This window comes from Rattus norvegicus, chromosome 7 (genome assembly GCF_036323735.1).
Source record: "Rattus norvegicus strain BN/NHsdMcwi chromosome 7, GRCr8, whole genome shotgun sequence".
NCBI classification, from domain to species: Eukaryota; Metazoa; Chordata; class Mammalia; order Rodentia; family Muridae; genus Rattus; species Rattus norvegicus.
In genome coordinates this window covers 9014932-9136827 of record NC_086025.1, presented here as the reverse complement: position 1 = coordinate 9136827, position 121896 = coordinate 9014932, and the positions used below count along the sequence as shown (strand labels likewise).

Here is a 121896-nt window from a genome sequence, read left to right as displayed (position 1 = left end):
TGTCAGGGTTTCCTTCCATTTTCTGGGCTGAGCATTACTCCATTTTCTGTGTTCCCTTTAGTACACAAATTCACCCTTCTAGAACAAGTTGGAAACTGTTGGACTCCCCGGGAGCAAGTCAAGGGCACAGGGCTTGTAATAAATAGTAGGTGGAGAAGTCATATGTAACTCACGGTCTTCTGCCTTCTAGAAAGATGTGGGCCACACACCTAAGCCGGGACAAGGATGGTCACGTGCTACCCACCCGCCCTCTCGGCCTTGGTATTCCCAAGCTGTCTGTCTAAGAATCAGCCAGTTCTCCGCCTTGCTTCATAGAAGACTTGAGGAGGGTGGCGGTGTGCATGAGCAGGTGATGGGGCTTGCCGCCAAGCCCAACAACTGGAGTTCGATCCCTGATCCCTAGGATGGCAGTCCGGGGGATGGGGTTGGGGATGGGGATGGGGGTGGGGTACCGACTTTCCCAAGATGTCCCTTCATCATCATAGAGGCACCAATTAGGCCTCCTGAACAGGGGGCGGGTCTTGGTCAGTGGACGGAGCCAGGCTGAGGCTCTCAGGGTCTATAGATGGCAAGTTGGAACAGGGGTGGGGCTTGAGGGAGCACGGGGCGGTGCGTCGGGGGCAGGACCCTGACGTCACTCCCGTGGGCTCCGGGAGGACGCGGACATGGCGGCTAGCAGCTCTTCCGGCCTCGCGCAGGGCGCCAGCCCGTCGTCCAGGTAACGAGCCCCGTGGGCGGCGAGGCGCCCCAACCCCGCGGGACTGGGTCGTGAGTCACGGGGAGCGGGGCGGGCCCGAGGCGGGGCGACGGTCCCTGGGGTCCGCGGGAGGGCGGGGCGGGGAGTCCGGGGAATGACAGACTGGGTGGGGGCGGGGACCCCTAGGGGGACGGGGCCAGCCTAGGAGGGACCGACCTGGGAGGGGAGGTTGGGATCCTAGGATGGAGGCCAGAGCTGGAGGAGGGGACTGACCTCAGAGAGGACCTGAGACCTTGGGGAACCTTTCAAGCGGGAATAGGGTGGGGTGTCGTGGTCCCTGATGGATAGAATTGAAATTTCTGGTGCCTGATGTATGGGGGGGTCCTCCAGGCAGGGATGGAGTCAGGAGTTTTGGTATCTAATAGATGGAGGACCCTCGAGACGGGGATGGAGTCTGGGGTTCTGGTGTCTAATGGATGGGAGACCCTCCAGATGGATATGAATTGGGGGTTGTAGTTTCTGATGAATGGGGGACCCTCCAGGTGAGTATGGATTGGGGGTTCTGGCCTCTGATGGGTTACCCTCCAGATGGGGATGAATTGGGGTTTTAGTCCCTGACGGATGGGGGACTCTCCAGACAGGGATGGGGTCTGGGGTTCTGTGTCTAATGGATGGGGGGGCCTAGCCAGGCAGGGTGAAGGGAGGCTCTGGTCTTTGGACACAGTAAAGACACAGGCCTCCAGTTCAATCTCTGAGGAGAGAAGCAAGGCAGTGTGTGTGTCTGAGTTCAAGGCTAGCCTGAGCTACAGTGAGTATGAGGCCAGGCTGAGTGAGTTAAGGAGACTAAATGGACAATGAATGAAGGCACCAAATTGTGAGGAAAAGGAGTTTGGATGTGTGAGGAGTGGGGACTGACAGCTGGGGACATGTCCTCCTCAGTAGGTGTCTTGGTTAGGGGTGGTGTTGCAGTAATAACATAGGGCCAAGAGCTGGTGAGGGGGTCACTGTGGGGACCAGAGTTCCTGGCCTGAGAGTCAGGCAAGTTCACCGCCATGGCACAACATACAGAAATATACAGATGTTAGAAAGAAAGAAGGAATGAAAACACTCCAATCAACAGCAAGTTGGGGAGGAAAGGGTTGGTTTAACTCTCAGATCGCCAGGACAGGAACTTGCAGGGAGGAACCTGGAGGCGGGAGCTGACACAGAGGCTCCTGACGGAGGTGCTGCTCACTGGCTCACCCAGCCTGCTTTCCTATAGAACCCAGGACCACAGCCCAGGGACGGCCCCACACAGTGGGCTGGGCCCTCCCCCACTGATCACTGATTAAGAAAATGCCCTGGGGTTGGGGATTTAGCTCAGTGGTAGAGCACTTGCCTAGCAAGCGCAAGGCCCTGGGTTCGGTCCCCAGCTCCGAAAAAAAAAGAAAAAAAAAAAAAAAAAAGAAAAAAAAGAAAACACCCTACGGGTTTGCCTGCCGCAGATCTTACGGAGATGTTTTCTCACGTGGGTTCCCTCCTCTCAGATGACTTTAGCTTGTGTCCGGTTGATAAAACCGTTCAGCACAATTGGCCTTTGTCAATCGACACCCCAGTAACAGCACTATTTAGTAATAACTTCAGTCTACCAGACATCAATAAACACCAATACCACAATACAAAACATACTTCAGACTTCTCTACAAATCAGTTTAGGATTCGGTCTCTTTGGAGCTGGAGCAATGCCCAGTGGTTAGAGCACCAGTTGTCATTTCGGAGGACCTGGGTTCGATACCCAGCACCCCCCTGACTGCTCACAACCATCTGTGACTCCAAGGGACCCAACACCCCCTTCTGGCCTCTGCAGGCACCAGGCACACATGCGGTGCACAGACAGACATGTAGGCAAAGAAACTACACACAAAAAGTAAAAAAAAAAAAAAAAAAATCTCTGTAAAACTCCAAAATCTCTTCAAAATTTCCAAGTCTCTCAACTGTAGGCTCCTGTAAAAAATCAAATAAATATGTATTTTTATTTTATTTTTTTTCTTTTTTTCAATATGTATTTTTAAAGTAAATATTTTCTTATTCCAAGAACCAAGACATGGTCAAAAGTGGAGCAAGGGGGGTTGGGGATTTAGCTCAGTGGTAGAGTGTTTGCCTAGCAAGTGCAAGGTCCTGGGTTTGGTCCCCAGCTCCAGAAAAAAAAGAAAAAAGAAAAAAAAAAGTGGAGCAAGGCCGAAGCAATCCCAGCAATGTAGACAACTCAGAATCCCACATCTGGGATCCTGTGGGATCCTCTGGGGCTCCGGCCCCTGTAGCACACTCACCTTGTCTTCTAAGCTCTGCCTGACTCCACTCCACCACCATTGCTGCTAGTCTTGGTGGTCGTCCCATGGGACTGGTATCTCCCAAACACTATGGTTTCTGTGTGTAACGGGGCTGCACTGTCGCCCAGAGTCTCTCATAGGATCCCTTAACTTCTCCACATGACCCCTTCATTCCATGGCCGCCAACTGCCACCGAGGCTGCACTTTGACCAGTGGCCTTTCCTGGCCTCTCACGGTGCCAAGTCTCAGCTGCTCTCCATGACCCATTCATGCCTTCAAATCCAGGGCCACCGGGGTGACCCTGACTAAGTTCAGCTGCCAGCCCCAGGTACAGCCTTGGCTACCTTTGGAACACAGCTATGTGCTGGCTCTCAGGAAGCACTTCCCAGAAGCCTTCTTCTCATTTCTTCTCTAGCTGACCAGAACCACAGACCCTTAGTTCAGAATTGCATATGGCCCCCATGCAATCTTCACTCCCTCTGAACCTCACAGACCTGGCTTCCACCAGGCACCCTGCATCCTGTGGGAGAGCATCCCGCTAATTCTCTCTACGGCTCACTAAGCTGGGAGTGCTCTATGGCTTCTCAGTCCTCCATAGAACATGGTGATGTCTGTCTCATTGAATCCTCACGAGCCTGGCACCAGTCTGTCTTAGACGGGTTACTATCGCCATGGTGAAGCCCCATGGCCAAAAGAAGTTAGGGCGCAAAATGGTCAGCTCAGCTCAGCTCAGCATGGTTTCACACCACTGCCCCTGTTGAAAACAGGCAGGAGCTGAGGCAGAGGCTGTGGAGGGTGCTGCTTACTGGCTTGCGCTGGCTGCATGGCTTGCTCAGCCTGCTTATAGAACTCAAGATCACCAGCCCAGGGATAGCGCCAGCCACAATGGGTTGAGCCCTCCCCCATTAAACACTAGTTATGAAAATGCCTTACCAGTCTGCATACAGCCTGATCTCATGGAAACCTTTTCTCAATTGAGGCTCCCTTTGTGATGACTTTAGCCTGGGTTGACTTGACACAAAGCTACTCAGGGAAACGTGTCCGCTTCCTGTCCCTTGGAGCCGCTCCAGAGGCCTCTGCCCGTCACCAAGACCACAACCCCATCATGCGGCAGCCCAGCCTTCCAGGTTCCGCCTGGCACCCCTCTGGCAGCTTCTGATTTAGGTCCAGTTTTTGAGGTCTGGATGTGCTCGCCATGGTGTATCTCTCAGGATCCCCGTGGACAAATGCCTGGGAACCCTCAGCTGTGATGCCAGTTTTCACAGACATAGGGATCTCACAGTGTCACACAGCTTTGACGTCTCCTGCTCCCACCTAGATTCTCCGATAGGTTTCTGGTAGCCAGGGGTTTACTAAGCTGCCGCCGAGGCCACTCCCAGTAGGTAGTACTGAGCATGCGTGTGGGTTTGGGTCGGGTTCTTAGCGCCACGAGAACCCTCAAACAGAATCACATCCCTAGCCTCCCCGAGGGATTCCGTGGCACAGACAGCTATAACTGGTGGCTGTTGGTGCCATCTTCCCAGCAATCGGGGCAGTAGTGGGACCCTGCCTAAAATGAGTGTCTGGAGAGATGGTTGGGGTTAGGGCAGGGCCCCACTTGTGGAGGGTGCAGGGCAGGGGTGATTCACTGTCTCTGGCTTCAGAGCCTGGAGCCCTCTGCTGGCCTCAGCACCAGTCACACAAACGATGCCAGCAAATCAGCCACATTCACAAAATAGAAATATCCCTGGGGTAACAGGCAGCCCACACCCGGTTGGTTGCAAGTGCCCTCAACTGCTTGGGTTTCTCGGGCTGTGACTGGATATCAAGCCATACCGGAGAGACAACACTGCAGTTGGTGTAAGTTCGCGGTGCATCAGTGTGAAGACCCAGGTTCGAACCCCCAGCATCCACATAAAATATCGTGATGGTGACACACACCTATGCCCCGGATGCTGGAGGGACCAACACAAGAGGACCCGGGGCTTGCTGACCAGATCACCTAGTTAGTGCTCATACAGTTAGGACAGTGATTCTGCGCTGGCCCCGTAGCAAGTGAGGGGCTGGCCTGGCCAAGAACCTGCTCTGGGAGTCACATACTGAGGACACCCAGCCCTCCTCCACTCTCTCCCTCCCAGCCACTGGGGCCAGCTACACTGTGCCGTCTACCCCCAGGATGAAGAGCACTGTCAGCCTGGCCCTGGCACCTACCAGCCAGCCGCCTGCACCTAGAGGAGGAGTCACAGTGGGGTACAGCTGCTCCCAGCCCCACCCCAGCCAGGGCCCCACATCCAACAGCCGGTCCCGGGGTCCTGTGCCTACCACAGCATCCACCCACCAGGTACTACAGCATCATCCCATACAATGAACTTTTATTTAATTTTTTTACATGTATGAGTGTGTTGTGTTCATATGTGTCTGCACCACATGTGTATAGTGCCCATGGAGGCCAGAAAGGGGCATCAGATGGCCCAGAGTTGGGGTTCAGACAGTTGTGAGCCACTGGGTGGGGGCTGGAAATCAAACTTAGGTCCTCTGTGAGAGCAACTGCCACTGTAACCACTGGCCATCTCCAAGCCCCTAGTACCTCCAGGGAATGTGGGAGTGTTGGGTGGGGCCATGCATGATGCCCCTGGCTCTCAGCTATGTTATAGTTGTATTTCTAGGGACAAGACATACTCTGGAGTGACAGGAGCACCACACTGATAGCCCCCAAGGAGCCCAGAGAGATCTGGGGGCTTCAATGTGTACAGAACTGTGGCCCAGCCTGATAGTGGCCCCTGGGAGAAACCTACACTGGCTCTGATGGGGTCTCCTCCACCAGACAGCTGTCCTGCGGGTGCTGGAACTCAGGGTTCCCTCCCACAACCACACCTCCTGCCACCCACCTCTCACCCCTGACTCTCACTGCCAACACTTGGGATGCCTACACTCAGGGGAACCGGACTGTGCCCTCCATACCGAGAAGACTTTAGGAGCCAGGTGGTTGAGGCAGAGTTGGGTGTCATCAGGAGCGTTGTGGTGGGGCTCAGGAGGAGGTTCCACACCCCCGTGCAGCTCTGGCGTTCTTGTTCATCCGGGGGCTTTGGTGGCATTTGAGGGCCTGCCATGACTCTGGTTATCTCTGAGGGGCAGCAGAGTGAATAGGTCCAGGGACAGGGAGGTGGCTCACCCTCGTGGTGGGGCCACCTGCACCTCGTGAGCCATTCTTTTCCTGATTTCTTTTCCATTCCTGTGTCACTGTCACAAAGTGTCAGATCCATTGCATGGTGCAGGATCATCGTCTGTGCAGGGGGTGGGGTGATCCTGGGTGTGGCAATATTGCCTCAAAGAAGCCAAACTACAGGCTGGTGTGGAGGCACACCTCTAATCCCAGCACTGGGAGGCAGAGGCAGGCGGGTCTCTGTGAGGGCAGCCTCATCTACAGAGTAAGTTCCAGGACAGCCAGGGCTACACAGACCCTGACTAGAAAAAAAAAAAAATGAAAGAAAGAAAGGAAGGGAGGGAGGGTGGGAGGGAGGGAGCTGGTGGGTGGCCAGTAGGCAAAGGCACTCACTGGCTGCTAAATTTGATGGCCTGCGTTTGATCCCCGGGACCCACATGGTGGAAAGTGAACTGATTACCCACAAACTGTCCTCTGATTTCCACATGCATGCTCTGGCACATGCCCCTCCCCATGCTCACACGTGCACATATGTACACACAGTAAATTAATAAACTGTAATTTTTTTTAATGGCTGGGAATGTAACTCACTGGGCATCACACTCACCCAGCACACACGAAGCTATTGGTTCTGTCCCCCAGCACTACATAAGCGGGGCCTAGGGGCAGCTCCTGTCTTCCCTAGCACCCCAGAGGTAAAGACTGGGGAGTCACATCATCATCCTTGGCTAACTGGAGAGTTCGAGGTCAGCCTGGTCTATGACAGCCTGTCTCATCAAACATGGCTTTGGATGAGCAGGGTCCAATCCTGGGGGCAGCTGGCTGTGCACTGCCTCCGGTGGTTCCCACCATACTGCCCCCTTAGCGTCCCACCTCACTGTCCCCCACCCCGAGCGTCCCACATACCTCCCTGAGCTGCTTCTCTCTCTGTGTCCTCCAGGAGGATGGTCACAGCTGCCGAGAGAAGGCGACCAAGAGCCGCACAGACTCACGGGAGCGGCCAGCCAGGTCGCTCTCCCGGCCAGGTGGGCTGTGGGGATTCTCTGAGGGGCTGGGGAGCACGGTCTGGTCGGAGGGTTGTGTAGACAACACAAGGGGCTCCACACAACTCGGCCTGGGGCATACAGGACAGGCCTGCGCTCGGGAGGACATCGGGCTTGGAGGCAAGCACTTTTATCTGTGGAGCCATTTTGCCAGCTGTAGTCCCAGATCTAAAATGTCCTTGAGATCCGGCCAGCTGAGCTGCAGACATTGCAGGAAGCTGGACCCACACAGGGAGGCTGATGCGCCAGCCTGAGATTTGTCCTGGTGCTACAGCCACCCAAGTCACCCGGGTCCAGCCTGGGCTGCAGTGCGGTTAAACACGCTGTGGATCTGCTGCCAGGGGTAGCCTGGCTGCGTCTGCACCTCCTCCTGTCTCTCCTTCCTAGGACCAAGCTCCCGCAGCCCCGACTCGGACTCGGTGTCGCCGGACTCGTGGGGTGGCCCGGTCCTAGGACCCTGGGACCCCACCTTTACCAGCGACGCGCTGCCGTTCCTGGACAGGCTGCCGAAGCCCAAGGCGGGCCCCAGGCCGCCCTCCATGCACTACTGCGAAGTTTGCAGGGTCAGCTGCGCGGGGCCGCAGGTCAGGACCGGCAACTGGATGGCTCAGTGTCACCCTCTATCAAAAACTATAGTGGCAGATGTGCCACACCGCAGTGGAGGCAGGGGGATGGGGAATTCAGGCCATCCTTGGTTACGTGATGAGTGTGAGGCCAATCTGGGCTCCGTGAGCCTGTCACAGTTCCTCTGCAGGACCAGGGTTTGGCTCCCAGGCCCACGTGGCGAGGTCCTGTACCCTGTAACCACGGCGCCCTCTGCTGGCCACCTCAGGCAGGCAGGCACAGACACATACAAGCAACACACCCCACACAGAAAATTATATTTAAATGTATGGAGAATGGGGTGGAAAAGAAAGCAGAGAAATAGCCTGTCAGAATCATAGGCTGCTTTCCAGACATCCTTGAGGTCACAGTCCGCCCCCGCGCGCACACACATACATCCATCACACAACACAGAGACATAAACACAGAGATCCATACACAGATGAACGCACACAGACACGCGCGCGTGCACACACTGGTTTGAAATCGAGAGTGTTGCACTCTCGCTCTGTAGCCAAAGCTGGCCTTGAGCATGCAATCCTCCTAACTCATCACCCTCTTAATTTTAATCCCCCCATCCCCCGTCCCCCTAGCCCCGCCCCGCCCATCAACGCCCCAGCCGGTCGTTTTGTTTCTGGGCCGCCTTCAGTCCTCTAGCCGCGCCTAGGCTGTTTGGCCATGGCTGGCCTAGCTTTCCCAATTCTAAGAACGGAGCCTTTTCTCTCTGACATGGGCCAGTGACCTGGCTCTGTGGGCCCTGAAGCCTGGATGTGGTATGGTTTGTGGGTTTCTCATCTGCAGAGCCCCCATGTGGAAGATCCCTGTGAAATCACATGCAAGTGTATCACATCTGTTGCTCTCTTTTTTAAAAATTATGTTATTGTCTGTGTATGAGTGTTTTGACTACGTCTAAGTCCATGCAGCACATGCGCACCTTGTCCATAGAGACCACAAGAGGGCGGCGGATACCCTCCAATTTTGTTCTTAACACTGAGCCAATTTTCCAACCCGTTTTGTTGTCACCTTGGGTTATTTGTTTGTTTGTTTGGTGACAAGGTCTCTCTGTGTAGCCCTGGCTCTCCTGTAGCTTGCTTTGTAGACCAGGCTGGCCTCGAACTCAGAGATCTGCTTGCCTCTGCTTCCCAAGCATTGGGATTAAAGGTGTGTACTGCCTTGCTGAGCCGGCTGTGGGTTTTTTTTGTTTTGTTTTGTTTTTTTGTTGTTTTTTTTCTTTTCTTTTTTTCAGAGCTGGGGACGGAACCCATGGCCTTGTGCTTGCTAGGCAAGCGCTCTACCACTGAGCTAAATCCCCAACCCCGAGCCGGCTGTGTTTTAAGGACTGTCTCCTGTAGCCCAGGCTGGTCTCCTGTAGCCCAGGCTGGTCTTGAGCTCACTATGTAGCTGAGGATGACCTTAAACTCCTAATGCTCCTGCCTCAACCTCCTCCTCCTCCTCTTCCTCCTCTTCCTCCTCCTCCTCTTCCTCTTCTTCCTCCTCCTCCTCCTCAGAGGGCAGCTCCTAAGGTCCTGGGAACAGAACTCAGACCTTTGTCCCTGAACTTCAGCCTGGAAAGGCCAGGTTTTGCTTGGGGGCAGCCCCCTGCTCCCATACAATATACTCAGGACCCTTGGTGAGTGTTTCGTTGAAAATCCCGTCTAGAGTTTAAAGAGACATCCATGCGTCCCATAGGCCCTGACTCTTCTAACTTAGGGCACAAGTGGTGGAGGAAGCCAGGGACCCTCTGTGTGGGTTCCGGTAAGGGCCACCCCTCAGGCCTTCCACTCTTTGTTGCAGACCTATCGGGACCACCTGGAAGGGCAGAAGCACCGGAAGAAGCAGGCAGCTCAGAGGACCCGCACGCAGCCCAGTGGAGGTCCTAGAGGATCCCAGAGCCTTCACTGTGGCCTGTGTGCTGTGTCCTGCACGGGGGCGGACGCCTACGCTGCCCACATGAGGGGAGCCAGGCACCAGAAGGTATGAGTGTCCCGGGCCAGCAATCAGTTTCCCACCAGCTCTGAGCAGGTGCAAGGTGGGTGTGGGGTGGCTGAGGACACCACGATGAGGGGGCCATGTTGACTGTGACTGAATATTCTCTGATGTGGCTGGAGACAGAGGTGACCTCAGGTGATGGCCCTGTGGCCAGAGTATGGGCTGCAGCCAGGAGTGCACGTGTGTGTGTGTGTGTGTGTGTGTGTGTGTGTGTGTGTGTGTGTGCATGAGAGAGAGAGAGAGAGAGAACACGCCGGGGTCTCCCAAACCACTCATTCGTGCACAGGTTACAGCAGGCTATGGGTTGGGAACCGGAGAGACAGCTGCCATAGGCAACATTGGTGTGAGTGCTGGAGAGAGAGAGAGAGGAGGTGTCAAGTCTGAGAAATGGGGCCGCAGGCAGGAGGTGGCTCCAGGACATGTTTTTAAGGGGGAGGTTTCTACACAGTATAGAAACCAGGGCACACCACCATTCTCTCCAGCAGCCTGTTCAGTGTGAAGTGCACTGTTTGTTTCCCAAACATGCTGTGGGGTCCATTGCAGGTCTTCAAGTTGCACACCAGGCTAGGGAAGCCCATTCCCTCTGAGCCCACACCACGGAGTGTCACCTACACCCGAGGTTCGGACAGCACCCCTGAGACCTCAGTCAAGCATGAAGCTCATGCCCGTCACAGCTCACACACCCAAGGCCGGCCAGCACCAGCCAAGGGACCAGCAGCCTCACGCAAGGGTACAGGTCTCTACAGCTCTGTACATGTGGACAGATGACTGTATCAGCACCCCTCACCGGGGGAAATCAGGCAGGAACTCTGCCCCCGAGCCCGTCCCCAGCTTTTGGATTTTTAGGAGTGGTTTCTTGTTTTTGTTTTTTTCTTTTTAAGACAGGATTGCTCTGTGTAGTCCTGGCTATCCTGGAACTCACTCCATAGACCAGGCTAGCCTCAAACTCAGAGACCCATCTATCCATGCCTCCCAAGGTCTGGGATTGAAGGTGTGCCCACCGTACCCTGCCAGCTCTTGGTTTTTGAGACAGGGTCTCACTATGTAACCCATGGTGAACTGGAACTGGTGATCCTCCTGCCTTATCCTTCTGAGCCCAGGATTCCAAGTGTGTGCCACCAGTCTTATGAAAACTTAGTTTGAACGGAAGGCCGCTGTCCTTTGGCGTTCCCTCGAGGTGACCCATCCGCCTCAGCTAGGCAGTGGCCTTTGCTCTCAGCTTGCGTGATAGCATGGCCTGCCCTTCTGTGGCTGCAGGATTCCATGTGGTGGCCCATGGTAGTTTCCACAAGAGGGAACGGCCAGCTACCCCTCTGGTTTAGAGTCCTGTGGTGTGTAGGGAAGGGATGGGGCAGGCCTGAGGTTGCAGCCGACCCTGGTTTCTGGCAGGGTCACCTGAGCTACAGACAGTGCACAGCTGGCCTGGAGACAGGCGGCCATCACACTGCAAGGCAGAGGCCACCAGGGGAGGCTCCGGGGAAGCTTCGGGGATCTCGGGAGACACGGAGCCAGTAGGCACAGAGTACGTCGAGCAGGTGAGCAGCTGCTGGGACCCTGAGTCTTGGTGACAGAGCTCCAACGGTCTGCTCAGCTTTGGCCCGCTGTGGTTCTGAGAAGGAAGTTGCCATAGTAGCCCTTCAGCAGGTCGGCCTTCCACACAAGGAGCGGGAAGGGAAGCAGGACCAGAGAGTGGGAAGCTCACGCAGGGCGTCAAGACCCTCCTGTCCGGCCCTGAGGCCTGAGAGCCCACTGTTCCAGTCCCAGGCAGCAGAGAGCTAAGCTCGGTCCACCTCAGATGACTTCATGCCTTGGCCAGCTTTGCCTGGGAGAACCAAACTGGTCCCCTCCACCCTAAAGTCCTAGTTTATGAATGCCATCCCGAAGGGCCTTGGGCAGTACAGTGCCCGCACCCGTGTGGCCGACTACTGCACAAACGCCCAGGGTAGGGCGTTGCCTCTCACACGCTGACTCCGTAGCTACTGCTCCAGCAACACCGGGTGTCGCTCCTGTCAGTGTGTGCAGATGTCCCCTGTGCGGGTGTGTGTAGGCGATGGGTGGCAGGTTCTAGCTTTGCATTTCTGTTCCATGCACTTTGTCCAGTGAGGCGCTCACCAGCTAGAGCCAGCTGCGGTGGCCTGCTACATGGTCATGGGGACAAAGAGAGGACCTGGTAGCCCACGCGGTGTCAGGTGGCCCTTTCACCCTAGGGCGAGTTTGACGGGATGAAGGGATAGGTCAGGGACACCCCCTGGGCTTTCAAAGCCGCTCCTCTGGGATGACACACCCCTCCCAGCCCCATGGGGGGCTCAGTGTCCTGGCTGAGTTGGTACCCACCATCCTCTGCCAGGGCATCAGGGCTGGCGGGTGGGAAGCTGAGCTGTGTTCTGTTCCAGGTGTGCAGCGAGGAGGGGAAGGTGATCCGCTTCCGATGCAAGCTCTGCGAATGCAGCTTCAATGATAGGAATGCCAGAGACATGCACCTGACGGGACGCCGGCACCGGCTGCAGTACAGGGTGTGTCCGACAAGGGACACAAGAGGCCAGCCAGGGCTACGGGGTAGGGGAAGGTGGCTGGTGAGGAGAGGAACAGGAAGAAAGAGGTGAGAAGGGTAGAGAGGGGGTGCATGGATAGGTGAGGGTGTGGGGAGTGTGTATGGAGATAGGTGGGCGGGCAGGCGGACACTTTCGTAGCTTTGCTACTCACTGGAAGGAGTTTCCCATGCTGTCAGGGACCCTGCAGATGCACAAAGTCATGCGCACCCTGGAGCCCCACTTGCTTTGTGCTTGGCTGAGTGACTTTAGTTCCCAGAAGTGGGCTGAACTGGGCATTCATGACCCCGCCTGGTGCTTGGGCCAGCCACACACTGAGGGAACAGGAGTGGCCCACAAGTAACCCAAGCAGTCTTGGTCATGGAAAGCCACCTCTAGAACCTGGGTAGGACATCTTCCCAGAGTGCCCCGTTTTGGCTGCTGTGGGCTGTGTGCAGCCTGCTTCCCCTACCGGCGCCGTGGTGAATCTGTTAAGAACAGCGGTTGTTAGTTGGGACTTCTCTGTGCCCACCGGATGGCCGCCCACCTGTCCTCTCCAGGGTCACCATCTGTCTGGCTTTACCTTTGCAGAAGAAAGTTGACCCTACACTTCCAGTGGCCACCCGGCCCAGTGGCCCCATGCAGAGGGTGCTGGCCAAGCGGCTGCAGAGGCAGCGGCAGCAGACACAGGCACGGCTGGAGGATGCACAGCGCTGGAACTCTGAGCTGAGGTGACCATGGCGTCCCCTCTTGGCCTCCCTACAGTCCTTCAACATCGGATATTCCAAACCCTCTCAAATGTTCCCCCATGACCCCTGACCTCTAATGCTCCCATGTCCCCTGATCTCTGATGTCCCCATGAACTCTGACCTCTGATGGCCCCATGAACTCTGACCTCTGATGGCCCCATGTCCCCTGAGCTCTGATGGCCCCATGTCCCCTGAGTTCTGATGGCCCTATGTCCCCTGAGGTCTGGAGTCTTTGCAACTCCTCCCGCCTCACCCTTCAGACTCTCCCTGAGCCCTGGAGCTTGACTGTCTGTTGGGCTGGCTCAGGCCTCTGGCGACCACAGCCCTGTGTCCCCGTCTGGCCCCACAGGCAGCAAGAAGAACACAGCAGGCAGCCAGAGGAGCCTCCACAGCCCCAGGTGGAGGAGCAGCTGCCCGGGTCACCCACCTGGGCATTGCCAGCTCCCACTACCAGACCAGGGATGGCCAGCCCCCGGCGCCAGGTGGGTACTGCTGTGACATGTAGGACACTTACTCCCCACCAGGCCTTGGGAGCCCCTCAGAGGGCACAGGACCCTGAAGACTACACAGTGCTGTGGGTCCAGTGTGGCACGTCAGACCTTTGGAGCCTTGGGTCACATGCATGTCTGTCCCACACGGTGGCTCCCCCAGCCTTCCAGAAGTGTCTGTCCTCATAGGCTGAGCAGGGACCTAAGGTTTGAGGAGGACATGCCTTGTGTGGCTCTTAGCCTCTGGCCTTGGAAGAATGTTGCTGGAGGAGAGCCACCCACCCAGACCCAAGTCCCTTGCACCTGTGTTCCCCCGTGGGAGCTGCCCAGTCAATGGCCACCCACCATGGCCCCCTGGGGCCTACCTGGCCCTCCGACAATCTCAGAATTGCTGCCAGGGCTGGATGTCTTGTCCCCAGCCCACCCCTGATGAGGGTAGCTCTCCTCACAGTCAGGGCGGCGGCCAGAGAGCAGCGATGACCGTCATGTCATGTATAAACACGCTTCCATCTACCCCACGGAGGAGGAGCTCCAGGCTATCCAGACAGCCGTGTCCCACACAGAGCGAGCCCTCAGACTGGTGTCGGACACGCTGGCCGAGGAGAGCAGCCAGCAAGGGTTAGTGAGTGCCACGGGTTAAAGTCCTGTCCTACCCCTTTGTCTCAAGTCCCCTTGCCAGGCCTGTGACAGAGAAAGTCCCTCTTACCCTGCTTCCCTGTGTGTTGGGCTTGGTAATTCCAGGACTCAGGAAGCTGAAACAGGAGGATTGCTGTGAGTGTGAGAGTAGCCTGGGATGGACAGTAAGCCCTTGTTTCAGATATAGATAGGTAGGTAAATGGATAGATCCACAGGTAGATAGGTCAATAACATAGATAGCTGGATGGCAGACAGATAGATTGTGGGTAGCCTGGCCTGCTTGTGTGGGCTGCTGGGGGGGTGGCAGCAATGTGTTTCCCCTGTAGAAGGGCCACGTCCGTGCAGCACCCTCCCTCCTGACACACTCCTGCCTCTTTGTCCCCACAGTACCCTGGTGTCCCCACCACCGAGGATGCTCAAGGGAGTGGTGCGGGTTGGCATTCTGGCCAAGGGCCTGGTCCTTCGCGGGGACCACAGTGTACAGCTGACCTTGCTGTGCTCCAAGAAGCCTACGCACTCCCTGCTGCAGAGGATCAAGCAGGAGCTGCCCCGAGAGCTGTCTGTAAGCACAAGGCCAGACAGAGTCTGCCGTCACAGGGGACAGAGAGGCCTGTGGGGCGAGGAGGTGGCTTGTCACCTCCCACAGAAGCACTGTGATCTGAGTCTGAGAAGGCCAGGTGTGGCGGTGCACGCCTGAAATCCCAGCACTTGGGAGCAGGAGTCCTGAGGCAGCCTGGCCAAGCAGGGAGCTGGGGCGCCTGTGGGAAGCCATTGAGAAACAGTCTGACTTCAGTCTCTGGCACACACAAAAGAAAGGGATCGGGTGTGCACCCGTCCTTCTGGAACTGAGACAGGAGAATGACAAGTTCTGGCCAGGGCCAGTGGTGCTGTAGCTCAGTAGTGAGCACTCTCATGTGTAGGGCTCTGGGATCTGTTCTCAATACCAGTGCACGTGAGCTTGCACACACACACACACACACACACCCTAGACTTTGTACTCACAGGTGTCAGTGGCAGCTTGACAGTTTTTATTTCCTTGTCTCTGACACAGAGGTGATTGATTTGTGCAAAGGGCCATTTATTTTTCCTTTTCTGTCTGATATTTTGTTCATGACCAGTTGTTTTTCTATCAAGTCACATCTTATTGAACAATAGATGCTCTTTACATATGGAGGCTCCTCAGCATTGCCATATATATGCTCCTCTGGTGGGCCTTAGGTTACACAGAGGTCCCTGATGCAGGGTCTGGAACACTGGCAGCAGGCACATGAGGGTGGAGAGATGGGTACACGAGCCAGTTGCCCCCTGCTCATGTGCACTAGAGGCTCAGCTGGAATCTGGTAGCTTCTTTTCATGTTTATACCCAGATAGTGGCAGAGGACAAGTACGAGGTCTCATCTGACCATGACGCCAACATTGTTATCTCGGCCTGTGTGGAGCCTGGGGTGAAGGTCACCGTGTCTGCCACCTCACCTCTGATGCGGGAAGACCCTTCCGTAAAACAAGGTACACCCCCAACTCCCTGCCCTGAGCCTGCAAGGCACAGCAGGCTCACTCTGTTCTGGGCAAAAAGGCTTTGGTAGTCATGGTACCTGAGGGTCACACGGGGTCACACAGTGGAGCTGGGGCTGGTGTCTCAGGGCCTTCGCACAAGCCTGGAAGGTCTCCTCCCACTGAACCACAGCTCAGCTTGTGGAGGTTAGGGACAGGGTCTCTGAGATCTACAGTGCCATCGCTCACTTAGGAATGCTCTAGGTGCTGGGTGTGGCACCAGCCTGTAATTCCAGCACTGGGGTGGGGGTAGGGGACTATGAGTTAGAGGCCAGGGTGCAGTGCAGAGGGAGACCTTTTCTCAGTCAGGACAGACGGTCTGAGCACAGCCACCCTGTGGGGCTGGGGCTCAGCAGAAAGGACTTGGGCTCCATCCCTTCTAGAACTGCAAGACTCTCTGTCTGACCCAGAGGACATCCTGGACCGGGAGAGGTGCCTCGAGACCCTGGCAGCCCTCCGCCATGCAAAGTGGTTCCAGGTCAGGTCACAGTGGGCTGCAGTGGGGACAGTCACCAGCCACAGTCTGCCCCAGAGTTCCCCTGAACAACAGTGTGTCTCCTCCCCAAGGCTCGAGCCAGCGGCCTGCAGCCATGTGTGATTGTTATCCGAGTTCTGAGGGATCTGTGCCGCTGCCTGCCCCCCTGGGGGGCCCTGCCGGCCTGGGTAAGGCTGCAGGGGTTGGTGAGGAAGCACAGGTGGGGAGGCACAGGTGGGGAAGCACAGGTGGGGAGGCACAGGTGGGGAAGCACAAGTAGGGTTCAGCCACCTACTCGGCACCCACCCATCCCAGAGTGGGTGGGTGTTACCAGGCCCCTTGGGTCACTGTCATGGTTGCCTGCCACCTTAAACCCCAAGCTGGGGGGGTTGGGGATTTAGCTCAGTAGTAGCAAGCGCAAGGCCCTGGGTTCGGTCCCCAGCTCTGGGGAAAAAAAAAAAAAAAAAAAAAAGCCAAGCTGGGAGGTGAATCCCAGACCCTATGCAGACGTCCCAAGGGTACAGGCTCTCATCACACTGACCTACCAACATCAGGAAGAGGACCCCGGGGTGTCCCCTGTGCTGGCTGCACTGCAGAGGACATCCCTAGGACGTTAACAGTCCGTGTCATAGCACTCTGAACCTGTCTAGCCACACACACTCACCCCAGCATGGCCTTGTTTATCAGTCCTGCCTCTGCCTAAGCCACAGCACGTCCCTGCATGTGGTTGCCACCTCCATGTTCCCTTCAGGCCATGGAGCTGCTGGTGGAGAAGGTTCTGAGCAGTGCACCCCGGCCCCTGAGCCCAGGGGATGCCATGCGTCGGGTGCTGGAGTACGTGGCCACGGGCGCGCTCCTGACAGGTCAGTGATGGAGCAGGAGATGGGATAGGGCATGGGCAGCAGAAGCCATGGGCATCCGCATGCGTGCCCGAGAAGAAAAGGTCACCTCACACGGGGAGCCTGTCCCTAGCCTACAGTCCAAAGCACAGAGGCATGCTGCTGCCCTCTAGGAACAGAGGCAGGAATCTGTTTCATTACCAAACCAGAGCTGCCCCATGCCACCACCACAGGCTACACTCCTGGCTGCATCGTGTGCTGTGGCCGGTGTACCTGGTGCCTGCCTAGCCCAAGTGCCCCAGAACCATGACTGAAGTTCTAGGGAAGCCACAGGACTCTGCTGTGACTACAGAGCCACAGTATGGGGCTGGGCTGTGGCTCAGAGGGCAGAGCACTGTCTAGAGTGCCCAAAGCCCCTGGGTCCCAACGCTAGCACTGCACAATCTGGGCCTTGTGGCACACACCTGCCACCCCAGCACTAGGGAGGCAAGGAGAGGAGGTTCAGGAGTTCAGGGCCAGCCTCTGCCACATAAGGAGTTTGAGGAACAGAAACCAGCACAGTGCCGTCCCCCGAGGGGGCAGGAATGGGCTCTAGAAGGAAGTAGTTCCCAAGAGCTCCTGGATTCTGAGTGGAAAAAGAGGGTCTAGGGTCAGGCCTGACACATGGGCCTTCTGTGTACCTACATAGGCTGGGGCACACCACAGGCACAGATACAGAGGCACCACAGAGGACCCATGTAAAGCCCACTGTGTTGCCAAGACTAGACCTTGCCTGATGCGGCCCATGGCCCCGCGTGCTACAGACACAGCACAGTGACCCACCATGGCCCACTAGTCTCTCATAAGGGTGTCCACCCTCTCCTGGCTCAGATGGCCCAGGGCTACAGGACCCTTGTGAGAAAGGACCACAGGATGCCCTGGAGCCCATGACCCCACAGCAGCGAGAAGACCTGACAGCCAGTGCACAGGTGCGTGGGTCCCCCCTCACATGCTGGGAGTAAGGAACTCCCACAGGCGACAATGACTGGCCTGGGTCACATGAGACCACAGCACTTGCTTGTCATAGCCACACAGAGCCCTGGCTCCATCTAGCAGTACAGGTGGAGGCAGAAGGCTATCTTTGACTATTGAGAGTGTTTGAGGCTAGCCTTGGCTACATGAACACCAGTCTCAAAAGAAGTGCACAGCCACACAGACCCAAGTACCAAACATTGCCACTTTCATGGGGGTTGAGTATCTTACAAGGAATTTGGGGTCCCTCTACCCAGGAAGTAAAAGTGGGGTCCCAAGATCTCCAATCCAGCCCATGCCACCGGCTAGTGGTGACATTCCCCAGGGCCACATGCCTGGCACCAGAAACTGTAACAACAGAACAAACAGCCCAGCCCACTGGTCCCTGGGGACGCAGGTCTGATCCCTGAAGTCCAGCTAGGGTAGCACTCCCTGACGGTACCTGTTGTCTGCAGCATGCCCTGCGTCTTGTGGCCTTCCGGCAGATACACAAGGTCCTGCACATGGAACACTTACCTCCACGGACCAGATTCGGGGCCCGGAAGAGGATGAGGGAGGCTAGTCAGACCCAGGAGGGGGCCAGGGAGAGGAAGAGGGGCCGGCAGGGCACAGCAGGGCTGCCTTGAACCAGCTATCACCAACCTACACATCCCATACCTGAACAGGTGTGGTCCCTCCAGCTGCTGGCTCCTGAAGTGGGACGCCTTTGTCATTGTGTCTGTAGATTTATTCATGATGCTGTGGGGGTCCCCCTGAGGTGACCCCATGCCCATGGCTGTCACCTACCCACCCCCAAGCCAGATAGCAGTGACCTCCTTGGTACTAGTTGCTATGTGAAGCTCCCTTGATGTCCTAAGAAGTCAATGGGATCTGGATCGCTTCCTTGAGATGCCAGGAAGGGTGGCCTGGAATATTCTGTGGGTCACAGAATGAGTGTAGAGGAGCAGAGGGTGCAGAATGGGATTCCCCACCACATCCTTCACACAGACCCCCTTACTGCACACCAGCTGTGAGGACACTGTCACCCCCACAGTGCAACCCTAGTCCCAGTCACTGAGTGCCTTCCGTAGATGACCCACTCCACCCCGTGTCACCCTGTGGACCACTGGGCGTGGACACAGGCGAGGACAAAGCACTATCCTTTAGGCCTCCTTTGCCTCCTCTGGACCCCCTGGTGTAATCCCTAGGCTTCAACCCTGTTCCATTCTGCCTGTGGCTTTCTAAGGCCAGCCAGCCCACAAAAGCCTGGGTGGGGAATAAAGTAGATCTGCCCATGTGCGGTGTGGCCTTCATGTCCTTTATCCTGGGCTCTGGGTGGCTGTGCCCTCCAGCCCTCAGCCTACCCACCCCAGGCTGCGTTGTGAGTGTGGGTGGAGCTCCGAGGGTGGGAGCAGCCGGGTGACTGCCCCTGTGCCGACCCTCACTACTGAATCCCATACCCTGGTCAGGTCCTGACGAAGCACTCTGCTCCGGCCTCCTGGAGGAATTTAGGAGACTCACGGGCCCCTGGCCTGCCATCCAGTTTTCCTCTCCTCCTCCCTACCAATACCCCCATACCCCACACTCCCAGTGAAACCCCAAATCTAAGCACAACCGCCATCGGAGCCGCCCTCCCCTGCGCCTCCTTGGTTCACCCACCCTCTGCCCGCCCGCGAAGACCAGAGTCCTCCCTCCCTGGGTGCTCCAAGCCCCGGGCTTCTCCTTGCCCTCTACCCACCCCTGCGGAGCAGAACACTGGGTCCACCACAGACCGGAGATGTCCGCCCGACACTGGGTGTAGCTGAGCCTAGCACACATGGGTAACCAAAAGAGAAAGCTCTTCCTGGCAGTGCCCAGCGCCCTTGTCTCTGTGGCTGATTATGGGGGACAGTGCTTCACAGTTGGGAGAGTTCCCGGGTGGAGGGGATGGAAGCCGGGACCTTGGTGGCGGGGGCTCAGTGACAACAGGAAAGCACCATGCCACCCCACCCCCACCTCGCTCTGCGCTCTGCGCTGAGCCTTTCCACCAAGCCCACCCAAAGTCTACTTGGGAAGGCAGATGAGTCCATACCAGGTGACAAAGAGTTAAGTCGGACCCGCCTAGCAACCCCAAACCGAGAAGCTTCTGCGACTAGACAGCAGCATCCATCATTTTGTGAGCACGGAGTTGGGTCCAGATGGAGTCCCGTCTGGGCCGCGCAGCTCGCTGAAGCCGCGAAGAGCCGCAGCATCTGACCCTCCCGCCCCAAGTCCCGTCCCCACGGGGAAGGGGACCCCGTGCAGACCAACTGAGGCCAGTGCACAGGGCTGGACCCAAAATAGGCCGGAAGCCGGCCTAGCCGCCAGGGTGCTAAAGGCTGGACCCAGGCTGCGGATGCAGGGAGCGTTGCTAGGAGACAAGGTGAGTGGGAGCGGATGACGCATGGTGTGGGCGGGGCCTTAGAGAGGACAGGAAGGGTCCGGAAGATAGCAGTGGCTTGTGCAAGGTCACTGCAGACCACAGGAAAGGCAATAATCACCGTGGCTCAAAGTAAGAGCCAGCCAGAGACCAGTGTTCCTCAGGAGGGGGATCGAAGCCCCCCCATCCCAGACTCCCCCACCCTATGTTCACTGACATTTTGAAAAAATGTTACATGATCATAACTTGCCAAGGAGACAGGAAAGACTTCTCCAAGAGACGTGTATGGCATATACGGGCATACATGGTGTGGTCCAGCTATGTGCTAGAATATTATACACCCATGAAGGACATTCTGACTGCTGCACCATGGCAGATGGCCCTTGAGGATACGATGCCCAGTGACATGGAGCACACTCCACAGGGTCTGAGTCAGACCTACAGACACACAAGTGGCAGGGACGGTGAGGGCCTGGGGCAGGGGAGGGGACGGAGTTAGTGTGGGACAGAGCCTCAGTTCTGGAGACAGAGGTGTCTCCAGACAGATGGTGCCGCTGTACTGTAAGGGAGTGAGTTCCATGCTGCCGAGAGCTGAGGCGGGGTAAAATGGTGACTTTTATGTCAGAGGCATTTCATTATATTTTTATAACAGAGTTGGGGGCAGGAGAATCCTCGAGTTCAAGGCCAGCCTGATCTATAGTCAGAAGCCCCGTGTCAAAACAAACCAAAAATTATGCAGGTCTAGGTTCTTCTTATTATAAAAAAAGAAAATTCAGAAACATGGAGGGGCTGCTAAAGTCTATTTGCCAGCGGCGCCTTAAAATATGCGTCTTAATGTGTGAGCGTGTGAATCAGAGGCCCACCCTTGAGCATGGGTCCTCTCATCACCTTGTGTGGGGAAGCCTCACCCTCTGGTCCTCCCTGCATCCTGCGTTTCACACTCAGTGAGTATGGGTGATGTCGATTCCTGCTTTTGTATGGCAGACATGACCTAAAGCTGTCTTCTCTCACCCTGTCCTTGGGTGCTTTGTAGACTATGACCAGGAGTCCTAGGCTAGCCTGGGCTACACAGTGAAACCCTGTCTCAAAACAAACAGAAAAGGAGGGTAGAGGACCAAGTGCAACTGGATGTCAAAGAGAGTGAGGAGAATCTTCCCGGGCAGGAGTCCCCCTAGCATGAGAAGTACCACGCAGAGCTAAATTTAAAGGCGTACTAATTGGGGCAGGCAGATTTGGCCGCGATGCAGGCTGGAACAAACTCCATGGTAACTGATATGGTTAGGTGTCCCCAGTGCCTTGACTGATGGCAGTGAGTCTCAGAGCCTCAGTTTCCCCATCTTCAAAGTGGGCACAAAAGGTGCTCCCTGCACAAGGAAGTAAAAGGTCCCTTGACATCTCTGAAGGTACTGGCTTTAAACATCTGTCGGGAGGACTGGACATGGTGGCACAACTGTCATCCCAGCACTCGGGATGCTGGGGGAGGAAGGAGCACAGAGAGCTTGAGGCTAGCATGGGCTAGGAGTGAAATTGTCTTAAAGCAAAGTGTTTGGGCACCTTATATTCCTTCTTTTGAGTCACCTAGCCCAGGTCATCCCAGGTTGCTGAGGCTGACCTTGGAGTCCTGATCCTCCACCCAAGTCTCCCCATTGCTGGGACGGTGCTGGGTGTAGAGCCCAGAGCTCCGTGCATACAAGGTGAGTGCTGTGCCCACTGTGCCCGGCCCCAGCCTCCTGTGCAATCATAAACATTCCCTAACACTTTCATATCCCACATCAAGTGACCAGAAGGGACAGGGCTATGGCCAGCAGTGGCAAACATCAGTAAGGACTTCCTTCCCAGCGGCAGGGTTCTTTGTCTTCATTTTGTGGTTTGACACATCCTTTTAGATAAATGTGGTGGCTTTACCAACAAAGATGGGTCCTTAGCATCTCTGGAGTGACAGCCACATGGGCCCAGTAAGGGGGAAACCACACCCCAGACACCTCACGAGCTCCTCGAAGACCAGAGTGCACAGAGACACTGTTCCTGGTGTTAGTTTTAGGAAATGTCCTCTGTACCCTGATCTTCCCATGCCCCTGCCTCAGCCGCTCCAAAGGCTTGGATTGCAGGGATGTGTCCTTCAACCCCTCGGGCCAGTGTCGTTCCAACACCCGCTTCTCAAGCTTCTTCTTTCCAACGGGCTCCCAGGTAGCCCAGGCTGGCCTTAAATTGACTATGTTGCTGAGGATGACTCCTGATCCTTCTGCTTCTACCTCTCCAGTGCTGAGATGACAGGCCTGTGACACCGGTGTGCCACCCACTGAGTCCCCGTCCCAGACCCCACTTTTGGATCTTTGTTAACTGTAGGCAAATAGTAGTAGTACATGTAGAACAAACTTGTGCACAAGGTGCACTGGTAAGACAACAGCAGGAGGTCTCACAGGCGAGCCAGGTCCAGTCAGACAGCAGCTGATCACTGCAGAACACTTGGGTCACTACTGTCCCCTGTAGTGGGGCATCTGCCCCTGCAGTGTGGGTGGTGGGCACTGCGGTAGGCTGACTGCAGCAGGGAGGGAGGCTGTGACTCAGACACTGTCATCAGCAATAGGGGTAGTGAAAAGTGGAACTTCAGCCAGCCTTGCTCCAAGTCTCTGGGCCTCCCTGGCCAAGGATTCCTAAGTGGTACCTGCCTGGGGACTTATAGCTTCTGGTGTGGCTTCTCGGAGTGTCATGTCCACCGGGGCCAGGCACCTCTGTCCAAACTTGTGCTTAATTAATTAGTTAGGTTTTATTTGCTTTATTTTTTTTTTTTGAGGCAAGGTCTCACTAGGTAGCTCTCTATTGTAGCCCAGGCTAGGCTCCAGCTCACAGAGATCCTCCTGCCTCTGCTTCCCGAGTGCTGGGAGTGCTCCACAGCAGACTGGCTGATGTTTCTGAAAGTACAGACTGACCAGGCTGCAGCCTGCCTTGTTCGCCTCCCCAGACAGGGAGCTCTTTCCTACTCATAGCATCTGCGCGTGCCCGAGCCGTTCCAAGCTCCCAGCTTTCCCGGGGTGGGCAACGGAAGGCTAGGACTCAGCGGGGACCCGAGAGCACCCGGCACTCAGCAGCACCCCGCCCGGACGGAGTGGGAGGAGGAGCGGGAGGAGGTGGCAGCGCGGCCGTAGAGAGGCCGGCGCTAGGACCCGCAGGGGCTCCGAGCCGGTCCCCTCCATCCTTGCCCCAAAATGAGGAAGCCTTGCAAGTTGCTCGGAGTTGAGCCACCAGGGCGCTCGGCCGGCTGGCAGGGACCCTCCAGGGGTCGCGCCCTAAGCAGGTGAGCGCGTGTGCGTGGGTGGAAAGGGGACACCACTTCGAAACGGTCCTGGACCCAGGAGCGTCGGGTGCAACGGGCTGGTTTTTTTGTTTTATTTTGTTTTTCCTGGGTGCGGCGTGCGCGTCTCTGAGTGCGCGAGCCCCGGTGGTCACTGCAAAGCCCTTGTGCGCCTGAGGCACGCGCACAGGTGCACGGGTCTCGCTGGCGCCCGTGTGGCGCACACGGGGGTGGCTGGTGGCACCTGTGCCTGGATGCACGTGCGCCTCCGCCTGCGCGGCTGCCGTGCAAACCCCATTGAGCCCGAGGCCAGGAGCGCACCCCAACCTCCCGCCCTGCCCCCTGCCAGCCACCAGCCAGGGACCCAGGCAGCCACAGTCCTGCGGTGCCGCACTGGGATGGGGTGGGTCCTCTCAGATGTTTCTTTAGTGACCCGTGGTGACCTAAGGAGCCTGGAGCCTTACAGGAATCCGGCCTCTCCAGGCTCCGCTCAGGGTCAGATTTTCAAGAATGACCTTGAGTCACGGCCCCTGCCCACCGCCTCTGCCCACAGCCCAGGAAAGAGGAAGCCACAGGCCCAGCTCTTCCTCACACACGGCCCTGGCTTCCACTCGGGACACCAGAGCACTCCACTCCTACCTCAGTTTCCCTTCCCGAGCAAAGGCAGGGCGAGGTTCCCGAGTCTCCTGGCTGGCCTTTGGTGGCCGGGAGTCTAAGGATCTTCCTCGGGTAAAGATCACTTCCCTAAAGCCAAGGGCTGCAGAGGGGCTCCACACCTAAGCTATCCAAGCGGTGATCTGAGGGAGGCACTTTGCTTCCTGGCTGCTACCTCCGCCAGGCCAGGCCAGACCCTGAGGAAGGAACTGGACCTGGGGACACTCCCAGCATGAGACTGCCTCCCTTCACAGGTGAACCCTCAATTCTAAGGAGCTTGGCACCCCACGCCTGCTGCAGCTAAGATGCCAACGGTGAGTGTGGGGCCCTGAGTCACCGGACCTTTTGGGGAGAATAGGACATGCCCCCTACAGTCCCCAAGGACCCCGCCATACTGGCCTCTGTGGCTGTTTCCCTACGCCCTCCCTTCCTTCCCCAGACTTCCCTTTATCTTATTTGACTTCTGAGACAGGGTCTCAGTATGTAGGTGTGCTTGGGATTTGATGCGTAGCCCAGGCTAGTCTCAAACTCACAGAGGTTCACTTACCCCTGCCCTGTCATCCCCCAACCCACCCTGATTCTAGGATTACAAGTGTCCATCACCACGCCAGGCATCTTCCGTTAGTTTTTGAGACCAAGTCTCACTGTAGCCCAGGCTGTCCTTTAGCTGGTCTGGAACTCCTCCTGCCTGAGCCACTTGATAGCTTCCTACAGGCTTGTGTCTTCACTGTTCCCTTGTCCTGTCTTCTGTCCCCACCAGCCCCAGCTTTTTTTCAGGTCTCTCAGGTTTCCCACTTGTCCCGCAGTAGGTCCCTGACATCCCCCTATCCCCACCCCACCCCCCGCCTCTGTCTCCTTCCCAGCAACGCTGGGCCCCTGGGACTCAATGTATGACCAAGTGCGAGAACTCACGCCCCAAGCCCGGTGAGCTAGCCTTTCGAAAGGGTGACATGGTGACCATCTTGGAGGCCTGTGAGGTGAGAGGGGGGCTGGAGGGTAGGTGGTGTGCCTTAGGGGCGCCAGGGCAGACATCCACTGGCTCCTTCCCTCCACCTGTCCCCTTCCTGTGCAGGACAAGAGCTGGTACCGAGCCAAGCACCACAGCAGTGGGCAGGAAGGGCTGCTGGCGGCTGCTGCTCTGCGACAGAGGGAGGCCCTTTCCACAGACCCCAAGCTCAGCCTCATGCCGTGAGTGACACCCTGGGGGTGGCATGAAGGCCCCAGCCACCTTCCACGGTGGCCTCACACAGCACCCTCCCCACACATCCCCACAGATGGTTCCATGGCAAGATTTCCGGTCAGGAAGCCATACAGCAGCTGCAGCCACCCGAGGATGGGCTGTTCCTCGTGAGGGAATCGGCCCGTCACCCTGGTGACTATGTCCTGTGTGTCAGTTTCGGCCGTGATGTCATCCACTACCGTGTCTTGCATCGAGATGGGCACCTCACCATTGATGAGGCCGTGTGTTTCTGTAATCTGATGGACATGGTAGAGGTGACCTGTGGGGGAGGCTGGGGCGGGAGGGGTGGAAATGTGGATGGTGGGCCCCAGCAGCTGTCATTTCTGTCTTTAGAACTGGGGTCACCTCCCCAGGGCGCCCTCAGCTTCCATTCTAACACCCCACACTGTTGCCATGGGAACGTGCTCACCTTAGCCTGGCACTCAGGGGAGTCTGCCAACCTCATGGAGTTTGGGTTGGGGGTAGTGGAAATGGGATCTGAGAGCCAGAGGCTCATGGCCGCCGGCTTCCACAGCACTACACCAGGGACAAGGGCGCCATCTGCACCAAGCTGGTGAAGCCCAAGAGGAAACAGGGCGCAAAGTCCGCAGAGGAAGAGCTCGCCAAGGGTATGAGCACTGCTCCTGCGATAGGTAGCTTCTGCGTGCACACCAGGGAGACTCCCACCTCCCGGACTCCCACCCTCATGCCCCAGCCCTGGCTTGGTTAAGCCCTTGCACCTTGCAACCCTGTCACACTTTTCCAGTGGGGTCTGGAGTCCCAGAGACAAAAATCACAGTGGAGAGAGCTGTCTGTCGCGTTTGAATTTTCAGCGTGGGGGCAGGGTGGGGGCTAGAGGTCTTTGAGAGGGAGGGAAGGAGGGAAAAAGGGAGGGCTTTCAGAGACAACTGCAGGTCTGTGCAGAGTACAAGATTAGGGAGACTACAGCCCTGGAAGATTCTAGAACTTTTATTCTGTGTGGATCAGCAAGGGGAAAAAAGGTCCTCCCAGAGGCATGGAAGGCCACAAGGGCAGCCACACTTCTTGTCCCCAGAGGGAGGTCCTGGAGCCATGGCTCATGTCTAGGGGACCTAGGAGACCTAGGGGGATTGTACTCTGATGGAAGCCAGGGCAGCTCTGGCTTGCAGGATTTAAACGGTACCAGGAGTGGGGTGTCCTTCAGACAGCCTTAGTGCAGCTGCTGGGGCAGGCACATGCTCAGGTGTGCACAGCTGTGGGGATGGATGTCAGCTCTCCAAGTCTCACTGAATGCAAGCTGGGTGGGAAGGGTCAGGTGGTGCTCCTGTCTCCTTCTCTTTTTTTTTTTTTTCGGGACTGGGGACCGAACCCAGGACCTTGCGCTTCCTAGGCAAGCGCTCTACCACTGAGCCAAATCCCCAACCCCTCCTGTCTCCTTCTCAATGGCTCTCTTTGTCCCTGCAGCTGGCTGGCTGCTAGACCTGCAGCATCTGACTCTGGGAGCACAGATTGGAGAGGGAGAGTTTGGAGGTGAGAAGGGGACACAGCAGGCAGTGCTCAGAACTGACCCCTCAAGTGGACAGCACAGAACAGGTGTAGGGTATCTGGGAAGTAGTCATATCCTCACCTCCCAGGATCCTCTACACAGGAAACTTTCCAGGCCGCTGGGGCTTGGGTCAGAGGACAGTAAACTGCACTCGCCTCAGTTAAGTCAGCCCTGTCCACACTGCAGTTGGAAGTTATGCAAATATGAGCCTGTGGGCTCTTTCATGGGACAGAAATCTGGATTCTGACAGCCATTGTGTTTGCATGAATATTGTTTTCTCTCATTCGGGGCCTGGGAGATGGAACAAGGCCTCCTGAATGTATTTCCAATCCTCTGCCCAGGCCACGCCCCCATCCCCTCACTGGGGATTCCAGGCAGGGACATAGGGTCTGTTTCTCTGCCTTGCTGGTGGGTCCTGAGCTCTATCCCCTCCACAGCCGTCCTGCAGGGCGAGTACTTGGGACAGAAGGTGGCCGTGAAGAATATAAAGTGTGATGTGACAGCCCAGGCCTTCCTGGATGAGACGGCTGTGATGACGTGAGTGGCTGAGTGGGACAGGGTCCCCGGGCTGGGGTCCCAGCATGTACCCCACTTTATGTTCCCTCTGCACCCCTGTGCCCCCAGAAAGCTGCAGCACAGGAACCTAGTGCGACTCCTGGGTGTGATCCTGCACCACGGCCTGTACATTGTCATGGAACACGTGAGCAAGGTGTGCAAGGTGGCATGGGTGGGTGAGGAGGGGTGGCCAGACAGCCTGGAGACCCCCAAGTCCCTCCCCCCAAACAGGGCAACCTGGTGAACTTCCTGCGCACGCGGGGCCGTGCGCTTGTGAGCACCTCTCAGCTCCTGCAGTTTGCTCTGTAAGTGGCATTCCCTCCAGGAAGGTAGGCCCTGAAGTGGAAGGGGAAACCGAGGCCTGACTCCAGGGTGACCGGGCCTTGTCTGTCCCTAGTCACGTTGCTGAAGGCATGGAGTACCTGGAGAGCAAGAAGCTGGTACACAGGGACCTGGCTGCTCGAAACATCCTGGTCTCTGAGGACTTAGTGGCCAAGGTCAGTGACTTTGGCCTAGCAAAGGCAGAGCTTAGGAAGGGGCTGGACTCAAGTCGGCTGCCAGTCAAGTGGACAGCACCCGAGGCTCTCAAAAATGGGGTGAGTAGTCTTCCACTCTCTCTGGGGTTTTGGGATTCCTCAGAGGGCGCTTGGTATTCTGATTGTGCTGTGTGACCCTATGCGTATTCCCTGACCTCTCTGAGCTTCAAGGGAAAATGGTTGCCTCTCCAGTGAGCCCTGGGCCTACAACATTCCTCCTAGAGCTGCCCTTCAGCCTCAGTTCCCCCATCTCTGAAGCAGGCATGGGCTTAGCATGGAGGGAGAGTAGCCTGTGACTGTGTCCAGGGAGGCCACAGGGACTCTCCTCACCCTGACCTCTGCCCCAACAGAGGTTCTCCAGCAAGTCGGATGTCTGGAGTTTTGGGGTGCTACTGTGGGAAGTCTTCTCATATGGAAGAGCCCCATACCCCAAGATGGTGAGCAGCACCCCGGGGAGGGCAGCCTGTGCATCCCGTGTCACTGACTGCCCCCACCCATGCTACCCCCTACCCCCGTATCTACAGTCGCTAAAGGAGGTTTCAGAGGCTGTGGAGAAGGGTTACCGCATGGAGCCCCCCGACAGCTGCCCAGGCCCTGTGCATACCCTCATGGGCAGCTGCTGGGAGGCTGAGCCCTCGCGCAGACCACCGTTCCGCAAAATAGTGGAGAAGCTGGGTCGTGAGCTCCGCAGTGTGGGCGTCGCAGCCCCCGCCGGGGGACAGGAGGCTGAGGGCTCAGCTCCCACACGGAGCCAGGACCCCTGACCCCTGAACTGGAAAGCAAGAGGACACAGATGTAGGGTCACAGGGCCAGGGTGAGCCAGTGCACAGGCTCCGGAGCCCCTGGGATCCCCGTTACTGGGACACCCCATAAAGAGTGATTGGAAGGATTTTGTACAACTGTGTCTGATGCCTGTGTCCCCAACCTGCTGCCCTGAGAGATCGGAGACCTGCAGTCAGCTCCCCAAATTCTGCTGGCATGACCATATCCTGCCCACATGAACCTCAGAGCCAGCCTGATTGTTGGTGCCTGTGATGTCACCCAAAGTCCCTACCCACTCTGCCTGCATGGGCAGACTACAGGCCTGCCCCTTCCCCCAGCACCTACCTCACCAGCCTGTGGGGCACGGTGTCTGGGAAACGGCCAGGCTAGAGACCCACATGCCACCAGTCCTCAGGGCCCTGCCTGCCACATAGCTGTGCCGCCCACCTGCTGGGGAGGGGCCTGAGCCGCTCTGCCTGCTGATGGAGCGGTTATAGGGCCAGGGTGAGCCCTGTACATCCCAAGCAGTTACATCCCATCTCAGGATGTCCATGTCGCAGAAGGGACAGAGTGCAGGACAGCAAACCTCTTGCAGAGGGGACCCACACTTCCTGGTCAAGATGGTTTTCTTCCATGGAGGCCAAGACACCCAAGTAGAGCCAAGCTGGGAGTCGCAGCTGACAAGGACAGCTTTGAGGACATCAGTCTGGGTGTAGTCTACTCCAGCCCACGTACCACGCAGATTCACCCCAACACACCCAGCCACCCTCATCCATCTCGCCCACCCATTCGATCCTTAGCCAGACTCCAGGCCACGCCTCCAGCCACACGTCTCCACCCTTCCGCCTAGCCCTCCATCTTATCTCCTAACCTCCTACTCCGCTAGCCACCCATCCACACTCACTCACCCACCACGGACCCACCCACCAGCCCCCTCAGCACATGGGGCACAACTGGTGATCAGTGCTAATCTTCACGGAGATGCAAGGACCAGAGGAGAGCCTTGGAGTGTCCATGGCATGGGTTGAGGCTGCCATGTCAATAGTATGGCAAACTCTGACCCGAGGAGGAGGAAGAGGAGGAGGAAGAGGCACAGGTGGTCCAGCCTGTGCTAAGGCCCAGGCTAGGATGCAGCTGGGGCTGGGAGGCAGGTGAGGGAAATCAGGTGGCAGGCTCTACTCTAACTTTGACACATCCCGGGGAGCCCCACGCGCATTTGGAGTAAGATGGCCGCATACTTGGCCCCTGCCTGCTGGGCAGCATCGTGAAGGCTGGCGACAGAAGGGGGATTCACAAACTCCCGCTGGATGGATGGAGCCTCAGGTCCTTTCAGTGAGGCACAGAGGGTTGCCGGGACCACCCAGAGCCCTGGGAAGGGGTAGCTGTTACTTTCTGTGTAGGACCTCAGCAGCATGACCTCATCCATTCTCTCGATTCGGCCGACCCTGGGGAGGTGGGCAGAGCTCAGGCCACTTGCCCCAGTCAGGCTGGCTCTGGAGCAGATGGCAAAGACAGGGTCCAGCCTGGGGTCCAATGAGCAACCACATCGCAGCTGCCGGGAGAGGTGGTCCTGCCCAGCTCCCTTTAGTGAGCAGCGATGCCCAGCTGGCCCGGGGCTGACGCCAGCTCTACGCACAGGCACCACCGCCCTGAGGGCACAGAGCAGGTCAAGTCACAGCCTTGACCAGGCCAGGCCCAGCAGGCCCATCAGGACCTGGAGAGGAGGCCCTGGACAGGGCTCAGCTGCAGAGCAGAGGCTGGGGCCCAGGCTGGGGCCCTCACAGGTCTGACACACATCACATGGGCGTGACTGCCGCAGGTCCCTTTATTTTGCCCTTCATTTTCATCTTTGTTTATTTAGTGTGTGTAAGGCCTGCACATCACGGTGAGCGAATGAAGGACTCGGTTCTCCCCGTTCTGGCTGGCACCAGGCTGGCTCCTGGGAGGAAGTGCCCACACTCACATTACAGCTTCTTGTTCTTGCTCAGCCTGTTGTGACGCCAGATGTTCTGTTTGCGAAGCAGTCGCCAGTACTCTCGGGACTCCGGTTCTAGGTCCTCTAGCTTTTTGGGGGGACCCAGGTCCACCTGGAACAGCCTGGGGGTGAGAGTCAGGGCTGCATGACATCCTATAGCTCCAGGGTGTGGGTGGTATCCAGCTGGAGCTTTGAATTCTGCTCTGGTTCTCAGTGACAGAAACAGCCTGAGGGACCTGGACATCCCTGCCTTGCTTCCAGTCTGCCTCTCTGCCTCAGTCTCTGTTCCAACCACATAGGCCTCTTCTCTGCTCCCAAAGAATTGGCTCTGACCTGCCCCAGGACCTCTGCACAGGCCACACTTGCTATTCACTCGTCCCCGGATCCATGTGGCCTCCCGAGGAAACACTACCCAGTCTGCACCCCACTGCCCTGCCTCTCCCAATCTCCTGAGAATGGGGCCCCATCAGATCTGCCTGTTCAGATTGCTCTGGGAAGGGGGTGGGTATTTCTGTTGATGAGCAGCCCTGTGTTTCCCTGAACCAAGGGTCAGTCATAAACTTCAAGAAACAGAGCCCCTGCCCCTTCAGCGTTTGGGGACATATGGTTCTGTGCACTCTCTGGCATGCCCAGCAGGCCCCAGGGTAGGCATGCCCAGCAGGCCCCAGGGTAGGCATGCCCAGCAGGCCCCAGGGTAGGCATGCCCAGCAGGCCCCAGGGTAGGCATGCCCAGCAGGCCCCAGGGTAGGCATGCCCAGCAGGCCCCAGGGTAGGCATGCCCAGCAGGCCCCAGGGTAGGCATGCCCAGCAGGCCCCAGGGTAGGCATGCCCAGCAGGCCCCAGGGTAGGCATGCCCAGCAGGCCCCAGGGTAGGCATGCCCAGCAGGCCCCAGGGTAGGCATGCCCAGCAGGCCCCAGGGTAGGCATGCCCAGCAGGCCCCAGGGTAGGCATGCCCAGCAGGCCCCAGGGTAGGCATGCCCAGCAGGCCCCAGGGTAGGCATGCCCAGCAGGCCCCAGGGTAGGCATGCCCAGCAGGCCCCAGGGTAGGCATGCCCAGCAGGCCCCAGGGTAGGCATGCCCAGCAGGCCCCAGTGAGCTATCCTGGACTATCGTGTTCCTAGAGGCTGGTGTCAAGGTTCCGAGGCAGTGTGGCACACTCACCATGTCGGGTACTCAGAGTCTGGCTTCAGGGCCACCTCCTGGCCTTCCTTGTAGATGTTGACCCCCATGGCGTGTGTGGTGAGCTGAGAGGGGTCTGTGCACACCTCGGGGTCCTTCAGGGCCTCAGCGGCCACGCCACCCTTGCCACCCTTGCTGACTGCAAAGTAAGAGCACAGGTCAGTCCAGCCTGCCCAGCTCTGCCTTCCTTCAACACTCCTGTGTGGTCTCCTGGCTCCAGGGACCAACAACCCCAGCACCTCCATGCATAACGGGGTCCCTTGTTACAGCACAGACCTATCCCACCCATGTGCTCTGAAGGCCCAGTCTGTACCACACAACCCTCTTCCATTCAGTGATGCTGACATGGTGGCACATGCCTATCATCCCAGCATTCTGGAGTTGAGGTTGGAGAGTCATAAGACCCTGTCTCAAAAAACAAAACAACAACAAAACCTTGAGAGTAGAGAGATGGCTCAGTGACTCTAGGCCAACTTGGCATGGAACTGTGTTTACAAACATTTTTACTTATTTATTTTTGGAGAGAGCGTGTCACTATGTAGTCTCCTGGAACAACACCAAAAAAGAAAACATTAAAAGAAAAAAAAATTTTTTTGAGATGGGGTGGGTCTTCCTGGCAGGTCTGGAACTCACGGAAATCACCCTGACTCTCCCCGCCCAATGTTGGGATTAAAGGTGTGCGCAGGCTTTCGCGGCAAGCACTTTGCACATTGAACCAATATGTCCACCCACATTACTTCCTAAATTAAAATAATGACAATAACTTAGTTGATGTTGGTTGTTTGACGATTTACTCAAAGTTGGAGCGCGGAACCCAGTCTGGCCCCGCCCCATCCTGGCCCACAAGGGTTACACCTGCGCACTGAGCGCCGAGGCAAGAGCGAACGCCAGAGGCGTTCCGTTCCGCTCGGCCTTCGTGTCGCTGCGCCTGCGCAGCTAAACCTCGGAGCCCCACCTCCCCAGCAGCGCGCCCGCCGTACCCACGTTGCTTCCTTCGGAGCCTGCTCACCTGCCTTCTTGGCATATTCCCGGATAAATAATTCTCCAGGTCTCCCGGGGACCGGGAGCGCCCGGGGATGCCAGCGGGCCCACACCCGGGTTGCCCCGAGGAGACTGGCGGCCGCCATGACGCTCGCCGGCCGCTCACACGTGCATGCTTCCGTGTTACGGCAGCGCTCCAGAGCCTCTTTAGGGCGTTGGAGGTGCCCCGCGGCCTTCTGGGAAATGTAGTCTTTTTTTTTTTTTGGTTCTTTTTTTCGGAGCTGGGGACCGAACCCAGGGCCTTGCGCTTCCTAGGTAAGCGCTCTACCACTGAGCTAAATCCCCAGCCCCGAAATGTAGTCTTTTTAAAAAAAATCTTTGGCAGTCTAATGACTAATTTGAACTTCTGTAGCTATCGCCTGTTCAAAGAATATTTTATAAAATTCCTGCCCTTAGTTCAAGCGGTGATGGCACACCTTTAATCACAGTACTCGGGAGATAGAGGTAAGATGATCTCTGAGTTCAAGGCCAACCTTGTCTACTTCATGAGTTCCAGGACAGACAGGACTACACAGAGAAACCCTTTCTTAAAATAACAACAACATCAACAAGGATTTAGATTTTTTAGTAACTTTAAATGTCACAGTATGGCTGGAGAGATGGCTCAGCAGCTAAGAGCACCAGGGCTGCTCTTCCCGAGGTCCTGAGTTCAATTCCCAGCAACCACATGGTGGCTCACAACCATCTGTGACGGGATCTGATGCCCTCTTCTCGTGTGTCTGAAGACAGCGACAGTGTACTCACATACACAAAATAAATAAATGTTTTTAAAAATTTTTAAAAAGTCACAGTAAATTCATGTTTATATCCCATGTGAAATTTTTGAAAGCTTAAAAGGACGGCAGTTGTGATGTGGAGGTGGAGGCAGGAGGATCAGGAGTTCGGTTCACTCTGTCCTACACAGCAATTTTGAGGTCAGCCTAAACTATATAAGATCTTGGCTTGAACATAAGGGTAGCCAGGTGTGATGAACTCCCACTTAACCCCACACTTGGGAGACAGAGGTGAGTTCCAGGCCAGCCTACTCTACATAGTGATCCCTGTAGTAATAGAAGAAGGGGGTGGGGGGTGATTGGGGCTTGGTAGCAGCCTGGTTCTACTCCCAGCACCACAGAAATGGAAGCTGGCTGCACACAGGAAGCTGAGGCAGGAGGATCAGGAGTTCGAAGTCAACTTGTCTCAAGAATAAATACACTAGTGCTAGAATATTCTAGATTCACTGCTAACAAACCTAACCAGGTGAACTCTTTGAGAACACACAGTTAAGTTTAGGGATTATCATTGTCCCTAGTCTATAACTAGAACCGCGTTGTAAATTCCCCTGTCCACTCGAGATTGTGCTGTTATAGATCCCTACTGAGATCCAAACTGGAAGTCCATCCTCAATAACTTCCAAATTTTTAAGTCACACGATCTTTACTGTTATCCTCCCTGGTTTCTCCCCATATCCTACCTCAGCCGTTTGTGCCGTGAAGTGATGCAGAACCCGATTTTAGAATAGAAAAGCCGGTTTGGGCCTCTCCTCCGTTCCTGGAGTCTTGGGATTCGAACCTGTGGTCTACTATCTATGCTGCAACCCTAGCGATTCCGCGTAAGGAGAGAGCGGCCGCGGGGACTACATTTCCCAGCAGGCCTCCGTGAGTGCGCATGCGCAATATGCCTGGATAGTGCACTGACCGATGATCCGGTTCCAAAGCTGGGATCCCAGAGAGCTGCTGACTCTCCTGGAAGGACGGGCGCACCGGATATTTCCGCCCGGGCCGGAGGCACAGGTACTGCGGGCCGCGCGGGACCGGATGGGCTCCAGTGGGCGACCCGAGGGCGGTGTATGAGTTCTGAGGCTGAAGTCTGAGTTCTGAGGACAGAGCCTGAGTTTTCCATGGTCAGTGCCTGAGTTCTAGGGGCTGGATCCTGAGTTTTCCACGGTCAGTGCCTGAGTTCTAGGGGCCGGAGCCTGAGTTCCCAGGACCAGTGCATGAATTCTAGGGGAGCAGCTTGAGTTCCATGACCCAAGCCTGAGTTCTAGGGGCCAGAGCCTGGGTTTTAGAGGACAGAGCCTGAGTTCTAGGGACAGAAGCCTGAGTTCTGGAGGACAGTGCTTGAGTTACCGTCAATGTCTGAGTTCTGTGTCCGCAGCCTCAGTTCTAGTGTCTGGAGCTTGAGTTCTGAGGTCCGGAGCCGCAGATCTGGGGCAGGCACCTGAGTTCTTGGCTGACTTTTGTGTGAAATGGGGGCCTTTCCTCCTTGGCAGGCCCCATGGGAATGGAACCTGACACCTGTAGGACCATGGCTTGTCTACGAGTTCCGCACTCAGAGCCCTCGTCTTCCAGCTTGGTGACAATGCCGGCCTGAACCTGGATCCCAGACATGGAGTTCCTGCCAGAACCCCAGCATCCCCCAGGGCCCCCGACCATGGACTTGGAGGAGCCCAAAGGCCCCGAGGTTCCCTCTGAGGACCATCCCTCTAACACGCAGTGGGCCTTAGGGCCCAGAGGCCCCGATACCCTGAGCGAGATGGAGCTGGACACATCCAGTGTGCGGGCGCTGGTTCAGCAGTTGGAAGCTTTGCCCAGCGACCTGGGTGGCCAGTTCCCAGATGGAGCCCCCTGTCCCCTGCACATTGCCACTGGCCAAGGCCTAGCCACCCAGGAGAATTTGGATGCTGGTGGGCTCCTGTCAGCCGAGGCAGGTGGGGACAACCTTCTGGGTCTGCTGAGGTGTGAGGCCTCTTTGCCTGCCCAATCCGTTCCCCCAGATCCTGCACAGGCTGCACCCCGCCTTCTGCAGCCACCAGAGGACCCCGGTGGGGACCCTGGATGGATGGAAGGGACAGAGCCAGCAGACAACAGGAGTTCCAGCAGCTCCCCGGAGCTGTGGCTAGAGACAGCACCCCTGGTGACACATCGAGATCCACCCGTGGGTACCCAGGTTAGTGTCCACCTCCTCTGACCCCTGACTCTCAGCCATGGCTGGGGATTCAGTCCTGTCCCTCTTTTATCTTCCAGAGCCAGGAGACCCTGGCTTCGTGCCCTGCCGTCTCCGAGGGTGAGTGTTTATTCTCACACAGGAATCAGAATGTTCTCGAACAGCCCAAAAATGGGTTCCCAAACATGACACAAAATTTGCCAGCAACGATCAAGGTCTAGAGAGGACAATTGAATTAGAGTAGATCCTAGATATCCAAGCGGTGACATAAGCTGTAGGATGTTCTAGAAGTCACACTGGTTTAAACACTGGTTGGCAAAGGCCAGCTCCAGGCTGCTCTGTGGAGTCTTGTGAGCTAAAAATGGCGTTTACAGTTTTATGCAAATTTTGATGGTTGGGGAGACTGCTCAGTGGGGTGGTGCTTGACACAGAAGCACAACGACTTGGGTTTGAATCCTCATAGCCCATTTAAAAAGCCAGTTGAGGCAGCAACCAGAACCTAGTACCAGGGAAGTGGGAACAGAGGTTCCTGGGGTTACTGATCCTTGCCCTGAAGGCCTGGGAATAAGCAGTTTGTCAGACTGGAATGTTCTGGAACTCTCCCATGCCAGGGAGTGCTGCAGTGGTGAGAGCAGCCGCACAGCCCTGTATCGCAGAAGGCTGTAGAATCAAGGTTGACGCTGGGATTTATCTCAGGAGGGCCAAGATCTTAGAATTTTGCCTGCATCTATGTAGTTTGGAGAGTTCTAGAACCACAGAAGGAATAGTATCCTACTCAAAAGGGAGTGCTTAGAGCCCCAGATGTTACCTTTGGGGTAACCTGGAAGTTGTAAAACAGGAGCCCTAGCACCCAGGAGGCTGAGGCAGGAGGATGGCAGGTTCCACACCAGCTTTGGCTCCATAGCTCAGGGTTTAAAAAGTAATAACAAAACAGAATGATCTGGCACTGTGAGCAAGGGTCATGAGATCAAGAATCGTGGGTGGGATTGCTAGAGGGCTTTCGAGGACCTGGACTTGGAGACACCCCAGGCTGACTGGAGAGAGTTCTAGATCATCGTGGAAAATGGCCTTGACCTTATTTCTTATGTTTTGCATTTATTGCATATGGCAGAGGGTTACTTGTGGGAGTCAGTTCTCTGCCCATAGTTCCTTGTCCCAGGGATCAAACTCAGGGTATCTCGCTTGGCTGAAAGTGCCTTTACCCACTGAGCTATATCACAGGCCCTGCCTGACTCTAGAATATCAGGGATTTGATTCACCACTGTGAGGCCCTGAGCTCCGGCCTGGTCAGGAGGTCCTGTTTTGGATCCATTCCCCCTGAGGGTGCCTCATATTAGGGGTAAAACTTCCCAGGGTTCCTGGGAGTGGCAGATACAGAGCTGGCCACATACACTGAGCCCTCTGGAGTCTTCTAGGCCAGGGTCTTCTGCATGCTAAGCCATGGGACAGAACCATGAGTTTCTTGAGCAACAGCCCAGGGACTGGGGATCCCAGAGTCTGTGGAGTGCCTCATGATGGGCCGGCCTGGCTGCACCCCTCACTGTCATCTGCAGTTCCAGGTCCCTGTGGACAGGAGGAGCTCATGGACGGAGTCCTCTTCGGGGCGAAATACCTGGGCTCCACCCAGCTGCTGTCTGAGCGCAACCCGCCGCCCAGCACACGCATGGGGCAGGCGCAGGAGGCCATGGATCGGGTCAAGGTGAGCCAGGGCAGGGTTCCGCGCTGTAGGGTGCAGTGTCCCAACCACCTCAAACTCCTGTGTCCCTCCCTACCCTGCAGGCCCCTGAAGGTGAGACCCAGCCCATGACCGAGGTAGACATCTTTATCTCCACTAAGCGCGTGAAAGTGCTGGCTGCTGACTCCCAGGTACCCGGAGGGCTGGCTCAACTGTCGTGAATATTGGGGGTCCCAGAGATGCCCTCAGCCCACCCAGTGTGTGTCCACAGGATGCCCTGATGGACCATGCCCTGCAGACCATCTCCTACATCGCGGACATTGGGCCTGTGCTGGTCTTGATGGCGCGCAGGCGGCTGGCCAAGAGGACAACTTCTCAGGACCGCCAGCGGCAGCTCTACAAGATGCTATGCCATGTCTTCCATTCAGAGGATGTGAGTAGCCGTGAGCCATGCCCCCTCCAGAGCATATAGGTGAGAGTGCTTGGCTTAGAAACCTTGAGGCATCTTGAAGGAGTGAGCATTGAAGCTGAGGCTTTGCAGGACATATAGGAGTGTACTGCCTTCCACAGGCCCAGCTCATTGCGCAAGCCATCGGTCAGGCCTTCAGTATCGCCTACAGCCAGTTCCTGCAGGAGAACAGAATCGACCCCAGCCAGGTGGGCATGCAGCCTTCAGCCTCTGCCAGTCACCCACACAATGGCGACCTGGACCACTTCTGCAACAGCCAGAACTGCAGGGAGGTGAGCGCTTGCTCTACTGCAGCACACACAGCTACCCAAGGGACCATGGCCCTGTCCCCTGTCCTGCTGATCCCACCCCACCGAGGTACCCCCTAGAGCCCAACCCGAGTTAGGCCTGATCCCTCCCAACACTTCCCCTGCTCCCTTCTCGAAGCCCCACCCATCGTTGAGCCCTCCCCACACTGAGCTAGGTTCTGATCTCTCTGGGTGAAGCTCCGCCCACATTGCCCCTGAATGTGGCCCTGCCCCTGCTGAGACCCCGCCTCACTTTCCGCCCCCAACACGGCTCCGCCCCCAGGTTTGCATCCAGAAGCGGCCTGGGGAGGGCCTGGGTGTCGCGCTGGTTGAGTCAGGCTGGGGCTCGCTGCTGCCCACCGCGGTCATTGCCAACCTCCTCCACGGGGGCCCTGCCGAGCGCTGCGGGGCCCTGAGCATAGGGGACCGTGTCACTGCCATCAACGGAACCAGCCTGGTGGGGCTGTCGCTGGCCGCCTGCCAGGCCGCTGTGCGCGTGAGTCAGATTCTGTGGGCTCTGTCCCCCGGGGCTTGGTAGGTTGTGTAGAAGCCCATTAACAGGGTCTCCTAAGTTCAGTGACTGTATGGTATCACTAATCATATCCCCATGTTCCCTGGGAGTTTGATGGGTAGGTAAACTGAGGTCCACAGAGGCCTGAGCAGCATGGTGGGTTCCACAGGAGGTACGGCGACACTCATCCGTGACGCTGAGTATCATCCATTGCCCACCAGTCACCACGGCCGTCATCCACCGGCCCCACGTGCGCGAGCAGCTGGGCTTCTGTGTGGAGAACGGCATTGTGAGGCTGGGACCCCCAGGCCGGGTGTGGGGTGTGGGCTAGCCCACAGCCTAGGGAGTAGAGACTAGCCTATGACCTAGGGGCGGGTCCTGAGCGCTGTTCCCCTCAGATTTGCAGCCTGCTGCGTGGGAGTGCGGCTGAGCGTGGTGGAGTCCGCGTTGGACACCGCATCATTGAGGTCAATGGGCAGAGTGTGGTGGCCATGCCCCACGCGCGCATTATCCAGCTGCTCACAGAGACAAGAGAAGTATGTGTGGGTCACCTGACCCGGTCACCTGACCCTGTCACCAACACCCTGACCCTTCTACCAGACTCTTCACCTCTGATCCCTAGATCCACATCAAGACCATGCCAGCTGCCACCTACCGACTGCTCACGGGACAGGAACAGCCAGTATACCTGTGATCGCCCCGCCCACATGTGCCTTCGCCCCGCCCACGTGTGCCTTCGCCCCGCCACCGTCACCCCTCGGCCGGCGGGGACCAAAGAATCCTCAGTCTTGTGCTATTTTCTAATGTAAAAAATACTTTTAAAGGTTTATTAAATGGTCAGAAGCTTGAGGGCTTGTGGCAGGCTGGTGGACTGCACAGGTCACAGGTCGGTGGCTGGGCCCCAGTCATAGCCTTCTTCGTCAGAGGATTCGATGTCCCGGGCTCTTGTGAACTTCTTTCTCAGGGCCTCATGCTTGTAGGTCCTGGGGACAGGAGGGAGGTTCGGGGCCTTCGTAGCCTGGTGTGCTTCGTGACCTCACCCTCCCACACCGATCCCACCTAGCAGGGTGGGCACAAGGATGAGCAAGCCCGGGTATTCAAATGTAGTTTGGGACTTGGGACTCTTTCACATCCTATGAAGACAAAGCCGCAGCCCCAGTGCCCGTTCCTTCGGGAAGCCCTGAGCCCTGTGGGGCGTGGAGTGGCCCTGCCTCAGGCCTGCATCCTTCATGAACACTTACCGCATGCTGTCTTGGCGCCGCTGGTCCGGGGTGTAGTGGCTGTCGGCCTGGAGCGAAGAAAAGAAAGACGGTGACCCCCGTTGACATTCGTGGAGGGGTTTCAGGGGTGCGATTGTGTCCCCCCCATCCCGCAGGGCCAAGTGCCCACCTGCACCTCCGCGGCTGCGATCCTCCCATGACCCATCAGCCCCTGGTGGTCATCTACCCACACAGGCTCTGAGGACCGGGCCAGGGCCGTGGGTGGGGCTTCCTCATCGAAATCCTGGGGTTCGCCCTCTCTATCCGTATAGGTGCCCTCCCCATCGGTGTCTTCGTAGTCGCTGTTAGCCCGACTGTCACAGCTGAGGTCTCCAGAGCTGGCGGCCAGCCCATGGCCCGGCAGGTCAAGGTCCTCGGATGAGCCATTCAGCTATGAGGACGGGTATATTATGACCTCAGGGGAAGCCAAGGCCTGTACTTTGAATGCTAGCCTCTGCTGCCCCATGCCCTGGTCACCCGTGGACCTGTGATGGTTGCCTCTGGATTCTAGGCCAAGTCCCAAATCTGACATCAAGGCCTTCATCGGGAGTTCAACTCTGACCAACTCCTAAGCATCCCACAACTCCCAGCTCCACCCCTTTAGGCTTTCTTCCCTAAGGGTTCCTTTGGTACTATATCGGCTACTGGGTACTAGGAAGCCACAACTTGGTTACCTATAGGGTTCACCTAGGCTACACCTATAGCAACCCTCTACCCGGCACCTGGTCCTCCGCAGTCCAGATCGGTCGCGCCTGCTGTTGCTGTATGACAGCCTTGACTTCCTGGTACCAGGAGTCACTAGTGCCATTCAGGGGAATGGTGGCTGCGGGGAGCAGGGGGAATCAAGGCAGAGTCAGTAGGCAGGAACTCCCGCCCCCAGCAGCGCCCCCCATCCCCACCTCCGCGCACCGGTGAAGAGGTGGCCACTGTGTTTCTGCAGCTTCTGGGCCTGCGCATACAGGCGGCGGCTGCTGCGGCGAGAGGCGGGGGCCAGCCACTCGCGAAGGGCCTTGAGCGCTGACCGGCTCTCCGGAGCACAGAAGATGACGACAGGGTAGTACTGCACGTAGTTGAGGCGCTCGATGGCAGAGGGGGTGACATCCAGGAGTGCGTGCTTGTCCTGAGATAGACAAAGAGTCTGGGGTAACAGCAGACCTCAGCTTCTCCCGGTCAGTTTTGTGTCTGATCCTGGAGCTCATCTATTGGCCAGATCTGTGGGAACCCCAGGAATCCCCCTGCCTCTGCATCCAGGGAGCTAGGATTACCTCTGTAGCTGAGTGGTTTTGTGTCATTTTTTACTTTTTTTCCCCTTTTGACACAGGTCTGTCTGTGTAAGGCAGATTAATCTTAGACTCATGACAATCAGCCTCCAGAGCTCAGGGATGTGGACCCAAATACTGCAGGAGCCACAAACACCCAACTCCCTGGAGGCAACTCAGCACATGGGGCTTCCGTTTCTCCATCCCTGCACTTACCCTCTCTGCGATCACCCGCACTGTGTCCAATTTGATGATCTTGGATGGGCTGTCAGTCCGGGACACGCTTTCTGAAGAGGCAGGGGGACACCACTAATGGCACATTCATGGTGCCTAGACCCTTCTTGAACCTGTGATCCTTATGCGTGTGTGTGTGTGTGGGTGTTCCAATGGAGTCTGACTCCCCATACTGCAGCTGTCCCCACTGCAGACAAATTTCGTCCCCATCCCAATTCCTGCCCCTGCGACTTTTCAGCTATGCAGACTGCAGGGGGGTTCCAGGAACCAGTGTGGCCTTCATTTTTCCTGCCTGAGTAATATTCCACTGAAAGGCTTTGAATGCTGCTGCAGGGAGCCCAGCAGAGGCCCAACATTTCATTGTTCTGCACATGGACCCCAGCAATTGTATCATCTGATGACTGGTGAGGTGGCCGATAGCTTTGCCCTTTGGGCCCTATCCAGCCTCCCCCAGGGGCCTCCTTTCTAAGTGTATGGAAACCTGTAAGATCTGACTCTATATGTGAGGCACACCCAGCCTCCCACAACCCTCTAAGGCTCCCCAAAAACCCCAGAGCCACCCTACTTGCTAAATGCACACCTGGAACAATGTTCATGGGCCTCAGTTTCCCCTCTTATTTAGTGCTTTTAAAGACGGAGTTTGATGTAGCCCAGACTGGTCTCCAACTCTGTATGTAGCCAGAGCTGACTTTGCACCCACCCTGCCTCCACCTGGACCCCAGGCCCAGTTATGGAGGGTGGAGCCTTGATTTGAATACAGGGTTTCATTTAGTTGACCAGGTTGTCCTGAGACTCAACATCCTCACAGGAGGAATGAAACAAAATTAAAAAACACAACCGGAACGGCTCTCAGCAAACAAAGGCTGTGTTTGCCTGGTTCCAAGCACAGTGGCTAAGGATTCTGTGGGCCCAGACTATTGAGGATGTCCGGCCTGGGCACGGGTGGGTGGATGGGGGACAGGCCATGTTACGGTTGCTGGGATCATCACCCCAGATGCCATGACACCATTGTCTCACCTGCAATCTCAAACTGCTCTGGCACCTCTGTTGTCAGTCTCTTCATAGCAATGTCTGCCACGGGTCCTAGGATCACCACGGGGCGCTTAAAACTGGCTGGAAAGTGGAGGGAGTGAGTGACAAGGCCAGGCTCTGGGGCCAGGGTGCTCGCTCAGAATGCCGGAAGTCCCCTCCCCCACCCCCATTCCAAGTACCACACAAGCCAGGCATCATAGTGCAGACCTAGCCTGGGCAGAGGCTACGGCAGAAGGACTGTTTGGAGTCCAAGGTCAGCAAAAGCGGAAGTTGGTTTGCTTCTGATTCTATTTGGGACTATTCCATGAGTGGACTGGCAGGAGCCACAGCCATGCAGTGTCTGACTCTTGGCTTGATTTTAGAAAGTGTTATTGAGATGCAGTCTGCCCATTTGTGTAAACTGAGCACCCATGGGTCTTTTATTTCTCATAAAAGGTTTTTTTTTTTTTTTTAAAGATTTATTTAATGTATATGACACTGTCACTATCTTCGGACACACCAGAAGAGGGCATCAGATCTCATTACAGATGGCTGTGAGCCACCATGTGGTTGCTGGGAATTGAACTCAGGACCTCTGGAAGAGCAGTCAGTGCTCTTAACCGCTGAGCCATCTCTCCAGCCCCCTCATAGAAGTTTTTATAGTCATTTATTTGTGACAGGGTTTCACTGACTGTCCTGGAACTCTCCATCTAGACCAGGTTGGCCTCAAACTCACAGAAACCCCCTGCCTCAGGCTCCCAAGTGCTGGGGTGACAGGATTGTTACCAACAGGAAGCAGGGCATCTTGAGGACAGCTGGCTATGGCCTTGAGCCTCTGTGATCTTGGGAGGAGGGTCCGGTCTCCTTCGATGAGTCGTCCTCACCTTCCCCCCACCCCATGCCCGCAGCTACCCACCTTCTCGTAGCACGACTCGCTCGTAGGGTGGGTAGTGTCCCTGCCTGGTCAGCGCCGACAGGTCCTCGCGGCTCCGCTGGGTCATTGTCTTCTTGGCCCCTCGCCGGAGACCTCGGAGTCGCCAGAACTCGGCCCGTGGGTTGGAGCCTGTTGAGGCGCCTGGCCCCAGGCCCGCGGCCCGCTGCGCGGCCTCCAAACTGGCCAGCTGCTCGGCCCTAGAGAGCACAGGGGACCTGGGAGTCAGAACTGAGTTCATGTCACCGAGGGTGCGGAGTCAAGCCGCGGCCTCTGAACTGCAGATTGCAGGGACCATCTCAGGGCTCAGTGTCAACACAGAGTACTGAAGGGAGGCAGGGGAGGAGAGGCCGCGCCCAATTCTGAAGATCGAGAATGAGGCCACAGCCAAGGGATGTAGGGCCCTAGATGCTGTTAACCGGGATGGATTGGATACTGGGAGGGAACTCTTCCTCAGTGATGGATGAATAAATAAAGCCATACACGTCACTGTGTCCTACCCCGGGGAGCCCTCAGCAATGGGGGATGGTGAGCGCCCCCACCTGCTCTGGTTGGGAATGACGCCTCGTTCTTGCTCTCGGAGATCTCTGCCCATTCGGGCCGCCAGCCAGAGACCCCCATGGCTGCTGTGCCCGTGGCCTGACCCAGAGCCCCGGTACAACGTGTCCACCACGTGGAACACATCACCGCGAGTGAAGCCCAGGCCGTAGGGCGGGCTTGGCTCCAGCTCAAAGTGTGTGCGGATGTAGAAGGAGTCACCCACGCGGGACTGGACCATCTTCCTGAAGACTGGGGACAGAGGGGGCTGCGTGAGTCCGAGGGCCCATTTGTCTCAGGGACTCACTCAGACGGACTAGGGATAAAGTCCCTGTGGGGCCACCCGGGAGCCCCTGCTAGCTTCTGGTCTTTGTTTTGTTTTGTTTTTAATAGTCTATGTAGAGCAGGCTAGCCTCAAACTCACAGAGTATTGCCTCGGTCATTTGAGTGTGGTGATTAAAGGCGAGTGGGAGCCAGGGCTTGACATCGGATGCCATTCTCAGTCCCGCCCCACCTCGGATCTCTGCCAGGCTGGCCCACGAGCTCTGAGACACTCACTGTCCTGCTTGCTCTGTATCACCAGCTCCACGTCTTCCCCTGCAGGCAGCCCTAACAGAAACTGCACAGCCTCCTCCCGAGTCAGGTTCCGAAATGGCATATCATTCACCTGCCAGGAAAGGGCAGGGGGTGAGGCTGGGAATAGAGCCACTGCCTGCCAAACCCCAGACTATGACTCCCCAGGTGTCCCCAGCCCACCTCTGAGCATCACAAACAAGGTCCGGGGTACACAACCTGGGGACAACGCTCAGGACAACCAGGTCCAAAAGCCTCAGGAAGTCCTGAGAGGGAGGGGACAGATCCCACAGTGTAAAAGCTCTCTGGAGCTCCTGAGAGAGTTAGGGGAGCACTTGTGCAAACCTGAGGACCTGTGTCCCCGGCACCCACCGAAAAACCAGGCTTGGGGCGCGCGCAGGCCTAAGAGAGTCCAACACTGAAGTAGCTTAAGTGGGAGGGATGGCAAGTTCCAAGCTAGCCTGGGCAACAAAAGGGACTCGGAAACTGGGGGGGGGGGGGGGGGCACCAGGAGGATCCAGGGCCATATGCTTTGTCCTTTGTTACCTGCAAGATCTCATCCCCTTCCTGGATGCCTTGCCCGTCGGCGGGGCTGCCTGCCTGCACCCCGGACACGAAGATGCCCACGTCGTTGCCGCCGGCCAGCCGCAGACCAATGCTCACACCCTTGGGGAAGCGCACGACACGGGTGTCGGGGCTGTAGCTACCAGAGAGGAGGGCAATCAGTCCGGCGGCGGTGGAGGGTGCCCTTACCCCTTATAGGATTTGGTTTTCCAAACAGCCCAGATGGCAGTTCCACAACCAAGAAGACAGAATGTGGGGCCCACGGCACCACATGGTCATCTGAGGTACCCACCCACGGTCCTCCAGGCTCTGCCGACTAGGGACCCGGTAAATGTCATAGCGGCTTTCTCCAGGAGACTCTGCAATGAGAAACCAAAACCTGGAGCCTTCACTCCGGACACAGAAACTGCACCTAGCAACACACCAGCCTTGCTGAGGGATTCTAGGCCGGGCTCCACTCTTGTCCACGCCCCCAGCCCCTTAGAGTAGAGATATGATTGGCATTCTGTCTAAGCTCCGCCCCACCCTGGCTGTTGCCATGTAACTGACACTATAAAAGGGGCTTGCCCGCTCCTCACTCTCTTGCTTCTGCTCCAGCTTCCCCTTGCTCTCTCTTGGCACTTTATGCCTTCTCTCCCCGTCCCCCTCTCCCCTTCTCTCCACATGCTCATGGCCGGCCTCTCTACTCTACTCCTCTCCTTGTCCTCCTCCTCTTCCTCCTCCTCCTCCTCCTCCTCTTCCTCCTCCTCCTCCTCCTCCTCCTCCTCCTCCTCCTCCTCCTCCTCCTCCTCCTTCTTCTTCTTCTCTCTCTCTCTCTCTCTCTCTCTCTCTCTCTCTCTCTCTCTCTCTCTCTCTCTCTCTCTCTGCCTTACTACCCTCTTAACTCCCCTCCCCATGTCCTGAATAAACTATTCTATACTATACCGTCATGTAGCTGGTCCCTCAGAGGGAAGGGATGTCTCAGCATGGGCGCACTGTGGCACCACCTTTCCTCAGACCTCCATAGAACATAATTCCCTCTCTTTATATTTTTATAACACATCACATCAGGTCTAACCCAGAGCCGTTCACCAAGCTGCCTCTCTAGGCCCTGCCCTTCACACTTAGGCTTCGGGCATCCCCTTCCCCCCACAACCACCAACATTATCTCTCCTTCTTGCTGGTTCAGCATGGCGGCTGCAAGTGAGGAAGCCCTGAGAGTGGGTGTCCGCTTGCCAGCATCTCACCTGGTTCAGCGATGGCTCTTGAATCCACCGACCGTTCCCGCCTCTGGGGCTGTGGGGTCTCCCTGGGTGGGATGACAGAATCCTGTGAGTTGGTGATGCTTCTGCAAGGGACCCTCACAGATGCAGGGTCACCTCTGCAAAGAGCAAGGGTGCACAGACATGAGGTGTGGCCCCCTCCCGGGCCATCATCCTTCACTCACACTGGGGAATCCGTCTGGCTGTCCTCAGGGCTCCGCCGACTCTTCAGAGGTGGCGGTGGAATGTGGGAAGGGGGCGCCTGGGACAATTCCGAGGTCAGGTCTGAGATGTCTGTGGGAGAAGGGCGACAGGCCAGCCAGGGTCACATCTACCTCTTGTGGTCATGTGGTTCTTGTCACAAGGGGGAACATCAAGGCCTTGATGAGCCAGGGGCCCCCTCAAACCTCACAGAATCCAGCTTGGTCATGCCGAGCAGCTCTAGTTCAGTTTTCATCCCTTTCTGAGTCTCTAGGAACAGGGCTTGCACCTGCCTTGGGCTCCTCACCTTCCATTAGGGAGCTGTCGCTGTCACTCACTGCTGGAGGGATGTTCACCAGGAACTGCCCACTGTCCCTCAGCACCAGCAGGGTTAGCTGCCCCTCTGACTTCTCAATGAGCCTCCGTGTGTCACTCAGGGATAGATTAGCACTGGACACTCCGTTGATCTGAAAGGAACCGGGTACAAGTAAAGGACCAGGATGTCTAGAAAATATGGGCTTGAGGGGTGACTAGAAACATTTGACTTGGAGCAAGGTGGGAGGGGAGGACTGGAAATAATTTCTAGGGCTGGGAACACTGCCTTCCTTGGCCTCAGTTTCCCCACTTAAGCAAGGGCCTGGGCTCACCTGTAAGATAAGGTCTCCCTCCTGCAGCCCACGGTTCCGAGCAGCGAGGCCGGACTCTGTGATGTGTTTTATGAAGATCTGACTGCCTAGCTTCACTCCAAACTCTGGAAGGTAGAGGAGGGAAACTGAGGCAGGGCTCCTCGGCTGGGAGGCCAAGATCATTCGAGCTGGCTTTGAAGTAATTTGCAATCCTCCTGCTTCAGCCACCAATCTAGGCGAGTGTTCCACTTCTGATCACGACCCCAGTCCCTCATGGGGGGAATTCTAGGCAGGGCGCCACCCTGACCACGCCCCCAGTCCTTTCACTGGGGATTCTAGGGAGGGGGAGACACACATTCCACTCCTGACCACACCCCCTGCCTGACTCACCTTCGCTGTTTCTTCGTTTCACCAGCACGGACTTTAGCGGTCTCATTAGCACATCCTGCTTAGGCAAGCGCTTGTAGCCAGATACCAGGTCCAGACCATTGGCCTCAGAACCTCCACAAGAGCTCCGGCGCCCATGGCTGCCCATCCTGACGCGGCGACCAGCCCTGGACCGGCGAGAACGCTCACCCCAAGATCGACCTGAGCCACTGGAGGAGTCCCCCTCATAGCCCCGGCCATGGTCAGCTTCCTCCTGGTCTGAGAGCTGGTGGCCAGAAGCTGGGCTAGCCTTGGTGGCAGGCAGTTGGACCCTTCGGGGACGCTTCACTGTCTGTCAGTCAGAAGGAGTTATGTCAGAAGAGGCAGGAAGAGGGGAGAGATCACCCCACCCACAGAAAAACCCCAGGGGATTCAGCGCCTCTCTGGCTTCCAACACCAAAGGGCCAGTATGTGACTTCAGAGGCAGGCGTCCGGACAGGAGCACAACTATGGACCACACATCCAGCACAGCAGCCAAACCAGGAGGTCCTACAGTCTGATTCCGCTGGGAAGTGAAACTATCCCAGAATGCTCAGTAGTTCCAACTATACAGGGGTTGAGATCCCCACTGCGGGATCAAAAATTAAATATCGGGGTTGGAGAGATAGCACAGTCATTAAGATCACAGGCTGCTTTTTCAGAGGTCCTAAATTCGATTCCCAGCACCCACGTGTGGCTCCCAACTGTCGGTAACTCCCGACATTAGATAATCTCTTTTGGAGCGCAGATAGATGTAGACAAAACGCCCACATACATAAAATAGATCATTAAAGAAAAAATAGGGGTTGGGGATTTAGCTCAGCGGTAGAGCACTTGCCTAGCAAGCGCAAGGCCCTGGGTTCGGTCCCCAGCTCCGGAAAAAAAAAAAAAAAAAAGGAAAGAAAAAATAAAGATCAACCAGGAATATGGAGTGAGACTAAGAAAAATAAAAAGAGGGAAAGAGGGGTTGGGGATTTAGCTCAGCGGTAGAGCACTTGCCTAGCAAGCGCAAGGCCCTGGGTTCGGTCCCCAGCTCCGAAAAAAAGAAAAAAAAAAAAAGAAAAAGAAAAAGAAAAAGAGAGCTGGAGGGGTTGGGGATTTAGCTCAGTGGTAGAGCGCTTGCCTAGGAAGCGCAAGGCCCTGGGGTTCGGTCCCCAGCTCCGAAAAAAAGAACCAAAAAAAAAAAAAAAAAAGAGCTGGACCCACCTACAATAGCTCAGTGAGGGTGTGGGGCGTGGTCAGGGCGGAGCCCGCATTAAAACCCCCTGCGAGGATGTGGGAAGGAGGCCAGAGTAGAGCCAGGCTTAGAATATCCCAGTGAGGGTGTGGGGGCGTGGTCAAGAGTGGAGCCCCGCCTAGAATCCCCCCAGTGAGGGTGTGGGGGCGTGGTCAGGGTGGAGCACAGGCTAAGTGTCCTGCGTTCCAGCCCTAGCACCCCCAGAAAACAAAATTCTAAAAGAAGTGTGTAGTTCCATCTCCAATATCACAGGATCACCTGCCTTATTGGATTAGAACTCAGTTTCCCCAGGGGCTATAGCGATGGCTCAGAGGTTAGGAGCACTGACTGCTCTTCCAGAGGTCCTGAGTTTAAATCCCAGCAACCACATCACTTATAACCATTTGTAATGGGATCCGATGCCCTCTTCCGGTGTGTCTGTGTACTTATAATAAAGGTTTCCCTGCCTTTGTTCACTTACAATGTTGGCTGTTTTGGTGCAGGTCTTAAGGATCTGGATGGCAAAAGCAGATGTGACATTCTCCACAGAGACACCATTCACCATGACGATGTGGTCCCCAGTCCTGAGGGAGTGGCTCCAGTGAGAGACTCAGGACTGCACCCCTCCCCTCCCGCCATCAGGTGATATTTATCTCTTGGTCCCTCTGTCTCTCTGCATGTCTCTCCCCCCTCTATGTCTGTCTCTGAGTGTCTCTCCCCCTTTATCTCTCTGTATGTCTCTCACACACCCCCCCCCCCCGTCTCTCTGCATGTCTCTCCCACCTCTGTCTGTCTCTTTCTCCCCCTCTATTTCTTATCACCCTCTTGTTACTAGGACCTGTTTGTTTCCACCCAGATTCCAGGAGCCTCAATCTCCAGGTCTCAGAAAACTGCTCTGCGCTCAAAGAACAGACAGAGATTGTCTGTTTCAGTTCTCTGCCATTCTGCCCTCAGGCACTGCCCAACCTCTGGGACTAGGAAGTGTTAGGGACATGAGGCCAAGGAAGTCAGGCTCTGCTGACAGAGCTGACTGTGCCAGGTGCCTTCTCCCCTCCCCCACTGTCCCTCCTCCCACCCGCCATCTCCGAGCCTCACTGAAGCCTGCCCTCAGCGGGGCCTCCAGGTACCACATCAGACACGACCACAGGTCCACCAGCTCGGTCATGACCTCCAGACACAGCTATGCCAAAGCCTCGGCGGGGGTCCTGAGGGACACAGGTAACAGGCAAGGGGTTACACTTCCCAGACCCAGGGCCTCTTTTGGAGGGGCAGGTCTCAGCTCACCTTGTACAGTGTGGCTGTGTGCTGTTCCCAGATGGTCAACTCTTCCATGTCTGCCACCTGGTAGGGACAGGGACAGGCTCATGGGGTAGGAGGAGGCCATGGCATCAACTGCCTGCTCCACCCTCCACAGTGCATCCTCAGTAGCTTCGGGGCGCGATGGCTCCCACCTTCCTCAGGATCACAGTCGCAGTCTTCCCTAGAGTCCTCTCTGTCCTGTTTACCCCATTATGACCCCTTGCTATCCTTGCTCCAGCACAAGGGCCTCATGGCTTCTCCCCAACATCCCAGCCTCCCTTCTGCCCAGATTTTCCAGGTCTTCAGAGCCTTCTCTCAGTCCTGGGAAGGATGGTCGGTTACCCCCCTGAGGGCTGAACCCTCAGGACTTCTTAATGTCATGTGACCCCACCTGCCAGGCCCCCTCTCTGCTGAGCTGTTCCCCTCCCCCCAGCTCTGATGACTGGGTTTTGGTTTACTTTTGGGTGGTTGGGGATCTTGCTCAGCCTAAGTTAGCTATAAACTCATGGCAATCCCCCTGCCTCAGCCTCCTCACATGGGGACCTCCACAAACCCTGGCAAAGATCTTCAGGTGGCACTCTCAAAGGTTATCTGCACTCGACTGTGAAATTTTTATTTATTTCTTGGCTTTCCCAAGTGTGCCTGGGCTCCTTAGGGGGAGGGGAGGCAGGTGGCCAGGCTTGTCCCAGCCTGCCCAGCTTGTCCCAGCTGGTGTAGGCTGGTCACAGGCTTTGTCTAAAACCCTCTGGGACTCCCTGTGCCTTAAGGATTGATGTGACCCCTGGGTCCCCACCCCTGCCCACTCCTGCATTTCTCAGTTGTGCTCCGCAGGCCCTGACTTTCTCTTGGCTGTGGAAGTCCGGACCTCTCCATCACTCAACCCTGGCGACTTGCTGTCAGCTTTAGTCCTTGGCAAACTCCTATTCAGCCTTTAGAGCCCCTAGGCTTAGGTGCCATCCAACGTACACATCTGGCGCCCCCTTCCCTTGGAATCTGGGGTATCACAGTCTCATCTCGTTTCCTCCGTAGAGTTCCCTGTGTCTGAGCCCTCCGGGTAGTCTGGGATGGGGGTTCTAGGGACCTTATCCTGTCCCCAGTGAGGAGCTTTGGGAGAGCTTGAAAACCACCAGAGGGCGGGTTTAAAATGTTAGATCCAAGCCCCTCAGCCCCGCCCCTCCAGGTGAGCGCCTGGCCCCGCCTCTGCCACCTGCGAACTGGAAGGGACCGGGTAAGATAAGCCATGCGCCCGGGGGCACTGGCTCCCCACCCGCCCCTCCTCCCCTTAGGCCAGGCGCACGGGATGTAGGGAGGGGTTGTAGACAGGTCTGTCGGCGGGGCCGGGGGAAGGTCATTCCTCTTCTTCCTAAACTGGCAGTAAACCTCGAAGACGTAAAGCTTGGAGTGTGACCCAGCAGACAGGTCTCAGTTTACTCTTCCTGTGTAGGAGTTTGGGCTCCACGCCAGAAGAACAAAATTCCTCCTGGTCCCCAGAACTGGCTACAGTCATCCGACCCGCCAGGCTCCTTGACCTCTTTGCACACAGTAGGTGCTCAATAAATGCTAGCGGCCAAGAAACGAAACAAAACACAGCTACTCATTTTCAAGATCACACACGGGCGGCCTCAGTGTCTCAGTGGGAGTGGGGTGGGGCAACTGAGGAAGCTCCAAGAGGTGGCTCTTGGGGCTAATTCACAGATTTATCTCGCCATGTACCCGTAGGCTAGCCACCGCGCCTCTCCGGGCCTCAGTTTTCCCGCCTGTTAGGCAGGTGGACAGGGTTTTGAAAGCCTGGGTCCCATTCTCATCCGACCACTACCGGTTCCCCGCGCCCGGCACAACTCGCCTGGAATCTCACCGCCATGGTGTACAACAGGCGTCCTGGAAACGGTAGGGCAGCCCCCACCTTGGACCTGGAGGCGCCTGGAAACAACCGACCCCCACTTTGGGCCGGAGGTGGTGGCGGCGGGGTCCGGGCCGCGCTCCCGCCTTTCTCCGGCTCTGCCAGCGGCTCCGGGCTGCACCTGCTCTTCCTCCTTCAAGTCGGAGGCCGCCCCGCCCCAGTCCGGCACGCCTCTGGGAAGCGGCCGCCGGCCCTGCCGCGATCCGATCCGGACAAGCGCGATCCTGTCCTGGTTTCCCGCAAAGCCGGGCTGAGCCCGGCAGCCCGGGTAGCGGACCGCATGGGCGAGGCTGCCGGGAAAACCCGGAGCGGTCACGGCCAGGAGGAACGGAGTACCGGGTCTGAGACGTTTCTCTTCCCACGTACCAACACACATCGAGGTTCGCCCGGGCGGCCCGCGGGTTAGAAGCTTTGCGAGGGATCGGGAGGAGGCGAAGGTGGTGAGAAGGCAAAGAGGCAAATGTGTGGTGAGCAGGGAGGGGCGCTGCAGGGAGGGTTCTGAAGGTGGGTTAAGAGTTTGCCCAGACGAGAACGATCTGTGTCTGCATTGGAAGGTTTGCTATGAAAGTGTAAGAACCTGAGTTCAAATCCCTGCACCCAGAGGTAGCTGCTCAAGCTTCTGTGTGGCCCGCCCCAGAGATCCGATATCCCTGGCAGCCTCCGTGGGAACTGCATCCACATGGCTCACAGCCATCCGCAGAACACCAAACACAAGAAACAAGAGCAAACGAGGTGAGGGGTAGGGGGAGAGATGGCTCAGAGGTTAAGAGCACTGACTGCTCTTCCAGAGGTCCTGAGTTCAATTCCCAGAGACCACATGGTGGCTCACAACCATCTGTAATGGGGTCCGATGCCCTCTTCTGGTGTAATAAATAAATGTTAAAATAAAAAAAAAGTAAACGCGTCCTCCCGCCCCCCCCCCCAAAAAAAAGCGGTTTTCTAGCCTTAATCCCAGCACTCGGGAGGCAGAAGTAGGAGGATCTCTGAGTTTGGGGCAAGCCCCAGTCTGCATAGTGAGGTCTGGGCCAGCCTGGGCTACAGTGAGACCCTTCCTCAAAAACATAACCAGTAGTGTTCCTGGCCTTTCCCGGGTCAAGCAGGTTCATTTTTTTTTTTTATTTTTATTTCTTTTTCTTTTCTTTTTTTCAGAGCTGGGGACCGAACCCAGGGCCTTGCGCTTGCTAGGCAAGCGCTCTACCACTGAGCTAAATCCCCAACCCCGGGTCAAGCAGGTTCATATATCAAACTCAGACTGCTTCCCTCTAAGGGCCTGCCATTGAGGGTTAGCTGTAGAAAGGTCCAGTCAGACTAGCTTAGGCTTGGGCACAAGGTGGGAGGAAGTCACCTCAATAGGCCGGACTAGTACTGGCTCCACCCATACATTCCTCACTAGTAAATATTGATCTGCAGCCTAACCCAAGGTCAAAGGGCTTAGTAGCAGCCTCCAGTTGTCACCTCACAGCTAGAGGGAGTGAGGGAGTGTCTAAATTAGAGTTCTGGAATGGGCATGCTGGAGCGGTTCTGAAGGCTAATCAAGAGTTGGCCAAGAAGGGGCTGGGGATTTAGCTCAGTGGTAGAGCGCTTGCCTAGCACTTGCCCTGGGTTCGGTCCCCAGCTCCGGAAAAAAAAAAAAAAAAAAAAAAAAAGAAAAGAAAAAGAGTTGGCCAAGACAATCTAGTCAAAGTCTTTGCACTGTCTTGGTGCTGCCTTTAGCCCCGGCATTTGGAAGGGAGAGACAGGTGGATGCTTGTTAGTTCAAGGTGCACAGAGTGAGTTCCGGGACAGCCAGGGCTACACAGTGAACACTTGTGCACCTGGGGGCCCACGGCGACAGTCCTGTCCCCACATTTCCTCCCACTCACCAACACACTTCGTGCTAAGAGGAAAAACGTGTGTTCTCAGACCCTTAGGTTGTGGGTTCAATCTCAGGTCTTTTGCCTGTTCTCTGTGTGCCCTCGGGGAGTTACTACCTACTCCGTGGGTAGTATTTCGTTATAGGTAACGAAATCCTAGGTTCTGCATGGCAGAGTGGGTAGGTGGACTAAAAAGGGCACCGAAGTGGTTTGTCTATTTGTAAGCTACTGTGCCTCAGTTTCCCATCTGGAAGTTGCACCTGATTCCAGAGATTAAAGGAGACCACCTAGGTCAGGTTCTGCTGTTGTTCTGAGGCTGGGCCTCACCTGTAGCCTAAGCTGTCCTGGAACTCACAATCCTCCTGCCTCAACCTCCATAGTACCTGGGACCAATCCTGAGGACTACCTTGTTCAGTGTCCTGTGAAACAGTTGTTAGGGAGGGGGGCTTGCTGTCCTGAGTGCGGTCCCCAGACCGCACAGAATAGAAAGCACCAATCCGCATGAGTTCTGACCTCCTCACGCTACGGCATATGCACGTATGCACACACGAATAAATACTTGTTTAGAGATTATGAATTAAAGAAACTCTCCAACCGCCCCTAGGGGTGGGCGAGCACAGGCGGTGAAGCAGATGCATCCCAGACAGGCGTGCATCCCAGGGCTGCAGTACCGATGCCAGCCGGGAAAGGGCAATGTCTGCAGGCCAGAAAGGGCGTATAGAATGGGAAACTACGACTCTGCTTGCCTATTCTCATACATCTGGGGAAACTGAGGCATGCGCGAAGGGCAGGGCTTGAGGTTGTGGGATGGGGTGGAGTCGGGGGTCACTGAAGGGTGTGATGTCCCCTCAGGTGTGGCAGGACAGGTCTGACCGGAATTCAGGAATGCTCCAACTCCAATGGTGTACACTGCTGGGTCTTCAAGGAGGGAGGAGCAGGCCCTGCTCTGAAGAGAAGGGACAAAAAAGGCTGCGCCAGCGGGCAAAGGAGAGGTAGGGATCTAGGTCCGGACAGTAAGGTGAGGGAGCCAGAGGGCCAGGAAGATTCAGTGGAGGAAGGAGGCGTGGCCTGTGCAAAGGCCGTGGGGCACAATGGAGCTCACACTGACCCGGGGGAGGAGGAAGCCAGGGAGAATTCATTGAACTGCCCACCATGAAGGAGAGAAGCAACGGAAACCTGTCCCCTGTGTCCACGGTCCGTGAGCATTCATGGACATGCACCACATGCACTACTAATAAAAGACTTTGTAACTAGCTAGGAGTGGTGGCGCTCAGGAGGGGAGCGCTGGGGCAGGAGGATTGCTATCAGTTCTAGAGGAACCCATACTGCACAATGAGGTCCAGGCCTCTGAGCTGTGGATGCTCATCACCACAAAGTACACAGTAGAGCAAAGTAAAGAACAGGGGACGCCCAGGAGATAGGCCGACCAAGACCACAAAGGCTCCTTGCCTCAGTTTCCCTTTCTGCAAAACACGGCTTCCAATCTGACTCAGAATGGCTAGCCTGGGCTTCCCTGAGCCAGTCTCCAGCACTTGGGACTGCAATACCAGCTTCAGCCAGTAGGGAACACGTGGGAACCAGGAGTGGCATCTGGTGTTCCTTAACCACCCCCTCCCAGGAAGTCTTCAAACTGCTCCTGAAGTCTTTTTCACAGCTTTCTGTTGTTTGTTTGTTTGTTTTTGTGGGGGGGTTATTGTCAGTGCTGGTGTCTACGTAGTCCAGGCTGGCCCAGAACTTACTATGTAGACCTGAGATGGGAGCTGTCACTCAGTCTGCAGCTGCTGTACAAATCACATCTCTGTGTCTTCGACAGTGTCAAAAACCTTAGGTACCTCTGGGAGCTACTTGTGCATTTATGGAGTGCTGACCATTTGCCAAATCTTATTCCAACTAGCAGTCTGGTTCAAGGGTGCAGCGGGGCTAACATGTCCTTGTTTAGGGGCTCCATGAGCATGGGGCTGACAAGCACTGTTTCTAGCTCAAGACATTCCATAACTCTTGGGCGCCCTTTCAATAATTTAACTTTTGGGTAGGGTTTTGTGTGTGCTGATATCCTGCCAACTTTCCTGCCTTACCACTGACCTCTGGCCCCTGACCCTGAACCTCCATCTCAGCACAGCCCCTCCACCTGAGCCTTCTTGACCGTCGTCCCTTATCAGCCACCAGAGGGCTCACATGAACACTGAGCCATTTCCCTTTTATGCGCAGCCCTCCATGGCTACCACCCACCTAGGCAACTCAGCAGCCTGTCCCCCGCCCCTGGCTCCAGCCATTCTTGGCACACTAGCAGGAGCCTTAACCTTCTGCCTTGGCCTGTCACCACCCCAGACGTCAGTTCAGTCTTCATCTTCCTAAGGTAGAGCAAGCCACATGTGAGGTAGAGGAGGGAAGATCAAGAGTTCAAGGTTGGGCTGAAGAGATGGCTCAGTGGTGGCTCAGTGGTTAAGAGCACTGACTGCTCTTCCAGAGGTCCTGAGTTCAAATCACAGATGGCTCACAACCATCTGTAATGAGAACTGATGCCCTCTTCTGGTGTGTCTGAAAACAGCTACAGTGTACTTATAATAAATGAATCTTAAAAAAAAAAAAAAGTTCAAGGTTATCCTTAGCTACTTATGGACACAGACACCAGCCTGGGCTATGTGAGATCCTGTCTTCAAAATATGAATTTCTGAGCCTTGTTCCCAACATACGTAGCATACAGTAAGTGCTCAATAAATGCACATCATTCTTAGGCAGCCCGTCCCCATAGCTGAGTGTCCCACTGACCTCGGCCACAAAGGGTGTTGGGTTCTACCCTGAGCAAACACTGCCTCTCTGGCATCTGGCCAGGCCCAGGAGGAAGGACAGAGCCTAAATTCTCAGTGTGGACTTTCCCCAGAGCCGGTACCTCACGGAAGTGCCAGGCCAAATAGGCAGGGATTTTTCTAGATGTCGGTCCTGGGGCAGTTTCTTTGAGGGCAGCTCTAAGGCCCCCTGTGTGACAGTCTTACTCTACTTTGCAGCCTGGGGGAGCAGCTGTCCCTGTCTGGGCCTCACTTCATTTTGTGCGAAGTAACTGGGAACTGAGTTGGGAACCAGAGCCTGCTACTGTAGCATTGGCTTCTCCACGATGCAAAACGAGAAACAGGCTGGGCTAGTTCAATGGCCCGTAGTTAGAATTCCCAATGCCAGGTCCACCCTGTGGTCCCGATCCTCCCCCGTCCTGGATAAAGTAAACTCAGGGGTGGCTGGACACCCCATCCTGAAGGAATTGTTTTTCTTTGTCTTGGGATGAATGACACAGAAGCTCCCAACTCCTCTGTCAATTCCCTGTCAGACATCTGTCCATCCATTCCACTCTCATCATGCAAGTCTAAGCTGACAGACATGCCCTGGGGAGTTGACAGAGCCCCTGTCCTCTCCCATCCCCGTAATGCATAACCTAGTTCAGGCGGCACATTTATGCCTTGGAAATATGGGGTGATCCTCAGGAAGAGTTCCAGAAAAACTCAAGAGTTAGTTCAGGAGTACCCCAACTTCCTCTGCCATGTCCCAAAAGTGTCACGGGCAGGCCAGCCTCCCTTGGGAACTAGGGTCCCCTTGCCTGCTGGCCTCTCCAGACACCACCTGTGCTCACAATGACCCTTTGAAGGCTGGGCTGCAGCGTCCTGGGCACTGAGCCAGGGCAGAAACTGCAGCCGCTCGAACTTTCTGAAACTGTGTCAGATGTCCACACAGAATACCAGCTTCCGGCTCCCATGGGAGGCTCTCAGAGCAAACTTGGGGGTCCCGGGAGCCTGAGACGGGATCACTTGGGATGAGCACAGCTGGGGACTTACCCGTTTGGAAGGCTGAGGGAGTGGACGCAGGATGGGTGGTGGCAGCTGAGTCCTGGATGGCGGCTGTCTGGCATGGGTGGTAGAGAGGACACCCGACCTGGCTGCTCAGGCTGGACAACCTGTTTGCTCAGCGCGGCTGCTCTAGTGGAGTGGAAGGAGCAGCGGGTGCGTCCCTTCGCCGGGTGGAACCGGCAGGGCTGTGTGTGCAGGTCCTGTGCAATATGAATGCAAGAGAGGCCGGCCCCAGGTGGGAGGGCTTGTGGCTTAGTCGCAAGGTACTCTCACGTGGCCGGACAAGCCTTAACCCCTGAGCACCCAGAGAGGCCTAGCTAGCGCTGCACCCCACGGCCTTACAAGTGCTACAGAATAGGTGCGCAGAAAGCACTGAGCATCCTAAGGGGTGAACAGGCTGTGCCTCTTGCTGCAACCCACCCGCTGTCAAGCTTCCCGCTTTCGTCGTTAAGGGAAACACTGGAATATTCAAAACTCGAAACTGAACCACTGCCCGACTCATCACTATGAACTCCACCCCGACCACGCCCCAGACCCCCTCATTGGAGGAGTTTAGGTGGGGTCTCCACCCCTGACCACACCCCCCAGCCCTCATAGGGGAATTCTAGGCCAGGCTGCACCTTTTAGCCACACCCAAGATCATTATCTATCGGCATTGACTTCCCTGTCTGTACACCTGGCCCCTTGTGACTTCCCAGTTTTAGGTTTTTTTTTTTTTTTTTTCAAACCTTGCTTCTTCTTAATTCGAGCACTCCTGACCTAGTTCCTTTCTGTGATGCCCAAACAGTTCTCAGCTTTTACCAGGTGTCCACATCTCTGGAGGAGCTGGTGGCCCCATCTTAGTTCCTGCAGCAAGAAGCCTTCAGATTCAGGCTTCTAACCTGCTTCCAGAAGGGGCTGATGCTGGGCTCCAGTGACCACACTTTGGAAGCCCTGGCTTTAGTCAAGCTGACTCACTTCTGTCCATGCCACAACCAATGCGCTTTTTGATGCAACTGTCTTAATGGACAGGCAGGGTGGCCATGCCTGGCATCCTAGCAAAGGGGAAGCTAAGGCTGAAATGTCTGTTTCAGAAACACAACAAACGACATATATTACATATATATATATAAAATTTTGCAATACGATGTATGCTTATTTTTATTGATTACTTATGTTGTAAATGACAGTAAAATACACTTCTTTCTTTTTCTTTTTCTTTTTTTTTTTTTGGAGCTGGGGACCGAACCCAGGGCCTTGCGCTTGCTAGGCAAGTGCTCTACCACTGAGCTAAATCCCCAACCCCTAAAATACACTTCTAATATATGTAATAAATTTCTTTTACGCACACACTCGTATAGCCCAGGTTGGTCTCTTTAACTCAATATATAGCTGAGGATAACTCAGACACAGCACTGGGCAGAGGCAGGTGGGTTTCTGAGTTCCTGGAACTCGTGGACCAGGCTAGCCTTGAACTTGGAGATCCATCAGCCTCTGCCTCCCAAGCGATGGGATTAAAATTGTGAGCCATCACCGCCCGGTTGTGGGGGATTTTTTTTGTTTTTGTCTTGTTTTGTTTTTTCGTTTGTTTTTTAAGGAATGGTCCCACTATATAGCACTGGCTAGGCTGGAACTTGCTATGTAGACCAGGCTAGCATTATCTCTAGCCTATAGATTTGCTGCCTCTGCCTTCTGTGTAGTGTCCACCTAGGGTGATCCTGAGCCTCATGTCTAGGCTCTGCCCTTAATATCAGATTGGCTGTAGTAGACTCTAAGCCCCGCCCCATCTCAGTCCCCTTCAGGCGCTCCTACCTCTCGTTTGTTTGAGCTGCTCTGTTCATCCGTCTATGGACGCTTGGAGGCGCTAGTGAGTCGTACTTCACCTTAGCCCCACCCCTGTTCCCTAATTGGTCAGGTTCCTCCCTTTGCTGAAGCCCCTCCCTCCACCCCCATACTGCACGTGAACACAAGTCCTTCCCGCACCGTTCGCTCGAGGGCGCTCGCCACTCTCCTGACTGGGTGCCGCCCTAAGTCCGGTCCTTATATCCGATTGGTTAAGAGCTTCGCGTTGACTCCAGGCTCCGCCCAGACCCCGCCCCCTCCCTCCGCCCTATAGTGCGGGCGGCGCTTGTTGTTCAGCGGCGGCGGCCGAGCTCGGGTGCATCCTCGGGCCCGCCGCCGCCGCCGCTGCCGCCGGAGCGCGCGGCCATGGAGCTAGAGGTGCCGGACGAGGCAGAGAGCGCCGAAGCAGGGGCCGTGACAGCGGAGGCGGCCTGGTCTGCGGAGAGTGGGGCGGCGGCAGGTAAATGCGACCCCCCCGTCGCTGCGATGGGTTCACCCCTCTCCCCCGCCGTGCTGCGTGGGCTCGCCCGCCCGCTTCGCCCTGCGATGCGGCCAGCCGGGTTGATCCATTCTCACGCGCGGCGCGGGGATGCTCGCGCTCTCCCATTGCATGAGCGGGGGAGGGGGCATCTGCGCTCGGGCCGGGGAGACTGCACCGCCCCGCCCGGGGATGCGGGGCTCGCAGCGCTCGGCCAATTTTAGGGTCCTTGGGTGCACGATGGAGCCGCAGGCGGGCGTGGGTGCGGCTCTTTATCCTGGCAGCCTGTGCACGCAGCGAACCTCTTCTAGATGCATGCGGTAGCGGTGAAGCAGTCCTCTGGTTTGGAGGTAGTAGAGGGGACCCGTTTTCGGGCATTCTCTTGCTGTAGGGGATAGAGACAAGTGAGTCATATCTGCCCCTTTGAGTGTGTGGTGAGTGGCTTCTCCACAGTGTGGGGGATGCTGGAGCACCCTCATTCTAATTGGGGGACCCCACTGCGGACCCTGCCTGGCAAGGAAGAGCGAGTATGTCCTCCATGCGACCCCCGTGGCTGGGCTGTCAATCTTGGAACTGTCACCTTCTGGTCCCTCCCTGCTGCATACCACTGATCACCTATTTGTGGGCCTCAATTTACCTCCCTCTAAAATGGGGGCTGGGGAAGAATAAAGAAATGATGTTGAGGTGCCTTCTCTGTCCCGGCTGGGTGAGCAGATGTCCCGTCCCATTAGTCCCCCAAACTCCCAGACCTTTCTCCCTGGACCCTGCCTGCCATGCTACAGTAGCCTGTGGGGCAACCCCGCTTCCTAGTGTCCCCTTCCCTGTCTCGAGCAGTGTCTCTGGGCTTGCATTCTGTAGGCAGGGCTGTCGGTATGCACAGCCGAGAGAGGACAGAATGCTCCCTTCTCCATCGAGGTCATCAGAACTTTCTGGATTCACAGAACTCTAGGCTCCCTTCAGCAGTACTCCATGGCTGGCATCTGCCGTTAGGTCTCTGTGGACTCACATAGGCTTCTAAGGCTCTCCCTAACTGTCCTCATGGAAGACAGGGAGGGGAGGAGGAGCCAGGGATCTAGTGGTCCCCAAACCCAGGTGGTCAGATTCGTTCTCTATGCTGTTGGGAACCCAGTGGTAGCTAATCTGCTTCTTGTCACCAGCTACCTGCCCTTCTGTGCTGCTGTCATCTGGTGTCCCGTGCCATTATGGAGAAATTATACAGGGGACAGCAGGGCCCTTAGTGGCCATAAACCTGATAGCGCCAGGCACTCAGTTCCCAAACATTGTCCCTGTATATGGAATCTTGTTCATCACTGGGGAGATGTGGGGGGCGGTGTTTAACAAGCTAGCTGGAGCAGACAGGATCTGTCACCGATCTCTAGACAAACCTGTGTCTGACCCCCAGGGGCTGTCCCTCCCGGAAGTTCCTTTTCCTGCCTAGAGTCCTGTTAGTCATCCACATAGAATCCCATCGCTGCCTGTGAGACCCACCCTTCAGTGTGGCTCCCTGATGTGCTCCTACCTGTAAACCGGGGAAGCCACCTGGGTCTCCTCTGACCTTGGGTTGAAGCACCAGAGTGCTGGCTGCCTTAAAGGAGTCAGTTGCGTTTATTTACCACCAACTGCATCTATGCCTCCACGTGAATGGGGGGGGGTGTCCAGTGTCAGTATCCCCAGCCTCGTGGGGGGCTGGAGGTCAAAGGCAAGAAGAGCAAGACCTACCCTGCTTCCTAGAAGACCTCCGCTCTGGGTGTCTGTCTCCCTGCAGACCTGGCAGCAGCAGCCTGTTATCTGCTCTGGTGATTTCCACCTATCTGATGGGAAGGAAACCTATCTGTGTGGCGTTTAGAATCCAGTTACGTTTAGTCTTCTTACTCCACGGGCCTGCCCAAAAACCGCCTGTCTCCTGCCTTGCTGCGGCTGCTGGGGCCCTTGCAATTTGTGGGTGCGTGGTATGGCTTGGGGACCCTGGGTACTAGGCGACAGGGCTGGTGACCTGCCTGGGCTCTGGTAAAGTGTTCCTAAGCTTCGCCGCTCCCAACCTGCCACTGCCTCCTCCCCCATCTGAATTGGTGGCGAATTATGTCAGCATTGCTTCTAAAATCACCCCAGAGCCTGCCCACGTCTCCTCCACCCCATGCCTCTGCTGGTCCAGCGTCCTTCGTTTTCCTTCCACCGACTCTCCGGTTCCATAAGGAGCCCGTTAGAAACTGGCTCCAGGCCCTCCCTCTGCCCACACCGCTGCCCCACCCTCTCCTCCCTGTCTGCTGCTCAGTTCTCCATGCCAGCCACAGGAGCCTCTATGTTCCTGCATGGTTCAGCACCAGGGCTCGGGGGGGGGGGGGGGCATTCAACAGGTGCGTGGGGACTGTCAAGGTGTGCCAGGTGGCAAATGCCACAGACCAGTAGGAAGTAGTGACCTTGATGTCAGGGTCAGAGCTGTTGACCTTAGAGACAAAAGGTTCAGTCAGTCTTGCCCTAGGTGTTATCCTGAGATCATGCATTTGGGTGACTGCTGCCTCTGTGTCCCCAGTGGAGAGAGGGTCTGGAGCCCTTCCTTGATTTAGACTGCCGGGGTCAAGATGATGATGTGCGCAAGAACAAGGTAATGCAGGGACTCACTGGTTGCAGCCCCCCTGCTAGGTTTTGTCAATAAAGTTTTATCAGCACATGGGAGTGTTTGCCTATTCAGAGAGCTAGCCTAGGATATATGAGTCCCTGGGCTCTGCCCCAGGGCCACGTAAACCTTGTCATCCCAGCACTAGGGAGATGGAGGCCTGAATGTCAAAAGAATCAGGAATCGAAGGTTAGCCTTGGCTGTGTGCTCGAAGGAGTCAGTCCTCTCCTCCCTGTAGGTCCTAGGGATGGAATTCAGCTACTCAGGCTTGACAGCAAGCTCCTCACTCACTGAGCCATTTTGCTGGTCCAGTGTTGACCTTTCTTGAGCTTCTACTGTGCCTGGTGAGCCAGACGGCTGGGGGCTAGCCTGGAGCTCTTGCTTATGGAGGGTTTGGGACCAGGCCTGCTCAGAGCCCTGAGCTCTCTGCGCTCATGTGTATGTGCTGCAGGTTTGGAGACCCTTGATGTGACAGCCTGGGTGCAGTTAAGGCCACATCGGCCTTGGTCATGGGACGCTATGTCCCTTGAAAATGAGTGTGGCGAGCTGGGCGAGGGGGCTGCTGCTGGGTCTTGACTGTTCCGTTACTACACTGAGTGTCATCCCTGTCCCTGCTCTCATGCAGGTGGAGGCCCACCACGAGATTATGCTGAGCTGGGAATTAGCTCAGAGTCGTAGCCGCAGCCTCGCAGGCCGACATGCACAGTGCAGCGGGGCCGGGCTGGGCAGACCCTTTGCTGTCACAGGTCTCCAGGGGCCCTGACTCCCAGCACTGGCAGCCGCTCATGTGCCTGTCTTTGTCAGGGTGTGGGGGAGCGGGCTTCGGGGAGCAGATAATCCCCAGCCTACAGGGATTGTGCTGGGTGGAGGTGCACAGGCGCACTGAGCACGTTTGGATTGAGTCACTAGCCCTCTGAGGGTGCCGGAGTCCAGGGGTTCACCACCACTCTTCTGGTGACTACTGACTGTCAGCAGATTTTACTTTTTCTGTTGTCGAGCGTGTCCGTCTGACTGATAACAGCTTCCTGGTTGACATCGGAGACAGCAGTTTTCTAGTTTCTTAATCTTCTCTGTCTTCCTTTCATTTTTGTTGTTGTCCTATGAAGCCCAGGCTGTCCTCAAACTCGCTGTTTAGTGTAGGATGATCTGAGGCTACCAGTTCTCTTTCCTTTACCTCCTGAGTGCTGGGGTAACAAGTGTGTGCCACCACAGCTGGTTTATGAGGTGCCTGGTGCACGAGATGTTGAGGAAGAAGCCCAGATCCTGGTGCATGCTGGGAGAATGCCCTGTCCACTGAGCCTCAGCGCAGCCTCCCCTTTTACCTGTTTTCTGAGCAGAGATGGGGTAGGGAGTGTTGAAGCCAGGTTGGGGGCACAAGAAAAATAACAAGGATTTCTGTGCGGTGGGCACTGTGCCTCTGGGGGATCCAACTTCTGGGGGTCACGCATGTATCCTGGTGGGGCACAGCAGGGCCCCCTCTCTGCCTGAGACGTTGGTGGGAGTTGGTGGGATCACCTTGCCTGACAGACAGACATTCAGCTCTTTGAGACAGACTCTCTCCCCTCTCCACCACTGGCACTGCACAGTGTCCGGCTACTTGGGGACCTGTGGTGGCCTGGTTGTCCTGCCTGGCCTGGCTTCCTGTTTACTTCTCGGAGCTGACCAACAGGGAAACACAAAGTTTGTCTTGCGTGATGGGTCAGAGGGACAGTCACCCTGGAAAACAAGGGCGGTGGGGTCCCAGTATCTACCTGGGAGCCCACCCCACACCACCCCTCTGCCCTGCCAAATGTTTGCCTGCTCTGCTGGTCTCCAGCAGCTCCTAAGGGCCTGCGGTGTGTGTGGCTGCCCCCCTGTTTCAACCACCGCCACCTCGTGACTTCCTCTCCTCTCTGTTCCAAAGAGGTGACGGGTATTCCCAGGACAGGGCGGGCTGAGGGGAGGAAGTGCTACCCAGCCCTGCACAGAGCCTCAGCCTGCCTAGTCAGGGGGCTGCACATGGTTGTCCCTGGGTCACTGCCCGCCTGCCTGCCCACCTATCTGCCGCAGTAAACATGTTGGAGAAATAGGCTGCCGGCTTCACTCACCCTCTCTGAAGTCTAGGCGGACTTCACACCCCAGGCTGCAGTGCCCCCGCCATCTGTCCATTACACTGCAGCCAGCATCGTGCTGCCATCCTGTCTCCTCTGCCTTTATGTGGGCTCTGGGCACTGGACATGGGTCCTCAGGCCTGTGCACCTTCCCCTGCAGGCCTCAGTCATGCTGAACTCACTCCAGTCTCATTCCAGAACCTTCCATCAGCCCACCTGTTTCTCAGCACCTCCTGGCACCCACGGGTCCACTTCCTATCTGGGAGCCCAGAGGGTATGGCCTTTTTGTCCTGGTCACTCACTGAGCCCCATGTCCTTCAGGTCCCTCCACAGTATGGGGTGTAAGAGCCTCACTCCTTTTTTTTTTGTTTTTTTTTTTTTTTTTGGTTCTTTTTTTCGGAGCTGGGGACAGAACCCAGGGCCTTGCGCTTCCTAGGCAAGTGCTCTACCACTGAGCTAAATCCCCAACCCCCGAGCCTCACTCCTTTTAATGGTTGAGTAGTACTCCAACGTGGGGACAAGACGCCCTGGTATGCCGGCAGTCCCCCCATGGACAGAAGTCCATGTTTCCTTGGTGTTGGCTGTTTTGGAAAGTCCCACAAGGACTGTGCACAGTTTGGGTGGATTGGGCTTTTCACTTCCCTTCGTGGCTGCCTAAGGGTGGACTCGCTGAGTCACAGAGAAACCGTGTGTCCGACTGAAGACAAGCCAGGCTTGCTCACAGCCACCGGATACTTCTCCCTCCCTGCCGGCTGCAGGTGGCTTCCTGTGACTAGCTTCACTGACATTAGTGGTTGTTTTTAATTCTTAATATCGTCTATGCATCTGTCTTACACGTTTATGGGTGCTCCCCCGAGGGTGGCGAGGTCAGTGGTCAACTTGCAAGAATCACTTTTTTCTTTCTGCCATGTGGTCCTTGGGTTTGAACTCAGGCCATCCATCCCCTCACCCACTGAGCTTGCTCTCAGGTTCTTTTCTGAGCACAGCCGCAGTAGGCATAAAGGAAGCCTCTCGTTGGGGCTGTTTCATTGTTTGTGTGTGTGCATGTGTGCATGTCCACATAGGTTTGTGGTCACCATGGTGCCAGTATATGGTGTGCCAGATGCCTTGTTGCTAGTCACTGTGTGGATGCTGGGCATTGAATGCCGGCCCTCTGGAAGAGCAGCCAGTGCCTTAACTATTGAGCCATTTCCCCAACCCATCATTGTGACTATTCCTTCTCTTTATACTTTAGACATGGTCTCCTCAGGTAACTCAGGCTGGTCTCTAACTCCCAATCCTCCTGTCTCAGTCTCCTGAGAGCCAGGATGACAGAGGACGGCGCCACTTCTATGGAGTAGGGAGTCCAGGAGAAAGTGTGCTGGCTGAGCTGTGCCCTAAATGGCCTCAAAGTCAGCGTCCTGTAAGGGCAGGGCCATCCCCTCTGAGTGTCTGAGGTGAGCCGGTCAGCCCTGAGGTGGCTAAGTCCTGCATGGTTCGTGCTGCAGAGAGGTTTAGAGGATAAGCAGGCAGACTATACAGCCCCAGGAGAAGGGGCTGGGCAGGGAGGTTCCTGTTGGTCCGCTGTCCCTGAGCAATAGCAGCCACAGCACAGAGGTATCGGCGGGCAGAGCCAGGAGTAGAACCAGCTGTGCAAAGGTAATATACAGGCATACTGACTTGGGACAACAATGGGGACAGTACGTGTGCGGCGTCAGGCACCTGGGATGGCCCATTCAGATGTAGGTTCTGCCTAAGCCAGAATGGAATACCCTGGCGGAAGGAAGCCCTGTCCCCAGGTACCTAACTGATTATCAGAAAGCAAGGACCTCTGGGGAATGGGCGGATGTGGATTGGGAGTCTCAGCACCACAGGCAGCAGTGGACCTTGGTCCTGTCCCTTCCACAGCCCATCCTGTAATCCAGGCTGTGGTCTGGCCTCCAGCCTCACAGCACCCAGCTCCCAGTCCACACTGTTCGTGAGAAAATTAATTTAGGGTCCTTATCCCCTTCCCCCAGTCTCCGGGTAGTGTCTCGAGGGTTCAGGGGGCAGGCATCTGTGCATGCTCAGTGGGTGAGCCCCTGTCTCAACACCCTCCTGTTACCCACACAGCACAGGAGGCACTATCTTGCTCTGTAGTCCAGGCTGGCCTGAAACTTGTCATCCCCTGCCTCAGATTCTCGGATGCTGAGATGACGGTTGTGAGGCACTGTGGCTGAATTCTTCATTTCTGCCTGCCTGAGCTGTCAGACCAAACTCGTGCACCAGGCAATGGGGACAGGTGGGGACAGCTGCTCTCGGGGCGCATGGAGTCCAAGGGTCCAGTGTTGTTTCTGCTGTCGGCGCTGTAGGATAAAGATTAACCCACAGAGAGAGAAGGAGCTCTTAAGCCGGGGCTGTTGCTCCTCCAGGATTTCGCAGATTCTTTCTGTGGAGCATCCCATTGTATCCCATCATGCCGGCCATGACAGCTTCTAGGGTCTAGTTTCTCTACAAGTGAGTATGCCCAGCCATGCGACATCCTGCAACTGCCTTATAAGACAAGGACTCATGTAGCCAAGGCTGACTCAAGGTCACTATGTAGCTGAGGATGGCCCTCCTTAATTGTAGGAAGTAGATGGTCTCCTGATCCTCTCCTGATACCTCTCTGTGCAGGGGTGATCAGCCTACCACCTGGAGGTGTTGCTGCAGGATGGCTGTGTAGCCATGGTGACCTCTGCCTCCTCATGTCCTCCAGCTTCAGCCTCCTGGGTCCTGGGATGGTGGATATACACCACCAGGGTTGGTCCCTTCTCTTATACGAGACAGCCTTTCTCTTCCCCTTCTCCCTCTGTCTCCTCCTCCATGCCCTCCTCCATCTTCTCCTCCTCCCCCCTCCTCCTCCTCCATCTCCTCCTCCTCCTCCTCCATCTCCTCCTCCATCTCCTCCTCCATCTCCTCCTCCATCTCCTCCTCCATCTCCTCCTCCTCCATCTCCTCCTCCTCCTCCATCTCCTCCTCCTCCTCCATCTCCTCCTCCATTTCCTCCTCCTCCTCCATCTCCTCCTCCATCTCCTCCTCCTCCTTTATCTCCTCCTCCATCTCCTCCTCCTCCATCTCCTCCTCCATCTCCTCCTCCATCTCCTCCTCCCTCCATCTCCTCCTCCTCCATCTCCTCCTCCTCCTCCATCTCCTCCTCCTCCTCCTCCTCCTCCATCTCCTCCTCCATCTCCTCCTCCTCCATCTCCTCCTCCTCCTCCATCTCCTCCTCCTCCATCTCCTCCTCCATCTCCTCCTCCATCTCCTCCTCCATCTCCTCCTCCTCCATCTCCTCCTCCTCCACTCCTCCTCCATCTCCTCCTCCTCCTCCATCTCCTCCTCCTCCTCCTCCATCTCCTCCTCCATCTCCTCCTCCTCCATCTCCTCCTCCATCTCCTCCTCCTCCTTTATCTCCTCCTCCATCTCCTCCTCCATCTCCTCCTCCTCCATCTCCTCCTCCATCTCCTCCTCCATCTCCTCCCCCCTCCATCTCCTCCTCCTCCATCTCCTCCTCCTCCTCCATCTCCTCCTCCTCCTCCATCTCCTCCTCCTCCTCCTCCTCCATCTCCTCCTCCATCTCCTCCTCCTCCATCTCCTCCTCCTCCTCCATCTCCTCCTCCTCCATCTCCTCCTCCATCTCCTCCTCCATCTCCTCCTCCTCCATCTCCTCCTCCTCCTCCTCCTACATCTCCTCCTCCTCCTCCATCTCCTCCTCCATCTCCTCCTCCATCTCCTCCTCCTCCTCCTCCATCTCCTCCTCCTCCTCCTCCTCCATCTCCTCCTCCATCTCCTCCTCCTCCTCCATCTCCTCCTCCATCTCCTCCTCCTCCATCTCCTCCTCCATCTCCTCCTCCATCTCCTCCTCCTCCTTTATCTCCTCCTCCATCTCCTCCTCCATCTCCTCCTCCTCCATCTCCTCCTCCATCTCCTCCTCCATCTCCTCCCCCCTCCATCTCCTCCTCCTCCATCTCCTCCTCCTCCTCCATCTCCTCCTCCTCCTCCATCTCCTCCTCCTCCTCCTCCTCCATCTCCTCCTCCATCTCCTCCTCCTCCATCTCCTCCTCCTCCTCCATCTCCTCCTCCTCCATCTCCTCCTCCATCTCCTCCTCCATCTCCTCCTCCATCTCCTCCTCCTCCATCTCCTCCTCCACTCCTCCTCCATCTCCTCCTCCTCCTCCATCTCCTCCTCCTCCTCCATCTCCTCCTCCTCCATCTCCTCCTCCATCTCCTCCTCCTCCTTTATCTCCTCCTCCATCTCCTCCTCCTCCTCCTCCTCCATCTCCTCCTCCATCTCCTCCTCCATCTCCTCCCCCCTCCATCTCCATCTCCTCCTCCTCCATCTCCTCCTCCATCTCCTCCTCCATCTCCTCCTCCTCCATCTCCTCCTCCTCCTCCTCCTCCATCTCCTCCTCCTCCTCCATCTCCTCCTCCATCTCCTCCTCCATCTCCTCCTCCTCCATCTCCTCCTCCTCCTCCATCTCCTCCTCCTCCATCTCCTCCTCCATCTCCTCCTCCATCTCCTCCTCCTCCATCTCCTCCTCCTCCTCCTCCTCCATCTCCTCCTCCTCCTCCATCTCCTCCTCCATCTCCTCCTCCATCTCCTCCTCCTCCTCCTCCATCTCCTCCTCCTCCTCCTCCATCTCCTCCTCCTCTTCCTCCTCCTCCTACATCTCCTCCTCCTCCATCTCCTCCTCCTCCTCCTCCCCCTCCTCTATCCTCTTCTGTCTTGTCCTCCAAGTCTTCCTCTGTCTCCTCCTTCATCTCTTTTTTTTTTTTTTTTTTTTTTTTGGAGCTGGGGACCGAACCCAGGGCCTTGCGGTTCCTAGGCAAGCGCTCTACCACTGAGCTAAATCCCAACCCCCCGTCATCTCTTTTTTTGTTCTTTCTCTTTCTGCGGTTCTGAGGACGGAGACCAGGGTGTGATGCATGTTCTGCTGTGTCTCTGGAATACATGGCACCCAGTCCCTCTTCAATAGCTTGTTTCTGGTGCAAGGTGTTGGAGGCCCATATGGGACCAAGTCACTCAGACAACCCTAAAGTCCCTTAAGCTGGCTGAAGCAGAAAGGTCATTAAACCTCACAAGTCTGCTGCATGCCCACGGGTGTCCACAGCTCCACGTGGGTTGCAGGGTGGCACACACTCTCAGGAGCATGACGGTGTGGCTGGCAGCCTTCCTGACCTGTTGCTCAGGAAGATGAGCCTTCTCTCTCAGGCTTGCAGACAGCCACTGGCCTGTCCCTCAGTACTGCAGAGATGGGGCAGGGTCCAAATGGGGGCCTGCTGCTGGGGTCATCACTGGCTGGGTCTCCAGCCTAGAGCAGATGGGAGGGGAAGTTGGTAGATGTCTGTGAGGCTTGGACACAGCGCCCTGATCCTGGCCACTCAGAGGCCAGGGCCTGAGCTCTGTGACAGATGGAGTCTGCGGGTCCCATGAGGCCTGCACTAGTGGCGATGTGCTCACCAGTGTGGACTTGTGTCTGGGTATTGGTTTGGGGATTTTGAGCTATAATTGGTAGGTTGTAGAGATCACCTATTTAAGGCATATGCACCTGTGTGGTCTTCAGATTATGCAGCCAGGGAGTCCACATAGTTCCAGAACGTTCCATCTCTCGGAGGAGGCCTTCTCTGTGTAAGTCATCTGCCAGCAAGCACATGCACTTCCTTCTGTGTTCTCCAACCCTGGGCATGGCCTGTCCTGGGCACTGTGAGGCTTTCTTGGCTGGGTCCTCTGTGCCAGGCCTCACTCCTGTTCTGGTCCGCGTGGTACTCTGCTGTGTGGGTCAGCAAGACAGGAATGCATTGTGGAGTGAGGGCATCAGACCATTCTCTTCCTTTTCTGCTGCTGTGTAATGCATCTCCAGTGTAGAAGCTCCACACCACACTTGTGCATGCACCCTGCACCAGCCCCCGAGGATGTGAGCGCCATGCCTCTCCTGGGTGGCCGGAAGGGCTGGGTCCACAGGACCGTGTGCTGTCTTTACAGGGTATCTTCTTCCCTGCCCAGGCCTCTTCTCAGAGACAGAGCAGGTCACCTGTACATGGCAGCATGAGAGCCATCAGCCACCAGGTCCTTAACAGTTGAGCAGTGTAGCCGTGGAGGGATGTTTGAGGGTCTTGTTCAGCAGTGGGGCAAGCCTTGCAGGAGAGGGACACAGAGGACACAGCTGTGCCCAGGGCAGGATGGAGTAGGGAAGGGGCCTGTGTGGCTTGAGGACGCAGAGAGAAGGAAGCAGGGAGGCAGCAGGAAAAGGAAGCCTCTCTGTAACCCAGTCAGCAGGCTAGAGTGCGCTAATGGACAACTCCCTCCCCCCCAACCCCCATCTGTACGTCTCCTGGCCCAAGGCCTTGCTCTCTGAGGCAGTGAAGGCCAGGGCCTGTGATCTCCCCGGCCATAGTTTCTGTTTGCTGTCCATTCCAGTCTCTTTCATATTTCCTGTGCCCCAGATCTCTCTGTGTCCATGTCACTCTAGGGTCACTTGCCAAGAAGTGTCTTCAGGGGATGGGCAGAGCCCACTTTACAGATGGAGTGGCCTGGGTGGTGTCCCAGGCAGTGTGCAGTTGTAGCCCATGTGACAGGTGCTTGTGGTGATAGGGACACAGCTTCCAACCTCACAGTAGAAACGGCCTATAGGTTCATAGAATCACTCGAGGTCACACAGCCCTGGCTTTGGCCTGGAGCTTAAGGGGTCATTGCATGGCCCCGTAGGTACAGTCACCGCTGGCCTGGGTGCTGCCGGCAGATGTGGGCTGACTGGGCCAGTGAGTGCCCTGCCTCCCCTCCTCCTGGACTATTTTTAAACGTAATTTCCTGGAAAACAGGGCTGCTCGTTCAAAAGACAGCTGGCTGGGAGGAGAGTGTCTGAGCTGCATCAGGGCCACCGAGTGCCCCTGTACCCTTCCTGACCGCATCCCCAGGGTCTGCCTTGACTCCATGTTTCAGCCAGTCAGGTCAGAGCCCCACTCTGGGGTCCATGCTTGGCTACAGGCAGGGCAGGTGACTCAGGACCTCAGAATGTCACCTGTAGCCCTGGGAGCTGCTGCCAGCACAGCTGAAGTCTTCCTTCCCACCCCAGGGAGCCTGCGACAAGTCCTAGCTTCTGCCTCCTTCACGCAACCTTCTGCCTCTCCTGTGCCTTGGCCTCAATGCCCCAGATGCAGTGTTCCACTGTAGGGGCGGATCCTGGGTTAGCTGATAGAACCTTGCAGTCAAGTGGCTCAAAGGCACCATCACCCTTACCCAGCCACCGTGGTCCCTGTTCCCTATGAGGGTCAGGATCAGAGTGTCCTGTGGTTGGGATGTTCCTCTATCCAGCTGTGCACTGGGAGCCTGCATCCCTTGGCTCGTAGCCCCCAGCTCCCCTGAGGAACTGGCAGTGACACGGGCCTAGGAGACAGACTCACCCTCATTGCAACACTCATCTTTCTATCCCACCAGCCCATTCCCCACCACCATCATGTCAGCAGTGACAGGTCATGCCTCCATGGCCCACAGGGACTATAAACACTTGTCTCCTCAAGGGTCATCTCTGGGTCCCAGACACAGAACCATAGACTGTTCACTACAGAGAGGCAAAGGCAAATACCAGGTCAGCTTCTAGAACCTTCTGTGAGTCCCTGTGATCCTGTGGTCTTCGGTCTCTGGGTCACCAGCACTACAGTCCACACAGTGCTGGGTTTGAAACCCACATGGACACAGTCACCTGGTCCTGTCTCTGCCTGTGATCCAGGCATCCCAGTGAACCTGGGGTGGGGATGAAATCACCCCTCCCCCATTCACCGCCACCATCCCAGGGCAGAGGAGAAAGTCACTCCCAGCCTGGAGCAGGGATGGCTTCAGTGGATGCGGGGCTTACTGCACAGGTGTGAGGACTGAATGCCTAGCACCCAGGTAAAAAAGCTGTTAGCCCATCACTGGGGAGACGGAGACAGGAGGATTGCTGTGGCTGACAGGCACCAGGCAGCTTAGTAATGGTGAGCCCTAGGCTCAGTGACAGACCCCGTCTTAGTCAGGGTTCCTATCCCTGCACAAACCTCAGGACCAAGAAGCAAGTTGAGAGGAGAGGGTTTATTCAACTTACACTTCCACATCGCTGTTCATCACCAAAGGAAGTCAGGACTGGAACTCAAGCAGGGCAGGAAGCAGGAGCTGATGCAGAGGCCATGGAGGGTGTTACTTACTGGCTTGCTTCCTCTGGCTTGCTCAGCTTGCTTTCTTATAGAACCTAGGACCACCAGCCCAGGGACAGCACCACCCACCATGGGCTGGGTCCTTCCCCCTTGACCACTAATTGAGAAGATGCCTTACAGCGGGGTCTCATGGAGGCATTTCCTCAAGGGAGGCTCCTTTCTCTGTGATAACTCCAGCTTGTGTAACATTGACACACAGACCAGCCAGTATAGACCTGACTCAAAACCAAAAGCACAGCCAGCCGTGATGGCACACGCCTTTAATCCCAGCCCTCAGGAAACAGAGGCAGGAGGACCTCTGTGAGTTCGAAGCCAGCCTGGTCTATAGAGCAAGTTCCAGGACAGCCAGGGCTACACGGATCCTGTCTCATAAAACCAAACCAAACAAGCAAGTCAACAAGCAAGACGGAGAGCCATTGAGGAAGGGGCTGGCCTGGACCTCGGGCCTCCTTACTGAATGTGTCCTCCCTCTCCAGGTATGACCCAGAAGAAGGCTATCCTTGCAGAGGTGAGTCCCCCTGTCCCAGGCGGCTGACATGCTGCTATGTCCTGAGGCTGTGTACAGCACCTCTCGGCCCTAAACACTGTTGAGTGTGTCGGGTAGGAAGGGCAGTCTTGGTGTGTGTATGTGGTGGTGTTGGGGTGATGTCAGTATCCACACAGCAGGAGGCCGGGGCCTTAGGACACCGCCTGGGGCCTGAGGGTCCTCTGAGTCCATAGTAGGACAGTTTTTCCTGGGGCCCTCAGAAGGGGAGTCCCAGGGACACCCCAGAGCTTGTGGAGCTGTGCAGAGGGAGAGCTGGTGCCCCGAGGATGGCGTGGGGATGATCTGGGCTCTGGGAGCAGTGTGCCCCCTGGTGGCAGGTGTAGAGAACCACAGGCAGCTCGGCCCTGGTGACCCGCCCCAGCACAGCACAGCAACCTTCTGCACTTACAGAACCTTCTGGCTTCTTTCCTAAACTGTTTTTGGTTCCTGTCTCCCAGGCCCCGTTGGTGACAGGGCAGCCAGGCCCTGGCCATGGGAAGAAGCTGGGCCATCGAGGCGTGGATGCGTCTGGAGAGACTACGTATAAGAAGGTACCCGAGACAGGTGTGGGGGCTGGGAAGAGAGACCCCTGTGACCGGCCCCCAGCTCCTGCATGGATGTTGGTGTGAGGCGTGGCGAGATAGGCAGCACTGTTCAGTTTACAGTTACACTTTAAAGTGTCCACCATCAGAGATGTAACATGGTCCCTGCTGTCTAGTTCTAGGAACACTGTGTTACACCATCCCCATGAGACATGACTAACCCCCCTGAGCCCCGCACCCCAGAATTCACTTCTGTCGTGGAGCCCCTGCCGTGTGGCTGTGGAAGGGGTTGGATGGGTGCAGCTGGATATATCCCCAGGGGTGGGGGTAGGGTGGGGGGCAGGCAGCACAGGACAGAGAGGCCTCAGGGGTCCTGATGCCACCAACCCTCCCACAGACCACCTCGTCCACCCTGAAGGGTGCCATCCAACTGGGGATTGGGTACACGGTGGGCAACCTCAGCTCTAAGCCAGAACGCGATGTGCTCATGCAGGACTTCTATGTGGTGGAGAGCATCTTCTTTCCCAGGTAGGCCCTGGCACCACAGCGCTGCCCGCCCTTCATGGCTGGGTCTGAGTGTGCCAACTGCCACCAGCAGGACTGCCTGTGCTCCTGCCTGCTAGTGTTTTAGCTGCAGGAAGGAGGAGACACACATGGTGTTTGCCCTGCTTGCATCTCCTTGGCCAAAGCTGGTCCTGCATGTGCTTCCAGGTTCTGGCCCCAAAGCCCACTCAAAAGCTGGCGCTGGTGCTTGTCTCTAAGTTCAGCGTACGGGAGGCAGAGAATTCACAGCCACACCGGCAGTCCCCGTCAGAGAATGCGGTGGGGAGGTGTCGACCTCTGACCTCCACGTGCACATGTGTGTTCGAGGAAAGGAGGGATGTTGTTAGGGTGTATCCTGAAGCCTGTCACAACATCCTCACTAAGCAGCGATCCCAAGTTCTTTGTGGGGTTGTGCTTGGGACAGATGGGGAGAGGCAGCCGAAAAAGTCACCATCCCTCACAGCTCTCCCCCTGCGTCCCCCTCTGCAGCGAAGGGAGCAACCTTACCCCCGCCCACCACTTCCAGGATTTCCGTTTCAAGACCTATGCACCTGTTGCCTTCCGTTACTTCCGGGAGCTCTTTGGTATCCGTCCGGACGATTACTTGGTAAGTGTATCCGTCAGCATCACCAAGTACCAAGCTCCCCCAGATGGAGACCATGACCCCTAGGGGCACACCTCCCTGTGACCTCACATCTCCTGGGTTCCGCCACGCACCACCCAGGAGCACGTACTGGGGACCAAGTCTTCGGCCGTGGGGTCTGGTTTGCCGCTGTCACTGTGGGTCTCCTCATGGCAACCTGCCCTGTTGTGCTTTTTCTGCCCCTTATATACCGGACCGGCTCCTGTTGAGTTGGTCACAGTTTCCAGGAGGCTCTGGATTCATCTAGAAAGAATGGCTGGGGCTTTAGGCCTAGGGCATCTTTGGCGAAGAGGCCCTTGGGGGAAGCGAACTTGGGGCACAGGCATGGGGCAGGCATCTCTCGGCCAGTTCCCAGGAGGGCCCTTTACCTCCCAGTGGTTATGATGGGACAGCAGGGGTGCAGGAGAGAAGTGCAGCAAGTGCAGGTGTCCCCGCCTTTCAGAGATGGCTGTGGCTCACCACAGTGGGTGGAGGAAGGACAGACAGATGGCCTGGCTGGGGAACAGATGCGACGCGGCTTAGACATGTGTCCCTACACATCAGCATCCCCTCCTGGAGTGTGGGGAAGACTGACGTACAGAGATGACACGTGAATGTCAGCGGGCAAGAAGTGGGGAAGGAAACCAGCCATAGGCTGAGGGCCAGCATGCACCCAGCCTCCACCTCGGAAGGTCCCGTGACCCAGCATGGCTGCAGGGTTGTGGCTATCACACAGAGGTTCCAGGTCTAGGTAGAAGGGTCAGAGGTGTAGCCACTGTCACCCATTTGTGGAGCATCCCTCAAAGTACGTGCCCGTGGCGGCTGAAGGGAAGCAGGGGCCTTGTCACGGGAGAACATGCCTGGGCCCATCACACTCTGTGGCCGACAATCTGTAATGCAGTACACTTACATGTTGGGGTCCGAGCAGACGGAGCCACACCCTCAAGCTCCCTGCCCTGCCCTGCAGTACTCACTCTGCAACGAGCCACTCATTGAGCTGTCCAACCCGGGTGCCAGTGGCTCCGTCTTCTACGTCACCAGCGATGACGAGTTCATCATTAAGACTGTCATGCACAAGGAGGCGGAGTTCCTGCAGAAACTGCTGCCTGGCTACTATATGGTGCGTGGTGTGGGCAGGTGGGCGGGTGGGAGCTGGACTTCTAGAACCTTCTCAGGGGCCCCAGCATGGGGAAGCTTGCAGGAATGCCCACCTCAGTCCTCCACGCCCCTCGGGCTCCTCTTCTCAGGCGCATGAGGGCCAGGGATGCAGTGAGCCACAGCCATTGTACCTCTTATGAGAGGCCAGTGGAGCAGGGTCTCCTCTGCTTAACAGGGCCAGACTGCCAGTCCCAGGCGGGACGGACCAGGAGCGTTAGAAGTGACCACCCTGGGTAGCTCAGTGCAGCCTTGGCTTGGTTCCCCTTTGAAGCATCACCCTTCCATTGATTGATGCCCAGGTGGGACTCCTGAGCTCAGGAGCCAATGTCTGGGTGCCTGGGATGGGGTGAGAATTCTGGCCTCCAGAGCACGGGGAGACTGCAGACACGAGCTTCAGCCTAGGGCAGCTCAAGGGGAGCGGTGCCTGTCCCTGGTGTGATACACTGAACAGGAAGCACAGTATAAGAGGTGATTCCTGACTTCTACATGTGTGGTGTACCATGCAGTCATATGCATGTGTGCACAAACACGCCTAAATGGCAAGGAGCAGGGTGTGCTAATGAGACAGGGCGACTAGAGGCCGACATCCGGTCTGCAAGCCAAAGAAACAAACAAAAGAGTGTTAATAGGAACTGGAGAGGTAGTGCAGTGGTTAGACGACCAGCTGCTCTCACAGAGGACCTGGCCTCAGTTCTCAACACCCAGTGTAGGCTCGTGGCTGCCCACGGCCTACGTCCAAGAGATCTGATGGCCATTTCTGGCCTCTGGGCACCAGGTACACACAACATGCATAATTTACACATGTAGGCAAGCACATGCACATAAAATAAAAACAACTAGAACAGAGCCAGATAGTGGTAGTCCACATCTGAGTTCGAGGCCAGCCTGGTCTACAGAGTGAGTTCCAGGACAGCTAGGGCTACACAGAGAAACCCTAACTTCAAAAACCAAAAACCAAACAAACAAAAATCAAAAGTCAAAAAACAATAAGATAAGAAGGTTTTGGGTGTGGTCAGGGCAGTGCCCTGCCTAGAATCCCCCAGTGAGGGGCTGGGGCTGGGGTGTAGGTTGCAGAAGTCATCCCCTGACTCTGCTGAGATCTGAGGATCAAGCTGGACCTTGGGCGTCAGTGACAGCCACCAGATGATGACTCCTTGTACTCTCACCGTACAGAACCTCAACCAGAACCCCCGGACCTTGCTGCCCAAGTTCTATGGGCTGTACTGTGTGCAGTCCGGCGGCAAGAACATTCGAGTGGTGGTCATGAACAATGTGCTGCCCCGTGTCGTCAAGATGCACCTCAAGTTCGACCTCAAGGGCTCCACGTACAAGCGCAGGGCCAGCAAGAAGGAGAAGGAGAAGAGCCTGCCCACCTACAAGGACCTGGACTTCATGCAGGACATGCCAGAGGGGCTGCTACTGGACTCTGACACCTTTGGCGCCCTGGTCAAGACGCTGCAGCGAGACTGCCTGGTAAGCTTCTGCCCCACTGGAGCTCAGGACTGGAGCCAGTTCACACTGGTGAGTCCTGTTGTCCCAGCACTTGGGACGCTGAGGCAGGAGGACCACTCAGACTAGGGTCAAACCTTGGGTAAGTTAACCTATCCCCAGATAGAAAATGAAGGTGGGGCTGTGGTGCTCTTGGTGGTTAGTGTTTAGCTGGCACAGGGCTGGCCTGGACTCTGTCCCCAGCGCCACACAAAAAGAAACAAGGAGGGGGCTGGAGAGATGGCTCACTGACTGCTCTTCCAGAGGTCCTGAGTTCAATTCCCAGCAACCACATGGTGGCTCACAACCATCTGTAATGGGATCTGATGCCCTCTTCTGGTGTGTCTGAAGACAGCTACAGTGTACTCATATGAATAAAATAAATCTTTTAAAAAAAAGAAAGAAAGAAGGAGTTGAATGACACAGGAAGACCAACAGGTCAACTGACCTTGACCCTTGGGGCTCTCAGAGTCTGAACCACCAACCAAAGAACATGCAGGGCTGGGCCCCACTCATATGTAACATGTGCAGTGTGGCCTTCATGAGGGTCCCGAGCACCTGAAACGGGGGCTACCCCAAACACTATGGCCTGTCTGTCGGGTACGTTCTCCTAGCTGGGCTGCCTGGTCTGACCTCAGTGGGGGGTGGGAGGAGTTACAGAGGGTGGCTCCAACCCTCTCAGAGGAGAAGGGGAGAGTGAGATGATTGTGGGAGGGGTGACCAGGAGGGGGCAGTAAGTAGGAAATAAAGTGAACAAGTAAAAAGTAAAATTAAATTTAAAGAGAGAAAAAACAAGAAGTTAGACCCTGTAGAGACCCTGTCCTCTATGAGGCGGACCCAGGACTCCATCCTGGTGCTACAGAAAACAGGTGTGAAGGGAGGATACCTGGGCCACCTGGGTCTGCGTGATGGTCCTGAGTGACCAGGATGTGAGGATTCTGGAAGAGTCTTGGGGTACGAGGGACAGTGGAGGGGAGAGGATGCAGCCCAAAGACTAAAGGAAGGCTGTGTGTGTGTGTGTGTGTGTGTGTGTGTGTGTGTGTGAGAGAGAGAGAGAGAGAGAGAGAGAGAGACAGACAGACAGACAGACAGACAGACAGACAGACAGACTTGCCTGTCATTCTACACCTGGGAGCCTGAGGCCAGGATTGCCACCTTTGGGTTGCAGTCTGGATGACATAGCCCAGGATGTCCTGGAACTTGCTCTATGGACCAGGTTGAACCCAGAGACACAGTTCTGCTTGCATCTGTCTCCCAAGTGCTGGAATTAAAGATGTGAACCAAACAAGGCCCTGTCTTCTGAGTTCACTGTCCATAGCTCCCAGCTTCCCCGAGGGACTCTTGGGTCTTCTACCTGTCCTGAGGGGCTGTGGCTTCCAGGCCTGGGAGTTACCCCTCCCACCCAGGACCAAGCAACTCCTCTTGGGCCCAGCCCTCCATCTGGGAGAGCCCTGTTCGTCCTGATGACACTTAGACACTTTGCCAGGTGCTGGGTCCCTTCCATCTGGGTTGGCGCTGCACCACCTGTCCCCTGGCCCATGTCCCTGGTGTCCCTGGCACAGGTGTTGGAGAGCTTCAAGATAATGGACTACAGCCTGCTGCTGGGTGTGCACAACATTGACCAGCAGGAGCGGGAGCGCCAGGCCGAGGGCGCCCAGAGCAAGGCTGACGAGAAGCGGCCGGTGGCCCAGAAGGCCCTCTACTCCACAGCCATGGAGTCCATTCAGGGCGGAGCTGCCCGTGGGGAGGCCATTGAGACAGATGACACGTGAGTGGGGCACGCTCATTGTCGGAAAGCTGCAGTGCAGTCACAGGCCCAGTACAGGGGCAGAGAAGCCGGCCAGGTGGCATCCACTCACATCTCAGCACATGGGTTGGAGGCAGAGGCAGGGGATCTCACGAGTTCCAGGCCAGCCAGAGCAGCGTAGTGAGACCTGTGTAAAAAAGAGGAACAGTGGCTTTGCAGCGGCCCAGCAGGAGGCCTGCTCAACACACACACACACACACACACACACACACGTACGTTCATCCAGTCCACACCCCAGTGGCCCTGAAAGGGAGGGCACCACGCCCTGCAGAGTTGAGAGCGAGAGCCTCTGAGAGCTGCCAACGCCACGGCTCACCTGTGAGGGACAAGGGTGAGCAGAGGCCCCGTACAGCCTGTGCTCCCCATGTGGGGCTTCGCCTTCAGCTTCAGGGTTTGGGGCCACTGAGGCGAGGAAGGCCACTGACCTGACCGGGCCTTATGGGCAGACTTGTTGCATTAACCCCTTAGGATGTTTGAGGCAGACATGCCCCGGTGCTGTGCGTTTGTGGGGATGGGGACGTGTCCCCAGGGTAGCTTCTGGCTGCCCGCCTGTCTGCTCCCAATGTGGTGCTTCCCAGAGTTGTGAGCCTGGCCTTTCTGAGATCCGCTGATTCAAGCCTCTCTCCACAGGATGGGTGGGATCCCAGCCGTGAATGGGCGTGGGGAGCGCTTGCTCCTACACATCGGAATCATTGACATTCTGCAGTCCTACAGGTGCGCAAGCCACACCCACCAGGCTAAAGTGCTCACCTCTTTCCTCCTGGCCACACCTCTCCAGGCTGCTTGGCCACGCCCACCTACCCACTCCCCTTGACCCCAGCCTACCCAGCCTTCTAGGTTTCACTTCAACTCTGCTCCTGTCAGTGCTGCTCCAAGGGGTCCTCTGAGCCCTGCCTCCCAGACTGGCATTGGGCCAGCGGGCTAACAGTCTGGGCCCCATCTGTCCCCAGGTTCATCAAGAAGTTAGAACACACCTGGAAGGCCCTCGTCCACGATGGGGTGAGTGCCATTCACTCATTGCACCCCTTGGCCTGGCACTGAGCAGGCTAGAATGGGCAGGGGACATAGTGTGTTCTGCAGCTCAGCCTGTGGCCTGGTGTCCACGTGAGTGCTGGGAAGGGTCTCGCCGTGTGCTGAGCTGCTGGGCTCCTCAGTGAGTCACTCCAGCGTCTAAGACTGCCCACAGAACAGAGAAGCTCTCCAAAGGGTTCTCAGGATGGTCCTGGCAGAATGTGTGCTAAGGTTAGGGGGGAGAGGCAAAAGGGCAGCACACCGGTCATCCAACCACTCAAGGGGCTAAGGCAGGAGAATCCTGGGTTTGAGGTCAGTCAGCCTTGGCTACATAGTGACCGAGTGTCAGCAAACAAGCCAAAAGCGGGTGCATGTGTGCATCATGTACTCGTCCCTACCCTGCCCGTGACCTCATCCTTGCCCCACTTTCCTAGGATACCGTCTCAGTCCACCGGCCCAGCTTCTATGCCGAGCGCTTCTTCAAGTTCATGAGCAGCACGGTCTTCCGGAAGAGTTCCTGTGAGCCACCACCTGTGGGAGGGGGACAAGAGCCAGCCAGCGAGTCCCCAGCTGGGGTTGGGGGAAGAGTGAGATCGGCCAGGAGAGCTCCAGTGAGCTCTGAGCCCTGAGCCCTTTGGGACCACATCTCACCAGTTCCCATAGGACACTGGGAGGGGCAAGCAGGCAAGGCTGCACCCAGCCTCCTGTGCAGCCCTAAAAGGTGGAACCCAGGACATAGACAGTGAAGGAAGGACGGAGGGCTGCTGCCAGAAAGCGATGGAGTTGGAGAGCATCCCAGCACTGACCCCTCGCCCCTTCCCTTCTCCCGACTCTGCAGCCCTCAAGTCCTCTCCATCTAAGAAAGGGCGTGGCGCCCTGCTCGCAGTCAAGCCCCTGGGGCCCACCGCAGCCTTCTCAGCTAGCCAGATCCCCAGTGAGAGAGAGGATGTGCAGTACGACCTGCGGGGAGCCCGCAGCTACCCCACGCTGGAGGATGAAGGTGACCTGCCACCTGGGCTCAGGCACCCAGGAAACCAGCCCTCGGAGGAACCCCCTGGGCACATGGGCTGGGGCATGCCATGCGTGGCTGCAGAGGTCACAGGGCAGCCTGTTCAGTGGTCCAGGTTTCTGACACTAACATGGCTGACCAGAGTGGATGGGGTGGCTGATAGGCCGGGGCAGAAGGCCAGCTCCTGAGGTGGAGCTGAGTGGGAGGGGAGATGGGCTGCAGCCATACAGGCTCCTGCTTGCTGCTCCCACAGGCCGGCCTGACCTCCTGCCCTGCACCCCACCGTCCTTTGAGGAAGCCACCACAGCCTCTATCGCCACCACCCTGTCATCCACCTCCCTCTCCATCCCAGAGCGGTCCCCTTCAGACACATCAGAGCAGCCCCGGTACAGGTGGGCAGGGTTTGGGTTGGCGGAGCAGTGTGGAGCTGGTGCCGGAGCAGACGGGCACAGCCCTGTGTCAGCACAGCTCCAACAGCAGGTACCTATCTCCTCTGTACTTCTCCCACAGGCGGCGTACGCAGTCTTCAGGCCAGGATGGCCGGTGAGCCCCTTCTTTCCCCATGGCCCCACCCACCCTTAAAAGGCACCAACATTTGGCACTGAGCTCCAGGCTTCGCCCCACAGACACTACAGGCCTGGCCGGCTTCCAGAACCTTCCGACCCTCCTGCATCTCAGTTCCAGACCCCAGCTCCCCAGCGTGGGCCTCTGGCCACAGGGCCACCTGCTTGTTCTGCGAATGCTCTCCAGGCCTCAGCAGGGCCCAGCGGCTGCCCCCGCCTGGGACCACCCCAGGCTAGGACTCCCCGGGAACCAGGAATTGCATGCAGCTCTGGGGTCGGGGAGGAAACTGAGGTTGGGCCGTCCTCTGCAGGCCCCAGGAGGAGCTGCATGCGGAAGACCTGCAGAAGATAACTGTGCAGGTGGAGCCAGTGTGTGGTGTGGGGGTTGTCGTCCCCAAGGAGCAGGGTGCAGGGTGAGTGTGCTCCTTATTCAGGGGGACTGATGCTGCAGTCACCCTAGAACAGAAACCCACCCCGCCCGCTCTTAACACGAAGGGGACACCAGGCCGAGCTGTCACCCCAGCACTGAGGCAGGACAGCGTCTCAGGGTTTCTCTTACTGTGATAAGTGCCATGACCATAATTTAGGAAGGGAAGGATTTATTTCCACTGATAGCTCTAAAGTCACCTCCATCACTAAGGGAAGTCAGGACTGAAGCTGACTGAGGGCATGGGAGGTGCCTCAGCCCACTTTCTCATATACTCAGGCCTGGCTGCAGGGTGGCCCTGCCCAGAGTGGGTGGGCCCTTCTACATCAATCAATACAGAAAGTGCCCCACTGACTGGGTCTGGTGGTGCACACGTCTTCATCCTAGCATTCAGCAGGCAGAGGCAGGGGGATCTCTGAATTTGAGGCCAGCCTGGTGTACAGAGCGAGTTCCGGGACAGCTGGGCTGTGTTGAGAGACCCTGTTTCAAAATAAATGTAAAAGTTATCAGTAAAAGAAGAAAGAAAATGCCTTGTAGACCCATGTGCAGGGGCAGACTCATGTGCAGGACAGTGGGGTTGGGGGGCATTTTCTTCGATCACCATTCCCTCTTCAGGGATGACTGTTTTGTGTCCAGTTGAGAGAACTGAGCAGCACAGATAGCTGTGGGTTGAGACCTGTCTCCAAACAGTGTCCCCTGAGATAGAGAGTTGGTAGTACCAGTTAGCATTGGGAGGGTGGGCTGTGCACAGAACCATCTCTGACCCCATCACTGTTCGTGTGTCTCCAGAGTGGAGGTTCCCCCATCTGGGGCATCGGCAGCAGCCACGGTGGAAGTAGACGCTGCCAGCCAGGCCTCAGAGCCCGCCAGCCAAGCCTCTGATGAGGAAGATGCGCCTTCCACAGACATCTATTTTGTAAGTTCCCCCAAAGGCTCCCGAGGCTGCGGACAGTCACAGCTGCTTCTGTCTCTGGTGTGATCACTCTGGGTGGCAGGCCATTGCTCCTCTTGTCCATGGGGAGACCTGAGCAAAGACTGAGGCCCTGTGTCTCTGTCAAGCTGGGAACCCATGAGAAAGCTTCATCCTTGTGCGGGAGGTGATACTTATGGTAGTGGGGCCTGGGAACCCGGTGAGTGACAGGCAGGAGGACTCCATGTCGCCTGCTCTGTAAGGTGGGACGTGCCCCTTTGTGGACAAGGCTAGTACAGCCCAGACCTTGCAGATCTGAGACCATCCTGACTGACCCTGTGGTCGTGGGCCCATAAGCAGGTCAGAGCAGCAGCACCCCCTGTGGGTCAGCTGGCACTAGCGTCATCTCTTGACCCTGGTGCTGAAACCTCATCTGGGATCTAGGGTTGTCCTCTCCCACCTGGGGCCCTCACTGCTCCCTACTAACTCACCCGCTGTCCCTAAGCTGCTCCAGTAAGGCCGGCGCTCCCACCTGGTCAGACACATTGTCAGCCATGTTGGGGCCATGTGTGCTGCTGGTTTGGGCCTGGGAGTGCCCGGAGCTGTGTCCCGTATTAGGTTCTGGTCTTATGGGGTCCCTAGGCCCCGACCCAGCCAAACATCCTGCTTCAGTCGCCTGTGCCTGCTAGTCCTACTCAGCTGCCCACCTGCATCCCCTGCCTGGTTCCCGCTTCATCCTCTACCCTCTCCTCTCTTCCTTCCTCCCGCCCGGCCCACTGTGTGGCCAGTTCGCCCACGGGAGATACTGGCTTTTCTCTCCCCGTCGTCGCCAACTGCGGGCCGTGACACCAAGCCACACAGGCGCTGTAAGTGACCACAGTCTGCCACTCGTGGAGATTGGGCTCCAGAACACAGCACCCCACACCCCTTCTCTCAAGTGACCAAGGGGAATCACAGCTGTAGTGTAGGTCAGCTGAGCCCCACCTAGACCAGAGACACGCTATGACCCGAGCACCACTCCTTCTCAACTACTCATCTGTGTCCAGGTCTGCAAGACCCCAACCTACTCATGTCACAGGCGTGGGCACCCCGTGACCCTCCAGCCTTTAGTGTTGCTGAGCCTTGTGCTGCAGGGACCACCGAGTGAGGATCTGCCCTCCCTCCGTTGCATACTTCACAGGAGAGAAACTGAGGCTCAGGCCACACAAAGGAACCCACAAGGGCACAGGGTTCAGAAGAACCCATCCTCATAGTCGTCACTTGTCAAGTGACCTCCCAGGACACATGACTGGACTGTAGTGCACCTCGTAGCTGGGCCTGTTACCTCCATTTCAACAATAAGTATGAGGCTCAGAGAGGCTGGGTGACCTTCCCAGAGCTACCTTCACAGCCCTGGAGGTAGCAGGATGTCTGTCACCCCAGCATTAAGATGTGGAAGCAGGATCTGCAATTTCATTGAGCCAGGGATGGCAAAGTTGGGGGTGCAAGGCTAACCTCTGCAGGGTAGACTGTTGGGCTCCTTGCAGGAGGTAGACCGTGGGCATCTATCTCACTGGCCTCTGGGTAGAGGGGGTGTTACCACCCCCACCCCACCCATACACTCTTGATCTATCTGCTCAGCACTGTGAACTTTGTCGTCTGAGGCACTTCAGTGCCCCACTCCCAGGCCTGTGCTCCTTGCCACTGGGAAGCCCTGAAGAAGGCAGGGTGACAGCCCAAGACCGGCTCTCTGGGGTTCTGGGCCTGGGGGAGTCTGATGAGGCTCAGCTTGGATGGAACTCATGCAGGAGCCATGTCCCTGCACTCACAGTGCTCAGCGGCCGAAGCTGCAGTGTCACGTCTGCCTGTGCTCAGCAGCAGGCTCTTGGGGCTGGCTGTCGAGGGTAGGGTAAGCCCGGGGTCAAAGCAGGGGGGGCCCCGCTCCACTACAGGCTGGACAGATGGGGACCAGGGTAGTGGGACACATGGGGCACGTGGGGAGGAAACCTCCTGGCCCGACCCCTGCCGGCCCTCTTGCTTCACTAACTGCTTCCCGCTGCTGCCGCCGCCTCCGCTGCTTCCCCAGGGCCGAGGGTTGGGGGCAGGTGCCCCTTACAGGGGGAACCGGGGTTGCGGCTGCTCCCCAGGGTTGGGGGTCCCCCTCTTTTACTTTCTGTCTCTTCCTTCTGCCTGTCTGCTCCTCGCCCCCTGCTCTTCTGCACCCCTCCTGCACGCGCTGCGCAGCCCACCGACGAGAGGAGCTGGGTGTACTCCCCGCTTCACTATAGCGCACGGCCCGCCTCCGACGGCGAGAGCGACACAGTAAGTCCCCAGGTAGGGTGGGAGGACTAGGCCGGAGCTCCTCCCTCTCCCCTGGTGACTCCCAGCCCTCCTAGCTCCTCCTCCCTTTCCTCCGGCGCCTCCTCTTCCCTTTCTTTTTTTTTTTTTTTTTTTTGTTCTTTTTTTCTCCTGAGATTCCTCTTGCTCAGCCCCTCCTCTTCCCTTCCCCCGACTCCTCCCCCTCTACCCCTTCCTCCCCGCCTCCCTCCCCGCTTCTCTAGGCACAGGGATCTCTAGGTGTATCAGCCCTTTGGCCCAGGAAAACCAGGCCTGGCCTCAGGGCCACCTACACCTGTAGCTCTGAGGCTGCACTAGGAAGTTTAGTGGGTGGCTGGGGCCCCCGCCTGGGTCCTGCCCTCCCTCACCTGCCCCTCTCTGGTCTTTGCAGTAACTTCTATGCAGTCCCCAATCTGGAGCCCAGCGTCCTTCTGCCACCCCAGCCACTTCCTGGAGGCGCTGCCCCCCACTGGGGCTCAGAGCTCAGCGACATCACCCCGATGGCCCTGGCCCGACCTTGTTCTCTCCCTCCCCACTGACGGACGCCATTGGCCAGGCCCAGCCCCAGGATAGGTCAGGCCTCCATCTGCTGCTACCTGTGCCTGTTGGGGCGGCAAGATTTGGAGTGCACATTCTGTATTTATTTTGGGTCCACCCCTCCCCCCCCTTTTTTTGGACGGAGAGGGAGCACAGGAGTGTTTTTCTAGGAAAAAGACAAGACACAAAAAACCCAGGAAGAGGCTGCAGCCACCAGCCTTGGTGGATCAGGTTCTATGTGTCTCAGTACCCTGGGGACAGTGGCCAGGTAGCTCCAGTAAACCCCACACACTCCAGAGCTCGTTATGACTGGCAGAGGAGACAGGCCCTGGAGCCGCGGCTTGCCGTCCCGGGTCTGTGTTCCTGAGTTGGGTCGCCTCAACAGAGCCCCTCCTTCACCTCAGGTTTGGGACCCAAGCAAACCAGGACTAGTCATGCCCTGTGGTCTTTCTGCATCTGTTTACTGCCACTGGAAGGATGTCCCTACGCATGTCTTGTGGCTACAATCACCTGATGCTGACTGGGAGGTTCCATATTGTCTGCCTCTCATCCCCATGAAACCCTGAGCTGGTGCTGTGGGTCCCCTCAACTCCCAGGGAAATCTCTGCCCCCAAGAAGGGCACAGCCAGGCTTCAGGCTGCAGAGTGAGAGTTTGGTCCTTACCTTGGTTGAAGAGAGTAAGAAAGGGACATCACCTCAGCAAAGCCAACCATATCTACTGACCACCAGGGAGATCGCAGCAAGCATTCTCCACTGGGCAGACCCCAGTGTGTTGGGTGCAGTCCAGCTATGCTATGCCTCTGTTTCGTGGATGTTCCACCCACGGTAGGCGGAGTCAAGCAGGAATGTTCTGAAAGCACGCAGCCACAGGACACAACCTTTGGGTCAGCTTCATGGGCCTCTTGGGTTGCACCTTCAGGGACAGGGGCTATCTGGCTTCCAAGGACTGTAGCAGCCTGTGGAGGCAGTGTGGAGCATGACACTGCCATCGTGGCCAGAAAAGGCATGGCCAGGGAGAGGACCCCTGGAGGGGGAGAGTAGGAGAGATGGGCAGATGCCTGTCCCTGGACCTCACATCAGCCCCCTTCCTGTTGAGGAATGCACAGTGAACACACCGTGGGGAGCTGCTGCATGAGTTAACTAAGGGGTTGGGGCTTGCACACACCAGGCAAGCATGTCACACCTGCCATCCCTGAACTTGGAAAGTTAAGGCAGGAGGGTTGTGGCAAGTTCCAGGCTCGCGTGGGTTAGAGTAAAACGAGACCAAAAGGAAAAAAAAAATCACAGGGCTGGCCCTACCACTCAGTGGGCAGAACTCACCCAGCTGCATAAACCCTGAGTTCCATTCCAGCACCACAGAAACCAGATTGGGAGGCACACAGCTGCCATCCCTCGCTTGGGAAACAGGCAGAAAGAGCAGGAGTGCAAGGCCATCCTTGGCTGTATCCAGTTGAAGGCCAGCCTGGGCTACATGAGACTCTCTCAAAAGAGAATCTGTAAATATCTTCGTGACCCCACCTCCCATCCTGTTCTCTATGATGGCCGCTATCGCCCCACCGTGGACGGTGTGTGAACTGTACTGTAAAGGCCTGCCTGGGGGCGCCTCCAAGGCTGAAGAGGTGCCCTCCCCGGCCCGCCTCTGTTCTCCTCAAGCCATCCCAGCAAGTCCCCTGTCCAGCCCCACACCAACCTCAGTGCAATATGCCCTTCCCGTGGGGTCCCCTGGCACGGTACTGTCTCTGCAGCCCCTTGTCTCTTACCCCTAGCTCCTCTCTCCCAGTGGTTAAAAATCACATCGCACATCCTCCCCCACATCCTGTTTTTATTGTTGAATCCATTCTGTAAACTACAAACCTCCTGTGTCTTACTCATCAGGAATAGGGATCCCGGGTCCTCAGCCCATGTGATCTGGTGTTTGACAATCCAAGTACAGTGTCCCCTTGGCACCAACCAGTGGGGCCTGTCCCTCCAGCGCAGCCGGCAAATGTATGCAGCCCAGGTTCCCGCTCCACCTGTCACACCCCTCTTTTTGAGATCTGTAATAAATCTCTAATAAGAAACAGCTCGTCTCCGGTGAATTCTGCGTGCATGGGACGGAAGAGCAGGTGAAGGCGGACACCGCTTTAAACCCTCCCTGGATCCCACGTGATGGAATCCAACTCGCAGATGACTTCATTTCTCCAAGCCTAAACTTCCCTATCCATAGATTATCCGCAAGTTGAGCGCAGTATACACAAGCTGGCCGGCGAAGTACTACTCAAGACACTTCCAGGAGTCAGCCAGAAACTGTCCCTTCCTGTCTTGTGTTTTATTAGCGCGGAACCGGTTGCTGCCAGGCTAGCCTAGAAGATCCAGGTCTCCCGCGAGCGTTCGGCTCTCCGGGTTTCAGTTTTTAGAACTACACGCGGCCTCGCACGTTTAAGTTCCGCCCGCTCTCGGCACGCCCCTTTTGACGTCCCCTTCCGGGCCCAGCCATACTCCTAGCGTAGTTTGAGTTCATTGGCCCGGCCCTCAGGTCCAATGTGTCGATCTCACCTCCAAGGCCCGCCCACCGCGGCTCCACTTCCTTCCATTCCTCAGTCCGAAACTCTCGACTACACATCCTGCCTGTACCTATTCACAGTTCCTGGTTACAGATGTCAATCTTGCTCAGCCCCGATTCCGCCCTCTCAGGTCCTGATATGCACTCCTCCGCCCACTGGTCTACGCCTGTCAATCTAGCTTACTAGACCCCACCCACCCCGGCTCCCGTAACCGCCATTCTTGGGTTCCTTTCCAGGCCCCGCTCCGCTCAGGTCCCCGGCCCGGTCTCCCAACCCACAACTGTCAATCTCCATATACCCCAACCCAGCTCCACTTTTTTCCTGTAAGCTTTCTGCTAGGTCCCGCCTCCCCAAGTCCTGCTCCCTGCAAATCCTGATTTCCTTAACCCCGCCCACCAGAGACCTCTTCCGCCCTGTAACAACCGCCTCCTAGTTTCTTAAGCACTCCGCTAGCAGGCCCACTAGGGTGCGAGGACCGGTCTACGTCAGTCTTCTTCACTGCCTGAATGGAACGTCAATCCTCTGGTTCTAATGGCATCCCGTTAGGAATACAACATGCGTGCCAAGCTTGAGAACTCCGGAGAAATCTCGAGTTGTGTCGTCCCTGGAGTCTGCGGTAGAGGGAGTAAGTCACTCCCTAGGATCAGGCGCAACTTGGGCAGTCCCGGGCGCGCCGCGGCAAAAGAAAGCCCCCGGCGCCAAGCTTCCTGGTTGTTTAGGCCCGCGCATGCGCGGCGCGGGCCGCCAAATGGGTTCGCACTCTCGCTCGCGCTCACGATCTGCGGGTCGTAGGAGTCGGAAGCAGCGGAGTAGGAGTAGAAGCTGCAGCAGGAGCCGGAGCCGAAGCCGGAGCCGGAGCCGGAGCCGGAGCCATGGGGGGAGCGGCCGAAGGCGACGGGAACATGAGCGGCGGCGCGAACGCAAACGGCGCAGTCGAGGGCGCAGGTGAGAGTCCTGGGGGCTGCTCTGGCCTGGGAGTTGAGGGACAGGCGGGGCGTTAGCTGAGTGCTAGTCTGCCGGGCTGAGCCGGAGCAACGAAGACTCCCGGGGACCCCGGGGCATGAGCACAGGGGACTGAGTGACCATACTCGCCACCCATTTATTCATAGACACGATCTTGTCTCAGGCTGGCAGAAACTCGATGTTGTAGCTCAGGTGTCCTCCAGAGGCCGTTGCCTCATAGTTAAATTTTTATTTTTGCAATTTCTCATAGTTATTTCTGCTCAGTTGAAGTTACTTCTTAAATGGCTGTACTCCTAACAAGTTAACCAAAGCCTAATCAGGACACTGTACATACAACACTGGAGATACAAACTCGAACAGCCATAGCTATCTTTTTCTGTGGTTACTGGGGATTCGAACTTACGTCCTCAAATATACTACCTGGTGGTGCTTTTTCCTCTTTCATGGTTCCTTGCTGTATTGTCTGTTATAGTTCTGGGACTTGTGTAGCCCTACTATGAAGGGCAACCTAGTTTGTATGAGGACTGATGTGATTTGCAGGTTGATGGAACCTACAAAGGCAAATACTCTGGGTGTTGATCTTGGTTGTGACCCCCGCACCTAGGATGGTGCCCCAGCAGCACTCAGCACTGAGCAGGTCTTGATGTGTACCCCATCCCCACCCCCTAGCAGGTCAGATTCGGAAGGAAACCGTGTGCAGAAGTCTAGGAGGCGAAGCCGGAGCCTTCGGCCACCCCGATGGCACTCACAGGACCGGTCCTCACACTCTGACTCGGGTGAGGAGCAAGCACAGGGCTCCCGAGCCCGGAAGGGTCACAGGCATTCGTGGTCCCCAGGGTCATCAGCATCTAGCTCTGACTCCCCAAGACGCTCCCGGAGTCCTGGAGTAGCTGCCCTGGCCGCGAGTCAGCAGCAGAGCCTTCAGGAACGGCTGCGGCTTCGTGAGGAGCGAAAGCAGCAAGAAGAGCTGCTCAAGGCCTTCGAGACACCCGAGGAGAAGCGTGCCCGGCGACTGGCCAAGAAAGAAGCTAAGGAGCGCAAGAAGCGTGAGAAGATGGGCTGGGGTGAGGAGTACATGGGCTACACCAACACCGACAACCCCTTTGGAGACAACAACCTGCTGGGCACTTTTATCTGGAACAAAGCCTTGGAGAAAAAAGGCATCGGTCACCTGGAGGAAAAGGAGCTGAAGGAACGTAACAAGAGGATCCAGGAGGAGAACCGGCTAGAGCTGCAAAAGGTAGGCCAGCCTTGGGCATGGCCGCGTGGGAGCTCGGGGCCTCCTGTCTCTGGTGCCTCACTCACATCCTGTTCTGGAGGCTAGGTATGCCAGGCACATGCCTCTTAGCGGGGTGGCTCTCTGTTGTTGCCCAGGTAAAACAGCTGCGGCTGGAGCGGGAACGGGAGAAGGCCATGCGGGAGCAGGAACTGGAACTGTTGCAACGGGAGAAGGAGGCAGAGCACTTTAAGACCTGGGAGGAGCAGGAGGACAGCTTCCACTTGCGGCAGGCCAAGCTTCGGTGCGCTTCTCCCTGGCCCTCTACTGCAAACTACAATCTCCTTTTCCCCTGGTTCTGCCAGGAGTGGTGTCTGGACTCAGGAGGCAGATCCCTAAGCAGCCCTGTTAAGTCATTGTCCAGAGTGTCCTGGGCCTCACTGAAGGAACCTGAGCACAGTCCTGGTGTTGGAGACCCCAGCACAGCCCTATTGTCCCACCCTGGGGAGGGCCATCTGACACTCCTGTCATGCTGAACCTGTGTGACTGGTTGGGACCTCCGGTCAGCTTTTCCCCGGTCCTGTGGGAAAGTCCTGGAGTCAACTATCCCAGCAAAACTCTGCCCCTGACCCTGCCACCCCATTTCCTCCCACAGTTCCAAGATCCGAATCCGAGACGGGCGGGCCAAGCCCATTGACTTGCTGGCCAAGTACATCAGTGCAGAGGACGATGACCTGGCAGTGGAGATGCATGAACCTTACACCTTCCTCAACGGCCTCACGGTGGCAGACATGGAGGACCTGCTAGAGGACATCCAGGTGCTGCACATACAGCTGTGCCTAGCTCTGCTCTGCCCCTCATTACCCAGCCCTCACCCCACCCCTCATTACCCAGCCCTCCCATGCCCCCTCCTTCAGACTCCACCCTCACAGCCCCACCCCACAGGTGTACATGGAGCTGGAGCAGGGCAAGAACGTGGACTTCTGGCGAGACATGACAACCATCACAGAGGATGAGATTGCCAAGCTCCGCAAGCTGGAGGCCTCGGGCAAGGGCCCAGGTAAGCAGGGTGAGGCGTCTTCCCAGTTCCAGGGCCAGCAGTGGCCTCCACTGGACAGCGGGATGTGCCTGCTAGGGAGCCTCAGGGAATGGCCACTGCTGGCACAGCTGCACTCCCGCCTACAGAGCCCTGGCCTTCACCCAGGGCCAGCAGAGTGTAATGGGTGCACTGCTCATCTACCCTCCACCAGCTTAGAGGCTGGCAGGCCTCTCGTCCTTGTTCCTGAGCCCACAGGGTGGGGTAGCTGGGAACCTTGGCCCATACTCTGCAACCCGTCCTACAGGTGAGCGCCGTGAGGGGGTCAACGCCTCGGTCAGCTCTGACGTGCAGTCCGTCTTCAAGGGAAAGACGTACAACCAGCTGCAGGTCATCTTCCAGGGCATCGAAGGCAAGATCCGTGCCGGCGGCCCCAACCTCGACATGGGCTACTGGGAGAGCCTGCTGCAGCAGTTGCGCGCGCACATGGCCAGGGCCAGGTGAGGCTGCCACGTCCTCGGCACCTGGGTTCCTCCTTGGCCTTCATAACCACCTGGCCAGTGGGTCACCAGGGCCAGTGCTTCTCTAGTGCTTGTCATCTCAACACCGGGCTGCCTGTCCTGCTGCCTTCCCAGTCCCCGTCCTCTCCCTACTCCTCCACATTTCTTCTCCTCCCTCTGTCCCCTCCCCGTCTGGCAAGCGAACTGTGTATAGATTCCATGCATGTTTGGCAGTGTGCTGTAAACATAGCGGCTGCTGGCTTGCCCTGGTTCCTCTGGATGTCCCCCATCTGACTGGACCAAGCACTGTGGCCAATTGGGGCCACACTGTGTGAATGTGCCCTACCAAGGGACTGGGATGGTCACGCCTTCCTTTCCCCAGGCTCCGTGAGCGCCACCAAGATGTCCTTAGACAGAAGCTGTTCAAACTGAAGCAGGAGCAGGGTGTGGAGAGTGAGCCGCTGTTTCCCATCCTCAAGTCAGAGCCCACAGCCACTCACAGGTGACCTGGCAGGTGGGGGACCCTGTAGGTGGGGGAAGAACTGGTGCAGGCCTGGCAGGGATGGGCCTCATCGCTTTTTTCACCACCCGTATAGCCCTGAACCTGAGGAACGGCCTCCCAGCCCTGGGACTTCAGTGGACCCCGTGGAACCCGAGGAGACCACAGCAGCAGGCGAGGCAGAGGGAGAGGCAGATGGCGAGGCAGTGCTGATGGAGGAGGACCTGATCCAGCAGAGCCTGGCAGACTATGACGCTGGCCGCTACAGCCCACGACTGCTCACCGCGCACGAGTTGCCTTTGGACGCGCATGTGCTGGAGCCGCATGAGGACCTGCAGCGCCTGCAGCTGTCTCGCCAGCAGCTTCAGGCTACAGGTAGGGACTGACCCAGACCAGGGACCTTGTAATGGGGTGGGGAGGGGCAGGGAGGCCCCCCACTGACCCCTCTGCTGGCCCCTCTGCCCTCACAAGGAGGAGTGTGGGTGGCCCCCACTGACCCCTCTGCTGGCCCCTCCACCCTCACAGGTGACGCGAGCGAGAGTGCTGAGGACATCTTCTTCCGGCGTGCGAGGGAGGGCATGGGGCAGGATGAGGCACAGTTCAGCGTGGAGATGCCACTGGGTGGCCGCGCCTACCTGTGGGCCGACAAGTATCGGCCGCGGAAGCCGCGATTCTTTAACCGTGTGCACACAGGCTTTGAATGGAACAAATATAACCAGACACATTATGACTTTGACAACCCTCCACCCAAGATCGTGCAGGGCTACAAATTTAACATCTTCTACCCGGACCTCATCCGCAAACGTGCCACACCAGAGTACTTCCTGGAGGCCTGCGCTGACAACCGGGACTTTGCCATCCTGCGTTTCCACGCAGGCCCGCCCTACGAGGACATCGCCTTCAAGATCGTCAGTCGAGAATGGGAGTACTCGCACCGCCATGGCTTCCGCTGCCAGTTTGCCAATGGAATCTTCCAGCTCTGGTTCCACTTCAAGCGCTACCGCTACCGCCGGTGACGCCTGTGGGCAGGCTGCCCGCCCCTGCCATGCTGGCCCCTGGACAGCTCCTGGATGGGAAGGTTGAGAGGACCAGGAGGTCTTCTTCAGAAGCCTTGGGGATCCGTGGACCACCTCTGGGCTTCAGTCACCAGCACTGTGCTGGCCGCAGCCCCTCTGGCAGGTCCCTTCCTGTCTTGAAAGGATTTTAGAAAGACTGCTTGAGGTGGCAGAAACCCTTTGTTCCTGTTCCCGTGGACTTATTCAACCGCGGAGCCCTACATGGTTTTGATACGTTTAATAGAAAGCTTATTCTAAAATGGTTTCTGCTCTGAGTCACAGGACAGATACCACACCCAAGTGGCTTGGGGAGGGTCAGAACACAGGGTCTTCTCTGCCCACCTGACCCTAAAACCACAACCATCTGGGGAGATGTGGCTTGGCCACATCTGGGAACGTGTGGTGGTCATCACTGGGGTAGGTCCTGGATTGCACCCAGTGGAGGCCAAGGTTACTGGTGGACTGCCCAGATCTGCCACCAGGGTCACCCATTGGCAAGGCCAAGAGGCCACCCTGTTATCCCCAGCCCCTAACCTGATGGCCTCTGACTGGGGTCTTGAGAATGCAGCAGGACACATGCCTGTCCGAATCAGACTGTACTGCTGCCCAAACATAGCCCCCTCTGTTCTCCCATGGGCAGGTGACTGACAGCCTCTGCCGTTGACGCTCATCCCCAGAGGTCACAGGGCAGAGCCAGACATTGAAGATGGGATACTGGGATGCCACGCATGCACATGGCATGTTGGGCATCAGCTTCTCTACCTGGGCTACAAGGTCCATTCTCTACCCCGCTACTCTATGGAGTCTCCAGCCTGCTGGCCTTTCCTGTGTGTAGCGACCCAGCCTGCAAAGAGGCAGAGCTGGACGAGGTAAGGGTACCCCAAGGTGCCCAGAGTTGGAAGGGGATCCAGCCAGCCCAGGGTACTGGGGAGCCATAGATGGTGAGCCGGGCAGGGATACAAACCCCATCTCAGACCTCTCATTGTGCACAATGGACTAATGTCCCGGAAACTGCTTCCAGCTCTCACTCCAGCCTTTTCCTTCCTTTGGCTAAGAATAGGCCCCCTAGCCTCAGCGGAAGCCACAGCCACAGGGGGTACGTCCTGAGCCTCAGCTCCCACATCACCCCAGCAGCCTCAAGCCTGACTCCTCCTCCCTTCCTTGACAGTGTGGTTGGGAGCCAGTGCCAAGAAATTTCAGCCCCTGGCCACACCTGATGGTCTCAAGGCTCTGCACCATATTACAGTCTGCCTCAGTTTCACCATTCATACTGAGCTCTGTCACCTCCACACAACAAAGTTGGATGTCCTTCAGCCATTGCCTGATTCTCCAAACCAGACATGTCCTTATCTCGGGTCAAGGGACAGAGGAAGAACCTACAACAGCCTCTCTGCCCCCAATCCCAACTTGTCTGCGTCAAGAACGAGCACAGCCGGCTGTTCTCGTCCCACCGCAGCCCCACATCCTCACCCCTGACATTCTTACCAGTGCCTTGTGCCCCGGGCCAGCATACCTAACCACCCTACAAACCCCAGTCTTCCCCACAGCATTGCTTCCTAGCCAAATGTGGAGGGGGACATTTGCTTTGCGCAGCCCTGAGCATGGAACCCTGGTGTGGTCAGTGTCCATCCCATCCCTAGCTTATGGGATGGATAGACTTAAGGGCAGGCCCAGCTAGGAAACCAGAGAGGAACTACAGAAAGTCCACCAGGGTAGAGGCAAGTCAGGGCTCAGCACTGAATGTTAGGATGGGTGGGACTGACTGAGGGACCCTCAGAAGTGAGACCGGAAGGGGCGGTGCAGTAGGCAAGGGGTTTCCTGCCGCTGACAGGAGTCTGGCTGAACCTGGGAAGAGGGGAACTGGGAGGTTGGGGTCACAGCCAGGCCAGGCATCCAATCCCCACCAGGACCTGTCAGAGCCAAAGGGGCCCAAGGTCACCTCCCCCACCTAGGTCCCCGCCTCAAGCCACAGGGCACAGGACTAACAGCCCCTGCCTGGCCCAGCTATTCCAGGCAACTGTCAGGGCTTCCGCAGTGAGTCTGCAGGGGAGGGTTCCCCAAGACTGCTACATCTCTGGAGGACAGCCTGGTCTGCAGCCTGCCCTGCTGCGCTGCACCCCTCCCCCACCACAGCCTTCTCCTGCCTCCCTGCAGTTAGGCTGGAGCTGGCCTTGCCATCCAGAGACCCTGGAAGGTGCCTGGACAACCATAGTGAGGGTTAGTGGCTGCTGTGCTAGGATCAGCCCCGTCTGGCTCTCAGCTCTTCCCACGTGGGGCTTGGGCTTCTGGGTCCCTGGCCTGTCAACAACCGATGTCTGCCTGTCACCCTTGTGCCTTGCCTGATTCCGACCCTATCGAGGAACCGGCTGAGGGGCGAGGCCAGTGCAGGGGGTGGGGCTGGCGAGAGACCGGCAGAAAGACAGATGGAGACAGGGCGGGACGGGAAACAGCCTCACAGTCACATCCAGCCCTGGGCGCCTCAGGGTCCCCAGCGCTCCGCTATACCCAAGGCCCCAGGGCTTCTGCTGGAGCCATCCTCAGCCAATGCGCCTCGGTTTCCCCAGGAGACTCCCCTTCCTGCTCTTTGCCTCGCCTGGAACAGCACAGAGAGATCTGGGTCCAGACAGCTGAGATGAGTCCCTCCTCTCCCTGATGTGAGGTTACAGCACTGTGCCCAGGTGAGCCTCTATAGTGCCTGGGGAGCCCAGATCACCAGCCCCTCCGCTGTGGCCTGTCCACTCTGATGATAGTGGCCAGGTACCCAAGGTCCCCGAAGGGGCTCCAGTGGTCTTAGCCTGGGCCAGTGCAGTTCGCCTGGTGGCACGTGGGTATACTGGTTTCCTGTGTCTGGGCCAGAATTCTCTGGCAATGCTAGAGTTGAGCCAGGATGGATTGGAGCTGGGGGCTGCACCAAGGTGTGGCTGGAGGCTGTACGCACACAGGCTCATCACACATGTCCTGTCCAGACGGGCATCCATCGACTCCAGGGCACGGTGCCAGGTGGCCCCTCCTCCCAGCCCACCTGCACCCTGGAGCTACGGCACAAACAGGAAGCAGACGGTTTGAGGGACAGCTGTGGTAAGCCTGAGGGTCTGTGGGGTTGTGGGGCACACACACCCTGGGTGTTTGGGGTGTTGGCAGAGATGCCTACTGGGCACAGCTGAGGCCAAGGTTCAGCTCAGGAGCTCCTAGGCAGAAAGCCACCAGGGGAGGCAAATTCGATTCACGGGGGAAACTGAGGCTGTGTAGGGTGGCCATGGGTGACAGACGTGCAGAGAGCCCAGGCTGCTCTGAGGCCTGCTGCAGAGGCTTGTTGGAGATGGGTGAGCTGGGGAGAGGAGGAGGGGCCTAGCAATCAGAGCCCAGCCACACACCACATTCCACCAAGGCTGGAACTTGGCCACCCAGCCTGGGCCTCAAGGAATGGGGACCAGCGTCCCAGGGCACACGTATACAAGAATGAGGCCCCATCCCAGACAGAACACCACTGCCTACCGCTCCCAACAGTGGAGACAGGGCTCAGGAATGCAGGACCACCCCACATCCCAGTGACTTCTTTGGCTCCCGGGTGTCCAAAGCTGGGGTGTGGTGGCCTGCGCCTGTCACCCCAGCTTCAGAAGCTGGGGGCAGATGACTCTCAGGGAGTTCCAGGCCAGCCTGGTCTACACAGTCAGAGTCTGCAGGAGGACAAACAGAATTCCTGAGCCTTGACATTCCCAGGCCCAAAGCTCCTTGCTGCAAGGCTGTGGAACCTGATAGGGCGCAGAGACACCAAGTAAGTCTCCCGAGACCACACAGCATGGGCTGCTGCCCAGGGTGGGAGGCTGCCAGGCAGGCCTCAGGTCTCGCCTAGGCAACTTGAGCTCACTGTTATCACTTGAACCCCAGAGGGGGTGAGGGACTGAGGGAGGGAGGGAGAGAGAGAGGGAGGGAGGGAGGGACTGGCAACTGCTGTCCATCCTTGATGCTGGGCTCCAACTTGACTTCCTGGGCCATAGAGCTGGGGGCTGGGCTTGTTCTTTCCCGGGCACAGCAGGTATGAGGGACCTGGTGTCCTTGGCGAGGCTGGGCCAAGGACTGGACAGAGGAGGGGATCGGCCGCCAATGCAGCCGGCCTTGGGAAAGGGAGCATCAATCCCGGGGACCTAGCACAGAAACTCAAAGATGTGCATAACACTTCAGAGCGAGAGGGAGCTATCCATCAGTCCGCCCACCCTGTCCTCAGAGCCAGGGGGAGCTATCCACCAGACTGCCCGCCCTGTCCTTATCCTAGCTTCAGTCTCTCCCCTGGATCCTCCTCTGGATGGTGCCAGCCAGGCAGTGACCTCCTAAGGGGAACATGGAAGCAGTGCCTACTAGGCTGCTTCTACCTGCAGGGAGCATTCTGGGTTGCATAAATTAAACACCTACTGTGTGCCAGATGTAGGTGCAAGAAATAATTGTTCTCAGCATCAGCTGTCTTTACCAGAGGTGAAACTGAGGCTCTCTGTGGGGATGTGGGGACAAGAACAGAGGATACATCCTGAACCCTGAGGAACTACCTGTTAAAACCCTGGAGCTCAGTGGGAGGGAAGAGGGGTCTGGAGATGGGAAGGGAGAAATGAAAAGCCAAGGGCTGGGGCTAGGGATTTAGCTCAGTGGTAGAGCGCTTACCTAGGAAGCGCAAGGCCCTGGGTTCGGTCCCCAGCTCCGAAAAAAAGAACCAAAAAAAAAAAAAAAAAAGAAAAAAGAAAAGAAAAGCCAAGGGCTAATGATGTGGTTCACTGGATAAAGGTGATTGCAGCCAAGCCCGACAATCTGAGTTCAACCCCCCAAGACCCATGTGGTGAAAGGTGAGCCCTAACACCCACCAGGTTGTCCTCTGACCCCCACACTGGACTGTCCTTGTACACCCCCACGATAATTATGTAAATTAAAAAAACAAAAACTACGCAAGGCCCTGGGTTCGGTCCCCAGCTCCGAAAAAAAGAACCAAAAAAAAAAAAAAAAAAACCAAAAACTAATAAAAAAAGGTCAAACATGGTTCACACACCAAGAATCTGAGGAAGGAAGGATCAGCAAGAATTGTTGCCAGCCTGGGCTGCACAGGAAGGAACACAGGGTGAGAGACATTATGCTACTGTCTGTCTCTGGTCTCTGGCCTTGGTTTTTGTTTTTTTGTTTGTTTTTTTCTTTTTTAAAATCTCACTGTGTACCTTACACTGGCAGCAATCCTCCTGCCAGAGCCTTTCCAGTGTTGTGAAGGATTTTGTTGTTGAATAGTCTCACTTTTAGATGACCCCATATCCAGCCTTAGTTCTGTAGTCTTTGTCCCTTCCGCCCCTGCACCCCTCCCCTCCTGCCCCACACCGGTCTCTGCTGGAGTCCTCCCCGGGGACATGTTGCCATTGGGCTGTTTTTTCATTCCGAAAATGGAGCAGGAACTTCTTGGGTCCGTTTCTTATTATAAAAGTGACGTCAGGGGAGAAAAGGAACGGCCCACACCGCTTCAGTGGGAGCGTCCCAGCAGGTAACTAACCCTGGCCAGAACGACTGCACCCACAACCTCATAGGCTAGATGGATGACAGATGGGGAGCTGAGGCCACACAGTGAGTACTAGGGCTGGAACTGCAACCTGGGGTGCAGGGTATCAGGACACATCTGTCATTCCAGCTCCTCAGGAGGTTGTCAGGATGACTAGGAGTTCCAGGCTGGTCTGGGCCACTTCATAGGGTCAGAAGCAGCCTTGGGACTAACAGTGGTCAGGCAGTCAAAGACTGCCTCAAAGAAAGGTTATTTTGTTCGTGGGTCATTGAAGACTCGGTAGGAGTTCTCCACAGGCGCTCGAGCCCCGCTAACCAGCCCACCTTGTCTCCCAGGTGCGCCAGAGCCTGCATCAGCCCAACGTCCCAGTCACCTGCATCTGATGGGGTGTTGACCCCCTTATCACGTCAGGCTCAGGAGCCATGTGGCTCAACAGCACCTCGCTGGGGGCATGCTTCCGCCCAGTGAACATCACGCTGCAGGAGCGACGTGCCATCGCGTCGCCATGGTTCGCGGCATCCTTCTGCGCACTGGGCCTGGGGTCCAACCTGCTGGCGCTGAGTGTGCTGGCCGGGGCGCGACCTGGGGCGGGACCCCGCTCCTCCTTCCTCGCTTTGCTGTGCGGCCTCGTCCTCACCGACTTCCTGGGGCTGCTGGTCACCGGCGCTGTCGTGGCGTCGCAACACGCCGCCTTGTTGGACTGGCGTGCCACTGATCCAGGTTGCCGCCTTTGCCACTTCATGGGCGCGGCCATGGTGTTCTTCGGGCTGTGTCCCCTGCTCCTGGGGGCCGCGATGGCTGCAGAGCGCTTCGTGGGCATCACACGGCCCTTCTCACGACCCGCAGCCACGTCGCGCCGCGCCTGGGCCACTGTGGGGCTGGTGTGGGTGGGGGCCGGGACTCTCGGGCTGCTGCCACTGCTGGGGCTCGGCCGCTACAGTGTGCAGTACCCCGGCTCCTGGTGCTTCCTGACTCTTGGGGCGGAGCGCGGCGACGTGGCCTTCGGGCTCATGTTTGCTCTCCTGGGCAGCGTGTCCGTGGGGCTGTCCCTCCTGCTCAACACCGTGAGCGTGGCCACGCTCTGCCGCGTCTACCATGCGCGCGAGGCCACACAGCGCCCCCGGGACTGTGAGGTGGAGATGATGGTTCAGCTCGTAGGCATCATGGTGGTGGCCACGGTGTGTTGGATGCCCTTGCTGGTGAGTCCCAACGCTGAAGACCCCCTCCCCCAAACACACACGTATGCGCGTCTTTAGTTGTGTCTCAGGAGAAGGGCAATCCAGTTCAGATCTTTGGGGCTTTTAGGATCTGCCGTGCGTAAGGAAAGACTTTCTGGGGTTGTATGTTCTAGAATAGGGCTTTGAAGGATGAATAGGAGTTCACCTGCTAGACAATGCTGGGGAAAGCATTCTAGGCAGAATGGCTGAACAACTCAGTGTCGCTGTGTTCCCTGGCACCACATGGACTGCAGGCTTGTATAGATGTTCTAGGAAGATGGAGCCCAGATGGTAGGACTTTAACATGGGCACGGGTTTTTGCTTTGTTTTTGCCTTGTTCCTTCAGCAAACATTTATTGTGTGCCAACTGTATCCAGGCTCCCCTAGCACAAAGACGACTTCCCTCTGGGAGAAAGGTGTGTGGTCCAGACTCTAAGGTCTGTCCCAAGCTGCTGGCTAGACCCTGTCTGGAATAAAATGTAAACCAGGCATGGGGGCACACGCATTTAATCTCAGCACTCCAGAGGCGGAGGCAGGAGGATTTCTGTGAGTTCAAGGCCAGCCTGGTCTACAGAGTGAGATCATGTCACAAGAAAAAAAAATCAATAAAGGGGAGAATGTTGAAGACTGAGTTAGTGTAGATCCCTGCGTCAACGCCTCAGTAAGTCCCAGTTTACCTCCTCAACCTCAGTCTAAGGAAGACACGAGCTCAAGGCCTGCACGCCTTCCTGGGCCCCAGCAGCAGCAGCTCAAGGTCACCCCAGTGCTCCGAGGTCACACTGCACAACACTCTGCTTCCCCAGGTCTTCATCCTGCAGACCTTGCTGCAGACGCTACCTGTCATGAGCCCCTCCGGACAGCTGTTGCGGACCACGGAGCGCCAACTGCTCATCTACCTACGCGTGGCCACATGGAACCAGATCTTGGACCCCTGGGTCTACATCCTCTTCCGTAGGTCCGTGCTTCGACGCCTGCATCCAAGGTTCACTTCCCAGCTCCAGGCTGTGTCCTTGCACTCACCCCCCACACAGGCCATGCTCAGTGGACCCTGAAGGACGGTGCCAATCAAAGCTGGGGTTCTTGGTGACTGCTAACGACCTGTCTCCTGTCCCAGGAGCCTGAATGTTTGGTGGGATGGAGTTACAACACAGGGCTGACTCCTGTGAACTACAAAGATACCTCCTCCATGCTAGGGAGATCCTCCCTGGCCCCCTCCCCAGACTACTTGTCAGCTAGGAGGTTGGAGCATATGTGGGAGGTCCCTTGCAGGAATCTATGGTTACACAGAGAGAACCTGGAGTGCCGATGGCATCTCCCATCTTGCCATAGTCCGCGTCTGTCTCAGCCCCGTTGTCCCGGGGTTGTCCCGGGGCTTCATGTTTGTTCCTTTAGGCTCAAGGATCATCGGCCTTGGGTGTTGGAAGCACCCACTGTGGTCCCAGTAGCTGGCTCTGGAGTTACCAACCTCTCCGTGTTTACTGAGCCCCCTCCCCCCACGGCTATCCAACACACATGCTCAATAAATGGTTGAATGTCCGGGTATACAGCAGGTGCTCAACCAAGCGTCCCTGTGTCCATTTGCCTCCATTTCCTGCAGCTCCGAGAAAACCACAGTCAAGGGGATACTGGCGGTTGTGTTGTGGAGGTGTGGGCTCCTTTATTCCCCACCACGGTCTCCCAGGAGCCTCCCACCACTGTGCCTTCTGTGGCTGGATCCTCTTACAAGGGGTTTGGGGTTCGCAGCCAGGCTCCTGAAACCCAAGCCTCAGTTTCTACCATCTAGTACTCCTGCTGGGATGAGTCAGGTCACAAGCTGGGGTGGGGGAGGGGCCCAGACCCGGGGGAGGAGCTAGGAGTGATGCGTATGGTGGGGGGGGGGACTGGGCTTCTGACATCCCAGCTGGGGCTTGGGGAAAAGGGCTGGCTTCTGGGGGGTGTCTGGGACACGTGACACAGGGCCCAGGAGGGAGGGTGGGGGGCCTGGCCTGGGGCCTGCTGTGGCCTGGGTTCCATCTTGAGGACGAGGCCCAGCGACCTTGCTCGGGGCAGGGGTAGGGGCTCTGGGGGTCTGTCGGATTGGAGACTGAGGTCCCGCCAGGGTATCAGTCTCCTTTATAAGCTCAAGCCCAGGGGTCTGTGGGCGACGACTGTCCCTAGAACTGAGGGAGCAGGCTCCTGTGTTGGGCTGGCTTCCAGAACTGCCTGGGCTGGGGCTGGGGCTGGGGCTGGGGCTGGGGCTGGGGCTGGGGCTGGGGCTGGGGCTGGGGCTGGGGCTGGGGCTGAGGCCTGGTTGGATTCTGGAACTGGAATCCTTCTGAGCGCTAGGCTGGGCTCCGTCGCGGATTGGAACCGGAGGACTGAATTGGGTTCTCGAGGCTGGGTGGGCTCCAGAGCCAAGCCACTGTCCTGTGTCCAGCTGGGGGACACAGCTGGCTCCAGCAGTCACCAGGTGCTGGCTTCTGCCCCCAGAACTAGAAAGGGACCTGGAGCTGGGCTCCTTCTCTACCAATGGCTGTGGCTGGGTTCCTCGATGTCTGACCCAACCAACATGGGCTCTGGAGCTAGGCCAGGCCTGGAAGTCGGTCTGGGTCCCAGAATCGGACTGTGCTTTGAAGCCTGCACGACATCTTCTGGGTGGGGTGGGGTCTGTGCCCGGAGACACCCCAGAGCTGGGCCTCGTTTCGGTAGTGCGTGGCATTTGGGAGTGGGGGTCTGCAGTCCTGCTCCTGCCCCCTGGCTGGGCCTCAGAATAAAACTCATCACCGGGGCCAGCTTGGGGTGCAGGGCGTTGGGAGGCGCTGACAGGCAGCTGGGGTGTGGGGCAGGGCTGAGGTTTAAGTTTGGGCCGGGCAGCAATATGGCTTTGGGTGCCTGTACTAAGCAAAGGTGTGGGGGACAGATGGCTACTCCAACCAACTTGGCTTCTGGCAGCCAGTGGCTTGCTGGACCTTCCTTGGGGTCCTAAGCAATCCGTTCCTCCTTGACCACTCCAAGTATCAGGGAAGGGCCAGGCCATGGTGGCAGCTGTCTTATACCTGGGCTGGCTCTCAGAGCCTGGTTTCTGGGACTGGCAACTGGGATGGTGCTCTGAGCCCTGCTGCCTCTTAACATTTGTACTGGTTCCAGAGTGTGGCTCTGGGACAGGGCTTGGCTGCATTCTGGAAGGCTGAGGGTCAGCCACGACCTGGGCTGCAGCATCAGGGTTGGTCCCAGTGTCTGCCTGGGCTCTAGAGCATGGCTTCCTATCTGGGTGGGTCTGTGTTCTAGAACCAAGCCCACCCTCAGAGCCCATATGTGGTCTAGAAGTAGACTTTGTCTCTGAGCAGAAGCTGACCTGAGGGCTGGCCTGGGTTCTAACCCGGGCTCCAGAACGGGGTGTGGCCTCAGAGCCTGGCTGGACCTCAGAGCCAGCCTGGGCTCTAGGGATGGGTTGGCAGTCAGATTCAGGATAAGTTTTAGAACAGGGCTCAGGCCTGGGACCGCTCTGGGTTCCAGAGCCAGCCTGAACCTTAGGGCTGGCCTGTGTTCTGAAGTCAGACTGTACCCCAGGAATAGACTGGGATTTAAAGGCTGGCTGGTCTTGAGAGACAACCAGGGTTACAGAACCAAGCTGGGCCTTGGGGTGGGCCTGGGTCACAGAACTGGGTTGGGTTCTAGAGCTGCCCTGGGCTTCAATTTTGGTTTTAGAGCAGGACTGGAGTTCAGGGCTGTCAGGGAATTCCGGCTGGGTCTCAGAGCTGAGCTGGGTTCTAGAGCTAGGCAGGATAGCACTTTTGGTTCTAGAGCAGGACCTGGCCTTGGGGCTAACCTGGGTTCCAGAACCAGGCTGGGATTCTGACTGGGTGCTAGAAGCAAGCTGAGCCTCAGAATGGGCCTGGATCAAAGAACTGGGTTGGGTTCTAGAGCTGGGCTGGACCTCTGAGCTAACCTGGGTTCCAGAACCGGGATGAGGTTCCGGATGGGTCTCAGAGCTGAACTGGGTGCTAGAACCAGGCTGGGCCTCAAGATGGGCCTGGGTCTCAGAACTGGGTCGGGTTCTGGTGGTGGAGCGTGTCTCAGGGCTGTCCTGGGTTGTGGAGTGGCGCTGGGGCAGGGGGCTGGGCCCAGGACTGGAGACTCCCACACACGCTAGCCACAAGCGTCGTGGGCCTCGCCGATGGCTGCCCACACCTCCACCACGAACTCGTCTGGAAAGGCGAACTCGCCCAGAACAGCGTCCAGGCCGCGTGCGAAGGCCTGGGCTCCCACCGAGCTCCGAGCAGTCTCCACCACCGCGGCCGCTGAGGGGCCAGACGGAAAGAGGGACAAGATAGACAAACAGAGGGACGGACGGGCAGACGGAGGGACAGGGTGAAAAGACAGACTGACTGTGAGCTCGGGTGCACGCTCCCGCCGACCACCACCCTCCCGTGCCTGGGACCCCGCTCTTACCCGCGCCGCTTACCCAGCTCGGGGTCTCGGATGCCCATGTAGCTCTCCAGTAGGTCGTCCACCCTGCGCGCCGCTGCCGCTTCCACGTCGCTGGGCTGCGGACAGGTGAATGGCCCAGTGGGTGAATGACAAGCTGGAGGCCCCGCCCCAAGTTTGATAGACCATTAGTGGTTGCCAGGGATAGGAACTGCGGGACCCGCCTTTGAGAATTGACAGGTTTGTAGTTGCTAGTGGTGACACCTTCCCGATTGATGGTGGGGAGGGGCTGGGTGACCCGCCCCCAGGGGTGATTACTGAAGGGATAGGAGACACTTTCTTCAGTGGTGTAGCTGATGGTCTATGCCCTGACACAAACCATGTACCATTAAAAAGAGGTGAGAGGAGGAGGCAGAGGTCTGGGTGGGAGGGGTAAGGAGATGAGAAAGGTGATGGATGTACTCGAACACACGTGAAAAATCTCACAAGGACCCCCATTACCTAGTATAGTTAACACACAGAATTCCAACTCTCAAGGAGGTACGCTCCGTGAGACTCTCGCTTCACAGGCATGAGGACCTGGGTTCAAGCTCTAGGGTGCTTGTAAAGGTGCAAAAATAAAAACTGCTTCCCAGTGTCCTCTGACCTCCTCCACTCTCCTGTCCACGCACTTTTTCACATGTGCACACACAAAATACACAGGCAAAATATAATAAAACAAAAAAGAAATGCCATTTAAAAATTAAAGTTGGGGAGTAAGGAAGACACAGATATTAACCTTTGACCTCTGTATGCATACACACAAAATGCAAAAAATAACCAATAAGTTAGAGGTCACATCGATCCCTCCCGCTTCTCTGCCAGGAACAGGTGGCACCCCTCAGACTCTGTGAACTGTCCCGTTCTCCATCCGGTACCCACTGCACAAGGTGGGAAACGGCTGCTCTGAGAACAGGGTCTTTGTCTTTTTGACACATGGTCCTGCTCAGAGGCTCAGGCTAGCCTTGCACTTGTGACCATCCTCCTGCCTCACCCTCTTGAATGATGGGATAACAGGCCTGATATCCCACCGTGGTCTTGACAAAAAAGTGTCAACTGCGACCATGCCAACAGTCACTCACCGCCTCTTCCACAGTGGCAGCGCCCCCTGAGCGCAGGCGCAGGGTCTCCCTCCCGCTGCTCACTTTAGCTTCCACAGGACACTTGCTGCTCCTGCTCCTCTGACCAATCATATCTGGAGGGGACAAATCGGTACAGATGTGGTCTGTTTTGTGTGGTGTGTTTTTCCTGTTTATTTTCTTTTGCAAATAGGGTCTTCCTCTGTAACCCAGGCTGACTTTGAACTCAAGGTTGGCATGCCTTATCTCCTGAGAGCTGTAGCAGGACTATGGGGCTGGGGATGTGGTAGGGGTAGAGCCCCACCTAAAACCTCCTTGTGAGGGGGCTTGGGGCGTGGTCAGGGCGGAGCTTCCTCTAGAATCCCCAATGAGGAGGTAGGGGCGTGGTCAGGCGTAGTCCCCAACTAGAATCCCCCAGTGACGGTTTGTGGGCGTGATCAGGGTGGAGCCCCGCCTAGTTCTTCAGTGAAGGAGCTGGGGCGTGGTGAGGGGGGTGCATCCCCGCTTAGAATCCCCCAGTGAGGGGCTTGAGGTGTGGTCAAGGTTGGAGAGCCCCTAGAGTCCCCCGGCGTATATTAATCTTTCCCTAAGAGATCCTGGGTGATGTCTGTGGACGTGTGTGGCTGTCCAACCTTGAGGCGCTCCTGACAAAGAGTGGTTGGGGGTAAGGAGCACTGATCAGCACCTTAAAGAGCCCGGGACACGGGATTGGGGATTTAGCTCAGTGGTAGAGTGCTTGCCTAGCAAGCACAAGGCCCTGGGTTCGGTCCCCAGCTCCAGAAAAAGAAAAAAGAAAAAGAGCCCGGGACACTATACAGAAAACACCCCAAAATGGTGCTCATTTCGTCAACTTTTTTTTTTCTTTTTTCGGAGCTGGGGACCGAACCCAAGGCCTTGCGCTTCCTAGGCAAGCGCTCTCCCACTGAGCTAAATCCCCAACCCTCGTCAACTTTTTTTAGAAGCAACACTCCTTTCTCATCCTAGGGTCCCTGGAGCACTATGTAGGAGCCATTGCAAAGCAGGCCAGGATGAGACGTTCAAGGTCATCCTTGGGTACATATTGAGTTTGAGGGCAGCTTGGGCTGTGAGAATGTGTGTCAGAATACCATTTCCCAGGGGTTGGGGATTTAGTTCAGTGGTAGAGCGCTTGCCTAGGAAGCGCAAGGCCCTGGGTTCGGTCCCCAGCTCCGAAAAAAAAAAGAACCAAAAAAAAAAAAAAAAAAAAAAGAATACCATTTCCCCGCTTCGTGCAAGCCTAGAGCGCAGCAGTCCTTACCGAAGGCTCTCCGGGGCTGCACTAGACGCAGGGTGAAGGGCTGAGATTTGGGCAGTTCCCGTAGCATTTTGGCCACCTCGTAGTGCCGGCAGCCCACAATAGAGTGGTCATTGATGGCCTCGATGCTATCCCCCACGCACACCGCCTCAATCCTGTTGATAATGCTGCCTTCCTTGATTCTCTGTGAGAAATTACAGTCACTTGTAGGTCGTCTGCCCGGGCCACCTCCCTGGGGTCCTCAGAGCCTTCTTAGGTCTAGACAAGGCCATTAATCACCCAGCTCTCTCTCTCTCTCTCTCTCTCTCTCTCTCTCTCTCTCTCTCTCTCTCTCACACACACACACACACACACACACACACACACACACACACACACCCAGGCACCTTGATGAAGGCGTATCCAGCCCCGTTGTCTGTAATGGTCAGTCCTAGAGCGTCCTCCGTTTTGGTAACCTCCACTTCTTTGGTCTCTCCACGCACGTGCGCAAAGATGAAGTCTTCTAGCCCAATCTGTCCCCCCAGCAACTTCTGCATGTCCACTTTGTGACTGTTGAGGGTGCAGAATAGGATCTATTCGGATACGAGAGGGACCCAGATTCAGCTATGGACAAAAGTCGACTCTGCACACCCTTCTGAGGCAGACCTGCTCTGTGGGCGTCCCCTAGCGGCCAGAAGCAACTGTGGCCCGCATGAGACAGCTGCCCCCAGCCTCTAACTGCCCACTCGTGACCAAGTGGGCTGGCAAGACGGTGGGTATGCTTTGGGTTTGTCATCCCAGCACTTAGGAGGCTGAGACAGGAGGATGACTAAGAGTATCAGGCTTCCCCAAAATAAAAAGGCCAAGCATCCTGGATCAGGAATATAAGCCCAGAAGTTGGGAAGCGGAGGCAAGGGAAAATGCTGCAAAGTTAGAAGTCAGCTTGAGTTACAGAGTGAATTTCAGGCCAGCCTGAGCTACAAAGTGAGATATTATCTCAATTAAACGAACAAACAATAGAATGAGAACGGTCAAGAAGGCGCGTGCGTGCGTGTGTGTGTGTGTGTGTCCAGTCGGCCAGCCTGCTTGATTCTCAGGGGTCGCATGTGGGAGGAGAGAACTGACCCCTACAAACTGTTGCTCAACCTTGACCGTGTGCTCTGGTATCCCCACATATAATAAAGCAAACCCATACTAAATGGTGGCCCACACCTTTAGCCCCAACACTCTAGAGGCTGAGGCAGGTGGATCTCTGTGTATTTGATCCCAGACTCAGCGACAGAGCAAGTTACAGACTGGCCAGGGCTATATGGTGAGACCCTGTCTCAGAAAAACAAAATTAAAAGAAAGAAAAGGACAAACAACCAGAAGGGAATGATAGAAATAATTGAATGAAAGAACTGAGAAGTGACTTTATTTTATATAAGGCCTCACGTAGCTCAGGCTGACCCTCTAGTTTACTATGTATCTGAGGGTGACCAACTTTGAACTCCCAAACCTCGCCTCCACCTTCCCAGTATTATAATAACAGACTTACATCACTACACCGGCTTTATCCTGTGTCGGGGATGGTACTTGGCTTTCCAAACCCTACCTAGGTGACTGCTCTACAAGCTTCACTAAGCTGATTCCCACCCCATTCATGGCCTCCCGATGGCTGGGTCGGGTTCTCGGAGGATATAGAAACTCCATCAGACTGGGTCCCGGGTGGTATCCGTGGTCCGCTCTCACCTCAGTAGGCGCGATGCCGAAGGCCTCCGCGATCTTGGCGTAGAGCTCTCGGACGTTCGTGAAGCCCTCGATCCTGCCAGTCGGGCTGCCGTGCGCCAGCTGCGTGCGGAACACTAGGCGCGGGCGCGCGCGGGCCGGGGGCTCGGTGGCCCCGGGCTCGCGGGGCGCAGCACTGTCCATGGCGCGCAGGGTCGCAGCGTCCTGCGCCTCCCGCCCGGAACCCGCGACAGCCGAGCCGGGCGTAAGCAGATCCGGGAACCCGAGCCGCCCGGGGGAAGGTGAAACCGCCTGCCATGGCCAGCCGCGCCCTCCCCGGGGACCCGCGAACAACAGGGGGAGGCCTCGGGCTGTGGGTGCCGCATCCAGTCTTGGCCTCCCGGGGAGCCCCTACCTTCTCCCACTCTTCCTCCTCCACTCCACGCACAGCCTACCGGTCGGTCACGTCAGAAGCCTTCCCTCAACTCCCCACTCCCCGCCTGTGAACACCGGTGTCTTGTCTATCTGGCCTCGCATGCCTCCCCCCCTTGCCCTACCCCAGAGTCCACCCTACCCCAGGGCTCTTGCTCAAGCTGGGCTCTCCTCTGGGGCTAAGTCCCAGAGCTCCCAGTGACTGCTCACCTGTTTATTTTAAAGACCACCTGCTGCCCCTACCTCCAAATCTCTCCCTTAATAAGTTTTGTTTTGCTTTTGAGGCAGAATCTCATGTAACCCAAGTTGACCTGGAACTCACTATGTTCCCAAGGGTGACCCTAATCTCCTCCTGACCCTTTGGCCTCCACCTCCCCAGTGATGAAATTAAAGTTGTGTGCACTACCCCTGGAAAAAAGAATTGTCATAAGCTAGGCAGTGAGGGGGCACACCTTTAATTTAAACACTGGGGAGGTAAAGGGAGTGGATCTCTGAGTTCAGGACTAGTCTGGTCTACAGAGCGAGTTCCAGGACAGCCAGGGCTACACAGAGAAGCCCTGTCTCAACTTACCCCACTCTCCTTCCCAAAAGAATTTTTAAGAAATGAAGACCAAACCACTGTGAGATGCTACTTTTTCAGGGATCCCCAAGTGTGTGGTGGGTGAAATGGGGTGCAGGGGTCAATGAACAGCTGGGGCTGTGTGTCTTCTGAATTCCCACGATAGAGTGTCACAAAGTAGGTGGCCTAAAAGAATCAACCAGAGCGGGAGGGATGGTTCAGCGGTGAAGAGCACTGGCTGGTTAGGAGCTATAAGGGATCTGATGCCCTCTTCTGGCACGCAGGTGTAAATGCAGATAGAGCATTTACGGGGGTGGGGGTGCGGGGGAGGGATCTGGGCATAGGGACACCCCCACCTGGGAAAGTGGAGGCAGGAGGATCAAGGTCATCCTTGACCACTCAGTGAATTCCAGACTAGCCTTGGCTACATGAGACATTGTCACAAAACAAAACTCAGATTGAATTAATCCTTCAGGTGATAACTGGAGGTCTGGCATTAGTCCCCACCTCCCTCCCCCCACCCCCCAGTTGGGAGGCTGTCCTCCACAGTCCTTGGCCCATAGGCCTGTGCAGTTTCTGCCTCTGTTGTCACAAAGCCCAGTCCCAGGCCTGTGTCAACTTTCCTTTTCTCGAAAGGACATTTGCTATTGGCATAGCGCCCACTCTGCCCCAACATGACCTCACTCAAGTTAATTACACCGCCATCGTCCTGCTTCCTAATAAGGTCATGCCTGGAGGTTCTGGGGTGAGGGTGGGAACACATTTGAGAGGTACAACTCATTGGCACCTCACACGTGTGTTGGATTAGACAGGTTTTAAAGGATAGTCTATCTCATTAATTAAACAGTCCCCTGGCAGGGCTCTTTCAAGTTTGAGCCAGAGGTGTCCTCCACAGTTCTCTGTCACATCCAGCAGCTCCTGCCCTGGGGGCTGGACATGGATGGTCAAACAGGAAGTGGATAGGCTCAGGCAGAGTGACTCACCACAGCTTGGAGCATATGGAGTATTACTCAGCCATGAAGAGGATATGTCCCGGGGTTGGGGATTTGGCTCAGTGGTAGAGCACTTGCCTAGCAAGCACAAGGCCCTGGGTTCGGTCTCCAGCTCCGAAAAAAAGAATAGAAAAAAAGGAGGATGTGTCCCACAGCGTCAGTGGTGCCCACTGAGAGAACAGGCATAAATTGCCACACAGTGTGACCGCTGTGATGGGAAATGTCCCAGGATGTGAAGTAGGTGTGGGTGTGTAGGGGGGGCTGAGATCAGGCATAGAGAAGGTTCAGGCAGTTAGGGTTTCCTCTGGGGAGTGTTCCAGAACTAGATGTAGCTGATGGCTGGAGAACTCTGTGGTGGGGCTGTTTTTCGTTGTTTTGTTGTTTTGAGACAGGGTCTCTGTGTAGCCCTGGCTGTCCTGGAATTCACTCTGTAGATCAGGCTGGCCTCAAATTCATGGATTCCCCTGCTTCTGCTTCCTGAGTGCTGGCTGGGACTAGCTGTGGCCACCACTCAGCTAAAGCAAGTTTTATTTAGTAAAATTTCTGGGAGGTGGACTGAAGTCCAATCTGGGGGTTGGGTGAACTGAATCCAGCCTGACCCTAAAGCCACAGAGGATCCTCAAAACGGACAGGGCGATAGGGGACTCTAGCCCAACTCTGCCTCAGTTTCCCCACTTGATAACCGTGTAGTGAAGGTTCTGAGATCCTGTACTAGAGGTAGGAAGGCAGGCCAGGCCACCGCAGCAGGACAATCATGAACAGGCTGGGCCTACTCCTCTGAAGCCACAACTGTTAACTTGAATGAAAACTCACTTGCTTTTATTGACACATATTTAAAAGTCCGGATTGAGTGATGAAAGGCGTGGGGTAAGGGGCTGTTGGACTACCCCACCCCTACCCCGGCGCTGCTTGGTTAGCGCCTGCCCAGTGGGTCCAGTGGCTGTATGGTGAGTGGCCTAGGGTCCTGCTCTTCATCAGGGGTGGCGGTGGGGTATCTGAGTCCGGAGGCCATGGTTCCTCTGTTCCTGACCCACTGTACTGTGACCCTCCCTGTGAGGCAGGCAGGTCTTCCGGGCTCTGCAACCTGGGTTGGGGTTCGAGGTTAAAGGGATGCAGTTGAGATTTCATTTGAGGGGGGTCTGGAGACCCCAAGGTGCAGCTTCTTCCTGGGCGGGTGTGGAGGGGCGTCTCCCGGTCCAAGAGGCCTGTCACAGGTGCTCGCTGTGGGACAGAGGGGGTGATGAAGACCTCGAGCTGAGCCATACTCTCTCTTCACCCCGTTCCTCCCCTCCTGCACCTCGGACCTGGCTACTCGCGCCAGGATCTCCTTGACGCGCGCGATCAGTCTCTCGTGCTGCGCCGGGTCGCGCTCGATGGCTCCGTGAAGCCGCGCCATGTAGAAGTCCAGCGTTCCGAGCGTCGGCGTCTCCCCGGTGCCTGCGGGTCAGCGGGTTAGTGAGGGGCGGACCCGAGGCTGAACACGCAGAGAAGGGGCGTTCCTTGGGCGGGGGCGGGGGGGCCTACGCGCAACAGGCAGGTCCGCGTCCGGTAGATGGGACAGATACTGCGGAAGCGGAGCCTGGCGCGGAATTGGGGCGGGGCCTAACAGAACGTCCTGTGGGCGGGCCCGGGGCTGTGGGCGGGCCCAGAGCTGTGGGCGGGGCTGCGCACCGGGCACCGGCAGAGAGGCGAAACTAGCCGTGAGCGCTTGTCTCACAGCCTGCAGTTGCTGTTGCAGCGCCAGCGTGCGCCGCTCCTCCAGCGCCAGCTCTTGCTCCAGACGCTCACGAGCGCTGTTCATGCTCTGAGTGTGGCGCTGCAGCACTGCGTTCTGCTCCTCGAAAGCCACGTTCATCTTCCGCAGGCGCCGCAGCTCTGCCTCGCGTGCTGCAGGACAGGAGTCAGAGCCCTGGAACTGGTCCTGGAGTGCTGTAGACCCACTTCGTCTCTGGCCTCATCCCGACCCTTCCCCTCCATCCCTGGCCTTACCCCTGACCTCATCTCCCTTCAGACCCGGTATCGGCCCTCAATCCCCGACCCCAGCCCTGACCCTTTTCTCCCCCCAATCTTAGCCCTACCCCCACCCCTACCGTCTCCAGCCTGGCTGTCTTCCCTCTATTCCCAATCCATCCCTAACTCCATCCCTCCTCTGTCCTGGGCCCCTGAAACCTCAGTCCTGACTTCAGTCCTCATTCTCATTTCCAATCTTCTTCCTACCAGGACACCAGCACCTACGAAAATCTCACCTTTGTTTTGGTCCAAAAACTCTTCAGTGAAGATGGGAACATCAAAGGTTGAAAAGCCATCGCCGCAGTCCACACCCTGGGACATGGCAATGAGTTTGGTAGGGACCCACATCTCTGGAGCTTGGGCCTCCTGGAGCACTTGGCCTGCTTTTATTTCCTTTGGGGTGTGTGTGTGTGTGTGTGTGTGTGTGTGTGTGTGTGTGTGTGTCCCATATGTATGCAGTATCCACAAAGGCTAGAAGAGGGTAGCAGGTAGCTGATCCCCCAGAACTGAAGTTAGAGATGGCTGTGCACACAGCCAAGGGGGTGCTGGAAACTGAATCTTTTTTCCTCTGCAGAGCAGTGAATGTTCTCAGCTCTGAGCGGCCCTGGAGTCCCCAGCTTCCTACATGTCAGGTCAGGACTAAGCTATGCCCCACCATGGTGTTGCTGTGTCTCCACAGTGGTCTTGCCTATATCTATGGGGCACACTCACTGGGGAAGGAGGAGGGGTGTCTAAAAACATTGGTGTCTTCTCCCTTAAGTCCTTCTGGACAGAGAGGCCCTTACCTTGTGTCCATTCAGGAGGGTGTTCATGAGCCCAGAGCTGGAGTCCTCTGGTGAGGAGGGAAGAAGGCAGGTCAGCCAGGACTCCAGGGACCCTCCCAGTCCCAAGTCCCCACCCATGGCCCCCTTGGAAACCTTTGTGCCCATTGGAGTTTGGGCCCATTAACCTTTCTTTTTGTTGTTGCTGGGTGTTTGTTTGTTTGTTTGTTTGTTTGTTTTTGAGACAGGGTTTCCCTGGGTATCTGTGGCTGTCCCGGAACTGTTTTTTTTTTTTTTAAGATTTATTTATTTATTATATGTAAGTACACTGTTACTATCTTCAGACACACCAGAAGAGGACATCGGATCTCATTACAGATGGTTGTGAGCCACCATGTGGTTGCTGGGATTTGAACTCAGGACCTCTGGAAGAGCAGTCAGTGCTCTTAACCGCTGAGCCATCTCTCCAGCCCCCCGGAACTGTTTATAGACCAGGCTGGCTTCGAACGCAGAGCTCCTCTGCCTCCCAAGGGCTGGATTAAAGGTGTGTGCCACCACTGCCCGACTCACTCACCTTTTTTTATTTTGTTTTCTTGGATCTTCTCGGTGCAGACCTTGTAGGCCTCTGACTGCTGGTATGCCCACAGCTCCTTCAAGTACTGCTGTTTCTCCTTCTCTGCCTCATCCAGGTACCGCTGGGAGGGGAGTAGCACCCACAAACTAGGGCCAGCCCAAACGAAGGCAGGCACACAGGGGTGGCCAGAGCCAGGACCTGTTCGTAACTCCCACCTTGCCTCTCTCCCTCCCTCAAACCCTTAGAAAGAGCATCCCTTCTCCAGGTCTGTCTGACTCACTCTCCACCTTGTTCTTTGAGCCAGGGTCTCTCACTGAACCCGAAGATCACCGATGAGGCTTGCCTTGCTGGCAGGAAGACCCAGGAACCCTCCTGTTTCTGCCACCCGCTTCTCTGGTCTCTACCTGCTTCTCTGCTGGCTGCAGCTTGCTCCACTCCGCGCCCAACATCTTGGTGATCTCCGGGAAGGGAAGGTCCGGATGTCGGGTGCGAATCTGCTCCCGCCTCTCGTTCAGGAAGCGAACATAGCCCGTGACCGGGGCCTTGGGCCCATTGGGGAGAATCTTCTTTCTTTTCTTGCCTTTGGGCCAGCCTCGCTTCTTCACTGGCTGCAGGAGGGGGCTGTGTCCTTGGGAGGGGCTCTGAGAACTGTGGGCGGGGTCTGGGGCGTGTGGGCGGGGCCTAGCCTAGTAGTGGGACAGCAGATCAAGGGTCAGAACTCTAGAGAGCCAATTGTCCTGTGCGGAGACAACCTCCTAGGGGTGGGACTGAAGCCAATGACAGGATGGGCGGGGGCGTGGCCTCTTGCTAGGCAGTGGGAGGGTCTTATACAGTGTGGACTTGTGAGGTGTGTGTTGCTGAGCCAGGGGACAGGCTTTTTTTTTTTTTTTTTTTTTTTTTTTTTCGGAGCTGGGGACCGAACCCAGGGCCTTGCGCTTCCTAGGTAAGCGCTCTACCACTGAGCTAAATCCCCAGCCCGGGACAGGCTTTTCAGATGGGGACTCACCTCCTCCTCCTGGGGCCCCTTCTCTCCGGCACGGGGACCTTCGCTGCGCTCCTGCTTGACAGCCACTACAAAGGCCCCATGCTGGCCCGGAGTCTTGCCTCCCGCAGGTCTTGGGGACACAGGAAACCAGGGTCACCATTAAGTGCCAGAATCATTCCCCCATACCTACCCATCCCATTCTTGTCACTGGAGATCACAGAAGTATGTGAGAGCAAGCATGAGCCCGGGAAAAGGGGGTGGGGACCTAGGGTTTGAGGATCCAAGGGTCACAGTAGACCACTGTGGAGTGAGGATAGTTCAAGGATTTCGAGGTGGGGCCGGGAGCGGGGGGAGGATGCAGTGAGGTGGTCCTGGAGCCTAGGAGCAAAATGAGATAGCGAGGAAGACTATAGGGTTCCCTGTCAATTCTACGGGGAGTACAGAAATCCCGAAGAGTGACAGGACATGGTCAGAAGTCCCAGTAGTGGGGATAAGGTAGGAAACAGGGACAGGACAGGTCCAGGGTTCCCAAAAGAGGGGTTCACAGAGGTACCTAAGGGTAGGACAGTGCATGTCCAGAGGTCCCAGCGTGGACATAACGTGTTTAGGAGTACCCGAGAGTAGATACATGGAATGTTCAGGGGTTCCCAGAGATGTGGGACAGGACATGCCCAGGAGTACCCGGGGTAGAGACGGGCATGACCAGTGGTACTCGAGGTGGACACAAGGCATTTCCAGGGGTACTCGACGATGGGGACAAGACATATCCAGGGTCGGGACAGGCAGGGGGAGGCGCACTCACGCGGTGGCTGCGCCTGGCTGCCGGGGACCGTGGGACATGGCCACTCCGGGGGGGTCCTGGAACAGAAGCCGGCAAAGGTTAGGGGGTTCCTGCCTGCCACCCCGACGGGACCGCAGGCCGGTCCCCGGGGTGCCCAAGCGGGGGAGGCTGATCCCGGGGCGGGTAGGTCCTGGGGCGGGAGGCCCCGCGATCCTTTGTTGCGAGATCGAGTCCCGGAGGCCGCGCCCCGCAGCCTCCGCCCCGCGCAGGCCCCGACTTCCCGGCTCTTTTCACCTCTGAAAAAACTTTCCCGGGACCTGGGATGCGGCGACGCTCCAACCAAGCGCCCGCGCCCGCTCCTCCCTCATGCTAATAAACCCAAGCCTAGCGCTTCAATTGGCTGAGTAATCCATGGGGGCGGGGTTATGCAGATTAATTTCGGCGCGCCGGGCGGTGATTGGCTAAAGATCTGCGGAGCCGCGTGGGAGGTGCGTCGGGCAGGTTGCGGGCGGGTGCGTCAAGTTCGGCTGCGCTCGGACGGGCTCGGGACCAATCGGAGGCGATTGGCGGCGCGCTGTGGGGCGGAGCTCCTTAAAGGGCCAGTAGGTATGGAGATGGAGACCAGGGACGCGGTCGGCGGAGGAGGCGTTTTTAGTAGGCTCCTGAGGAAGGAGTTAAGTTCCAAAGAGGCACCCCTCTGCAGTAGGGCAAGGCGTATTTTTTCTTACTACGTTGAAAGAAAAATGGGTCTGGTGAGATTGCACAGCACTTGAAGGTGCTCGCCACCTAGTGGACGACTTGAGTTTGGAACCCACAAAGTGGTAAGTGAGAATGGATTTTCCAGCAAGTTGTCCTCTGAGCTCCACCGTGTGCTGTGACATGTGCAACACATACACACCAAAATAAATGAATGAACGTATGCTTTATAAATGGAGGACTGGGGAAATGGTCTGTGTATATACCCTGACCACCAGTCACTGATTTTCCTTTCTGTGGAGCCTTGGTTTTACTTTTTGACCGAGGGATGCATTGAACCATAGGAAGAGTAACAGGCTGGGAGGCTGACACCTAGGTCTAAGCTAGAAGCTCGGCTGAGAGCATTTTCATAAATAAAGCATTTTGAAGGTCAGCTGCAGGCTGACAAGAGGGCTTAGCAAGCAAAGGGGTGGGCTGGAGGCATGGCTCAGAGGTTAAGAGCATTCACTGCTCTTCCCGAGGTCCTGAGTTCAATTCCCAGCAACCACATGGTGACTCACAACGATCTGTAATGGGATCTGATGTGTGTGTGAAGACAGCTGTGTTGTACCCATATGCAAAAATAAATCTTAAAGGGCTGGAGACATGGCTCAGTGGTTAAGAGCACTGACTGCTCTTCCAAAGGACCTGAGTTCAATTCCCAGCAACCACATGGTGGCTCACAACCATCTGTAATGGGATCCGATGCCCTCTTCTGGTGTATCTGAAGACAGCTAGTGTGTACTCAAATAAAAATAAAAATTAAAAATTAAAAAAAAATCTTAAAAATAATAAAAAAGTAAAGGGATTTACAGAGAAGTCCAACAACTTGAATTTGATCCTCATTATCCAAAAAGAAGAGACAGCACACCCCACATCTCGGTTGCCAAATGTGATTTTACTCTAGTCTGTAACAGTCCACAGTAAAAGAGAAACTGAAGAGGATTGGAGAGTTGTGGGTCTGTGGTGGAGAGTGCGTTTCTCTTGCAGGAAACCTGAATTCTATTCCCAGCACCCATTTGTCTGCTGAAAACTATCTGTAACTCCAGTCTCAAGAGATCTCTTTTTACCTTTTTAGGAAAAAGAGCATTAGCATTAGACAAACGCGCGGGCACACAGGTTTACATGCAGGGAAAAATGCTCATAAACATGAAATAATAAATAAATCTTTTTTTTTAAAGAAATGCTTGAAGTTATTGCTCAGTGGTTAAATAAAACCTGCTGCTCTTCCAGTTCAATTCCTGTTAGACACACTAAGGGCTGGGGGCGTGGTCAGAGTGGAGCCCCGCCCATAATCCCCAATGAGGGACTGGGGACAAGATTAGGGCGTTTCCCTGATGCACTGCGGTCTTGGCCTCCGTCCTCCCTCACTGTTATAAACTGGAACCCTGTGATGGGGTAATGTTGGCCAGATGACAATGTGGTAACTCATTAGACACATGGCGATGATGGTATGTGTTTATGGGACCACGCACATGCTTACACATGCAACATGTGTTTGTCTGCCTTAATGGCAGGTGCAAGTGACGCCCCCAACTCGCGGCCTAGGGGATTCTGAGCCGCTTTTCTCAAGCAAGTGACAGTGCAGATAGAGCTGCTTAGATAAGGTTGGGCTTGATCAAACCTGGGCTTCCTGTTACAGCAGAGATAGAACATTGGGGGAGAACAATGGCCGGCGGCTGTGAGGACCGAGGCCAAGGTGGCCCAAGAAGGGAGCCTGGCAGTTACTCTGTACTGAGTCTCGACCTTCATCACTGGCTGTGAGCTTGGTGTGCCATTACCTACCCGCCTTTAATGCTGGCAGAAGGGGGGGAATCTCTGTAAGTTCCAGTCTTCCCTGTGCTACATAGTGAAAGCCTCTCAAAAACAGTTAAAAATAAATAAATAAGGGCTGGAGAGATGGTTCAGTGGTTAAGAGGACCGAGTGCTCTTCCAGAGGTCCCAAGTTCAAATCCCAGCAACCACATGGTGGCTCACAACCATCTGTATTGAGATCTGATGCCCTCTTCTGGTGTGTCTGAAGACAGCTACAGTGTCCTTAAATAAATAAAATATTAAAAAAAATAAATAAAAAGACAGAAGCCGGGGTTGGGGATTTAGCTCAGTGGTAGAGCGCTTGCCTAGCAAGCACAAGGCCCTGGGTTCAGTCCTCAGCTCCGACAAAAAAAAAAAAAAAAAAAAAAAAAAAATTCCTTGGGCCTTCGAAAAAGACAGAAGCCGGGAGGTGGTGGCACACACCATGAATCCCAGCACTCGAGAGGCAGAGGCAGATGGATCTCTGTGAGTTCGAGGCCAGCCTGGTCTATAGATATGCAAGTTCCAGGACAGCTGGGATACACAGAGAAAACCTGTCTTGAAGAACCAAAGTAATTAATTACAATTAAAAAGATAGAACAGGGGGTTGGGGATTTAGCTCAGTGGTAGAGCGCTTGCCTAGCAAGCGCAAGGCCCTGGGTTCGGTCCCCAGCTCCGAAAAAAAGAAAAAAGAGAAAAAAAAAAAAAAAAAAGATAGAACAGACCCAGGTCTGAGTTTATGGTGTTTTTAAGTCGACCTTGGAAGCACCAGGGATGTAGTTTCAGACAGGTTTGGCTGTGGGGTAAGGTTGCTGGGATGGAGTAACAGTAACGAGTCCTTGAGGCTCAGATAACAGATGTATCAGCGCGTCTGTTCTACGGTTGTTTTATTTTGTTTTGTTTGTGGTGGAAACAGAACGGAGACCTATAGAGACTGGGCAGGCTTTCTGTCTCTGACCCCCACACCAGCCCTCTCTGGGGGTGGGGCGACACTAGGCAGGGCTCCACCTCCAACCTCAGCTCCAGCCCTTCACTGAGGGAGTTTTAGGCATGAATCCCACCCTGGGCCATGCCCAGACCATTTGTCTGTCTGTCTGTCTGTCTGTCTGTCTGTCTGTCTGTCTGTCTTTCTTCTTTTTTTCGGAGCTGGGGACTGAACCCAGGGCCTTGGGCTTGGTAGGCAAGCGCTCTACCACTGAGCTAAATCACCAACCCACCATTTTTCTTTCTTTTTTGTAATTTTGTTTTCTGTGTTTTGTTTTGTCTTGTTATATGACGCAGGGTTTCTTTGTGTAGCCTGGCAGTCCTGTAGCTCTGTAGACCAGACTGGGCTCAAACTCACAGAGATCCTCCTGCCTCTCTACAGTGTAGGAATTAGGGTGTACGCCACTAGTCCCTGCCCTAGATCTTTTTAGATTTTTTTCTCTTCTTCTATCTCTTCTTCTTCTTCTTCTTCTTCTTCTTCTTCTTCTTCTTCTTCTTCTTCTTCTTCTTCTTCTTCTTCTTCTTCTTCTTCTTCTTCTTCTTCTTCTTTAGATTTATTTATTTTATGATGAGACACACTAGAAGAGGGCATCCCATTACAGATGGTTGTGAGCCACCATGTGGTTGCTGGGAATTGAACTCAGGACCACCTCTGGAAGAGCAGTCAGTGCTCTTAACCGCTGAGCCATCTCTCCAGCCCCCTTTGTAAGTTTTGATTCAGGGTCTCTCACTCTCACTAAACTGCCCAGGTGCAGCTGAGCTTGCAATCCCCCTGCCTCACCCTCTGGTTAAACTTTCAGTGTGTTGTGTGGGAACAGAGCTCGGTGGCAGTGTCTGCCTTGCAAGCCCCAGGCCCTGTATCCACCCCAGTCTATCCCCCAAACCCCAAATGGCTTCTTAAACCTGGAGTGGGGGCTGGAGAGATGGCTCAGCGGTTAAGAGCACTGACTGCTCTTCCAGCAGTCCTGAGTTCAACTCCCAGCATCCACATGGTGGTGCATAACCATCTGTAATGGGATCTGATGCCCTCTTCTGGTGTGTCTGAAGACAGATATAGTATATTCACATACATAAAATAAAATAAACCTTTAAAAAAAATTAAGGGGTTGGGGATTTAGCTCAGTGGTAGAGCGCTTGCCTAGCAAGTGCAAGGCCCTGGGTTCAGCCCCCAGCTCTGAAAAAAAGAAAAAAGAAAAAAAAATTAAACCTGGAGTGATGCTGCACACCTTTAATCCCAGCGCTTGGGAGGCAGAGGCAGGAGATCTCTGTGAGTTTGAGATCAATCTGGTCTATAGAGTGAGTTCCAGGACAGCCAGGGAAAGACCTTGCCCTGAAAAACTAGGGGCGAACAAAACACTTAAGTTAGACGTGAAAATGTTATTGACACACCATGGCCTCACACTCTCAGTCCTGTGAGGATCTCGTTCTTTTATTGAACAGTGAGAAACACTAAGGCCTCTTTCCCCTCCAGCCATCCTGAAATGTCAGGAAATTCAGGCGAGCCTGGCTCCCATCAGCGGGTCTGAACCCCACTGCATCAAAGCAGCCCCCGTGCCTGAGGCTGGACTTCAGCCACCAGGAAATCCGGATGGATGGAGGCCTGGGCTTGGTGTCCTGGGCT

The 121896-nt window shown here is 56.4% G+C and overlaps 10 protein-coding genes across 48 annotated transcripts; 6 read left to right on the top strand and 4 right to left on the bottom strand.

Moving 5' to 3' along the window:
- Positions 1-512: 512 nt before the first annotated feature.
- Zfr2 (zinc finger RNA binding protein 2) lies at positions 513-19338 on the top strand. Of its 8 annotated transcripts, XM_039080438.2 has the most exons (19): positions 651-712; positions 2056-2059; positions 5090-5326; positions 7089-7173; positions 7579-7775; positions 9589-9768; positions 10327-10513; positions 11173-11318; positions 12177-12296; positions 12903-13042; positions 13410-13542; positions 14000-14166; positions 14572-14746; positions 15552-15690; positions 16119-16213; positions 16303-16398; positions 16962-17073; positions 17920-18017; positions 18516-19334. In XM_039080438.2, the coding sequence occupies exons 1-19, from the start codon at positions 666-668 to the stop codon at positions 18684-18686; spliced, it is 2529 nt and encodes an 842-aa protein (XP_038936366.1). In that variant the 5' UTR covers positions 651-665; the 3' UTR covers positions 18687-19334. The 8 variants fall into 8 exon arrangements, 7 of the variants coding, with proteins under 7 accessions (XP_063119498.1, XP_038936363.1, XP_006241095.1 ...); XM_063263428.1 differs by lacking the exon at positions 2056-2059 and having other exon boundaries at positions 513-718; positions 5124-5326; XM_039080435.2 differs by lacking the exon at positions 2056-2059 and having other exon boundaries at positions 513-718; positions 5124-5326; positions 10327-10519.
- Positions 19339-19963: 625 nt separating this feature from the next.
- Matk (megakaryocyte-associated tyrosine kinase) lies at positions 19964-29117 on the top strand. 9 transcript variants are annotated; one of them, XM_063264200.1, is made up of 13 exons: positions 19964-20440; positions 24638-24697; positions 25247-25360; positions 25456-25571; positions 25658-25877; positions 26138-26231; positions 27046-27111; positions 27565-27664; positions 27752-27836; positions 27914-27987; positions 28080-28278; positions 28569-28655; positions 28743-29117. In XM_063264200.1, exons 2-13 carry the CDS (start codon positions 24689-24691, stop codon positions 28980-28982), a joined length of 1404 nt encoding a protein of 467 aa, XP_063120270.1. In that variant the 5' UTR covers positions 19964-20440; positions 24638-24688; the 3' UTR covers positions 28983-29117. The 9 variants fall into 9 exon arrangements, with proteins under 9 accessions (XP_063120270.1, XP_038935770.1, XP_063120271.1 ...); XM_063264201.1 differs by lacking the exon at positions 19964-20440 and adding an exon at positions 23439-23732 and having other exon boundaries at positions 25658-25844; XM_063264199.1 differs by lacking the exon at positions 19964-20440 and adding an exon at positions 23439-23732.
- Positions 29118-30782: 1665 nt separating this feature from the next.
- Positions 30783-33303, bottom strand: Mrpl54 (mitochondrial ribosomal protein L54). The gene is made up of 3 exons (NM_001106770.1): positions 33145-33303; positions 32118-32274; positions 30783-31077 (listed from the first exon to the last, which is right to left on the bottom strand). The coding sequence occupies exons 1-3, from the start codon at positions 33260-33262 to the stop codon at positions 30945-30947; spliced, it is 408 nt and encodes a 135-aa protein (NP_001100240.1). The 5' UTR covers positions 33263-33303; the 3' UTR covers positions 30783-30944.
- A 67-nt stretch (positions 33304-33370) lies between these two features.
- On the top strand, positions 33371-39892 carry Apba3 (amyloid beta precursor protein binding family A member 3). 5 transcript variants are annotated; one of them, XM_006241020.4, is made up of 12 exons: positions 33371-33620; positions 34635-34948; positions 35428-36104; positions 36182-36221; positions 37655-37800; positions 37881-37967; positions 38048-38209; positions 38347-38517; positions 38816-39028; positions 39213-39332; positions 39442-39579; positions 39666-39892. In XM_006241020.4, the coding sequence occupies exons 3-12, from the start codon at positions 35544-35546 to the stop codon at positions 39735-39737; spliced, it is 1710 nt and encodes a 569-aa protein (XP_006241082.1). In that variant the 5' UTR covers positions 33371-33620; positions 34635-34948; positions 35428-35543; the 3' UTR covers positions 39738-39892.
- Tjp3 (tight junction protein 3) lies at positions 39825-58071 on the bottom strand. Of its 3 annotated transcripts, none has more exons than NM_001108073.1 (21): positions 52255-52404; positions 50385-50441; positions 50196-50305; positions 49582-49684; positions 47870-48197; positions 47501-47604; positions 47161-47320; positions 46838-46946; positions 46638-46699; positions 45704-45770; positions 45394-45550; positions 44833-44941; positions 44280-44526; positions 43723-43937; positions 42813-42908; positions 41778-41848; positions 41212-41422; positions 41025-41125; positions 40433-40693; positions 40285-40331; positions 39825-40026 (listed from the first exon to the last, which is right to left on the bottom strand). In NM_001108073.1, the coding sequence occupies exons 1-21, from the start codon at positions 52258-52260 to the stop codon at positions 39924-39926; spliced, it is 2724 nt and encodes a 907-aa protein (NP_001101543.1). In that variant the 5' UTR covers positions 52261-52404; the 3' UTR covers positions 39825-39923. The 3 variants fall into 3 exon arrangements, with proteins under 3 accessions (NP_001101543.1, XP_006240995.1, XP_038934945.1); XM_006240933.5 differs by lacking the exon at positions 52255-52404 and adding an exon at positions 57974-58071 and having other exon boundaries at positions 39840-40026; XM_039079017.2 differs by having other exon boundaries at positions 39840-40026; positions 52243-52443.
- Positions 58072-60076: 2005 nt separating this feature from the next.
- Positions 60077-88693, top strand: Pip5k1c (phosphatidylinositol-4-phosphate 5-kinase type 1 gamma). 6 transcript variants are annotated; one of them, XM_039079020.2, is made up of 19 exons: positions 60080-60266; positions 73649-73680; positions 74157-74249; positions 74638-74768; positions 75273-75390; positions 76373-76525; positions 77737-78036; positions 79614-79819; positions 80489-80572; positions 80809-80857; positions 81304-81388; positions 81708-81869; positions 82132-82264; positions 82389-82421; positions 82753-82854; positions 83658-83784; positions 84567-84644; positions 86002-86091; positions 86486-88691. In XM_039079020.2, exons 1-19 carry the CDS (start codon positions 60173-60175, stop codon positions 86486-86488), a joined length of 2073 nt encoding a protein of 690 aa, XP_038934948.1. In that variant the 5' UTR covers positions 60080-60172; the 3' UTR covers positions 86489-88691.
- A 327-nt stretch (positions 88694-89020) lies between these two features.
- Positions 89021-94703, top strand: Cactin (cactin, spliceosome C complex subunit). Of its 2 annotated transcripts, none has more exons than XM_039079732.2 (9): positions 89021-90119; positions 90807-91377; positions 91512-91657; positions 92009-92171; positions 92299-92413; positions 92697-92889; positions 93272-93391; positions 93486-93763; positions 93914-94703. In XM_039079732.2, exons 1-9 carry the CDS (start codon positions 89902-89904, stop codon positions 94402-94404), a joined length of 2295 nt encoding a protein of 764 aa, XP_038935660.1. In that variant the 5' UTR covers positions 89021-89901; the 3' UTR covers positions 94405-94703. The 2 variants fall into 2 exon arrangements, with proteins under 2 accessions (XP_038935660.1, NP_001074916.1); NM_001081447.1 differs by having other exon boundaries at positions 89897-90119; positions 90810-91377; positions 93914-94702.
- A 635-nt stretch (positions 94704-95338) lies between these two features.
- Tbxa2r (thromboxane A2 receptor) lies at positions 95339-102751 on the top strand. 4 transcript variants are annotated; one of them, XM_063262999.1, is made up of 4 exons: positions 96698-97121; positions 97410-97521; positions 100303-101166; positions 101988-102751. In XM_063262999.1, the coding sequence occupies exons 3-4, from the start codon at positions 100390-100392 to the stop codon at positions 102234-102236; spliced, it is 1026 nt and encodes a 341-aa protein (XP_063119069.1). In that variant the 5' UTR covers positions 96698-97121; positions 97410-97521; positions 100303-100389; the 3' UTR covers positions 102237-102751. The 4 variants fall into 4 exon arrangements, with proteins under 4 accessions (XP_063119070.1, XP_063119069.1, XP_006240908.1 ...); XM_063263000.1 differs by adding an exon at positions 95339-96660 and having other exon boundaries at positions 97008-101166; XM_006240846.4 differs by lacking the exon at positions 97410-97521.
- A 71-nt stretch (positions 102752-102822) lies between these two features.
- Gipc3 (GIPC PDZ domain containing family, member 3) lies at positions 102823-109923 on the bottom strand. Its single transcript, NM_001109282.2, has 6 exons — positions 109693-109923; positions 108369-108554; positions 107986-108166; positions 106713-106825; positions 105629-105710; positions 102823-105464 (listed from the first exon to the last, which is right to left on the bottom strand). Exons 1-6 carry the CDS (start codon positions 109870-109872, stop codon positions 105313-105315), a joined length of 894 nt encoding a protein of 297 aa, NP_001102752.1. The 5' UTR covers positions 109873-109923; the 3' UTR covers positions 102823-105312.
- A 2522-nt stretch (positions 109924-112445) lies between these two features.
- Positions 112446-117158, bottom strand: Hmg20b (high mobility group 20 B). 9 transcript variants are annotated; one of them, XM_063263714.1, is made up of 10 exons: positions 117057-117158; positions 116784-116839; positions 116003-116111; positions 115401-115682; positions 114997-115117; positions 114447-114493; positions 113898-113973; positions 113176-113580; positions 112956-113088; positions 112449-112872 (listed from the first exon to the last, which is right to left on the bottom strand). In XM_063263714.1, exons 2-10 carry the CDS (start codon positions 116819-116821, stop codon positions 112860-112862), a joined length of 1224 nt encoding a protein of 407 aa, XP_063119784.1. In that variant the 5' UTR covers positions 116822-116839; positions 117057-117158; the 3' UTR covers positions 112449-112859. The 9 variants fall into 9 exon arrangements, with proteins under 9 accessions (NP_001102201.1, XP_063119784.1, XP_063119786.1 ...); XM_063263716.1 differs by having other exon boundaries at positions 113176-113538; XM_063263717.1 differs by having other exon boundaries at positions 115401-115604.
- Positions 117159-121896: the final 4738 nt, after the last annotated feature.

Bases quoted from the DNA above. Each gene is read 5' to 3' on its own strand.
- Zfr2 (XM_039080438.2), top strand. From the start codon at position 666: ATGGCGGCTAGCAGCTCTTCCGGCCTCGCGCAGGGCGCCAGCCCGTC. The intron at 13,543-13,999 runs GTGGGTACTGCT...CTCTCCTCACAG, and splicing joins TGGCCAGCCCCCGGCGCCAG to TCAGGGCGGCGGCCAGAGAG. The intron at 18,018-18,515 runs GTGCGTGGGTCC...TGTTGTCTGCAG, and splicing joins ACCTGACAGCCAGTGCACAG to CATGCCCTGCGTCTTGTGGC.
- Tbxa2r (XM_063263000.1), top strand. From the start codon at position 100,390: ATGTGGCTCAACAGCACCTCGCTGGGGGCATGCTTCCGCCCAGTGAAC. The intron at 101,167-101,987 runs GTGAGTCCCAAC...CTGCTTCCCCAG, and splicing joins TGTGTTGGATGCCCTTGCTG to GTCTTCATCCTGCAGACCTT.
- Gipc3 (NM_001109282.2), bottom strand. From the start codon at position 109,872: ATGGACAGTGCTGCGCCCCGCGAGCCCGGGGCCACCGAGCCCCCGGCC. The intron at 108,555-109,692 runs GTGAGAGCGGAC...GTATCCGAATAG, and splicing joins TCGGCATCGCGCCTACTGAG to ATCCTATTCTGCACCCTCAA. The intron at 106,826-107,985 runs GTAAGGACTGCT...TGTCCCCTCCAG, and splicing joins GCAGCCCCGGAGAGCCTTCG to ATATGATTGGTCAGAGGAGC.
- Hmg20b (XM_063263714.1), bottom strand. From the start codon at position 116,821: ATGTCCCACGGTCCCCGGCAGCCAGGCGCAGCCACCGC. The intron at 115,118-115,400 runs GTAGAGACCAGA...CTCCCCTCCCAG, and splicing joins TGCAGCCAGCAGAGAAGCAG to CGGTACCTGGATGAGGCAGA. The intron at 113,974-114,446 runs GTAAGGGCCTCT...GCCATGTCCCAG, and splicing joins CCCTCCTGAATGGACACAAG to GGTGTGGACTGCGGCGATGG.
- Apba3 (XM_006241018.4), top strand. From the start codon at position 35,544: ATGGAGTTCCTGCCAGAACCCCAGCATCCCCCAGGGCCCCCGACCATG. The intron at 36,222-37,654 runs GTGAGTGTTTAT...TGTCATCTGCAG, and splicing joins GTGCCCTGCCGTCTCCGAGG to TTCCAGGTCCCTGTGGACAG. The intron at 37,801-37,880 runs GTGAGCCAGGGC...CCTACCCTGCAG, and splicing joins AGGCCATGGATCGGGTCAAG to GCCCCTGAAGGTGAGACCCA.
- Cactin (XM_039079732.2), top strand. From the start codon at position 89,902: ATGCGCGGCGCGGGCCGCCAAATGGGTTCGCACTCTCGCTCGCGCTCA. The intron at 90,120-90,806 runs GTGAGAGTCCTG...CCCACCCCCTAG, and splicing joins CGGCGCAGTCGAGGGCGCAG to CAGGTCAGATTCGGAAGGAA. The intron at 93,764-93,913 runs GTAGGGACTGAC...CCACCCTCACAG, and splicing joins CCAGCAGCTTCAGGCTACAG to GTGACGCGAGCGAGAGTGCT.
- Mrpl54 (NM_001106770.1), bottom strand. From the start codon at position 33,262: ATGGCGGCCGCCAGTCTCCTCGGGGCAACCCGGGTGTGGGCCCGCTGG. The intron at 32,275-33,144 runs GTGAGCAGGCTC...CTTACTTTGCAG, and splicing joins GGAATATGCCAAGAAGGCAG to TCAGCAAGGGTGGCAAGGGT. The intron at 31,078-32,117 runs GTGAGTGTGCCA...TCTCACCCCCAG, and splicing joins GACTCTGAGTACCCGACATG to GCTGTTCCAGGTGGACCTGG.
- Pip5k1c (XM_008765101.4), top strand. From the start codon at position 60,173: ATGGAGCTAGAGGTGCCGGACGAGGCAGAGAGCGCCGAAGCAGGGGCC. The intron at 80,573-80,808 runs GTGCGCAAGCCA...ATCTGTCCCCAG, and splicing joins GACATTCTGCAGTCCTACAG to GTTCATCAAGAAGTTAGAAC. The intron at 81,870-82,131 runs GTGACCTGCCAC...CTGCTCCCACAG, and splicing joins CCCCACGCTGGAGGATGAAG to GCCGGCCTGACCTCCTGCCC.
- Tjp3 (XM_039079017.2), bottom strand. The intron at 48,198-49,581 runs GTAAGTGAACAA...TCTGACTGACAG, and splicing joins GCACCAAAACAGCCAACATT to ACAGTGAAGCGTCCCCGAAG. The intron at 44,942-45,393 runs GTAACAAAGGAC...CTTTCCTGGCAG, and splicing joins AAGGGGATGAGATCTTGCAG to GTGAATGATATGCCATTTCG.
- Matk (XM_039079842.2), top strand. The intron at 26,232-27,045 runs GTATGAGCACTG...TTGTCCCTGCAG, and splicing joins AGAGGAAGAGCTCGCCAAGG to CTGGCTGGCTGCTAGACCTG. The intron at 27,988-28,079 runs GTAAGTGGCATT...GTCTGTCCCTAG, and splicing joins CAGCTCCTGCAGTTTGCTCT to TCACGTTGCTGAAGGCATGG.